Raw genomic sequence first — 144,179 nt, 5'->3', positions numbered from 1 at the left:
ACTAGATAAAGAGATGGAGATACAGAGTGCTTTGGAGCAGCATCTGAAGCAACAAACTGAGACAAAGTGTGTTAATAGAGCATATATGAATGCAGTGGTCCAGAAAAGTAGCCAGGTTAGTTATAACTCATTAATATTATTGTGTGTTAATAGAAACACAAGTGTGGATGAAATGAGACCCTGTAAAACACACAATCAACCCCAAATCTTTACGCTCTTAGTTTCAGGACCTTCCACAGTTTCAGGGCATTCATGATGTGTTGAAATTCATCAACACACATAAGCAGGTACAGGAGAATCTGAAGTTAATCATAAAGGAGATGACTGTGGAGATGGAGAAACAAAAAGAAGAGCAGAGAAAAATTTGGGAAGAGCTCCAGCACAGGAAAGTGACTCTGTATACCAAGATCCAAAAGCTGACTTGTAAACTGGATAAGGTAGAAGCGAAGATCCAGCAAATGGTGAGAGTTTAAAGTGGAACTTTAAATTATGTTTGAATACTGGTTTTAACACACACTTTTAACATCTGCTTTAGTGTGCAAGTCATGAGTAGCCATGTGTGACACACAGGCGATGAGGGGAATTTTTACTAGCTTGCATACAAACTAGCAGAATACATCAATTGTCTAATGAAACATATTAGTTCATTCATTTCTTTCAAATTTGCTCACCTCCCAATTCCCATTTAGAACTAGAGAACATCTTTATTTGGTCTCTGACATTTTCGGTCCTGACTTCAGTCTATTTCTTCAGTTGGACTGATGTAACTGTGCAACAATTCACTGACAATATATTACTCTGTACAATATGTCCCTCTGTAACCAGGAGAATGAATATGCAGAAATGTTCCAGTTGGAGAATAAGACAACCAGTGAGATGTCTAAACTCATTATGAGCATCTCTACCTTGTCCTCGTTGGTCTGGGATAGGGATGACAACATCCAGAATGTGGCAACCACAGAGAGGACACTAGAGTTGCTGGATGAGGTATTGTAGAGAGCTTTAATCACTTGATTAGTAAGAAATGTCTTTATGTATGTACGGTGAATATAAAAAAGTCTACACACCCCTGTTAAAATGGCAGGTAAATCATCATGAATCATGTTTTCCATCTTTATTGTAAACTTGCAACCAATATTAATGTGAAAAACAATAAAAAAAAAAATAAAAATGTGTGTGCACCCTTCTATAATGGGAACAATCACATCAAACTCATGGTTAATACTTTTTCTTGTGTAGACTTTTTATGTCCATCCTAAGTGTTTTTTCCCTCTGCATTATTTGCTTTAGAAATGAATGAGTTAAAATTCAGCATTATATGAAATTTTTCAGTGGAGTTTTAATTATTTAAAGTGCTAAATGCACCTAGAGAAATAAGTGTAATACTATTAAGGAAACAGAGAGAGGGAGCTTAATAAATCAGACTGTATCAGAAATACTGTTGATTTATTTGTAATTTATCCCTATTAAAGGACATCTCTTCCCAACATAGTGTTGAGAGATGGTGGGACCAGTCGAGCAGAATACATAAAAACTAACGTTTTACAATCTTTTCATTCACAGATTAAGGACTTTGTCTGTTATGTGACGTCGGTGCATCAACCCAAGACGAATCCCTCGACACTCACCAATGGAAAATTCACACAAAAACACAAGGAAAGGCCAGCCTAAAAAAGGAGATAAAAAAGAAAGAAAGAAAGAAAGAAAGAAGATATATAGATGTTTATAGTACATTTCAGTTTATGGAATTTACAGCCTGTATAACAGTTTAAATTTACTGTCTCCTCAAAATAACTCAACACACATCCATTAATGTCTAAACTGTTGGCAACAAAAGTGAGTACACCCCTAAAGCCTCGTTCACACTACAGGATTTTAAGCCCGATTTGCAAATTAACGAGCTCGCCGACAGATCGGTCTGTGATCGTGGGAAAATCAGCGGGTGATCAGCGCTCGGCAATCTTTGTGTGAACTACTCAACGACGCATCACAGAGGCTCGCTGACACCTCGCAGACAAAATCCAGATATCTGGCATGTTAAATATCTGGGACGGTCGGCCGACTCGACATCACGTGGTGTCAATTGTAGCTACGACCTCCAGCCAATGAGAGAGTCAACAGGTTGAGGTCACCAGAAGAAAAGCAGCAGCAGCAGCAACATGGTTTCAAAAATAGTGTGGACACAACATTTATTTTAATAAATTAACATTTATTTAGTACGAGACTCCTGCCGACGTCCATTTTCAAAACAAACCTCTACCGAAAGTCTCGCGTCATTTCTGGATCCACCTGTTGCGTGCGTTTTCGTGACAAAACGTGGTTTGGGGACGGCGTTGAGTGACAAGAGTTGTCAGATCGTGTGGTGTGCGACCCCCTCTTGTGGATCATTCGTCGCGTAGTGTGAACACCACAAGGACAAAAAGACATACAGTGAAGTCATGTAGTCTGAACAGCAAAGCGATTTGCCGACGGTTAAAGTCTTGTAGTGTGACCAGGCCTTAAAGGCAGTGCTGGAAAATAATGGTGGCCACACAAAATATTGACACTTTGGGCCCAATTTGGACATTTCCACTTAAGGCCTGGTGGACCAACATTGCTGGCTGCACTACCAAGTTGGTGGTAGAAAGTTTCTGAACTTCTGCTTCTGACTCGAAACCATAGAGAAGGTATTTTAAAGGAAAGTTGCAAAAGGGAAAGGAGGTTAGAAAATCTTAAACATTTGAAGAAATTTATGCAGTAATAAGGAAGATAGGAGCTAAATCCTTGGGGAAAAGATGGTGTTGTGGTTCGAAAGGATTTGGGAAAGGAAATGGGACAGAAATGAAGTGTACTCATAAAAACAACAACAACAACAAATCCTAGCCGAGAAACAACAAATGCTGCTTCATGATAAATTCTACATACACCAACCAGGCAGAATATTGTTTGCTTCCCCTTTTGCTGCCAAAACAACTCTGACCCGTGGAGGCATGGACTCCACTAGATCCCTGAAGGTGTGCTGTGGTATCTGGCACCAAGATGTTAGCAGCAGATCCTTTAAATCCTGTATGTTATGAGGTGGGGCCTCCATGGATCTGACTTATTTGTCCAGCACACCCCACAGCTGCTAGATTGGATGGAGATCTGGGAAATTTTGGAGGCCTAGTCGACACCTCAAACTCGTTGTTGTGCTCATCTAAACATTCCTGAACCATTTTTGCTTTGTGCCACGGCACATTGTCCTGCTGAAAGAGGACACAGCCATCAGGGAATACCGTTTCTATGAAAGGGTGTACATGGTCTGGAATGTGTCAAAGTAACATCCACATGGATGGCAGGACCCAAGGTGTCCCAGCAGAACATTGCCCAAAACATGATACTGCCTCTACCGGCGTGCCTTCTTCCCATAGTGCATACTGGTGCCATGTGTTCCCCAGGTAAGCAACGCACATGCACCCGGTGATGTAAAAGAAAATGTGATTCCTCAGACCACCTTCACCTTCTTCCATTGCTCTGTGGTCCAGTTCTGATGCTCACATACCCATTGTTGGCGCTTTCGGCAGTGCACAGGGATCAACATGGGCACACTGAGTGGTCTGCAACTATGAAGCCCCATATGCAACAAACTGTGATGCACTGTGTATTCTGACGCCTTTCTATCAGAACCAGCATTCAATTCAATTCAATTCAATTTATTTTGTATAGCGCCTTTTACAATGAACATTATCTTAAAGCAGCTTTACAAAAGAAGAAAAACAGAGAAAGGGGAGGGGAAAAATAAATAAAAATAAAATAAATAAATAAATAAAAATAACTAAATAACTAGAAATAAGAGTAAATCATTAAATTTAATAATTAAACCATTTTATCCCTAATGAGCAAGCCTGTGGCGACGGTGGCAAGGAAAAACTCCCTGGGATGGAATAAGGAAGAAACCTTGAGAGGAACCAGGCTCAGAAGGGAACCCATCCTCATTTGGGTGACACTGAACAGTAAATAATGTAACTGTAACTGATTAATGTCCTTTCTACAACAGAAATCAATGGCCCATGAGGAACTATTAGGTCAGTGTAGTTTCTAAGGTCATTATAGACACTAATTCTTTGCTGTCACAAGCTGACAGATGTAATGGCAGATTTCTGACTGTATGAAAGTCCCCAAGTGGCTCTGTCCATGGCTGTCTCCTGGTCCACACAGATCCATCCACAGCATCAGTGGGCACCAACATTAACTAGCATTAACTTCTTCAGCAATTTGAGCAACAGCTTGTCTGTTGGATCAGACCACACAGGCCAGCCTTCACTCCCCACATGCATCAATGAGCCTTGACAACCCATGACACTGTCACAGTTTCACCACTGTTCCTTCCTTGGACCACTTTTAATAGATACTGACCACTGTAGATCAGGAACACCCCACAAGAGCTGCAGTTTTGGAGATGCTCTGATCCAGTCATCTAGCCATCACAAATTGGCCCTTCGTCAAACTCGCTCAGATCCTTACACTTGTCCATTTTTCCTTTGAGGACAAAATGTTCACTTGCTGCCTAATATATCCCACCCACTAACAGGTGCCATGATGAGGAGATAATCAGTCTTATTCACTATAATTCATTTGAGGATAACTCTTGGTACCATTACCATAAAAGCCTGAATAGTAAAGATTGTAAAATGCAGTACAAAATATTAGAAAAGTGATATAGCTTAAAAAGATTTTTTTTAAAACAAAAACAGAATGGAGGCAAAGGTTTAACTCAGTTTACACAGCATTGTTTAATGCATAAAAGCCCCAAGACATTCAGCAGCTGAAATAAAATTTGAATCAAACATTTCCACAAGACAAGGGCATCATACTGTACACACATAGCTTCTTCAGCTCATATCAGGCATGAGACGACAATAAATTAGCCGAGAAAGCATACTTTATAATAATGGAATCAAATACAATGCAAAGAAGAATTAGAGAACCTATTAAATATTACTGAAACAAAACCTGACAAATTTAAGAAAATATTCTTTATAGATAATAATATATATTTGAAATAATACATCAATACACCCCCATTTACTTCACATCAAATGGACTCCATCAAATTAAAGGTTGATACTTCAGTCTTGGAAAAAAAAATGAATCAGAAAATAATTCTAAAATAAATCTGTTGTTCTGCAGGTGATTCAGGGATCCTAGGATGAAAACTAATGCACACAAGATCCATGGGAGGCGATACAGACACTCACAGTACTGGTGCTGTTTCCAGAGCTGTTGAGCTGCTAATTCTATTAAGACCAGCTTTTTTTTCCCCAGTCAATAGAAAAAAAATAAAATCACCTAGAAATAAAACAGAAATCCTCACAAAGAACTCTAGGGATATGAAAGCGGTGGATGGATAAGCTACATCATAATAATCTCATCAATAACTACTCGTTTTTACATTGTGCAAACGTACACTGGCTGTGCGAGGGGGAATAAAGTACTTTGTCAAGAAAATGCACATAATGTATAAAATAAAACTAAACGTCTTGAGTGCAACAGCATGTTTTTGTTTTACATATACATACATACACCAGTGTTTCAGTTTGACTTTTTTTGGCATTACTGATATTTTCGTGTTTAAGCTCTCCAACTCTGGAAACAGCAGGTGTCCATAGGTCAAAAGCATCTTCTTGAGAAAAATCAAATGACTTTAGTTCAAAGTATTTTTCAAGAATCTTATTTACATTTTCATCTATTTTAAAGTCTCTATACAAAGAGGGACCAAAAGACTTGTCTATAGCTCAAAGCAATGATTTTTTTTTTTTCTCAGATATTAAATATTAATCATTATCGCACTTCAGGAAAAGCAGCTCGGACAGAAGGAAGATTCTGATGGCGTGTGAAAAAATATTAGAGGAATTCTGAATGCCTTACAGAGACATTAACACTGCTTCAAGCATCCACACACTCTCCAATGAGCCAATCAGATCCCTAGGAGGCAAATCCATATGCAATCTTAAGGGAGGTGTGGACTGTTATATCTGCCAGTTCAGCTGTTAAGATTAAGTTTTTTTCCCCTCTTTACAGAATTGAGGAGTACGTCTTAGAACTCCTCGTGTACGTTGCGGGCGTAGTCCATGAACTTGCTTCCGGTAAAGTATTCGCTGTATTTGAGGATCTCCTCCAGTTCCAAGTTGTGGTTCTGGTTCTCGTCAGCAACAGCGATCATCTGTTTGGCTTCGTTTAGAGCGTTGTACTCATTCATGGGGTCCATATATTCCTGTGGAAGAGAAAATGTGTGTTAGGGAAGCTGGTTGGAACAAAAATCCCCAGGAAGCTTAGACTTTTGGTGTGTGTGTGGATTGTTGGCAGACCTCGAGCTCATCCATGGTGACGATGCCGTTGTGGTTGGCATCGATGACCTCCTCAAACTCTTTCTTCCTCTCACGAACCCAGTCATCATCAATATCCTGACCCTGCTGGTTCTCCACCGTGCCCATGGGCAGAGAGATGAATTCGGACAGTGTCAGTTCTTTATCTCCATCTTGATCTGATAGAAAACAGTAGGTGAACAGAAAGGGATTACTTGCATATAAAAAAAATTCCATACCAGGATTAAATATGCAAATGAGTGTATGTGTACTTAAACATGCACTCCGTTACTACTGTGTGTATGTGATTCACCTCCTGCTGCAAACTGGCAGCCAATTAACTACTAATAAACTAGCTCACATTTGTCCCCATGATTTATTTCACACTAGTCAATATACACCAATCAGGCATGACCACCTGCCTAATATTGTGTTGGTCCTGCCAAAACAGCCCTGACCCTTTGAGTTATGGACTCCACTAGATATCTGAAGGTGTGCTGTGGTATCTGGCACCAGTTAGCAGCAGATCCTTTAAGTCCTGCAAGTTGCGAGGTGGGGCTTCCATGGGCCACACCTCACAACTTACAGGCCTTAAAGGATACTTCTGATATATACTGACCCCTGCAGACCGGAAACACCCCACAAGAGCTGCAGTTTTGGAGATGCTCTGATCCAGTGGTCTAGCCATCACAATATGGCCCTTGTTAAACTCACTTCGCATCCTTCTGCTTCCTCATTTTTCCTGCTTCTAACGCATCAACTTTGAGGACAAAATGTTCACTTACTGTCTAATATTTCCCACCCACTAACAGGTGCCATGATGAGGAGATAATCAGTCTTATTCACTTCACCAGTCACTACTCAATGTTATGGCTGATCTACACTGACATTTTTGAACACGACAATTGAAATATGTGAACCTGTGGTAGTACATTTCACCCAGATACTAACCTATTTTATCAAAAAGTGTCTTGAAACTAAAGTAAAAACGAAACACATTGTACTGTTATGCCCACCCAGGTCTCTGATGATTTCCTTGACCATGTATTTGAGCATTCCTCTGCTGTGCTCTGGATGAAGGAAGGAGAGAAACTCCTCCTCGTTCAGCAGCTGGTCTGCTGGAGGGTTATCGGCCTGGAACCAGCGATCCTTCAGGCTTTCCAAAATCTCCTGGGCTGTAAAAATACAAATCAATCCACCTTGATCATGCTGAACTTGTTGTTGATTATTATTATAATAATTATTATCATTATTATGCTCTGGAAATGCAGTTTAACGAAAAGTGAAAACTACACTACATTGTGAATTTGCAAGTATAAGTGATCTTTTCACTTACTCTCCTCATCCAGTTTAAGCTCCCCATTATTTTTTATCTTCTCAGCCACCTCCTTCTCATTGAAGCCTTTGCTGGCCAAAAACTTCACCCGGTACTCATCCCACGTCACGTGTCCTGAGAAACGAACAGTTTGATTGAGTAGTTAAATATAATACAAAACAACTGGGAGTATGAATATCTTTCCAAACATAGGAGAATATTGTAACAAGTAATATATTCAACATATCTGTAATAAATAATACCACTGTTGCTGTGCTTCTAGAAGAATCTCGGTAAATAAATTTCTTCATCTCTTTGTTAAAAGCTCATTTTCAAATTAGCATGACCCTTTTCATTTGAATAGCTAAATAACATGCAAATGAACAAATGCTGATTACAAAGGACAAAATGGAGGAGGGAATGATATGGAGGGAAATGATAAAATAGTGCATGTTAAGCCTTAACAATAGGAAAATAAATTGCTCTGACTTGATTTAAAAACGATGCAAGCTCACCATTTCCATCTGGATCTACAGCATGGAAATTAAGTTTGTTCTCTTTCACCGCCTCTTGGAAGTGCTCTTCTGTTTTCTGCATGATCCAGCGTTGAAGCTCTTTAGCACTGACACTTCTGTCCTTATTGAAATCCACTCTACCAAAAAAAGAAAAGAAAAGAAAAAGTTGACAAACATTTGGCAGTATTATAACCCACACACTGCATTAAAACAAAACAAAAAACAAACAAACAAACACCCTATGATGCAGAAAGAACTTCCTTGTCTGAAAATTCATCAGGAGTAACATACTTGCTAAATATTTCAATTAATTTCTTGCGGTTTTTCCTGGGCTCTGAGTCTTCATCAAACTCCTCCATCTCCTTTCCCAGAAACACTTCTTGATGGAAGTCCTTGTTCAGATGACCATCCATTTCCATTTTGACACCGTTTAAGTGGTCAGGGGGAAGGATCTCGTTTTCCTCCTTACCGTTTACATGTTTGTTTCTGTGGACTGATATGTTTGCGGGCCGTGTTTGGACATCCACGATGAAAATCACAAACAGGGCAAAGAACACTGCTCCATTGTGCCCTGTCCAAACTCCTCTTATACTGGACATGACTGCCAGCTTACACCTCAAATGCTGGAGACACTACAGGCAAAAAAAAACAAAACAAACCAATGTTAGTCATGTCAAACGTTCAAACTTTGATAACATAATGGCACAGAATGTAAGATCATATCACAGAAACATCTTGAAAATCTAGTCCTTCTCAGAGAGCGGAGGTTATTATAGCAGTAAAAGAGAGGGACTACACCATACATGGTCAGGTGTCCATATACTTTCGGCTATGTGTCTTTATGATATAACATTAATTTCCTTTATAAACTACACTAACTAAAGAATACGACATGAAACCACATTTGCAGTTTTCTCCTACATTCAGATCCAAGCATCTCTGCTTCTACATTACCACACGACATTTTACACGTTTATACCTATTTTTACATTTAAAATGTCCAATTATTCCTCTGATATAGTCCACACACATTATATTAAATACCTTAAATATAAAGAGTTGGACTTAACTAGTGACTATAATATACACTTTTTCCATTTGACATAAACATCATTGTATCACGCTTTAAAAGCAGTGCACTTTTACACTAGTAATAATTCTAACTTCCCTGACTAGGCTAGCTAACTTAGCTAGATTTTGTTTTAGCCTGCTATCTTCAAACAGCGTAAACTTAGAAATTATAGCTCCCTTAATATTTGTCCGGAGTAACAAAGTTAAAGGTTAACATACACCTAGTTAGAAAAATCACCTCAGGTCAATAATACTAACCAGCTATCTTTCTACCTATCTGGTCAACGCTAGCTCCCGTGCTCATTAGCACTGACCGGGATAACTTAGCAACTAGCTTCCCTAAATGGAAGGAGTGTGCGCGTGATAGAAAACGAATCACATACCGGGTCAATGGTTTCTTTAACGACGGAGCAGTAATGCAACACTGATAACGAAACCTCGTTATGACAGTCGGTCTTCCACTAATGTCGTTAATCACATCGCCTTATGAAGTTTCCAGAGCAGCTAGTTCCGGTTGACGTGGCCAGAGGAGGATTGGTTTAGACCAATGAATAACGCACTTCCTCCTGATTGCTAGAACGAGAATGGACGACTCCCAAATGCATCACTACTTCCTACATAACAACCCTTCGTCGACTATAACATAAGGACTTATAACCCTGCTTAAGAGGACTATATGTATAGAAGGGAGGGATTTGGGATGATCTATCTATCTATCTATCCCAGTCATATATGTCATTCATTTACTCATTTTCAGTAACTGCTTTATCTTGGTTTATCAGGGTGGAGGTGGATCCAGAGCCTAACAATAGACACAAGGTGGGAACACACCCTGAACATGACTCCAGTCTATCACAAAGCACAATAAACTATGGGAAGCCGAACACATCAAAAGAGGGACGAAACCTCTTTTGATAAAGGAAAAATAAACAATAAATCTAAGAAGTTCTACTTATACTGTCTGGCAACGACAGTCTGCCAACCATACTGTCTGGCAACGTTGTAGCCTAAGCTTCCATGTGCACTTTACACTACAGCGGAGAATTGTGGATAAAATTGATGGTGGGCGGGGTCTATTTCCATCAGAGTCGCTCAAGTTGGTCCACGCCGCTCGACTGAAGCTGGTCCGCGGTACGCTATCCACTGGGCTGCGCAAGAAAACCAGCTCATCTCTGCGCTATCCACTGGGCTGCGCAAGAAAACCAGCTCATCTCTGCGCTATCCACTGGGCTGCGCAAGTAAACCAGCTCATCTCTGCGCTATCCACTGGGCTGCGCAAGTAAACCAGCTCATCTCTGCGCTATCCACTGGGCTGCGCAAGTAAACCAGCTCATCTCTGCGCTATCCACTGGGCTGCGCAAGAAAACCAGCTCATCCCTGCGCTATCCACTGGGCTGCGCAAGTAAACCAGCTCATCTCTGGGCTATCCACTGGGCTGCGCAAGTAAACCAGCTCATCTCTGCGCTATCCACTGGGCTGCGCAAGTAAACCAGCTCATCTCTGCGCTATCCACTGGGCTGCGCAAGTAAACCAGCTCATCTCTGCGCTATCCACTGGGCTGCGCAAGTAAACCAGCTCATCTCTGCGCTATCCACTGGGCTGCGCAAGTAAACCAGCTCATCTCTGCGCTATCCACTGGGCTGCGCAAGTAAACCAGCTCATCTCTGCGCTATCCACTGGGCTGCGCAAGTAAACCAGCTCATCCCTGCGCTATCCGGACTGTTCCGCTTTTCTGTCCATTGTGCCGCGCAGATATTTGGTCCGCCCAGGGCGGCTCAATCGGGTGGCGCGGTTTCGTCCCTCTTTTGATGTGTTCGGCTTCCCATAATAAACACCCACGCTTAAGATTGAACCTAGGACTCAGGACCCTGGAGCTGACAATGCTACATCATAGTTAAATACTCCCATAATGTTAACTCATTTGATTAGTTAATTCCATAGTTTGATGCATGTAACAAGCTGTAGCTGTGTTCTCCCATCTTCAAGACAACAGGTTCCCAAGCCTGGTCCTGGAAAACCATGCAATCCTCTACATTTTGTTTTCCTTGCTCCCAAAATACATGATTCAACTAATCATATAATTAACTATTCTTCCTGAGTTGTTGTGAGTGAGTTAGTGGGTGAAAACACTAACTAGGAGAACTCAAGGATTCTCACAGACCAGGGTTTGGAACCTATGCTATAAGATGTTTGTGGTACCGGCTGTTGACTCTAGATCATGACGTGATGATGATGGGGGTATTTAAGAGTAGAATTATTACCTGGACATTATTACCTCCACATCCATCACTTTAATGGATCAGTCTGTGTTCAAGCCAAGGGGCGAGCCAGGGGTGACCACTGAGGAATAATGTACATGTTTTGTAGAATACACCAAAAGTTATGATTCCAGAACAAATGAAAGTTTTTATAATGTCACAGTAAGCCATATATTCTCCAATATATATAACCTGACAAAAATCTGTATAGTGTAAAATATGAATATAAACTTGTCATAAATTCTGAGTATAAAATTCTGAGGATCTAAACGAAATAAGTATTATCCCATGTAACCTCAAAAGGATCTACTTACACATGTTGTTTAAGAATAATTTTAAGCTAATTTGTTTCTTTAAGTTATTTCTCTCTCTCTCTCTCTTTTATTAAACTTTCTTGTAATTCATGTAGACGTTTGACTTCATCATTGGGAAGAGGGGCAGATGAAAATGTGAGTGTTATTCCATTTTTGTCAGCAGAGGGAGGAAGAGTACTGACTTTCCACCAACCAGATAAACACTATTGATACACAGTTACTTATTTAATCCATTAAATATATATAACATAATGATATTATGAGTAGAATGATGAACCTAAATCTAAACCTTTATTTTCCAAATACAAGGAACTTATTATTAACTTTACCAAACAGCCAACAACATAATTTGAGAAGAGTAAACAGATTTAAAAATATTTCCTTAAGACTGGCATGTAGAGTTACATTAAATTTATTTAGATAAGTATTACATCATAGACTAACACCATTAATATGAGTTGTTAACCTCTATGTCTTTAAATATATATATTTTTTAAATTAAGCAGCTCAGAGATATCAGTATTGACATGTTTACTGTTTGACTGGATGAACACTAATTATTAATGAAATGGAGTTAATTGATGTACTATAAAAAAAATCAAATAGAAGCTAACAGAAAAATATAAAAGTGTGTGGTCTATTGTGTGTTAAATGAGATTTAATGATGAAAACTTAACATTTATGAAGTCTCCAGTTTCACTGCTTTGTAAGAGTCAATAAGATTTCCATCAGAATTCTGCTGGATTATTTAAAAACTTTTTTTTTTTTCATAAACTATTTTGTGTTGCAAATGTATCATAATATAAAACTTAAAACAGTTTAAAAAGTGCATGATTTATAAAAGCATTCATTAATAAATAGCAGTAAAACAGTAATCATTAGCAACTCATTATGGCATAAAAAGGAATAAAACATTTCCAGAGTGCTTTGAAAAGAAAAATAATCACCTTTGGGCTAGAAGCATCACATCACACCATCCCAAGTGTTTAGTTCCTTACTAATGACCCGGTTCAGGGAAGCAGTTCATCAGAGTCTCCTGCCATTAAGGTAATTTGTAGTTTGTGTAATATGCATACCCCAGAAACCTGAAGAAATGTAACTCAATTTAACTCAACTGAGACAGAATACAGTCCAAGCACATAGCGGAGCTGTTATAGATTTATAAGCATTTCTCTGACAGTCCTATCAGTATTTTATGTCTTTTGATCACTAGCTCAGAGCACTACTCTATAGTAAAGCAGCAGTCACTTACACATACACATCCCCTGAAGCTCTCCAAGTAGCTCTAAGAAGCTCACATGAACATTTCATTTGTGAGATAAAACAGGCCAGTGAAACAAGCAGGCCTGCCAATTTTACTGAAGAGGAGAAGAGAGGTAGGGGAATCAGAAAAGAGAGGGAGGAGAAAGTAAGAGAGAGAGAGAGAGAGAGAGGGAGAGGAGGGGAGTGAGAGAGAGTGCTGTGTGATAAACTCTGCTGTGAGCCTCCTGTATGCTTCAGTCAGGAAGTTTGGGGAGTGTAGGAGTGCATGAGATTGGAAAAAGCAAGTGTGTCGAAACAAGCAGGCACAGAGCAGGCAGGACCCACCACGCAGCCCAGACACGGAGGTGTGTGTGCTTGTGGTTTTGGACTTGGCTGTTGACTTAGGGGCTTCTGAGTTGAGTGTGCAAGTGGCTACATCGACAAGAAAACACAGCAATAGCTGTCTCCACCAAGTCCTTCTCGTTCTTTGTAGCTTGCTTGAAGGTGTCTGCAGGAAAACATTTTTTTCTCCCCTGAAAGAAAACAAAGCTGAAAGAAGGGCAAAGGTCAAGACAACTGGAGTGACTCTAACTTCTAACTCCCCAAGGACTTTTTTTCTTCCACCTACAGGAGCAGACGACTACACTCACTAGAGAAACTCCAGCTCATCACAACTGTCTCATCACAGCCTCTGAGCCAGAGAAAGAACAAGGGGATCTGGGGAACCCACCATTCCAGCCCCCTCCTTCCCCTGCCTTGGCTCCTGGCCCCTCCTCTACAGGCGCCCCATGGTACCCTCCACCCCCAGTGGGGCAGGAAGCGTGAAAAATCTCACTAATGGGTTTATTTGCTGTCAGACCAGCCGCGATCTGTCACTCCCTAGGACTGCTCTACTTGACACTCCTCATAGTCGAGTGAGCTGCTCAGCTTAGTGTGAACTTTACTTTGACTACCTACTGAGACCATCATCACCTCTAGCCTTCCTTCCTAAGAAGGGAGTCTCTTGAGTTGAAGTGCCTGTCCGTCAAACCATTTTGCTCCACTGAATCCAAGCATAGTTGGGGAAACTCCAGTTGTCCCCAACAGAGGGGTGTGTGCACTCCAAAGTGAGGCTGGTTTGAAGAAGGATCTGAAGACTGCTTTTGCGATATTGACTGGAGAACAAAAGATGCGCCTTTGGCTGCTAGCCGCCTTGGCAGCTCTGCTTTGGAGTCACTGCACACTCCTGGAAGGGGCTGAGGCCAAGAAAGCGCGCAAGAGGCCGAAGGAGATGACCCCACAGCATACCGAGGTGTTCAACACCACACTTTCCAACAGCGAGGAGGAGGATGAGAGCACGAAGGTAAATGACTCCTGTTTAATTTCTCTGCCTCTCACTAACCTGTTCTCTCACATCTTTCTGTGTGTATGGCTTTGCTGGGAGTGGATCTTCACCTAAAATGAGTTAGGACTATTTCTCACAGAGAATTATAACCAGAAAATTATTCATCAAAAACATGCAGATACAGAAACTCGTCTACTTCCTCTGGTTATGCTCAAGCAGTGTCTTTAACAATAGGTAGCCACATTAGTCTTGATATCATATTGGAAACATGTGGGAAACAGTACCCTAAAACATTTCTTTAAGCAGAGCAAATCTGGAGGACTCATCAGACAGCAGGGAACCCAACTGATTTATTCTGACCATCATAATCATGTCTGTGTGTAGAGTAAGTGTAGAAGTCTTTGGCTGTTTTGCCTCAGAGAAAAAGAGAGGCTAAAGTAGAATTCAGGGCTATTTGTGTTACTTTTCCTCCCATGCTGACAAGTCAGCCAAGAATATGCCCATGGAATTAGCCTATAAGTGACAGAGCATGGGCTTTAGCCTGTTTGGAGCAGGTGTGTACTGATTGGCTGATAGATATTGAAACAGAGAGAAAGTGCAATGCACTGTAAGATGTATAGGCCAGAATGGATGAATGGCTTAGGTATGTGAGGAATGTGCACTTGGGGAGCCTGATCAGTGCATCAATTAGTCCCCGTCCACCTCTAGATGCCTTACTGATTAAGCCTTCAGTGTGTTAATGAGCTGCGGCCAGTGGCAGTTATAGGTGCTCAGGAGCTCAGAGCGACACAAATGTATTTTGAAGTTTTTTTCCCTCCTAAAAATAACATTTTCCAAAGTGAACATGTACAATATTATGTCAGCATTAACTTTGGGCTGGTTCAGCATTAGTCAGGCGACACGAACGCCCACATGCGGTGACTGAGTTTGAATGCAAGTATGCATGCATATCCTCAGGCTTTACCATGACAAATGTTTTGCCAGTTCAACCCTGTTTATTTATTGCATAAGTATTGTTTAGATATAATGGTTTCCACTGGACCGTTTGCCTCTCTCGGCCCACCCATTGTGTTGGCATTCTCAAATGACTCCCTCTGGCTCGCCGCCTCCATACCAGTACGCTTCATGATTTGTATGCTTCACTTAGTTTGTTCACAACAAATGTATTTTTCCCTGAAACTAATAGTGAGATGTCTTGGACTTACTCAGATGAGCAAGGTCTAAGATTTCCAAGTCATTAGGGGGGTTAATGATTTAGTATATGTGCTACTAGGTTAGGCGGTACCTGATTAATGGCATCTAATTTCTTGGATAAAATAATAATAATAATAATAATAATAATAATAATAATAAACCCAGTGTAAAATTAAAGGACTCTGCTGAATTAGACGCTGTAATATATATATTTTTAATATTTAATTCAGAAGCCACTTGGGTCAGACACCATAAGCTCTGGAGGCTTCACCCAACAATATATTTTCTTCTGCTATTAACCTTCTTCTTCTTCTTCTTATTGCTGTGGTCCAGTGTAGGCAATCTGCCATGATGTAATTCCTGGGAAAGTTTAGGTGGGGAGATATTTAAAGACCCTTGGCAGAGCTCTTTCCCAGCCCATTGATTCTGTCATTCTCAGGCCAGCCTGACTCCACTGTGTCTGGGACATCCGATAGGGCGAGAAAAAAAAAAAAAAGAAAAACCAGGGCAGCAGGCCGTGTAAGCCCCTCACAAAGCCTCACAGAAAGGGTCCTGAAAGAGGACACCTAGAAGAGGATTAGCTGCTTTGCCCCTGTCTTGCTTACATTCTTTTCATCTAGTCCCATGCGATCAGGGAATAATGACATAATCACGTTAAGACCCTGTGTTATGCCAGATTGTGTCACTGCCAAACAACATCACCTGGGCTATGGACTTGGGGTTAAGTTGATCTCCCGGGGTTATGGGCCGAAGATCAATTTCAGAGTTTTAAAGCATGTTAGAAGGCATTAAAGGACAATATGTCAAATCCTTATACAACTTATAATCTCACAAGAAGTAAACGGGAGTAAGCTCTCTCGTTTTCCACCTCGCTTATTGTTCGGAATATTTGAACTTAACCCCTGTGTTCACACCAAAGGCATAATTAACATTTGCACATTCTGGAACTATGAATGTGAACTTACGTGTTATTTTTTTTCAGCTTTGATTAATAATTTCATGTTGCGATTGTTTGGACAATTAAATCAACATCAAGATGCCCGAGCAATCTTGTAAAATGAAGTTATTATTTTGATTTATTATCATGTTCTAGTGGATGCTGCTGCAGCAGCAGCAAAAAAACGATAAATAATAACAAAATATGACAAATGTGATGTTATAAAAATTGTTATTGGCATATTTTACATAATACCATACAAAGATTTTCATGCAGCCCTGAGATTTACACTGATCTGTTTATATTCTTCTTCCCAGGATTATTATGAATCTTTTTGCTCTATTAACTCAACAGAACTTAAATCAAAGAAACAAATACACATAAATGTAGGAATTATGTGCACAGAACAGTGCGATAACATCATAATTGAAGCTTCAAACAATGCCATTTTAATCCTGGAACATTTTACATTTGCATTTTTTTGCTCATTTGGCTGACATTTTTATCCAAAGATGTGATACAACTGAGCTCTTCCTCAAGCACCAACAGCGACAGCTCAGCCATGTCAGTATTTAAACTCATAACCATCTGATCAGTAGGCCAAAGCTTTAACCACTGAGTCACTGAATGAAGTTTTGCAGAGCTATCATTAAACAACTTTATGGGAAAGATTAATCGCTGTCATCAAAAGTGCTTCCCAAAATCACGGCAGCCATCAACAAACTAAGATCTCTGTGACATAAATGATCCATTTGACCTACCACAGATAAAAAAGGAGGAAAATGAGCAGCCACTTCAGCCTCCATCTCTGCACTGTAATCTCTGCACAAAAGCAGGTGTGATGCTCCAATCAGCCTCTTCTCAGTCTTGTGGAAGGAGGTGGGTCGAATAATTCTACATAGCTCATAATAGGTCTTGTGGTTTTTACTCTTCACATGTCTTCACTAGCAAAGGAATGCGCACTCGATATACGCTCGCTCACACACAAAAATATCTATACAATGTGTACACTGCCAAAAGATTAAAAACAACACAGGGCCCCAGCGAACCTCAGCTCAGATCTCCATCCATGGAAAGTTTCCCAGCCATTCTCGACACATACAGTACACGGCGGCGTGTTTTGTAAACGTGTGCTAGATGGCGGTGTAAATTAGATACAGCCGTCTTTGTTGTCACTGATTTAATGACCCATGGGCCTAATGGGCGCCTCTCCAACTTTCCTCTCGAGTAATAACACAGCAGTTAACTGTTTCACTGTGTACGTAAGGATGTGATGAAAGGAACTTTATGGCAACTGCCAAACAAATATTTCACCATACACAAAAGAGCCACGTCTATATTCGTCCGTTCGGAACATATTAGCTGTCAAACCTTTGGCAGGAAGGAGTGATGAATATGAAATAATGAAAACTACACTGTACCTGTTCAATGAAAGCCTTTGAAAATGTTGCTTGACACACAGTGAAATGATCATTTTTATTTGTATCTCCATGCTGGATCCCAAAGGGCATAATGACTTGGGATCAACCCAGGACTTAATTGTAGGTATGGCACAGAGGCGTGCCGCCAATGCGCTCATATTATCGAGATTGTAAATCTGTCCGCCGAACCGTCAAAAGCAACGCCGGGAACATGGCATCATTGCGCTTTGTTCATCCCCTCCCAGTGTGCCACTTTTATTCTTTCTTGGGGCCTCTAGTGGGATCCAATCCTGTGTCCAAGCTTACAGAAAAGTCACATGGACATTAACTATGACTAATAATCCCATGAGGAAGAAGAATTTTACACATGTAGCAATCAGACTCTTCACACATGCTGAGTTTTTCTTCACGTGATTTTCTCAAGATTTATATAAATTTGTCCCATGGTATTATCTATCATGTCACACAATCTCATGTGAAATCTAAGGGTATAACATAATGAAAGGTATAATTAGTAGGTTTTACTCTCAAGCGCACATGCGAAAACATGTATATGATCACGTGTAAAATGTAGGTGATTTTTTCCGCACCAGAGTGGAACGAGGCACTGGAGTGGAATGGAGGCTGAATGGCAAGAGGGAGATGAGCGTAACAGCGAGGACACACGCCAATGATGTCCAACTGCTGAAACAAAGAGAGGCTCCATTCATTCGATTCATTAGGGATGAAAAAAAAAAACAAAAGCTTACATTGTTGCAGTATAAGAAGAGGAAAAGACGTTCAGCAAAGGAAAGTTAGTTGAACAGAAAAGCGATCCGTGTCCTGACGGCAAACCTAAACAAATTCCATTTCAGTCAGCTCACCTTCACAGCTCTCCTCTACACGTGTTTTTATCTTCATCACAGACACTCAGGAGGGACTGGAAAAGGGACGGATATGAGACCCTTGTGAGATCAGTTACAAACAGATTTCCATACAAATCCTAATCTGCACTACATATCCAAAAAGGCTAGGTTACACATATTTTTAAAAATGCATTTTTTAATTTTCTAATATTCAGGTTCTGCGATTTCCTCCCACCTCCTGGAAATATACAAGTAGGTGAATTGGCTCTGTTAAATTACCCCTAGGTGTCAATGTGTGTGCGCATACCGCCCTGGATGCCCTGCCGTCTCATTCCGCAACCCATTGTAGGATAAAATGCTTACTGCAGATGATGACTGATGCAACTGTTAACAGTTATCATTCTGTGTTTTTGCCAAATCCTTAAGGAAGACAAATGTCCTAATCTTCATGTGTGCCGGTGACGTGAGAATGTTGTGAATATGAGCGGCAGGAAGAAATAAAACTACTTTTTCTTTTGCAGGCAAAATCATATTTCTTACAATAGAAGTTGTTGGAATATGGCTCATAGTCTTAAACTACATTTCTTTCATATGCAAATTTGCATCCTAATCTGATGGCAAAATGTGTTTTTACCATTTTTCATAAAGCAACACATCCAAAATGGAGGTTGAACACTAGCACTTGGTTTGGATATATAGCATAGTATAACCATATTATTATTATTATTATTATTATTATTATTATTATTATTATTATTATTATTATTATTATTATGTGGAAAATCATAGACAATAACAGTAGAACCTAATTAGCTCATTTTGAAAAAACTCACCTGCAGGGACAATCAAACAGTTTCAAGATTTTAAGGTGTCAAGGATTTATATGCGTGCTAATTGTCATACGTTTTATAATTATTTAAATTAAGAAAAAAAAACATGCAAAAGATCTACTTCTGTCTTGAGAACCTCACAAATGGCATCCATGTGTACTCTGAGGAAATTGAATGAAAAATGAAATTGTAGTTCTTCCAACCATATCATCATTGTTGGGTGATTTTTAGATGTGTTTTTAATGAGTTTAGTTTTTTTGTTTTTTTGGAAGAGGAGGGGATGGTCTGGATCCTAGCCAGGAATACTGGGGGTAAGTTGGGAATACACCATGAATGGTTCAAAAAGGTTTAAGACGCCAAAGAACTTATTGGCATGTTTTTAGGAGTTGGGAGGAAACCTTGGAAAGCTGGAGGAAACCCACATGGTGACAACATGTAAAAATCAGGACAGACAGTAACCTGAGCGCAGGATCCAACTGGGAATACTTAAGTACGGATACTTTTACATTATTACATAATTATTTTCCATGTTTGGTCTTGAATAGATGATTTTTGTCCACAAACATGATCAGTCCACAGATTATAATGAAAGGGGAAAATTTAAACATTTTAGGCAATCTTAATGCGAGTTTGTGGCTGTTGTTTTTTCTCTCTAAACACCCGTCAACCTTTTTTTTTATATGAAAGAAACTGTAATCTATAGATCTGGTGACTGTGTACAGTAACTGCAGCACATTGGAATTTACTGATGGCAATCAGCACAGTTTGTTCTGTGGGAGATCATGCAGAGCAAGAGCATTAGAAAGTACTCACTCTGAGCTTCACCTTTCTTTACATTTATAGTGCACAGTATAACACACACCCATATTCACTAAAGGTAAAACTTCAATTCTGTTTCAGTTCCATATTGCTTCTACAGTAGACAATAGACCTTGTCACAGAGTACAGATGTTGACAGGACAGTGGCAAGGAAAAAGTCCCTGAGACAACATGAGAAAGAAACCTTGAGAGGCACCAGACTCTTTTCTTGTCACTGTGGTGGTTTTCTCAAGGAAGACATATATGACTAGTCTACATATATGACTAAAAGTATGTGGGTACATGTCCTTCCCACCCATATGTCTTCTCCAAACACAATGTTGGAAGCATGGAATTGTTTAGTCTTTCTATGCTGTAGAATTACAATTTCCCTGGAACTAAGAGGCCCAAATCTATTCCAGCACAACAATGCTCCTGTGTGCAGACATGGTGTACCAATGTTGGAGTGGAAGAACTCGAGTGTCCTGCACAGAGCACTTCACTTCACAGATCCTTAACCAAACTGAACACCTTTGGGATGAACTGAAATGTCAATACTTCTCACCCAACATCAGTACCCAACTCCATGTTGAATCCCCAGAGCAACATTCCAAAATCTTGGAAATAATCTGGAAAAAAGGCTTCCCAGGAAACCAAAAGAGATCCATGTTAATTCATCTGGTTTTGGAACATCAAATGTGTGTATACAAGTATATTTATACATATATATGCTGGTGTCCAAACACCTTTGGCCATATTGTGTACTACTAAAAGAATAAAAAGTCTATTGTTGTTAGTTTCACCCCAACGACAAGAAAAGGTGCAGTTTAGTAGCATTTTTCTGAGAGAGTATTGTGAAAACGAGTGCTGGGATGAGGTCAGGGCAGTCTTTATGATTACCTCAGCGGTTCCCATGTACAAATGGTCAGTATCCAAGTGAAATTATCCGAGGGTGAGTTGCAGAAGTCAAGCATCAGAATGCTTCAGTGGCCTCATTATAAATGTAGACCAACCTCTTGCTTTCTCCAGAGCTGGGCAATGCTTTTTCTGGCTTGCTTCCATCTTCCCCACTGTACATAATAGCTTATGTTCTATATCTGATAGAAGTAAATAGAAAACATGACAGTATGTCTGGTGTAAGGGGCACCCGATTTGTAAAGATTCATTATTTATGCAATATTTAGTCTAGCTTTGCAGTCTGTGCGTGCGTGGGCTTAATTATAGGCTGCAGAAATACGGCCTACACGCCTGTCAGTAAATGCAATGGAAAAAAATTAAGGCCTAATGCATAGTCATGGCGCGAATATTTGGAATTATATTAATCATAACCAAGCTGATTGTAATGGCATGGAAATGAAGCCTAAACAATCATTAAGCCTCTCCACAAAGAGACAGTGCTGCATGGCTGTCGATGGCGGCCACAAAATAGTTTAATGGCTGTGTTTATGTTTGCCGTGGCAGGCAGCCTCTCGTTCCTCCCACTTTTGTTGCTCAAAATAAGCTCATTTTCAAATTTCCTTTAAATGTTAAACAAATACTATGTGGCAGAACTTTGGAGAGGTTTTTTTTTTGCCTGATGTGAAGCTATTCTGTTTTAAAGTCATGTGGAGCCTCGAATGTGCCTAAAGTATTCAGTGAATGCAGCAAACACCATACTGAGAAAAAACGTGACAATTATAGCATGTCACAACTTACAGGTACAGTGTTGCTCTTGTAAAAATCCAAAACCAAAAGCAGCAAAAGCAACAATTTGCAGTTTCTTCATGCCCAGGTACATTTTGTGGTCAAATTATTTCGTAATTGCGTATTTGCAGGCATACACATGTCACTAACTTTCACTACTTAGGCACTGCATAACTTAAAAAAAAGAAAAGAAAACAGACCTGATTATATTGAACTGTGCATCGTGTGCTAGTGTTTCTGTGGTTAAAGCAAAACTATTAGGTATCCAACATCCACATACTATTTGACACCCCTACTACATCAGTGTTTTATTCATAGACTAATAAATTATGGAGCTTTGTGTTTTCCTTTCATCTTCTCTAGATTACTTCAGTGGGAGGCTTATATTATTGGGTAAAATTCTTTCTTTCCACCAGCTCACCCATAATGGAGTATTTGGCAGCCCTGCCCCAAACTGCACTGCTATTTTAACAACCACAAACCCAAATCATCAGAGGAAAAACTAGGTCCATAAAAGTGCGTAGGTGGAGGTATGCTGAGCTACGAGCTCCTTGACATGATCCATGACAGGCATTTCTCAAAATGTTCACATAATTCAGCGTAGCAGCTTTTTCCACGCTAGTCATGTTGCCGCTTCTGTTTACAAAGAACATTGCATGAGTGCTGTTTCACAAACAAGACAATAAAGATTGCTTCTTGAATTATTTGGAATAAAGACGGTGGTTTGGCACCGTCGTCGTCATCATCATCATCCTGGTTTTTGAAACCGATCTGTGCTACATTAGGGGCATGGTATCGTTCTTCTTATTATTATGTGCTCACAATCCTTAGCTTGTTTCTTGACACAGCAGTGATGAGCCTTATGTATTCCCCTCAGGCTCTGCAGTGGCACATTTGCACCACATTTACGCTGGTCTGTTAAGATGGGAGTGCTGTGCCTGTGCGAAATTCTACAAAGCTCATATGCATTGTCTTGTTGCTCACTACTCCCCTTCTTTCTGAGAACGATGGTGTCTCCACATGCATGATTTGAGTCTGTTCATCCACAGTGTTCGCAGAGGGTTGTCATATATTTTGAGTGGTTTCAAAAAGGTGTTGACGAACATCGTCTGCCTCCAGACTTCCGTAGAAAACATGGATGTAAATGACCTTGTGCTTGAACAATCTTTTGCTAAATTCTCACTGTGGATCCTGGGCAAACTGGTCGTAAGACAGTGATACGCCCTGGATGGGAGACCTGGCTATCATACACACCATTTTCTAGCCTGCCTTTTGTGGGAGGAAACCTGAGAACCCAGAACAAATCCACATGGATGAGCCCTAACACTGTTTCTCACAAATGTTATATAATGAGAAATCTTACAGATTTGCAAAAGATATTTTACAATTTGTGAGGAACAACGTGCTGCAATTTATTTCAATCTTCATTCAATGGACATTTGATCATAATGTGAATCTTTGACCTTCACTGTTCATCTTTTGCAAGGTTGGTTACCTGCCATCTACCAGCTAAATTCTATATACACTAAATATATGGCTAGCTTGAGCTACTTTCCTTAGCAATCTTAGCCAATCCTACTCCTATTAGCATTCAGGCAACGTTCCAGGAAATGGAACAATGAGGAACCAATTACCTTTGTGGGAAGGATCTGAAGAATTACTCTTGGCCTTAACAATATATTTACAATTGACTGAGCCTGTCTGTCTTTTACATGTCTCAGGGCTCCTGAGGCACAACACAAACACAAAGACGTCCAACACGCAAGAAGCTCATGTGCTAGTTAAGTTGTTTATTTTGTCTGCTGTCACAAGAAAAACGAGAGAGAGAGAACAAAAACCTTGCCCAACCAAAACCAAAATACAAACCCCTTTCATTCCTGAATATTTGAGATTAAAAACAAAACAAAACAAAACAAGGGTTTACTTTGTCACTGCATAAGAAAAAGCAGAAGTCTTTCTTCAATGAAAAATGACATGTTAGTTTAACAGATAAGTGATCCATGCCAGGCTGCCAAACCCAAACAAATTCCATTTTAGACACCTCGTCTCTAAGACTCTGCTCTGTCTTCACTTTTATCTCCATGACAGTCACTTGACTTTTAAGAAAGAGTGTAAAGCCATTGTTGTAGGTATTGGGGTTTACTTTTTTTAGATAGATTGTTGTTGTTTGGGTTGTTGTTCGGATTTAGTTGAGGCATCATCGGTTATTTGCTTCTACAACCATCACCATATCACTCTGAAGAAAGTCTACTTAAGGCATCTGCACTGTGGTTCCTTATTGTTCTTATTTTTTGACTTGTGTCTCCAGTCAGTAAATAATAATAATAATAATAATAATAGTAATAATAATAATAATACTGCTACTAAATGAATAACTCACTTGAGTAAATGTAAGAATAGTAATAATATGTAAGGCTTCTCTGGTGAAAAATCACTTAAAAAAACTAATAAAACTATTCAAAAAAATAAAATAAACGAATGCAATTTGGAACAGTTATGTTAATTAAGGAAGTGAGCTATGCTGATGTGAACACCATCGCTGTTATCAACAGTATGCTAATAAAGGTCATTTTAGCTGAATATCCTACTTAGCCAAATGCATAGGGTTTTAGTAGCTTGCTAGGTTCAGTGACTTTCCAGCTAGCTCATGTTAATTTACACATGTTTCTAGCTACATAATTAGCTATCTATCTTAACCAGCAAGTGTTACCTGCTCAACAGGCAATAACTTGTAAGTGATATTTAAGTTTATTACCAAACGTACAGTAAAACAGCAAAGAAAATACCTGGCTAGTTAGTCTAGGACACTCAGCTTGCTTAACCTTTACCTGCATATATTTCCGCAGGTTGGATGCTGTGAAATGTCCATATCTCTAACGGATTTTGGCATAATTTGTAGGAATAAAATGGAAAACAAAATAAAAGAACACATTCGCTGATTCATGAATATTGGTCCAGGTTAAGATTAAGGTTGCTCAAGTTATAGGCAAAATGTGTGCATTATATTAGATTTATCAAGATGGTCAAGATTAGATAACCACAATGTGACAAACCCTAGATCCTAATCCTAACCCTAGACTCTAAACCTAACCCCAGACCCTAATGCCACCCTAACCCTAGACCCAACCCCTAACATTAGTTCCAACCCTAGACCCTAAACCCTAGTTCCCAAACCTAGACCCTAATCCTAACCCCAAAACTAGACCCTTACCCTAGATCCTAACCCTAAACCTGACCACTGACTTTAACAGCAGTATTCATAAACTTGACTAAACTTGGTATGTGGTAGCATAACATGCCACAAAACTAATTGAAAAAAGAAAGAACAATATAAAGAAAGAGAGAGAGAGAGAGAGAGAGAGAGAGACAGAGAGAGAGAGAGAGAGAGCAACCTGCCTTGATGTCTGGCACCATTTAATAGTATCTTTAGGCAAGATTTTCCAGTGATGGTTTGTAAGCAGAAATTATGACTCATTGGATTTAGTGACAATACTCTACACCGAATGCCAAGTGGAGAACGATTCCGGTTTAACATGTCTGATAAATCACATAATTAGTGCAGTCCTCCAAGGCTCATTGAAGAGGAAAATAAGAATAAAATGTGTGAACACGGGGAGAGTGATCAATGATATGTGTATCCAAAGCCAAGTCTACAATCAAGAACAAAGTCTTGCATGCTTATACGCTTACAAAAGAAACAGCATACATAAATATAAATTTTTAAAAATCTATTTATTCAGGTCACAGAGAGCCAAAGAGTAGACCCACATGGATCATGGATGGATTTTGTGAAGAGGCCAGTTGGCAATTTCCCAGCAAAGTGCAGGAAAAGGAAGCGACCTCTGGTATTGAATCTCAAATCATACTGCGTCATACATCAACGATTTGCTTTCTAATCTGATTTGATTTGCTTTCTTGATCTGATCTATTATGTCATGTTGTGACATGTCTTATCACTTTCGAGCCAGAGATTAAGAGTATGTTATGTTTCAGCCAGGACCTCAAGGACCTCCTGGCCCTCCAGGACCCCAGGGTCCACCAGGGGCCCCTGGTGCAGAGGTCACTCAAGAGGTTTTGCTAAAGGAATTTAAAGAAATGATCAAAGGTGTGTTCTGATATACACACACACACACACACACACAGACACCTTAAAACCAATCCGTCTGCATATGTTAGAAATCTCAGCACCTGTGACTGGACAAGATGCTTCTCATGAGCTTAAGACATAGAGCTGTTAAAAATCTGCACATGCTACCCATATGCGTAAAAAAAAAGAAAGTCTGATCTGCTGAACAACGCAGTCGACGCGGCTGTGGTTTTCCAGTGCCTTCACTTTCACACATTCTCAAACATGCTCTACAAAAGCCACTGTAGGAGATCTTAGCCTCTGCAACACCACTTAGAGAACCTGTGATTACACACAAGGAGCTTTCATGGTCTAATAATTAGCCTGTTAAATGTGTGTATGCTAACCATATGCTTTTTTTTAAACCACTGATCTGTTGAGTGTTGACAATTCGACACACACAGAGCCTGGGGGTTTTCAAGGTTTTCACACATTAATAAGCAAATATACACTAGGCCAAGTTTCAAACGGGTGTCCATAAGCACATGTGGAAGATCTTAGCTCTATTGATCTAGCTAGGGCCTTTTTTAATTTGAGGGAAAGCATTAGGTAACATTTTCATTTATGCAGGTAATTTATTGCATAAAATAAAAATCTACATGCTTTGTACAGAGTATACCATCATAGAGACAATATCTCTATTTCTACATAACTCTTAATGAGAACTAAAAAAAAATATGAAAAAATTAAAAAGAGAGAGAGAGCTTACTACAATTCGTTTTGTTTATTTTATATCTGCAAATCTATCTATCTAGCTAATTTTTTCAAGCTACTTGGTAAAAAGTAGCTAGCTCACAGAACAGCTACATTATTTTGAAATTAGCCTAGCTAAAACAACAACAACAACAAAATTGCTCAGCTACTAAAACATAGCTAAGCTCTCAGCATTGCTTAATGTCGCTAGCTCATAGTGCTACACCACTACTTGCTGAAAAAAGTAGCTACTTACTGGATATTATTTTGATTATTTTACTAAAATGTAGCTAAGCTAGCAGCATTGTGTCATGTAGCTAGCTCATAGTGCTACAACACAACTTGTTGAAAAAAGTAGATAATTACTGGAAATTAAAATAGCTAAGCTACTACAATGTAGCTAAGTTAGCAGCATTGCTTCTTGTAGCTAGCTACTCCTCAACACTGGATAGTTGAAAGAGGATGATTAAAAGGATCACTTTGGGATTAATAATATTTAATTCAGTCACATTAATTCCAATCCATTAAATTAACAACTAATAGAAATGATTTGAAAGGTGGAAAGAGATGTTTTAATTTAGCTTTCTGTGGCGGTTATTTTGGCATGTCTGAAAAGGTTTTGTTCTGTTGTGTTCATTCAGAAGCCACAGAGAGGAGAGCGATGGTGGATAAGGCAAGCGGGCAGAGCCAGCTGCCCACAACTCTGCTGGCACTGGAGGGTATGGCATCGTACCGGAGGATTGAAGAAGCCTTCCACTGTAAGCTCAGAGGTCCGGTCGTAGTAGACAAGAAGACTCTGACTGAGCTGCAGAACTTCCAGACAGTAAGTGTTATAAAAATCTCCTCACTGGGGAATGTATTAGCGAGAATTGATGCAAAGCTTTTAAAAAGATGAATACTGTTTGGAGGTGACACACAGTCTGGGTAAATAATGAGTACAGCCATTTTTTTCCGCAATAGTTCAGCGTTGCCTTAATATAATATAATATAAAGGTGAGGCTGCTAATGATATCATGATGTGACTCTTACTGATAGGCAGTAGATTTTTTTTTTCTTCCAACATCTATCCTTACCCTGTCTGTTTTTCTTTCTGCGCCCACTGTTTTATGTCTTATCTTCCCTCATTGTGCATTACCTCATCAAAAGAGCTTTAATCGCTTGCAATCATATCTCCATTTCACTTTATTCTTTAATGCCATGAAAGGCACATATGCATAAAAACAAAAACAGGTGGGCTGAAGTGAAATCACAGGCCGCCTTTGGTTTATGAGCCTGTGTGGAGAACATAATGAGTGAATCAATAAGAGAGAGAAAGAAAGAGATAGACAGGAGCAGAGAAGATCTAATGATAATGTAATAATAAAGGACGCAAGGTAACATCATTTAAAAGCATACAGTGGTCCTAAATAATACCTCTTTTAAGTGCTAATGTTGGTGGTGGCGACTTGTTTTTGCACGAATTCCAGGCTTTTGTGAACCACTTTGATTTTGATCCAAGTTCCACTTAAAGTGCAGTGCATAAGTGTTCACCCACTCTTGAACTTTTCCACATTTTGTAGTGTTACAAGCCGAAACTAGAATGGCTAAAATGGGCTTAATTGGGGCATCATGTGTCATGAATCAACACAAAAGAGCCCAATAGTTGGCGAAATTCTTTGAATTGAAACATAAAAGTTGTAATTGGATCAAGTGCCATTCATCCAATTGGGGTGAAACCTCTTAATTAACACTGGTGCAATAAAAAATCAGTGAATTAGTTAAATGGGGTTTTTTATTTGTGAGCAATTAAAGTGCCATGTGATAGCAGTATAAATACAGCTGTTCCTAAAGGTTGTTAGAAGAAAAGTGAAACATCTTTTAGCTGTAAAAAAAGAAACAAATTATTAATTTATTTTATTAAATAGAAAAGTTTATTTTATTAAATAAAAAAGAATATCCTGCTGATAAATTAGTCAGAGAAGCAATCAGTCACCATGCTTCACTGAAAAGTAATAATAAAATCTTGAGTTTATCTCATCAAACCAAACAGGATATCTTCCCTCAGCACCATCCATTCCAGTACCCTTCACCACTACACCCAGTTATAGCTTTGTTCTTAACACTTATCCATTACCAATCTTTAATCTGTGACCAGCTTCTGATTTGAGATTTCTGATGGCCACTGGTTGCACCAGATCTAGGGATTTTACAGCAATGCAGGTGCATACTCTTGCAATCACAACAACTTTCATTAATAATTTTGCAATCTATATTAATTTTTTTCTTTGAAGTTTAATATTATAGGCTATTTTATGTAGATTCCTGAGTCTTTTTTCATTGCCAGGCTGTTACACTACAAAATATGGGAACAGGGTGAATATTTATGCATGTAATATTCATGCAAGCTCTGCAGTGGTGTCCTCATCGCTACATTTTTGTAAACTATGTGCCACATTTTGGAGCAATGTGTCTCAGTGTGAGTAGCTCTTGTCGTCTGGATTAGCCAATCATCCAGGCAGGAGCAAACCTGAGCCTCTCACAGTCCTCCTACTGAAAAATATCTCCTTTTTCAAATGTGCCACATTGCCTTCTTGGCACTGAACAAAAAGGTACACTGTTTGGGACTTGGACCAGAGAGCGGTAGGGATAAAAAAAAATAGATGCTGTTTGAAATGGCACACTGCTTCAGGGAAGAGCTATGTCTTGTGACATTCTGACACGGCCGGTGCTGGGAAGTGAGACGCTGGCATATAAGGGAGCGTCAGGGAGAAAGAAAAAAAACCCTTGTGATTTGTGAAGTGGCCTTTGCACCAGGAATGGAAAAAAATAGGGCTTTGATGAATGTAGACAAGATTCCCCAATAAAAGGCTGCGGTGCCAAGCATCCCACTGCTAAAACAGCATCAAAGTTTAAAGGTGCATGATTTCTTACCAGTAATAGAATGTGCACTCAGCTGGAACGTTGTTATAAATTGTGTAGAAGAATGGGCGATTTGAAACCTTTCTCAGAGTGATCAATCACAACCGTATTTTATTTAAAGAATGCATTGTAAATGCTGATTTCAAGTCTTTCATGTCACAAAAGAATGACATGATAAAAGTCCAGTTAAATGCTATTATATGAGTTTATTTTCTGTCAGGAAAAAAATAGCTTTCACCAAAGTACAAAATCATTCTGATAGATTCGGAAGGCGTAATACAGAATAATGCGGCCTGGCATGACCGCCCCATACAGCGATGATCAAAAACAGGAATGGAAGCGTCTTGGCAGAATGTGAAATATTTCTGAACCCTTAACTTCTCCCTGCTCCCAAACCGAACCCGATTTATTTCGTAACAGTATGTGGGCTTATTATATTGCAGCATATTAAACTGCTTTAAAAAAAAGAAGACATTTTTAAAACATTTCATAGTTTGGAATGCTGCTCAAAAGACACAACATTTTCTATGCAGGGGTCTTTTTCGCAAGTGTAATGATTAATAGATTATATTTCATAAATGCAACATAGAAGTTGGTATTTTGGTGTCTGGGGTTGCTTGTCATGCTCAGTAATTCTCACTTGCCTCTTACATCCAGCCTCCTGCCAAAGGTGCCTTTCTCAGAGGAACGGGGATGGATCAGTCCACTGGCCGATTTACAGCACCCATCACCGGAATTTATCAGTTCTCTGCCAACGTCCATATTGGTAAGACGATCACATAAATCTTAGCTTTTTAATGCTTGGAAATAGTTTTGTGTATCCATTAGATACAATACTGCTGCAAGCAAACAAACGATACTGCAATCAAGCTGTCAAGCTGTTTTGAAATGACTGGTATTTTTTTTAGCTGTAATAGGGAGCTAATAGTATAAAGAAGACTTATATAGAAGTGGGCAGTCTTTAGTAATCTAGCCTTTGAAGGGCTTGGTAATCTTCTTACAGAAAAGTCATTGCTTACAGAAAATTTCAGTATAACATACCCAGGTATATTTGGATATTTTGAGAGAATACATCAAATATGTAGTTTTGTTTTTTATAAAGAAGATAAAGAAGTGATAGTAAAAGAAGTGACAAGATGATACTGATAGTGATAGCCATGGTTGCTTATTACTAACCTAAATGGAACTACGCTAGACTTATGTAAATTTAAAGTTGAAAATTCTTTTTTTTGTAAATTTCCTATTTTATTTTATTGGCCATAATCTCATTTGTGACCTGACAAGACTCATGAAACAAACAAAAAAGTGTCAAAATGTGGCACACTGTTGAAATCCTGGCGATTTCACGTGTACGTTCTTTCATATATATATATGTATGTGAATAATGCACATACATAGTCATCTAAGTATGTATATCTACATGTAAACTTTAAATAGTGTAAGATAATCAGTTTTGTTCATGCTGAGTATAGAAAGTGTAAATAAACAGTAATTAAAGAAGAATTACTGAATAACAAAGGAGTAACTAAAGAGTGAGTAAGGAATACCTAAGAAGTTACTAAGAAGCCACTGAAAAGTAACTAAGAAGTATGTAAGCAGTAACTGAGGAACAGCAGTAACAATGTAGTAACTATGGAATAGTTAAAGAGTATTTAAGGATGAACTAAGTAGTAACTTAGCAGTAACTAAAGACTAAAGCAGTACAGGACATGCTCTTATAGGAAATGATGGGATGGTGTAAAGTGGGACGCAAATTATTTTCTCATAACAACATCTACTCAAAGAGTTTTATTTCTCTTATGCTGCAGGAGATTATTGCAATTTTACATGAAAATGTCGTGACTTACATTATAACATTTATAAACCAATGTTCTCTCACCAGCCTTTGTTTTCTTGAAGTTAATATGACAAAAAAAAAAAAAAAGATGTCTGCCACTCAGTGGAAAACTTACTGACTGTCATGAAGCTCTGACACTGGAGACTCATTCCGAATGATATAAATATATGATAGATATTAATTAATGATATTTAATTCCTAGTATTTTGTGGTCGTCCGTATTATACAAAACACTGTGAAGTACCTGTTACTATAGAAACGTTAACCTACAGGAAAGAGTGCATTAGTATAAACTCACTGCCATCACTGCTTTGTCATAGAAAATGAATGAATAACTTCTGACCAATCAGAATCGAGAATTCAAATGCCGGTGTGTTCAAATATTTCATTTTAGGTCATTTTTAATTTTATGCTTTGTCATTTTTCTGTGCCCTAGAATCCTCTCCTGGGGCAAATTCTTCTAAGTTCTGCTTCAGCCATTATCTCTCAGTACACAGCTATGATAGAATCCCCATCATCCCGTGGCAAATTTGTAAATATCGCCTCAATCCACGCTCAGGCCATTCTGGACTATTGCGATTCGACTCTGTCTCTGTGTGGTATACAACATTCCCTCAGTTCCCTGGCACTTACCATCAGTAACACGCCAGTACCTTACTGTTTATACTGCTGATGACATTGCAGGCTTTATGCCATGTTTACTTCAGTAAAGGAAAATCAGATTACTTCTTTTTTTTCGTCTTCTCTTTCAGTTTGCCTCACAATGTTTGAATACACTCGCAGGAGTGTTCCAGTTGTTTAGCTCCAGGCGTGAAGCTGATTGTGTTTTCTTGTTGCAGACCACAGTGAGGTGAAAAGGAGTAAAAATCAACTCAGGGCCAGAGACAACGTGAGAGTCCTGATCTGCATCGAGTCTCTCTGCCATCGATACACGTGAGTGTTCAGGATTCCCTGGTTCTCCAAACGGGGTCTATAAAATTTTTAAAACTTGTACAGTAGTAAAACTGTTGCATTAATCGTGAGTTCTGAGTTATTAGTCATCTGATCACTTGAATGGGTTCGGGAATGACAACTTTGAAATGAAAGGTTCTGTGATTCATGTTTGTGCAAATCTTCACAATCGTCCATTTAGAACCAATTACTGTATGTATCACCCCCTAAACCCTTCCCCAACAATGAGGTGGGTCTTGCTCTACAGGAGCAGCAGTAGCAGATTATTAGCTGCAAACGTTTACAATTTTATCCATTTTCAACATGGTGGAATTTGTAGCTTTTGTGGTTTTGTGGCAGTATTGTCTTTATTGTCTTTCTGCACACATTATACACTTCTCCATTTCGAGCCAGCTTATGTAGCCACACTCAAGTGTGTTTAGATTCGGCAAGGGGTTTGAGGTTTCTCCAACATTACTGTATAAAATAATTCAAGCTGGTCAACATGTTGTGAGTATACAATCAAACCACAGATGAAAAGCTATTTTATGAATACTTTAAAGCAGCACCTGACTAATAAAAGTGAGAACCCGAGCTCTGAACGAATGCATTCAGACAGCTGTATGGACATGCTGTTCATCTGAAAGAAGTAATGCATTTCTCTGTTTTATTTCACCCGATGCGAAACGAAAACATGTTGTGTGACTCTGCTACTTTGTGCTAGTACTTTGTACTTTCTTAGCGCTGTGTATGATTCCATTATTCCAGCGTTTCTAAGTAGCGGCATGTCGCTGCTCTTTGTGGACCGATTTACGATGCTGAAACTCTAAAAATCTGATATGTATAATTGTATATCACATTCTGTGTGATTCTCTTTGGCCCCTATGTTAGTTTCGGTGGTTTGAGCTCCGTCTGTTGTCAGACAATGTCAACTCTGTTAACAAGCCCATGTGGGAGACATCTTTGCTTATAACAGCAATTTTGGTAAGAAAGTCAGTCGCCTGTATAATTTCCCCTCATGTATTTATTACAGCCAAATGCTCGATTTTGACTCTGTTTCCACAGACCGTATCCACATCTTCATAAATTCATGCATGACCCCGGCTCGGAGAATACATCATTGGTGATGAAAATTAGTATTTTTCTTTGGGCTCCTCTTGGAATTAAGACCATGTGGTTCTTGTTTAAGTGGTTTGGGCAAGCGAATGCATGTCGTAAAAGTCCTCTTCGAGAAATCAAACGAGAAAATGATTTTAGCTTAAGAAAAAAAGACACTAAGGGGAAGAGAAACGAGGGCAGATCCAGGCAAATCCCTTAAGGCAGCAGTAATTAGTTGTTGTTTTTTTTTTTTTTTTGCTGTTGCTCTAGTTACGCCCTGCACAAACGCGAAAGGGATGGTTCATAAACCTGATTAGTCTTAGGACGCCAGTTTATCTTGAGCCAAAATTTACGGGCTGTAAATTATGTCGTCTGTTCCGGCCTGTGTGGAAGCAGCAAGGCATTTCCTGTGTTAAAATGGAGCAGGCCTTTAAAAAATGTCCTCAAACTTTCAGCCTGGTCCAGTATCCTTGGTAACCTGTGACCTCTAGGGTAGCACCTTTGACTTTAACAGGGTCCTTGGAACAACAGGCGTGGAAATGTGTTTGCAAAAACATCTGACCTGGGTGCTAAAAGATTATTTACTTAAAGGTTTTCTGTCCTTCTCATATTACAGGATGCAAAACACGCCAGTAACACCAGTGCAGAAAGATTATGGTAAAAGAAAATGTCACTACTCTATTAAGAGTGATGATAGACTGCAACATAAAAAACAAAAATTCTGGACATTTTTTTTAAAAACAGAGGCTAAGAATGTGAGGTAGTAAGGCAGTTCAGAGAGACCATCAGCAAGATTCATTCATCGTGACAAATTCTTCATTTTCCGTCTGAGAGCTGTGTCAGAGATGTACCAGTGCGCCTCCGCGAATCTTCAGAAGTCAGAACGTCACTTCTGATTTTCTGTTCGACTGCCATGAGCATGAGCCCTCAGTTAGAGCTTCAGCCTTGAGCGATCCTTCATAAAAAGATTTCACACATTTCTAAACCCCATAACAGCTTCAAACAGATTTGAGAATTCACATCCTGTTCTGTGTTATTGCTTCTATATGTATTTTTTGAATATTTGTTCCATCTTTCTGTATATCCTCCAACCTCTTGGAAACAAATTTCTGAAAATCACTTTTATCTATTGCTTTCTATCATTAATTCTCTGTGTAGTTCTTTGGAGATGATCGTTGGCTTGGAGAGTAACAGCAAGATATTCACAGTGTACGTTCACGGATTGCTGGAGCTGCAGGTCAGAGTCTAAAACCGACACATACAGTACAGAAGGACAGTACAGCTTAATGCTTAATGCTTATGACCGGTGTTATTGTGCTTTCTCATCAGGCTGGTCAGTACACTTCCATATTCGTGGACAACGCAGCAGGAGCTTCGATCACGATACAGAATGGCTCGGATTTCATGGGCATGCTGTTGGGGGTATAGCCTCCCTTCCTTTTTCCTCCCATCTAAGACTGCTTCCTTTTGGACTGCCATCCAACACTGAATCATGTAGTGGACAGCCAGAGGCAGCTAACTGCTCTGCAAATGCTTCAGTATGAGACAACTGAACCACTGCGTTGACTGTGGCACATCTGTTTTTACGCCGCCGGTAAAAGACAGTCGGATGCAATTCATATCACAGCTTGGAACGAAAAGACAATGTGGATCTTTAATTCAGCTGTAGGCATGCAAAAAAAAAAATCATATGCGACAAAATATCTTTTTTGTTTTTATCGGGGTATATGATATTGAACAGAATTTATTTTGTGATACATATATAATCTACAGTAGAAGTATACAAAGATATATTATAAGATAAACTGAATAAAAAATGACTATGATACGGATTAATTATTTGAGAAAATCGACGGCTCTGACGTAGAAGATGAGGTATATTTCTTGAAATGATGCTGGCTATGGACTCGCTGAACCTGACAGAACCTCCTGATGCCATTCCCGTTTCTAATGTACACACCTCCTGCTTTGTTGACTTCTAATGATCACACAATAGATAACACACCATAACAACCTGCACTCGGAAAATGAATTGTGATTGCTTCGTAATGAACACCTTCGCCAGCTTGCGAAAGGGCAGAACCTGGAGGCGATCAAGCTCACCATAAAAAGCAATGATTCTGACTGTGTTTATTCTTTATGCCCCGCTTGAGAAGACTTCCAGATTTGAGCTAGGATCCTTGGAATGTATGCGGCCACATGGCAAGCGGCGTCTCCGTGACAAATTAGACATGTTAGAGTGATTCCTGTTGCACTCTTTTCCTGTTTTCCGGATGTGAAAACCACGTCAACAACAAGCCCTCTTCATTGTTTTTTTTTTTCTTTGTGCTTGCTGTGGACAAGCCAAATTCATTTATTTCATAGCAGACAAATATATGAGTACAAATACAATTGTTTAAAGTATTTATGTGAGTATTAGGATATCAATATGAGAGCGATAATAAATAATGTGAATAAAACACCGTTTGTAAGCAAATTTACTCTACAGGAGTTTGTACTGTAGCATGAAGCTGGAACCTTTTTACATTCAATAAATGTAAGTGATATTTGTAGAAAGTTGATGCCAAACTTTGACTTTTATCACGGTCAAACTCCCTGGCCTGGCTTTACGAATCTTTAAGCAAAACTCCACCCTGAAACCTTAACATATTTGTATTGTGTTAATTAATTGATGCTGTATTTTTGTTATACCCTCTAAAAGGAATGGTTTTGTGTGATAGAAAGACACGTTGCTAGAGACAGCTGTTTTCTAGAAAAATTAAACCATCTTTGTTGATTAGCTCCAAAAAACAAAAGTGCAAAAGCTTCTTTTCTTGATCACTACCATTAAACATCATATTAGTGAGAAATCTGAAATGAAAAAACAGTAAATATGGAATATGTTGGACTCACAGTTCCAAAACATGTTGCAGGTACACAAGACAGGGCACTGCATCATGACAGAGACCTGGCTAGGTTAGTAAGCGATCTATGAAAAGACTAGCATGATGGTATTGATGGTGTGATTAGCATGAAAGTTGAAGTTGATGTGTTTGACCATTTTTACTATGAAAACGTAGCTGTAAAATTTAGGAAAAGTTTTCTGTTAAATCATCTTCCCCTGAGGTAGATATCAGTAGATTTGTCTGAAAGTCTTTATTATTCATTGACTGTTATCATTTACATCATTTGAATCCAGCCGATCGTAATGTAAGCCCCACCCCCTCACTGTGCTCCTCCTTCCTTTACATTTCACCATGGAAACCTAAACTTTAATCATATAAAATAAACTATAACATGACATTGTATCTGATGGCCGAGGGGATGTAACTACCAGGCTGACGATTATCACCATTAATGAGTAGAATGTGGACTTGTATTTAGCTAAATGAGGACTTCCTGTTTTCCAGATGCCCCCCTAGAAATGTTGAAGCACCTTTGTAAAACTCTTCAGAAGCCTGTGGTCAAGTACTGATCAAACTCTAGAAATGTACCTGCTAGAGTATATAAATGAAGTGGCTAGAGAGCTGGGCAGACTGAACGACTAAAGCACTGCTGCATCACTCTCTTTAGGGTTGCGATGAAGAATACATCCACTGTCAGCACTGACACCACTGTCAGAAGCATGAACCAAACAACAAATGTCAAATTTTATACTTAAAAAAAGTACACTCAAGAATGTCCAATGTCCACTCAAGAATGTCCACTCAAATATACCTTACATTTTACTTATTAAACGCTTGTTAAGTTGTTGACGGTGGAGTTTTCCTTTAACTTCTAGAATCCTCCAGTGGTGTAATGCACTACACTGCTAAATGGTTAAACCTGGTGCAGTGGAGTAGAAAATACAGCTTTGAGTCATTTGCTTTACCTCAAATACCTAGGTGTGAAGGAGCAGCGGTGCCAAGCTGACTGTGGCCAGCCACCGGGATGCACCACAGCATGATGTCCGAAATCCAGCCTTTGACTAACTTTTGGGAACTGACGTGAAAAACAAGACACCTATAAATATGTCTGTTTATTTATTTATTTATTTCACAAGGTGTTTTTTTCTCTCACAGTTTTGCCAGTCACACATATGGTTTTCAGTAACCGGGGTTCTACGCAACTGTCTCATTGCACTGGCACAAGTCAGTGGGTCTTCTTCATACTTTTCATACTTTCTGATACTACCTTGCTGCTTCAGGGAACTCCCTTAAAGAATATACCACTAAAGGAGATGCTGTTATAGGAAAATAATCAAGAACTGGCGGTGTGAAAGAATTATTTTTGTTGTTCTGTTCTGTTATTGTAACAACTTGTCATGATTAGGTTTCATTCACAGTTAAGACTAGTACAGGTTCATCTACCTTAATCTTGAAAACAAATAAAAACACTTAAAATTGCTAAAAAAATGTATAAATTGAATAGACCTGGAAAAAAATGATCAAGCTGCATTGTTTCAGGACCAGACTCTGAGACATTCTTACTGAAAATAGAGCTCCAAAGTCGGCTAAAATGCCTGATTTCTGCAGCCTCTGTCTTAGGCACTGTAGATTGCAGAGGCTTGGAGATCATTTAAAAGCTACCAAAGGGATCTTTTTAACTGTTAGACTGTGGTTGTGTATCTACATAACCCATAATGTGTGTTGGTCATTATGATCCAGTTCTATCGGATCAGAGCCAGCATGCTTACCCTCTGGGTCTTGCAGATTGGGACATCTGGTGTTCAACCAGTGCAATTACATTAGATGCATAATTAATACAATGAGACTAGCACGTTCCCATGATGCAAATCATCACGTGAATCATGTCACAATCTATATTCTACACCCCTAGTTGATTATATTATACTTATAATCATATTCCTATAATGCATACCACAGACATTTGGCAAAAAAATAAATAAAATGGAATGTATGCTTGTTTTGTTGTGTCCATGTTAAGCATTGAATGCCTTTGTCATGTCACACTCAACAGTGGTGGTTAATATGAAGCTTATATGAAAGTAGACACACAGGGCTTTAAAAAGTTACAACTTTAAGTTTTTCATAAGGAGCAATATATTCATAGAAAAGACAAGACAGTTAGTTGTTTTTCACACACGTTTTTGTATCTTCAAAGTAAATCTTGATATCACACCCATTTTTGCTCCCTGAGATGATCTCACACTAAAAGCCAACAGAGTCCAGACTCATTTTATATCAGAATGTCGGCCATAAAATCATTCATTTGTTGATTGAAACTGTCTGATTTTCATTCCACCAGTGTACTGGAATTAGTTACAGTTAGAAACAGTTAGTTCCTGTTATCACTTACATTATAGCAGCTATAAAAACCTGTTCCCTCCCCAGCCTCTGTTTTTCTCCCTCTCTTGTGAGAAGTTAATAAGTCAAATGCAGCTTATTATATCTAGTGAGCTAAGAGTTACAGCTTTACCCCTGACTGTTACAAAGTTCTGACACTGGAGAGTGCTACCAAACGTGCCTAATAAACATCTCTTTAAAGAAAGCTTTGCCATATTAACCACCACACAAGTTAAAAATATATGTACATCACCCACCATCCACCAAAGTCCCTGTGTTATTTTTATTACTATACAGAAAGTGCATTAATGCTTTGCCTTGCAGTCAGAACTATTATCAGTAATGCTGCTCAATTCAATTCATTTCCCGTAACACGAGAAACACAGCCGGTAGTGTTCGGCAAAGCGAAGCATTAAACTAAATGCCTTACATTAAATTAGGATGTTGGTATGCAAATATTTGCATACCAAGAGCGACAGCTATGACAATTTTGTCAATATTTGACCTCAGGAATTTTTCTTCCCAATTAAAGCCAGACTAATAAATAATAAAGGAAACCTGTGCTCGACATTACCCAGTGCCTGATTGCAAATAATCTCTTTCAGGTGGCATGTTTTCTCGCTTTAACACCAGGGTAAATCAACGTCAGATGTGATTTCTCTAGACAACATCTATTTAGCAGTAAGGGAAATGCATTGGGTGTCACTGTGGCTTAAACATGACAATAATATACTGTGAGAAAAACAAATATACAAAAACAAATTTCATATTTATTTATTTATTTTTTATCTTACCTATGCTATTTTCCTGCAAAAATCAAGTTAAGCTGAGCAATTTTTGTCTAATGACATCAAAAACTTTGCTAGCTAAGTATGATTTCCTGAAACAGGGTGAATGTCACGCTTTAATCATGTTGTTGGATAGCTATCTGCCAACATTTTTTATGTACCAAAGATCACTATCAACTTCTAGGAAAGGACACAATAAAACGTCAGTTGATATCTATCATACACAAATGATGACAGGTACCCTGACACACTTATTCCTGCAGAAAAGAAAAGAATAATGGGATGTTTGAATTGTATTTAGACGCATTTTCAGTCTCCGAATTTTTAACATAAACAAAAGCAAAATTGCTGTGGTTATTCTTTTAACCTCTCATGTCAACTGCAACTTCACAAGGCTTTCTATTTTTTTTGGAGATGATTGGGATTGGTTTTTATGTTATACACAGAAATTAGCAGGCTTTTCTGCTGATTTAATGTCTATACTGTATTTGGGAGCTGTGCAATAATAAATATAATATTTTGCCAGACCATACAGCCCCAGGCACTAATGTATGACTAAGCACAAGGATGAAATTTCTGTCCAAACACAACACGGTTGGCTCCAGTTATTTTCTCTTACTAAAGTATGAACATTGTGAAATAATTGATAATATTCACTTCATTTTGTGGATGTGGTTTGAGGCAGCCTTGATTTCCTGTCTTGGGCAGTGAGACATATTTTGGGAAAGTAAAACATATTTTAAATACCATTTATTAAGTGGGGAATGGAATGAAAAAATTCTTAGTATGATAGCCATACAAACCCAATACCCTAGTTTCACTGTATTATTATTATTATTTTTATTATTATTATTATTATTATTATTATTATTATTACTTGCTATATAACTCTGCAGCCACAACACATATATAAGGAAAAAAGGTAATTTAAAATGTATGTCATTATTAAGTAAACCCTACTTGTTAAGGGCAGGTTTTAGTCCTTTATCAAAAAAAAAAAAAAAAAATGCTGACCTTTTAAATGTTATCTATATATTTTTTTGTATTTTACTCAGCAAATTCTACAGTCTGTCTGGTTCCACTGGGAGATAATAGAAAGCACTGACTGTTGGAATGCCTCCATATTCAATCCCCAAAATACAAAACGAAAAACTAGATGTCTAAAATAAGGAATAACAGATAACTGCTGCAAAAGTCATCATTTAACAAAGCAGCTTTTACCATTTTTCACATTTTTTTTTAAAACCATTTCTCTGTTCATCCCTTCTCATCCCCTCCATTGTCACTGAACATCTTCTCCCAGCTTCACCTCCTCCACTAGTCATTCCATACACCAAAGTATCTAGAATGATCTCCTCCTTCATCTTTCACATATATCTTAAACGGGTCCTTAACACCTGTTCATATACCTACTGCTTCAAGCATCACCAAAACATCGCCTAACACCAAAGTTTCACCAAATCAACCATCACTTCTGAACCTACTTGACCTTAAAAGCTTCCTCTGCATCTTCACTGATCTTGAAATCACTAACTCAGAATGGTAATTTTTTACTTCTTACCTGGAACAGTGTTCATTTCCATTAAAATGGAGAGGAACAACATCTGCTCCATGATAACCATGGGTGTCACTAGGCCATTTAAAGCCCCCCTAACATTTCTACTCAGCCTTTCATTCTCCATAAACTGTAAAGGTGTACCTCAAGGCTCAGTTCTGGTGCCTTTTCTCTTTATACCCATTCTTCACATGCCTCTATTATTAGCTACTGTTGTGAATTCACCGAAGCAGACCAGGGGATTCAGAAGTAGTGTTCAGCAAAATGTTTTATTGGAGATCAAGGAACATACGTTGCAGTTTTAAAGGCCTTGAGTGGTCAGGCCTTGAAGGTGTGACAGTACAAAAGCCTAGAGGTGATACTCTTAAACAAAAGCCCCCAAGGGGAGGGCTCCCTGGTATGACAGTGCAAACGCCTAGAGGTGATACTCTTAAACAAAGCACTGACTGGGAGAAAGATCCCCAGAGTTGGCCCCTCAACTGTCAGCTAGTTCACAGTTCCTGATCACTGCCTGATTTGATCACCACTTGTGGTGAGAGCTGGGATACATAAATGATTATTCCAAGAGAAATGTATGTTACAGTAGATTCACTACCCAGAGATTTCGTTGTGTGTCACATTATCATCTAAACTGAATTTGAACAAGACCAAGCTGCTGTGTTCCAAGAAATGCATGCACATGCCTTGATGTTACCATCTCCATCAAGAACTCCTTCATAATCTCATCTCAAAAAGAGCAAGTGTATACCCATCACTGGCTTCATGCAGCTACCTAGATTAGTTTTAAACACTAATGCTTGACTGGGGGTGGGACGACGACAATCTTTTCTGTTCACCCATGAAGTGGAGTAATCTTCCCCCCACCCAGCTCTTGTACTGTGTAAATATTCTTATGTATCAGTACTTTAGTTTGTTGGTACCTTTAGACCAACTTAACCCTAGAATAAAAATATCATTTCTAGCCAGACAACCAAACACTTCAGTACAATCCTAGGAAGAAAATTCTAAGTGCCTTTGCCAAATGCCATATATATGTAAATGTAAAGACTGAGGCACAATCAATTGATAAATAAATATCGATGATATTCCCATTTCCCAATAGGTTAAACATGCCTTTGAATTCTTTTCCTAATGTTGTTATTGTCCAAACTGAACTGTTTACCCCAGCACACTGGCCAATAATATGACATAAAATAAAGGCCAACACTATTATTTTGTCATTTCACTTTTATTGTCTGAAAGAGAAGGCACTAAAATATCTTGTTTCTTTTGGCACGCATGCTGAACCCTGATTTATTATGAGTATTAAACTTACTCTATAATTTGAGGGGGAATAATTATTCTCAGAGGACAGAGGGAAAATATCTGATGCTTAATAAATACTGACTTTTAACTAAAGCTAAATGAGGCACTAGGTTTACCAAACTGAAATAAAAACATTTCAAGCAATATGAATTCGACCTTGTTCAATAGGTCAGATGACAGGTAAGATGATTCATGTAGAATCCATGCAGACCAAATATTTCCATCTAACATTCATCCCAAACACAAATCCTCAAATCATATCCCAACAGGGGCCCAAGTGGATGAGTCAAAGTCTCAGATGGCATTCACCTTCAATACCGGAGAAACTAGTCTAGGGTACATAGCTTTTACATTTAATCGTCTTAAAAAAACACACACATACCCACTCAATGACAGCTATGTGAGCATGCTACGACTCATTCGCGTTTCCCTCGTGTGGAGTGTACGGAGGCTGCCAAGGTGCTTGCGAAACCCACGACAGAGCTCACTGACAGGAATTTCCCATCACTCTACTATCAGCATCAAATGAGCTGAGTGATCCCAATTACCTCTTGCCCAAATGCTCTCCTCCAGCTGCCACCATTTCGATGAAGCTTCTCAAAGATCCCTTTGTGAATGCTTGAAGTTCCTTGTTCTTTAACAGAGAAGCCTTAACAGAGTCTAAATAGATGTTTAATGATCCTACACCTACATCCTACGACTGTATGTCTTTGATGCAGGGATGTAATGAACACATTATTCGAATTGGACTGAATGTAAACAAACAAATAACTTTACAACTAAAATACAACCAGCTAAATTTATTAGATAAAATTATGGCCAAGGTTATGCCAATAATAATAGCTGTATGAACAAGTTATAGAGTGATTAAGACCAATTATGAACTAGAATGATGTAGTCTTTGGAGACCATGCTGACAGTGCTGCTACCTCGGAGTGTGTTTTTGTGTTATCCACTTTGGGCCATGTCCAGATTGGGTTTAAATGAGAAAACAGATACAGGTATGAATAGTTGGAGCACTAAATAAATATGGATCCAGATAGTGTTACATACTTAGTGTAATGGATTCAGTCATCCAGGTCTAATAGTCAAAGCAATTAGACTTTACTTTGGAGATGTTTCACTACTTCATCACAGCCCACGCTTTAAGATACATGCTAACTATTCTCCTGGAGTATGAGACTCTCTGTCTGACCAAATGTATAATCTTAACCTGTGAAGTCCAGATTTCTTCCACTGATGTTCAGGCAAGTAAAAGGTGGTTTATTTCCATATGCTGTGGCTTTGATGGCCTTTTGATCACAGACCGAATCTAAACATTGCTCGTGTCGGCCCAAAGACCAGACCAAATATGCGGCAGATTCGATTTTCTGCTTTTGCAAACCAAACAACTATTCTCATCACAGGGGGGCTGGGTATTTTGGAATGAGCTACTAGTCCCCAACTCTTGCTCCAGATTTCCTATTTGTCAGCACTTCCAAACATGGCCACCTGGAGGGATGGGAGCAGACAGAGAGGCTCTTTTGCTGGGCGACGCCGACTTTCTGTATATTATGTTTTGCGCATGCTTTGGATTTTTTCACGCCGACCCACGTTACTCTAAACAGCTCCACGCTGCCCGAGCCGTGCTGATACCAGCCGCCTACAAACAAAACGGTTGCCATAGCTGTCACTCTGTAACCTTGGACCAGACAAAAGCTCAAGATGAGTAAAATTCTGATGGATTTATGTATTTCTTGCAGGATTAAAACAATTTGATTATTCAGCTTTAAGTCAGTGTCTCTCCTGGTTTAGTTTTATTACTAGACTGTCCTAAAGTGCTACTTTACACTTTCTTTAACTCCTAGTATCTCTGTCTGTCTCACCCGCACCCTCCAAACTCTCTCTCTCTCTCTCTCTCTCTCTCTCTCTCAGTTTTATCCACTTCACCATTAATCCCTCTGCTGGTAGCAGAGGCCCAGTTAATAAACGTCTTTGACAGAACTCTCTCCAAGCTTACTTTACACTGAGCAGTGCTGTAAAGCTCTGGAATGAACAAAGTACACAGACAATGAGCAGCGACTGATTTTCCTATAAATTGTGAGCAGGAGCTCTTGCTCAGACCAGAAGGCTCCTGCGAGGCACACAGAGCTTGCCAGGAATGAAAACTACGCTCCCTCTCTTTCTCATTCTGTCTGTCTTATGCATTAAAAACATTTGAGGACACAGCTAATAGCAAGGAGACATCATTAAGAATCTTTATACGGCAGATAATGATTATAAGACAGAAGTCTTGAGGAACAAATGTTTCTATAAAAATGAGACTGAATCTTTAACAATAGAAGTAATAACTGTGTATTTTACAGCATGGAGAGTTTTACAGATCTTCTATACAGAAGATGTGTCATGTGTTATTGTTTACCAGCTTATCATTGAGAGTGGGGTTAGACAGGGGCCTCTGATTGCAGTTTTGTGTATTTCAGCCTAAGAGATCTAACTCTCATCTTATCAAAACTCCTGCCGTCTAGCTCTGGGGAATTTTAGGCTATTTGTTTATTTGTAAAAGACAAAACTATGTTTCTTCTTTGTACATAATTATATGGAGAAACCGAGATTTAACCCATAGATTTGACCATACTGTAATTGGACTTAGATTGTGGTAAAAAATCAAATATTATTTACAATTGGCATGTGATAATATCAATGTCTGTATCTGTATCTGAAGTGGGCATGACCTAAATGCTAATTTTCTTTCTGTCTCTAATAAATGTAGTATTCTACTTATCAAAACATTAACATGTTATTAAGCCATTATTAAATTAAACCACTTCATCCCAGACCAGTCATAACTAAGGATAATGAAGAATGCTCCACCCCATGTAGCCCTTTTTATAGTCCCATTCTGCCAGAAAATTACAGTTTGACTTATGGGACATTTTCAATCAGTATAAACAAATGAATTAATTTATTGCCACAAGTCTGATATAAAATAAGTCAGGACTTTGGCTTTCAGTGTTAGATGTGTGTTTTTTCCTCTGTTGGATAACCTTACACAGAATTTTAATGGTTGAGGATAACGCCTTCAAATTTTAGATGCCTATGAACAAGCACTTGGGGCATCTCAGAGAGCAGAAATGGGTTTGATATCAACATTGACTTTGAAGATAGAAACATGTGAATGGAAAAATAATATTTCTTGCTTTTGGAACTTTTCTGTGAACATATTGCCCCTAGTAAGCTGGATAATGCAGAATTACTTATGAAAATCTACAAATTCTTAAAGCCCCGAGTGTCTACTTTCATATGAGCTTCATATTAACCATCACAGCGTCATTCAATGCTCAACACTGACACAACCAAAATCCCATTTTTTTGGCATCTGGTAAAAAGAGTTATGTATATGTATACAGACAAAAATATTTACTTACACAGTTTGTAGAGAAATAAAAATGTAACAATTAGCATATTTTTCTCTACCCATTTATCCTCTATTATCCATCATTGACTGTGAGTCAGACACTGAACAAGGACAAAAGTATTATGATAAAGCATCATGAAATGCACAGCCACATTGTTAGACTAACTACCTTAAAGACGTCCGCCGGCCAGACACGTTGCATTTAGCATGGATACTGTGGCATGTGATGACACACAGTGCTTGTTTGAGTGTCCCCATAATTACCCGAGCTCTGACACACATCTGTCAGTGCCTGGCTGCTCGCGCTCATGACTGGCTCTCCACAGGGCACATGCTGTGGTGTTCAGGTTGGCCAGGTTGTGTGGGACTGTGGGAGGCCTGAGTCGGAGCCACTGGTTTAGATTGGTATCGTCTTAATAGTTCCCAAGGCTCCTGCGAAACCATAAGAGTGCAGAGTATGCTGATCTCTCCGAATCTGTCTGACAATTAGAGGCACTTGCATGTTTGAATCGGAGACAGACATCCACACACAATGCACCCTTTTTGAAGCTAAGAGCAGTTTGTCATAACAGTGTACAAAGGCAGTTTTATGATCTTCACCTGGTATGTTTGTTCTTTAAAGAAGCAGGTTGTAATTTGAAAGCCTTTTCTTTCAAGCCTCCAAGGCACATATGAACTGCAGTGGCAACACTGATAAGCCTTTACCTTTACCTAAACCTCATCTATTGAAACAATGAAAGTTGATTTATAGGCAAAGGCAACAGAACATACTTCTTCTGCGCTGGATAATATAAATACTGTAAAGAAACTAGACAGGTACCTTGTAGAGCCATAGTGTAAGTCACAATTGTTTATACAAGTACAACACTGGCCACTTTGATACACCCGTAAACCTGCTCATACATGTAATTACCCAATCAGCCGATCATGTGGAAGCAATACAATGCATAGAATTATGCAGATACATGTCTCAGAGCTTCAGAGTATGGTGAAAAATGTGAGCTCTGTGACACTCATTATGGCATGGTTATTAATGCCAGATGGGCTGGTTTGAGTATTTCAGAAACAATTTCTAGACTTTACCCAGAGTGGCATGAAAAACAAAAACCACCAAATGAAGGACAGTTATGTAGGTGGAAACGCCTTGCTGATAAATATGCTCAGAGGATATTGGCCAGACTGGATTGACTCAAATAACCACTCTTTACAACCGTGGTGAACCACATACCATCATACCATGAGGGAGGTGTACGGGCTACAACATCGAGTTCCATTGCTGTTAGTCAAGAACAGGAATCTGACCAGTTCATTGATACTGGACAGTTGATGATTGGATGGAGTAAAAACCAGGTGATATGCAGTTTTGGTAAAACCCTTACTCATGGTAAACTCAGGTTCATTTTCTTGTCTGGCATGACAGGAACTGGATGTGGTCCTCTGCTTTTGTAGCCCATCTGCTTTAGTGGTATGATGTGTGTTTTCTGAGATGAGTGGCTACTGGTGTCTTGTGCATCCACATTTTTTAACTGTAACAACCTTCGAATGTAAAAAATCTTGTAGAACACATCTGCTAAGCTACCAGCTCTTACTGACATCAACCCACAAAACGCAGCAGCACTAAAGTTTATTTAGTGCCATTAAACCTACTATTGGAATCATGCATTGTGGTCAAATAAGACCAAATCAACATTTCTGTCTGTACACACTATCAACATGCTTGGCACAGGAAGTGTTCTGTACTGTGGTAGATCTATTTCCTGTGTGGTCCAGGAAGATTGATCGCATTATGAATTCCAGTGAATACCACGAAGCCTGCATCTCAAGTTTATGACCAAAGGTTTGAGGATTCTATTAGAGAAAAGATATTTGCATTATTGTTTTATTCTGTTGCCTTAAAAAATTATATTATTAGCAACAACTTGAATGAAAAGTAGAATTCTGAAATTATTTACATGTATTTCAGAATTTGTTAGTATTTGTATGTCCTCCTTGGGAATCCTGGGAAGACTGGACTTGCGCACACACACACCCACACACACACACACACACACACACTCATTCACAACTATAGTAATTTTTGCTAAATTACTGACCTGAATATTTTACAGAAGAGCCTGGATGAAACATTATAGAAAGCTACACTGGGAGAACATGCAAATTTACACATGTATAGACAATAACTCCACTGATCCATGAACAAATAAATTGCCATTGCTATCTGCTACACCACCATATTTATCATACAGACAGCATTTATTTTTTATTTTCATTTTCAAGAGTGGCAAAAAATCTGGAACGTATTAAAAGTACCAGAATATGTCAGTTTTTTCAGTTCTAAAATCTGATTGGCTGATTAAAGTGTGCATTTACATTTCTGACATGTGGCAGATGCCCTTATCCAAAGTGAATTACAATACAATTGGGGGTTAAGGGCCTTGCTCAGGGGCCCAGCAGGGGTAGCTTGGTGGACCTGGGATTTGAACTCACAACTTTCCAATAAACTACCACATCCCTATATGGGCAAATTGTTTATTGTGAATATGTGAATATAAATATATAAATAATAAATAATGATCAGTTGTGTCTTGCATTGTTCTGTCCAGTGTGCCCTGAGTCTCCTGGGATAGTCACTAGGTTCCCTGTGTAGGATAAGTGCTGCAGAAGATGGAAGGATGGCTGGATTACTGATAATTTGGACTATTTACTGAACATTGGATTTCCTAATATTGATCTTGTCACTGTTTATGAAAATGATTACGAAACCTCCTTAATCATGATAAAATCTCTGCCCTCCGATGACTTATCTCTTATTCCCGGTGTAGCCGCGTCACATTCCTGATCGAAATGCTCAGTCGAGTGAGTGACATCTTTTAAACAAATTCCAGTCCTCATGGAGCTACGCAGCCATTTCCCACAGAGCTCAGTCCAATCAGGACAGACAGTCTCCGCACTGCACAACGCCACTATGAGAACCATGTCAGGCATCCGGCACCAGCATGTGCCTCCTACTCACTCGGATGACTAGACAGGGATAACACTAATGATGTTAATAAGGCTAAATCTGCCCTCCATTATCTGCTCTCTGAGTGATAAGGAGAAGGACTAGGGCAGGGCTGGATGGAGAGATGGAACAGACTGGAATATGAAATACATACATGGCCTTATAGCTGCTTTTGTGTTGCAGCTCAAATATGTGTGTGTGTGTGTGTGTATTTTTTGTTTTTATTCACTTATGAAATCATACATCCATGTGTTATCCCAGTGACAAACACCACGTTGTTGTGTACACAACTCCTAAATGTGGCTCATTTTGCACACATTAAATGCTTCTATTATAAGCGCTTGTGGCGAGACGTGTGTAATCATAAATTGCGCCACCTGCTAAATATGTCTGGATTACCACATGAGTGTGAGCTGGGACTCTGAGTGATGAATATACATGCATTAGCTTGAGCAGAGATCTGTCTGACATGAGTTTAAGCCTGACAAGCACACGCATGTCTCATACAGACTTTTTTCTCCTACATGGACAGGAAAATGCAACGTGTTGTGCCTCATTTGCCAAAAATGCAGTCTGTTATCAGCATAAATACCTGTCAGCATGTCGGATTAGACTTGTACACAATCACCCAGTGGCAAGCCTCCTGCTTCTTCTTCTTCTTCTTCATCTTCTTCTTCCTCTTCCTCTTCTTCTCCTCCTCCTCCTCCTTCTTCTTCTTCTTCTTCATCTTCTTCTTCTCCTCATCCTTTTTCTTCTACTTCTTCTTCTCCTCCTCCTTCTCCTTTTTCTTCTTTGACTTCTCCTACTCCTCATCCTTTTTCTTCTTCTTCTTCTTCTTCTTCTTCTTCTTCTTCTTCTTCTTCTTCTCCTCCTCCTCCTTCTCCTCCTTTGTGTTCTCCTTCTTCTCCTCCTCCTTCTTCTTCTTCTGTAATCATTAAGTCTTTTAATCAGGCTTTAAACAAGCACTATGGTCAAGTCAGGGAGAACGTTTGTGGCTGTGTAGCAAATGCTACTGTTGTAGCTTTATTTTTGGGTCCAACGAGAAACAGTGAAGCCAAAATGTGTAGCGTACAGCCTACGAGTTATAATCCAAAATATTGTTTACAATGTATTTTAGTTTGATTTAGGCTTTGCAGATTAGCAAACAATTTTACTGTATATAAGCTCGTCTGAGGCACCGACGTGAAAGTAGCATCTCTGCTACTTCCTTTCAAGCTTTGCAAGGTTTCCGTACACATTTAATGTGAACTGTGATAGACAGGATACAATGAACCAAAGCTGTCATTTATTTAACAGTACATGGAAATAAATTGCGGGTGAGGAACTGAAGAAACCGCCATCCAATGAAACGGCCATCTTTGCTGTTTGCTAGCATAAGAAAATGAAGGTTTTAGCGCTTTAAAAAGCAGTGATGGGAATTTCAGCAATTATAGGCGGAATTATCATGCTGTTATCACGTTGTTGTTTTTTTCCAATTCAAGTCCTCTTTCTGAAAACTGTCAGCATTAAGAAACTAAGCGAAAAACTCGACGTCGTTCTTTTAAGGCAGAAGGCCAGAGAGGAGTAACGCAGGAGTGAGAGCGAGACAGCAGCCGCACAGGGAAAAACGCTGAAATGTGGCCTCGTCTGGTTCATAAAGTTCAGTGTCAACAATCCAAATGGATTCTTCTTCTCCCGTCTGTGGCGGTATGCGGTGCGGTTTGACACGGCTTTGTGCAGCTCTCATACACAAACACATGCCTGGCCACCCGGCCATCAGTCACTCCGCTCCTTGTTAGCGTGTTAATAAATGGCTGAACTGGCAACACCTCGCTTCATTACAGGCTGACTATAGCACCATGGCACGCGGTTTTCAGGGCAAGCGAAAGCATGATGACGGGGCTGCCACGAACTCTCTTTCCATCTGTCAGCTCTTCACAGGCCCTGTCATGGAGGACAGAGTTACATTATTATATCAAAGCAAAGGAGAGCAAGTGCGAGGCCCACGTGCTGCTTCTAGCTCCGGGCCTTTTTCTGAAAGATAAAAAACGCTGCATGATTACGAGAGACAGAAAAGCTACGAAACCTACTCTGACTAGGTGAAAGAAATATGCTCAGCCATGCAGCTGTAACTCCTGCACTTTTTAACTTGCACTGTTTGCACACAGCATAGCATCATGATACAAACTCCACATTTAGAGGCATATTAAATAAGTTTCGTATGTGTTAAACCATAGATTGAAATGTTTATGCCTTTAGAAGGAGTCTCTAGTTTCGGTTATTTTTAACAGCCAGGAGGATTTGTACCAATTCAAATCATATGTGAGGTACGGGGGATTAGTGGTCCCAAGGTTTGGACAGCGTGACAGCGTGAGTTTTTTTCTATAATTGTATATATTTTAGGCTGCTCTCAATGGGATTTCAGTACTTAGTTTCATTCCCTTTCATGTACCATATGTTCTGGAATGACAGCAAACCTTCCTTGATCCTTGACACTCTATAGTCTAAACATAAGCTGAAAACAGTCGACTTTTATACTTTATACCAGAGCTGTACATACAACAGACCTTATAGAGGAGTAAGTCGTAGATTTTCTCTCGGCTAATCTTCCAAAGGTTTCCCACAAAAATGCTCAAAGTGAAGTGTCTCTGCGGTAGACTCGTAATAATGGTGTTTACGGGTTTAGTGAGTGAGTGTTGTCGGGAATGAAAGACAAATATCTAAGCACTCAGAGTTGTTGTTTTTTTTTGGTCTATATGAGTCACATGTGAATCCTCTTTGCATCATACATTTCTCAATTTTCCAAAATTGTGACATCACTTAGTTCCTGCTTTCTCCACATTCCAAAAGGGAAACATAAAAAATAAACATAAACATCGCAGATTGGAAACACATTACCGATAAACATTTATCAAACATTTCATATTGTATTTTATAAACATTACATATTCATGTATGTCTTTATATGTAATGTTAGATATTTATATTTAACTATTATTTTAATATTTTGTTCTTTTTTTTTCAACTGTAAATTTATTTATTATTTATAGTTAATGTTATTTTAATTGCTTACATTTATTCTACATTTTAGGCGTTTTTGTTTACATCAGGTACTTGGCAGACAGATAATACCATTTTGTAGACAATCCAGTATTTGTAGCTGTAAGTCTCAGGGAACGAGACAGGTTTACAGTCCCGTACTGGCAGAACAAATTCCACAAATAAACTTTCCAGACTGGAGGAGTGAAAGCGACTCCCCGTCTTTAGTGAGTGTGAGCGGCCTTGTCGCGATATTCATCAGCTCGGATAACCTCTGACCCCAGGAATCATATGACACTGTGTGCTGCAGATCAAGTTGTAGCCAGCCAGTCTGACTGGGGACAGCATCCCTCACTCAATATCTCTCTCTCTCTCTCTCTCTCTCTCTCTCTCTCTCTCTCCCCCATCTTTATCTCTCACTACTTACATCTCTAACTTGTTCCTTTCTTTGCCTCTATTACCAAAATACTTGCTAGTTTTCTTTTCTTCTTCTTCTTCTTCTTCTTCTTCTTCTCTCTCTCTCTCTCTCTCTCTCTCTCTCGCTCTCCCATCTTTGTCTCTCACTATCTCACTACTTACATCTCTAACTTGTTCCTTTCTTTGCCTCTATTACCAAAATACTTGCTAGTTTTCTTTTCTTCTTCTTCTTCTTCTTCTTCTTCTCTCTCTCTCTCTCTCTCTCTTGCTCTCCCATCTTTGTCTCTCACTATCTCACTACTTACATCTCTAACTTGTTCCTTTCTTTGCCTCTATTACCAAAATACTTGCTAGTTTTCTTCTTCTTCTTCTTCTTCTTCTTCTTCTTCTCTCTCTCTCTCTCTCTCTCTCTCTCTATTTATCTATATATCTGCTCTCTCTCTCTTTCTCTCTTGTTTACTATTTTCTCACTCTGACTCTTTCCCCTTAGTTGCTCGCTAATTATCTTTCTGTTGTTTTTCTCTCTTCTCTCTATCTTATTCTTCCTCTCTTGCATATTTTCTGCTCTCTCCCTGCTCTCTCCCTGCTTTCTGTCTCTCTCTCTCTCTCTCTCTCTCTCTCTCTCTCTCTCTCTCTCCAATTCTCTGGATTATCCACATATTATGCATATTATGCCACTGAAGCAAAACCCCTTTTAATGGCTGAAATGTGCTCCATTAACACCAGTGATGGTGCTTGGAAAAAAAAGTTAGTGAGATTTTGAAACAGCAAATTTCTTACTAGGTTGAACATACGTGTTAATGGATGTCAGAATTCCGTTTAGATCCAAGACTCATGAAATAACCGGGTGTAAATCTAAATAAAGGCTTTTCTCATCTTATCCTAGTCTCCATCCAGCACCAGATCCTTAATTTCCTCTTTCCTCTAACTTGTACCTATTGCTACTTCAGAAGGTGAGTCTAGACTCTGCTTTTCCACACAGTGTCACGCACAGAACTGGCTGAAGAAAGCTCTATCTCTTCGTCTTTCGTCTCTGTGGCTGGTCCGCACAGGTGCCCCTGATAGGACCCTCACCCTAACAGACGTGATAAGCAGAGAGGCACCGAGGCTCTGAGCTACGTGTTTCTGAGATATTTGCCATGTGAAAGCCACGAGGCAATTATGCTAATAGCCTTTAAGGCATGTCTGTGCCACACACAGGCATAAATGCTGGTTTGCATGTGATCTCTGTGTGTGTGTGTGTGTGTGTGTATTGTTCATTTTAAGGAATGATCCATGCCCTAAAGTGTGCATAATTATAACCAGTAATTATCTCTGTAAGGGGATTTGGAAACGCACTTCCCAAAATCTTACTGTTTTTACCATCAGGTTTTTTTTCATTAGTGAATCTGATCTTCAGAAAAAAACCCATAAATTATTTTGGACAGCATAAGCAGTATAAGCAGACATCACATTCAAAGCCGCAAAATGACACCAGGTCTGTGGCTAATAGAAAGTGAAGTGAAAGAGCTCTCTCTCTCTCTCTCTCTCTCTCTCTCCTTTAAGGCTTGTAAAAACAGATTCATATGGCCCTGCTTGGATTGTAATGTTTGGATAGAGATACTTGATTTCTGGGCAGATTCAAATACATTTTTTTAAAAAAAGGAAAACAGTGTCCAACAGTAAGCAGCAAATAACATGTGAACAAGTAATCATGATAAACAAACATCTTAAAAATCAAATAAACAAATCAACAAATCAAATAAACAAATCATCACATTCAAACATTTGAAATGACAAATAAACAAATAATCATGACATACCAACATCTGAAATGACAAATAAACAAATAATCATCACATACAAACATCTGAAATGACAAACAATCATGATATACAAACCTCATAAACATCAAACAAACAAATAATCATCACAAACAAATGTCTTACAAACTAAATAAACAACTAATCATGACATACAAACCTCATAAACATCAAACAAACAAATAATCATCACAAACAAATGTCTTACAAACTAAATAAACAACTAATCATGGCATACAAACATCGTAAACATCAAATAAACAAATAATTGTCACATACAAACATCTTAAAAGACAAATAAACAAACAACGTAAATGACAAACAAATAAGCATCACAAATATAGAAAAATATAACAAAAACATTATACACAACACAATAATAACATATTAAGCTTCTTACACATCCAATAAGAAAAACTGTTTATACAATTAAAACAAATAATAAACAACTAACTATCTAAATTTGAGGCTTTTTTCAAACCTCAAACTTGTCATTTTGGAGACAATATTTTACGTGTTTTCACATCTTCTTGGCAGATAGATAGACAGATAGATAGATAGATAGATAGATAGATAGATAGATAGATAGATAGATAGATAGATAGATAGATAGATAGATAGATAGATAGATAGATAGATAGATAGTACACACACAGGGTTTCTGGTCTTTGATCTTTGATCTTTTATCTTATAAACATGATCTTTAAAGAAGACGGTCTTGCCATAGTTACAGTCCAATAACAAGTTGTTGCGCAACTATAATCACCAAATCTGTGCGTATAACTCAACTGATGAATGATGCTCATTTTTCTCGTCAGCCATCCAAAACCTGCAACTATTAACAGCCAAGTGGCCAAGCCTCCTGCCACTCTTCCATTTCCCATCATATTCAACCCACTGACAGATCAGGGGTTATGAAGCATTCTTTATAAATTAGTCATATTGGAAGCGGAGAGGAGAGAGTGTGTGCGTGAGAGCAGCCAGTGCTAATAAGAGTGAGGCAAGAGCGTGAGGGGACATGTCGGGCTGCCGTGCCCTGCTGCGGATGGGAGGCGCTGCTCTAATTAACGCCTGCTGGGGTAACGCTATGCTCGGCTCAATCCCCCACCTCACAACACAACCCCCCTTTCCTGCATCCCCCACCACTCAACACCAACAAAATATGCTTTCCCACCATGGAGTGTAAGGTAGCTCAATCTGGGCATCATCACTCCTGGGTCTGGGTACTTGGCACTCTGTTCTTCCACGGCTCAGCCATAACGGCAAAGTTTCTTCGAAAGCCTTTTGGGATTTTTTTCTTCTTTTCTGAGTCAAGTAAACATTTCCAGTGCTCTATTTTTAAACATGGAACAGTAAAAAAAAAAGAAGAAAAAAAAAGTTGCCTCCAATTAATTCAAGCCAGGTACCAATCCCCCAAGACACATCTTTTCAGGTTATATATATATCTCAATATATAAATATCCTTGGCTCCTGTTCCAAGGAGATTGAGATCATTAAAATTATTGGGTTATATGACTACTGTTGCTGCTTCACAGTGGTTTCTGTGTCGATCCTGAGCTTGGGTTACGGCTTGGGTTGGGTTTCTTTTGTTCTCCGTATATTTGTAAGCATTCTCCATGTTTTCTGGTTTTATCTCACCCATTGAAAAACCCTTAGGTGTGAATTTTAGTTGTGCCCAGTCCTCTGCAAAGTACTGGCATCCCATTCAGGGTGTATCTCCCCACCTGAGATCCAGCAGGATCCTGACTAGAATGAAGAATCTATGGAACATGAAAGAATTTTTGTAGATGTATTGCTGTAAAAAAAAAAAAAAAAAGGCTGAACTTGGAATGACATCTTTTGCTGAACAAAACATAACACGAAAGCTAACGCTCTCCTTGACTCACAGATGCTAGCGAGTGAAAGGACAGCACAGGGTTTGGTGAAACAGTTTGTTTTTGCGAGTTGTACAGTTTGTTTTTAAGTGATGACATAGAGCTGGAGTTGCGTCTGTATTTCCAGTGGCCTAGCTGGTAGGGCACTTATAGCCTGCTAGCATGAATGCTGCTTTGTCAGGATTTTTCCAAGGACTGAAGCTCTTGGCCCATTCTGTGAGGTCTCTAATGCTGAGCTAATGCACACAGTCTAGCATACAAATTAAGTAGAGCAATGACATTTAAAAAAAATGGATGCATTCAACACTATGAGGCAACATTTTTACTGAGTGCATAATAGCAGGTTTAGTTATGACTGGTCTGAAACTGCATAGGTTGACGTATAAATAGCCGCCTTGCAGCTAATTAACACACGGTGGTTTGTGAAAACAGCTAAATATCAGGGGTGCTGTTAGCAGCTGTAACTTTTATTCCTCTCATTAGTAGGAATTCCAAGTCATTTCTCTTGCTTGATAGAATTCCTGCTGTGAGAGCAGATTGAGGGCTACCACTGTTTAAAGGGATGTGTCTATCTTCTTTTTTACAAGTACAAGTATGTTTTTGATATTTATCAATACAGATTTCAATACTGATACTGAAATCCTTGTTATTGTTAAGCTATCATGTGTGTTTATGGTTTTCACCGCTGTATGAAATCCTCATCTTGAGTATAAATTTGAAGATGTTTCGGAGTTTAAATCTTTAATTGAGTGCAGGAATGTGGACGACCTGAGCCCAAGAATTGCCATGAATTGCACTTTGACTTGCAAGCAGTAGAACCTAAAGTGTCAGAGGAAGTTCTCGGCGCTCGCACAGTTGAACTGCTCTCATAGGCCACAATACTCCTTTCTTGAAGTAACTTCGAATAACACCTTCATGATCTCTATTCCAACATACTGTTTAAATATTATTAGATGTTTGATCAGGTTTCTTGTGTTGTACGAAGATGCTGTAGTAGCTCTTTAACTACCTGGGAAACATACACATTTGTTCATTACATTTGTTCATATTGGATGTTGGTCATGGAGGTTCTTTACTCGTACACCGATACCGATTACCTCTACTGGTACCAATGAATCCTTAACATGAATATCAAGTCTGATCAAGTTAAAGAAGCCTCTGGCTCTAGTTCTGGCCAGCTTCCCGATTGAGATTTTATTTATTTTCTTCTACAGGATTACAATATTGTTCCCTATCTACACCCTAATGCTTCAAGTGCAGGACAGATTGCGTGTCCTTCAGAAGCCATGTAGAAGGATAGAGAAGAAGTGGAGGTCATAGAGGCAGCTGATTAGCTTCCCAGCCACAAATGAAGCATTCAAGTACCCTAAGGGGTTGGAGCCAGGGAAAAAGGCTGGGGAAAAAAAGGAAAAATGGTAAAGGCAACGCCTCGCTAATAAGCTCTCCACCATTAATGTGGCCTGACAGCGAGGGAATCTGACGAGGGAGGCTGGCTCCAGTATGCTCAGTCAAGCGGAAAGCTCCCAAACTGCAAGGCTAAGGCAGGTCAAGTGATTTGGCGCCTCGTGTGTATTAAAGCTATTTACAAGGGGCCGAAGGATTTACGGTGCTTTGACTCTGGCCTGCTCATTTATACGACCTGGCGCTAGGTGGTCATGTTGTCTGACCCTCTCAATCATTATTTCAGGCCAATAAAAAATGTTTCCTTTCATATATGTTTGGGTTGTGGGTGATGGGGGTGACAAAGTGAGAAAGATTTCAAGATTTAGTGCAGCTTTAGGGGCTCCTTATGGACACAGTGTTACATACTTTTAATAATTGTGCAGATAGATAGATAGATAGATAGATAGATAGATAGATAGATAGATAGATAGATAGATAGATAGATAGATAGATAGATAGATAGATAGATAGATAGATAGATAGATAGATAGATATTGGTTCATAGATAATATATGTAACATACATAACATAAATATTGATTTATATTATCCCCTGTTAGTAAAACACCAAAATGATTGTATTTTTTTTAAGTAATCTTTTACCCAAATCCTTGTTGGTGCTGCCCCCTCATGGATGTAGTGGGCAGACAATGATCCAACAGACAGACAGACAGACAGACAGACATAGAAAGAAAGAAAGAAAGAAAGAAAGAAAGAAAACATGGACTACAGTACAAGAAAAATGAAATAACAGAAAGAAAGAAAGAAAGAAAGAAAGAAAGAAAGAAAGAAAGAAAGAAAGAAAGAAAGAAAGAAAGAAAGAAAGAAAGGAATTCAAATATAAATTCTACTGGTCACACACACACACACACGAGCTTACAGTACAACATGTAGTGAAATTTTTGCAAGAATGTAAGTGACAACAAGAACTAACTAATTCCACAGATATTCCACAACACGAATAGTAACTATAAACAGATAAAAAGTATGATGTGTGATTGTAATTGTCAACAAATTCCAGTCAGGTCAGATTATTATATCTGAACTATTTCAACAAGCTCTTTCACAGGAAAATAATCAATATATAATCAAAAGTAAATTCGGGTTGATTATTGTCTTATTGCATCATAGCTTGTCATGTTTTATTCCTTACTTGCTTCAAGGTGTTCACTATAATACTGAATCCTAGTCACTGTCCTAAGCATCACATATAATCATCTCTCTTTTAAGAAGGGGAAGAGGATATTTCAGTGCAGCTTAATGATGAATTAAACAAACAAACAAAAAAACATTTAAACTGTAAGAAAAAATATATATAATCCTTTAATCTCAATTTGATAGTTTTTACTTGTCTTTTTATAACCCACATTGGGTTACAAAGGGATTATTATTATTATTATTATTATTATTATTATTATTATTATTATTAGTTTCCTGTAAGAATGATGCTTCAGCTTCCTTGCCAGCAGATGGTGCAATCTCCCAACAGGAAACCGTGTTTTATGTTACCCTGCAACCTGTGACATAATAATCTTTAATACATAGTAAAATGAATCTTTATAAATCATATGACCTTCATTTATACTCTATAAATAATAAATTACTATTTGGCCAGCATGATGGTGGAGTATTTTGTATTTCTGCCTGACAGCTCCAGGACCCTCAGTTTGATGTCAAGCTCAGGTTACAGGTTTCACTGGTTTCCTCCCACCTCCTAAAAACCTCCAGTATGTATTCCTTCAGTATTGTATTCCTGCCTCATGCTAAGTTTTCCCAACACAGACCCGCAAATCCTGATCCTGACCAGAATAACGAACAGAAGAATGAACTTTAGGCACAAAATCACAAAGCCTAATGTGGTAGCTTAGTGATTAAGGCGTTGGATCAGTTATTAGAAGGTTGTGTGTTTGAATCCCTGAGCCACCAAGCTGGACAAGGCCTTTAAGGCTCAGTTGTACAAGATGCGGGGGAAAAAAAGGAAAGTTGCTCTGGATAAGGGTGTCTGCCAAATGCCAGAAATGTAAATGTGTTCGTGTTCATTGAAAGTAAAATGACTAACATTTTTTGGACAGGATAATGAACACTAAAAAAAGACACATTGTGTTTATGATGCGGCATCATCATGTTGTGTCACTTCAGATCAAACAACAACAGCTGTTTCCTTCACAATATGACAGTACCACTCGAGAACACGACACAGTACCACTTCCACATGTCATTGCCTAAAAAATGTCTAAAAAAAGTCTTCAGATTTATTTTTGTCTTCAGTGAATTGTGTTCTGCTTGTAAAAACTGGTAAAAAATGCTTTGCTTCAAGCCTGTGTATTCTAGTTAAAGGATTTGATTATTTTCCAAGACCATCATGTCCCCAAAGTATTTTGTCCCTCTTATACCACAGCAGTGTGCCAAATGCTCACAATATATGTTTCTGATTTACTTTTAATCAATTAGTAGTTACATTTAATGTTGTGGAAAGTCATTCAGCATTGTAAATGAGGATCATCATTTCTGTTATAAGCAGTTATTCTGATATGAGTTTCCTTTTTCTCTTCAAGTTAACAAACACAGTTTAACATCACAGTAATACATCCTTCCTGAAGACTTTCCGTCATCTGTACAGACCTACACTCACTTTAATAGGAACACTTTAACAGGCTTAAAAATGAAAACAAAGACTAGCCAACATGGTTCCATTCTTCATTTGTCCAGTCTTGTTGAATCTGTTCCCAGTGTAGCCTCAGCTTCCTCAAATGTTCTGAAGATACTTTGTAGTCCATCCACCTCAAGTTTCAACGTCTTATGCCTTCGGACATTCTTATGCCTTTTCTGCTCATCACGGCTTTAAAGTGTGCTTATATGAGATACTTCATATGTTATTGACCACATTTCTTTTTTGCTGTGAATATGAACTGCTCATTATTAACGGCTTTTATGCATTTCGCTGCTGCTACATGATTGGCTGAAAGGACAAGCGCATGATTGAGCAGACACATGGGTTAATATAAGCCTTCCAGCCTGAATTACTGTCTGAGCCATGCTGTTACAGCAAATAATCAATATCTTCTGTAACATAATCTAATCGATCATAGTGACCCTTTGTATATTGTATAATGACTTTTATTTACTCATTCGTTTGAAATGATCAGCATTGTTCTGCTCTGTGGGATCAATTCAAACCTGTAGCAAATTCTGGAACAAACCGGGTTTGCGTGCTGTTTTTATTTCTTATATCAGTCATCTGCTCTTCCATTTGTGGAGGTGTTGGCTAATTCTGTTACCTTCAGAACATGCAAACAGCCAATATGCTCTTAAATAAAGCAGATTTAGTGTAGGTGGTACATGTCTGCTGTACTGCTGTCTGAGTTGGCTAATTGAAAATTTTGAGTAGTATGTGCTTTAGGATAGATTTAATATGACTTTACCCTGATAATGTTGTTTACTTCGAATCACAGCGAAGAAGACACATTGGAAAGATGATGAAAGATTTCTGTATGAGAAAACGAGCTATTTACACATTTCTATTAAAGTCTATGTTCCAAAATAAATAAATAAAAATAAATAAATAAGGTGATGACTTTTAGCTCTCTATATGAAAGCAATTTATTTTCACGCAATTACTGACCTCTTTTGCATGAATGTTGCATGTTTTTAAAATGACAAAACCCCATACAGGGTTAATATTTATAACAGAGCTTTGGTACAGCGGATAGTTCGAGGCCAAAGACTCATGGCTCCTCCTTCAGCATTTAGGAAAACATTCCAGCCAGAGGAGAGAGCTAGAGAATTTGAAACCCCAGCAGTAGTTCGTGTTCATGGTCACTTCTTTGATCAACTTCTGCAAAGACACATCTCCGGGTTTGTGCCCAAGGCAGACTGCAAATCTTTTTCAGAGTCCTGGGGCTACTAGAAGAGTTCAAAGTGTCCTACATCTGAACTCACCATGAAAGCAGGCTTCTTCTTTTCTATCATCCTCAGCATGCTTGCTCAGCTCTCTCGGGCCCAGAACCAGTACCATTACCAGACCCTCATGAACTACCTGGAGAGCCGAATGGCTTCTGTGGAGGTAAGAATAAATTTATCTTGATCCCACCACACTTAACAAAATCAAAAACAAAAAAACAAAAGTAAGCTTTCGTAAACGCCTTCTGCCATGATGCTTTTTCTTTCTTACCAAGTTCACTTTTCTAAAAATCCATTTGTACTGAAGGATTTGAATTTATTTTCCATTCTTTCATAATTTATCAGTGAGGCAGTGAGCAAAAATCACTACAGAGAGTCATTCAAAAAAGGAATAACCAAGAATAATCAGAATGAATTGGCCATGCTGAAATGTTGCAATGCATATCAATAGAATGGAAATTTCCAACCTTGAGCATTTCTTTAATATATGATCACACCAGCTTTACATGTTCAGACCGAGGGAATAAAATGAATGCAAACTTTCAGGCTTCAAGGATGATATTCAAAAGACTTATTTAGATACTATAACCGTTTGGAAAACTAATCAGAGACTGTATATGTATATGATACGGACTAACAGTGTGTTGTAATGTGCTGCATCCACACACAAAAATCCCATTGCACACCAGACATACAGTATGTGCTAACGTCAGCATGATTGTTATCAGTAAAATGGAGCGCCTTCCTTATGCATTATTTATATCCCAGCTTTGCAATTTATAGCATGCACATCACAACTATACATACTATAAATGGTCCTGACTCTTGGGTATAAGGATCTGTTTATATGTGCCATAAGAAATCTAAAAGTTATTTGCTGTACCGTCATATCATCTACATCTGTGGCTTTATCTTCGAATATATTACAGACTTCCATATTATAGACTATAATCACCGGTCTGAATAGATTAAGCTTTGTTTCTGTGGTGTTTGCTCAATCGATATATTTTTCCTCTCTCTCTCTGCCTCGAAGGATGATATTACCTCATAATCATCCATTTATTTATTTATTTATTTATTTATTTATTAATTATTCATTTATTTATTTTTATATTTTTTCAGTCCAACGATAAGTTCAGTGATGAGCTATGGATATGGAAGTTTTGGTAAAGATAATGTGATTCAAATAAAACATTCACAAATTCTCTGAATCATTGCATTAAAATAGACATGGAATTATAGGGAATATGGAATAATGGCATTCAGTTATGGCTGGTTGTGTTATTAGATGGTGGAGAGGGTAAAAATGTATTTTAATCTTGATATGCATTATATATCAAGGTCTTTTCATGACACACACACACACAGGTTCTTATGGATGAATGTCTTGTGTCTTGCAGCAAAATCAGTTGCAGGTAGAAATACTTTATTTTTAAAATTGGAAACAAATGGAAAAGAACGCAAGATGTAAGTTTTGGAAACAAATAGAAATGAATGTAAGACATAAGTTGGTATAACAGGCAAGGGTGAGGTGATCAAAAAAGCAGACTATAGAACTATAATCAGGAACCAGGTTCAGGAGAACAAGCTACACTGAGCATTATTTTGCAGAGAGTTAGTGTTGAAGATATATCTTAAATGTGTGTGTGTGTGTGTGTGATTGAGTCAACGTGTGTGTAGTGATTAGGAAGCTTGAGCATGACGATAAGCATGTGAGTTGGGAATTTTGGTCTTTGCCAACATTTTCTGTAGACCGCGAATCAGTGTGGAAACTGTGGTTCTTGGCGGCCATGTTGTAGTTTGTGATGGCTCTAGGGAGTTGTAGACACCAATTCCAGTGATTTGACCTTTTGTTATAAAAGAAGATGAAGATGAAATGATGTACTACACAAACCTTTTTGTTTGTTTATGTTCAGGAACGTATTGCCTCATGGAATGAGCAGAACAGCCGTTACAACAGCGACTTGAAGAAGTTCAGACATCAGACGGTAGATCTGCTGGAGAAACTGAGCAAGGACTATGAGAAGTTCCGGGAGGATCTGGAGGGAGCAGGGGTGCGGGTTGACCGGGTGGAGAAAGAGATTGACTTCATCGAAACCAAAAACCCACCCAAACCTTGTGTCAAAGCAGCGGACAAAATGGTGGAACAAGAGCCTGTGCTGACGGAGAGGAAGAAGAAGGATGAGTTTTATGAGGTTTCAGGTGAGCCACTGGACATGTGGAGGAGTTGAGGAGTTCTTTTGATCATGTACCTTTGCTTTCAGTTGGTTTCAGATGGTGTCTTGGCATGTGGATGTTAACTATATTTAGCTACTCATTAAATGTTGCACTGCTGTTAGCTGAATTTTCTGCACAAGATCTCTATATTGTGAAAGTGGCCTAAAAAATCCTGGCTACATTAGAAGACAGGAAATTCTTTTGCTGAATTAGGGTTTTTTATTAGAATTTGACAAGTTTTTATTTGCTTGTTTGTGCTTCTGTACATACTCTTAAAACCAGGTTCAGACGGTTACATAATTAGTCCCCAGAAATATTTGTACCTGAAGGAATATTTAACTAAAAATTGTGAGGATCAAACAACATAAGAGATCTAATAAACAACATGACTGAATAGTGACAACAACCTTTTAATCCTACATTTACATTTTCATTTACATTTTAAGGCATTTGGCAGATGCTCTCATCTAGAGCAACTTACATTTATCTAATTTTCTTATACAACTGAGCAATTGAGGGTTAAGGGGCTTGCTCAGAGGCCCAGCAGTGGCAGCTTGGTGGTTTATCCTCATCAATTAGTGATTAGTTCATGGAATTTAATAAGACGCCTCAACTTGTAGTGGTTCATATCATGGCCTTTGGACATGCTCAGACTATGGAGCCTGATCAGATGAGATATCTTCAAGTTTCTCTGTCCAACTGGCATTTTTTCACTGCCCTGATCGTACCAGAGTAAATGGGTAAAAATGGCTAGCTGCATAAAGTGAATAATTCAGGCAAATGGCTGCAACAACCCACAACAGAGAAACTATGGACACTATGGTTCATCTTTAGAAGCAGTATGACGAGCTGTTTGTTCTGCTACAGCTACAATATGTTCAAGTTCTTGTTTTTTTCTACAGAAATACTTTGGGTCTGCATTTAGTCCAGAATCCACCATCTGATGACTCTTGATTTAAGAGGGAACATTATTTAAGCGACAAATGTTTCTTGCAACATGGTTTCCTCATTTTGCCATAAATCATGTGTACAAAGCTGATCCCATTTGGATCCCCGAAGCAAACCTATATTTTATGTCAAGAGATAAATCCCAATTGCAGTATTGTTCTCATAGCTATAACAAATCCAGACTTACTAAGGCAAGGCTGATGGTTTGGTACATAAGGGAATATTGTTTGGTTTCCACATTTTTGTTGTGTTATTGTGTTTGACTGCAAACACAATAGCTTTCTCATTCAACATTCTGAAATACAGAATATAAACATCAAGGCTCAGTCTCGTATTCCCTGCGCAAATCATTATTCATTTCACAATTTCGTAAAAAAAGACTGGAGAGTGTCCATTAGTGTCTGTGTGTTAGTTTGTACTGGCATGTTGGTTATTTTGAGGAACAGGATCATGGCTTGGAGCACCCGCTGGCTGGTGCACAGGTCAGATGAGGTTCCGTTCAAACTCAGCTCATATTGAAGAAGTCCTTTATCATGTTCTGAGAGCTGGATCATTCCAGCTGGTGATGGATGTTATGTTCCTCTAGGCTGCAATATCTTATTGATTTAAGGACAAAACAAAGAGAACAGCTGCGGTTAAGTCAGACTATTTCCTCAAGATGTAGACTCACTTTTCTCCACTAACTGTCACAAATCACCTTAAATATGACACCTTTGTAACAGCTAAAGCCTTGTACAGTCCTGTACACTTTTTAGGACATTGATAAGTGCTCAAAAATGACTTGAAGTCTTTTTTATAAATTGCAGGCAACCCCTTGCTTTTAGGCCCTTTTTAAAGTAGAGAAGTAGAAAAGTCTTGCTACAGAGCGACAGATAATGCCCTCTTACAATAATTTCAGGGCTTCATCTATGCTACTTTCATCTTGACCTCATTTCCATTAGGTTAACATCTTTTTTTTTTCTGTAGTTCTGAGGGAAATAGATTCAGAAAGTGAAGGGGTTTCTTTCTTGTTTTATTGATTCTGCCTGCAAAATTCACTCCCCCAGGGTAGATGTGTGCCATCGGTAGTTAAAACGGAAATCTATTAAAATATGAAATGAAAAGGTAGACTCTGGCCTGGAATGTTCTGAATAACTTCTTTAGGTAAATTATTATTTCTTTACTTTTTCCCCTCTTACTGTGAAACAGTTTTGGAAACTTTTCGAACCTGGAGACTCCTTCCATAAATATTAGATAAACATCTCCTGAAAGAAAACTTCACTATGTCAATTATTATTAATTTTTTCTTTATTTTTAATGTATGTTTTAGAGCAATATGAACCTGGCATTTTTGTTACATTTTTGTTATGAATTTTAGAAGTCACCAGCACTTAAAGCATTCAGTTTAATGCAGAACTATAAGTTTGACATTAAACACTGATGCTCATCAATTTATTTCCTCACAGTTTGCGTCGACCTTGTGTCAAATATCCAAGCCATGAAAATCCTGAAAAGGCTGGGCAGCACCAAAGGTGTGTGGACTAAGGATTCCAGGACAGCGAAGGTCTACATCTTTAATGGAACTTCTGAAGACACGGTGTACGAGTTCAACTCAGTTAAAGAGTTCTCTGCATCTTCTGGCATCTCCAAAGGCAAGCAGATAACCCTCCCCTCTGCATGGAATGGTACTGGCCATGCTGTCTATGATGGTTTTCTTTATTACCTGACGGAGAGATCAGAGTTGCAGGTGAACAAGTTTCATCTGGAGAACGGCTCATTGGTGGACAGTGCTGTTCTTCCTGTACAGGAGCAGGTTTCAGTGTACAGCTTAAATCCTGATACCATGGTGGACCTGATTGCTGATGAGGAAGGACTTTGGGCGTTGTATGCCATAGAAGACACCATTAACCTGGCCAAGATGGACTCTGACACACTAGACATCGAAAACATGTGGGAAACATCATGCTCCAGAATCAACGCTGAAGCCGCATTTTTTGTTTGCGGAACCCTCTACGTGGTCTACAACACTAGACCCCCAAGTCGCTCTAGAGTCCAGTGTGTATTTGATGTTAATGACATGGTAATTCCCGGAGAAGCCCCACTTCTTTACTTCCCTAGGCGCTTCGGAGCTCACTCTAGCCTGAAGTACAATCCTGTAGAGAAGATTATGTATGCCTGGGATGATGGTTACCAGATTCTCTACAGGATGGCCCTCACGAAGAAGCTGTTTACCATAGTGCCACCTCCGGAGGAATAACTGCTAATGCAAAGAGACTACAAGTAAAAACCTGACCAAGAAGATTGTATACTTACTGTATTAACACACCTTCTTTGACATTTAGAACTTTTGAATAACTCACATACAGTGGAACCTCAGCATACGAATGCCCTCCCTTACGAATTTTCGCCTTAAGAATTTAAGCATTTTCAGCATAAAAATGCTGATGGCACAGCTTCCTTGAGGTGAGGACCCTTGACATGGAATGCTTGGGTCAGTTCTTTGTAAGCAGCCATACAGCTTACATACGCTTTGTATTTGTAATATTGCTAATATTTTTAGGTGGCTAGAAGGGATTATCTGCATTTACATTATTTCTTATGGGAAAAAATTGTTTCACAATACAAATTTTCGCCTTAAGAACTCACTTCCAGATTGAATTAAATTCATCTGCCGAGGTTCCACTGTATTTTATGAAGTTAAATATAAAAATATGACATTATTCCGAGGAAAAACGCCGCTGATCTGTGGTCAATATAGTGTTAGAGTTATTTGTACTTTAAATCATATGAAATCAACCAAAATCATTATTTCTTAATAGCAACTTCTGGACATTATTCATGAGATCAGATAACTGTAAAACAGTATGATAAATAAATAAAATGAACATCCTTGGAATCCTTGGTGTAAATTCATTTTTCAAAGAAGCTATTTAAATAAATGGACACATGATTTAAATGTGTACAATCGTATTTACTGGCACCACAGAAGTTTCTGAACTTTCCAACTATAAATCCCATTTTTATTAAAATTTTCATTGGACAATTGGCCAGTTGAAATTATTTATCAGCGGAATAGCTTGAACAAGAAGAAGCCGTTATTATTGCAACACCTACATTATAGCATAGTGGAATTTCTTTCTTTACATATCCCAGCTTTGGAGCTTGAGGTCAGGGTGCAGGGGCAGATACAGTATGGTGCAGTGCCCCTGGTGCAGGGAAGGTTGAGGGCCTTGTTCAGGGTTCTGGTGCTGGCAACTTGGTGGTACTTGGGCTGGAATTCTGACCTTCCACTAATAAGCCCATAGTCCTAACCACTTGAGCCATCGTTGATAATGGTGGGTTGTGGTCTTGAAAAAAATGCTAAATGCTTGTCAGACCCCATATTGAGAACAATGGTTCTAGGTTAACATAAGGTTACTGACTTTGCTTATTGAATAACATGCAGTCAATGTCTTTAACATCAGTTGTTTTACTCATGTCAGTTGGGAAGAATGAAAATGTTTCTAATTGGTTTTTAAGTCTTGGTCCTTCTTTATCGCAGAGTCACTTAAGATTTGTGATCATCTTTAAGCAAGCTCATTACTCATCAGTAATCAGTCTGTGATGAAGTACAACGAAGCAGAAGAAATGAAACGACTCAGCCGACAACTTTATTTCTGCTTGTTTGAAATAGACAGTTTTCTTACAAGTACAAATTAGCAATATAAAATTGGAAAGTTGTTAAATTCACAAAGGAGAGAAAAAGAGGTTCATAAACTGCACACACCGTAAAGTAATTTGTACCCATTTCACAGATTCCACCTACAACAGGAACAGATTGTGTCTATAGTGCCGGGGCCTGAGGACATCATAAACATGGTTGGTACAGGTAGGAATCAAAACAGTACAACAAGTTGTCAAGTCATCAAACAGTTACCTGCAGTTATTCACCAAAATATTAGATTCATTTGTTTACATAGAAACATAGATGAAAACCTCAGCAGCTGTAATGTATAATGGCTGATGGAGGAGTTTTATTCATCTCCTTCTTCTATTTAGCTTCTACTTTCAAACAATGACATCTAATTTTGCAATGAAAAGTCTGAGTACTAAAGTAATGTTCGTTAATTTAAGGGAGTTGAGTCCATGTGGATTTATAACTTGTAGCTCCTTCGCAGATGTTAATTCCACTGTAATCCTCACTGAGACGTGATTTAAAACACACCACAGCACTGGGATGCCTGCAGGATGACATCCAAAAGGAAGTGTCTAATCTAAGTTAATGCTGTTCCCAAGTGTTCTGAGCTCTAATGTCAAAGTTGCTTTAGCTTTTAAAGAAGTAATAATGTCTAGAATGAGTTGTGTACAACAGAGAGAACTGAACTAAAGCTCAACTCAATGTGACCCTAAATAATGAATATAAACATGTGGTGGTCTGGGAAAACTCATGGCGAAAGTTTGACATTTTAGAATATATACGCCTTTCAAAATTTTGCACTGACCCAGAAAAAATTTTTCATTTTTCAGGCAGACCAGAGTTTGCTGAACAGCACAGGGATAAGAGGGAAAAATAAATGCATGACATCTTCAAAATAGAATTGAATTATGAATAATAATAATAATAATAATAATAATAATAATAATAATAATAATAATATAATAATAATAATAATAATGAATTATTTAAGGTGTAATGAAAGTATAGAGCACATATATTCAGGGTTTTACGGTAACCACCAGGCTAATGGGTTTGCCTGCTGTTGCTAAATCATCTTTTAATTATCATTACATTTTTTTTTTAAACATTTAAAGTACTAGACTCGGCATTTCATTGCATATTTCTGTAGTCTTTTCTTTTTGAAAAATCTGAACGAAATTTTTTATTGTATTTTGGACAGAAATATTTTCTGTGGCATTGATAATATATATGCTTCTCTAATGTTAAGTCAAACATACAGTTGATAGATTTTATATCGCATTAATGAACTCATAAGTCTTTTAATTTGTCAGAAAGTGACGGCACATGTTTAAAGCAAGAAAAATAACAGGACAGAAACATTTTTCTTTATTGTCAGAAAAAATGCCCCTTTTGGTGTCCTTTTGAGAAATAACTTGTAGCAGTGTACTCTGACATTAAAATTCGAAGGTCCTAGAACAAAATATGTGCGTATCAGCAGGTCTGATTTCATCTATTTGCCAGAATTCAGCTGCAAATTCTGATGGCTTTTCCCAGACGGCCACACAAACAGCATCATAACATATTACATTACAGTCAAAACAAGAACATCAGTTAATGGCATTAAAACGTGAAAAACATCAATTCACAAGGACAAATATAAGTTTCTTTAGGTTTTTAGGTAGAACAATTTTTGAAAAATTACTTAATGGGAACAATGATGCTACAAAATTGTAAGAAATGTGACAATTTTTTTTGCCACCCCTTTAGATGGTTTTGTATTGCATCTTTTAAAGTCTCTACTTTTATTTTTTATCGCTCTGTGCTTTTATCAGGTATGACGTTTGTTACGATTTAACACGAAATACCGTCGGACATCTATTCCATGGTTTTCATCACACTGGGCGCACGATGATGAATTCAAGGCTTTATAATGAATTCTAAGTGTAGTGTACTGGGTTGAGTATGTGATGGAGAAGAACCGCAGCTCACCTTCATAGCAAAAAGGTAAAAGTGTTTCAGTTTGCTTTTGCCTGCATGCATCTTTTTCCCCGTGAGCTCCTTTTTCTCCTACGATGGCCGAGCGCTTATAGAAACTGCTGCGTTCTGCTTTTTTTTTTTTTGTGAGGAAGGAATCATAAAAGAGACCCAGCAGTATAAAAAATGTGTTTGTTAAGCGTGACAAATACAGTCAACAGCCAAGTTATTACAGCAATAATGAATAAATCCTTCATATGTAGAGCACTTGTTGGTAAATTGCTGGAGTGCAACCGTGCTTTCTGAAGAGTCAGAAAATGGCATTTAAACTTTTATCCTAAGTGTAATGTGTGTAATTCATAACACTCAGGCTTCAAATATCCTAATTTACACCTGAAGTGCCACATTGATTTAAAGAGTTTTTGTCATCTAGAGATTTGTATCATGACTCCACATGTCTTATTCCTGTAGAGGAATTGTTGGTGCTTCGTTTTGTGCGAATAATATGTCAAGTTTAAGAAAAGGTTGACTTTGTTAACCGTCATCTGCCCTTAATTTTTAGTTGTATAAAATCTGTTTCCGGTACTGCGTATCAAACAACCCGATGACGGAGTCGTTGAACACAAGTGATGATTAACTGACAGCAAAAACAGATTAACATGAGCTTCAACTATAAAACTACTTTAAATCTTTAGCAGAAAGTTCAAATGGAGATCAAAAAACTACAGAGAGACTACTGAGAACATGAGTACTAATGTACTGACTAACATTGTTTTGTCTAAATGTGTTAATTTAACATAGATAAATGTTACTATTCTATCATCCACCAATAACACCATCGCAAAATATCTCTATTTGGAGGACAGTAAGGAAAGCACTTGAGATCTTTGTGCTCTGCTTGAATTGGCGAACGCATCTTTTTTTAAATGGCATAACTAACACAATTCTTTTTTCTTTTTTTGTACGACATCAATAAAGCTCAAGACGGCTATTGTAAAAGTTTCGACAACATCTGTGTTAAGTCCCAGAAGAATCTGGAGAGGTTTATTCACGTCTAAACGCTGACAATTAATTTTTCTCTTCTATTCTTATCACTTCTCACTGCCTTAAATTGAGTCTTTTTTCCGTTTTCTGGCTTGAATTGTCCTTCCTTTAACTTCCAGACGCTCGGCTCTCGGAGATAAGCTGTTTTTTTTCCAAGCAGCGAGCGCTGAGTAATGTGATCATCCTACAAGGAAAACTTCATCCTGTTGAAGTGATTCTTCTGATAATGCCATAGTCAGATTTCATCCACCTTTTGAAAGGTAGGGAAAAAAAATTCTTCTGCTGTACGAAAAAAGGTGTCGCGTTCCGTGAATTATTTGTGCACAAGGCCTCCAAGAACTGACTGCAAAACAAGGTTCGGACTCCAGAGGTTTTAGAGAAATACTGCATGGAACTGGTGCTTAGAAGCCCTGGAGAAACCGAGTAGACCTGGCGATGGCAGGGATTTTGATGTTCTGGTTTACTTTTTGTTGCTTTTTATTTTTTTCCTCGGGCACACAGACAGACAGCAGGAAAGGGAGCCAGGCCTTCTGGGGCACATGTGGTTCCATTCAAGGGCTGGCGGGGGCTTTGGGGGAAGGGCAGGAACCCTGACTGTCAAAACTAGCAGTCCTGGTTTTCCACTGAAAAGAAAAGAGAAGACAGGAAAAGCTGTTGAAAATAACATTGGCAACAGAAGGAAGCAGCCACGCCATTCTCACTCAAGAGTGATTCATTAAACATTAAAACTGTTATTGTTTTACAGCCTTTTTTTTACATGAGAGATTGTGTTTATATATATAAATGTATAATACATCATTTGACACATTCACTGAATTATTAATATTAGGTCTTGAAGAGGATCTTCAGAGAGTTCAGGCATGGACTGAATCATAATTATTTGTTGTTGTTTTTTTTTGGGATACATAATTCCCACTTATTGAAAATTGAACTTCCACCCTTCCAAGTTTAAATAAACATATAAAATTTTCCACAAAGGAAATGAAAAAGGACCCAAACCTCTTTTTCTGATTTCTTGGGCTCCAGTAAGGGGTGCCAGTGTGCAATGGGTTTGCGCGGGTACGCCAGCATCTCATTCCAATGGTCTCTGCCGAGGCCCTCAGCTCCGCATCCTACACGGTTCACGCCAATGATCTCGTTATGACCCACCCTGGAAAAGGAAGAAAAGAATAAACATGTACACATCACATGTCATTTGTGTACCAGCTATTTATTTTTTTTAATTCACATAACATCAAACATGTGTATTATAAATTAGTTAGCAAATATTATTTCAGGAAATAATAGTGACTCAGCATTTCTACCATAACCCTGTCGATTTCTCCGATTGGTCGAAAGATTCTGACTCGTTTTCTGGAACAGCAGCTTGGGCTAAAGTACCGGCTGCAAGATTTACGTTAATGTGCTCGTTCTAATACATATCGATTCTATAGTAACAGGGACTCTTCGACTTACTGCTATTACTTTTTCTAGAGTCAGTGCTGTTTAACACTCAGCTAGAAATTTATGTTTTCCAACATGAGAAAATCTTCAGGACAGAGGGCTGCAGGAGATTGCGGGAAGAACAATAAAAACGAATGAATGAATGAATGAATGAATGAATGAATGAATGAATGAATGAATGAATGAATAAATAAATAAATAAGAAGAGAGGCTAGTAAGGAAATGACTGTTTACAGCTACTATAATGCAAGTGATAACTTGCTTCACCAGTGTTCAGCAACTTTAAATGAAATTATTATTAACAAATATCACATTTTTACAAATAAATAAACTGGTAAATTATTATGGAATGTATTAAATGTAAATGTATTACAGGAATGACACACTTCAGGACATGTTATAAGAAATTCATCAGTGTTAAGGTAGTAATAGTAACTTTGATTCATGTCAGGTCAATTCACACCACTTCCTTGTTGATGATTGTAGCAAAATATTTTATTCCTCACTCAAATACTCACTCAATAATAATAATAATAATAATAATAATAATAATAATAATAATAATAATAATAATAATAGGAAGAAGAATAAGATATTGTATTATTATTATTATTATTATTATTATTATTATTATTATTATATGAACATACATGTGGCACAAAGATATGAATCTGTTTTGGTATATTTCATGAACAGGCATATAAATATGAACATGATCTCATTAAAAGTCATGAATACAACACATAACTGTGGACACTGTAATCCCATCGTATGCATATGAAATATTTTATAACTGAACTTAGCAATATTGTTGCTTTATGATATCCTTCCTTGAGTCCAAACATGACGCAAACCGCAGCGTCTCTATAAACAGGAGCTTCCTGTGATTACCACTACCTTCTCCTGACCTTTTCCTCAGAGCTTCAATGTGAGTAAATGTGTCACCCTCTATATTTCTCTCTGATACACCATCACCTTCTTTCTGAGAATCTGGGACTAGAAACCAAAGCTTTTCTGAGTGAAACAGAATAAAAGGTCATGTTAGAGGCTATGGTTGTGTGCTTGAAACTAAGAAACAGTACAATTTATACACCATGATGTCGTAATAATCTCTGTTTAAAAATAAATAAAGGAGGTTAATGTATGTTAAGGGAGACAATAATCTGGACCAAGGACCATGAATTCATGAAACCATGAGTCTGTGGTGAAGATTTCACAATTTTTCCCAGTGTGATTTATCATCTATTTGCACACACACACACACACACACACACACAGACACACACACACACACATGCAACATCCAGATGCAGCAAGTCTCAGGAACCATAGACTGTAAAACAGGGCAATCAATTTTAGCAGATTTATGCATACTGTTTTTCTCATTCTTTGAGTAACCCCGTTATTTTTGGATTGGCTCACTTCCTGTAGAACACTGGTTTTGGGAAAACTGGGATTTGGGGGTCCAGGGAGACCAGGGAGTCTTTAAAAATATATTTACAGACCAACATTTCATAGTCAAAGTTATAACATTTATAACTGATTGTTTATAACTATTAGACTGTTTGGGTCATTGAAATTGAATTGGGTTTAATCCAAACCTCAGTGTTTCGTAAATTTGTAGCTTCTAATTTAAGTCAATTTGGATTTAATTTCTTCTGTCAGTGGAATATTCACAAATACACCACAATATCTCTCTCTCCCTCTCTCTCTCTCTCTCTCTCTCTCTCTTACATTTCCTTTAAAGTAAACATTTAATGTTGTGGATCATCACAATCAAGTTATCATATTCTCATCTAGAGTTATAGCAGCTGTAAACAATCTTTTCCTCACCAGCTTATTTCTCCACCAAAAAAAAAGACAAAACAAAAAGTGCAAACCCATCTGTCATGAAGACTCATAGACGGCAGAAAACCTATCGCATTGACACTGGAGACTCCTTCCCTAAATGTTAAATAAATATCTACTTATTAAAAACATATTAAAAACATATTTTCTTTATTATTAGCCATTGATTATGTTGATCATCTGATCTACCGTTCCTGTGAAGGATCTGTTAATATAGAACTTTTTTATATGAAGACCATTAATATAAACCAAACTAAAATTAATATTGTAATGTCATATGCAGAGCCAGAACACCAGAGGGCACCATCACCCGAATACTGACTTTCTGGCTATGGCTTTGTTCTTGCTCGGCTATATAAGCAGCATGCTGTCTGTTGTTAGCTGCGAAGTATTGTTCTCTCTAGTAGTTTACGTACCAAGCCTTGCTATTTGCCTCTGATTGCTATTTTCGTGTATGATCCTTGCCTGTCCCTGTTTTCTACGTCTCTCGTTTCTCGGCTTTGTTTCGGTTTACTCTAGTGTTTTATTTCCCGGTTTTGACCCTTTTGCACTGCCACATCGATACTGATTCTAGCCTGCCGTCTTGTTTAATAAAGATCTGCATTATGGATTCTGCTAAACCTGCCTCCGGTGCATCCTTACAGAATACTTCGCCTGCGGAGAATCCAGCGGATCTTAGTGCGACCATCGTTCGCCAAGGGCATATGATCCGGTGCTACCAGGACCAGGTTGCAGAGTTAGAAGCCACCAACGTGCGGCTGCTACAACAACAAGCGCCGGCCACGGCCTCAGCTCCTGTGCCACCTCCGCACTGAGAATTACCACGCTTTGCGCTGCCGGAGAAGTTTGATGGTGCCGCCGATCGATGCCGGGGCTTCCTGCATCAAGTGGACAACTTTTTTGCTGTACAACCGGAAGCCTACGGCAGCGAAACCATAAGATGCGCATTCATGCTGTCTCTTCTAACGGGTAAAGCACTGGATTGGGCGTCAGCAGTGTGGGATTCGGATCCCCAAGTCAAAATCTCGGCGGATTACTTTGCAAACCTAATCAAGGAAGTGTTTGAATATCCGGCAGGAGGTAAAGACATTTCCGTACAGTTATTGGAATTACGCCAGGGAACTGCTACTGCTGCTAATTACGCTATTGAGTTTCGCACGCTTGCTGCTCAGTCAGGCTGGAATGAGGCGGCATTAATAGCGGTGTTTCGGGAAGGACTTTCCAGAGAATTGAAAGCTGAAATGGCGTGCAGGGACATTACTACAACACTCTCCCAGTATATATCCACTGCTATTCGCCTGGACAACCTACGCCGCCAGCATTGTACACAGACCCCCACTACTCGCTCCACACCGCGCCGCTCTATGGAATACCACTGCCAGAGAGAGGAAGCTGCTGAGCCGATGCAACTGGGGAGGTCTCACGTCTCAGAGGAGGAGCGCGAACGCTGTTTCCAGCAGCAGCTGTGTTTCTACTGCGGACAACCAGGTCAACGGATCTTCCAGTGCCCCGTAAAGCCTACCACCTCCCAGGTAGAGGTCGTGAGACTGGTTTCTAAAGTTTCTCTGCCAGTTAGCTTCTTGCATAAGGATTCTCGCTTTCTCGTCACAGCGCTGATCGATTCCGGGGCTGCACTAAATCTGATTGACCACGATCTAGTAAAAGAACTCGGACTCATTATCATCCCATGTATCCCACCGCTAGGAGTCACCACCATTGACGATCAACCTATTGGGAAGGGCCTACTAACTCATCACACATCTGTCATAGAAGTTCAGATTGGATTATTTCATCGAGAAAAACTAAGCTTCTTCGTCATTACCTCCCCATCTAACCCCGTCGTCCTAGGCCTTCCCTGGCTCCAACTTCATAACCCAGATATCTCATGGAAGGATGGAGAACTAAGAAAGTGGTCTTCCTTTTGCATCAAGAACTGTTTTTCCGATAAGATGATCCGTCCATGCCTCTCCACCTCCATCGAAAGCCCAATGGCATCTCTCCAAATCACCCTCCCAAAAGAATACCAGGATTTCCAAGAGGTCTTTAGTAAAGAGAAGGCCGCCGAGTTACCATGCATCAACCCTGGGATTGTGCTATTGACCTCCTTCCTAACACCACACCTCCTAAAAATCGCATTTATCCTTTATCTCTCCCTGAAAAACAAGCTATGGAGGAATATATCGAAGAAGCCTTAGCGGCTGGATACATCCGCCCCTCTACGTCACCAGCTGCTGCAGGATTCTTCTTTGTGGAAAAAAAGGACGGAGGTCTTCGACCCTGCATTGATTACAGAGGCCTGAATGCTATCACAGTTCCATATCCCTATACACTTCCTCTTGTGCCCGCCGCACTCGAACAGTTACGAGGAGCCAAGATCTTCACTAAGCTTGACCTGCGCAGCGCATATAATCTTATCCGGATCAGAGAGGGCGATGAATGGAAGACAGCGTTTCACACAACACATGGACACTATGAGTACTTGGTCATGCCTTATGGACTTACGAACGCCCCAGCCGTCTTCCAATCACTCATTAATGAAGTATTCCGAGATATGTTAAATAAATTCGTCATTGCATATATTGACGACATTCTTATTTACTCCACCAACTATGAACAACACATCTCTCATGTTTGTGCTGTCCTTCAACGCCTCATGGACCATAGCCTATATGTCAAACTAGAAAAGTGTGAGTTTCACTGTTTTTCTGTTGCTTTCCTAGGGTACTTAATCTCGCCCAAGGGAGTAGAAATGGATCAGAAGAAAGTATCCGCCATAACATCTTGGCCAGAACCCACGTCTATCAAAGGTTTACAACACTTTCTCGGATTCGCAAACTTCTACAGGAGGTTCATCCAAAATTATAGTACTATTGCAAGCCCGTTAACTTCTCTGTTGAAAGGCAAACCCAAGAAATTGACATGGACGGATCAAGCCCGGACTGCATTTCGGAGACTAAAAGTGAACTTCTCTTCCGCTCCGATAGTCTGCCACCCTAACCCTGAGCTACCGTTTGTAGTGGAGGTGGACGCATCAAGTAGTGGAATAGGTGCCGTGCTCTCCCAACGCCAGCCAGAGTCCAAGAAACTTCATCCCTGCTCCTTTTTCTCCCGTAAGCTCATGCCGGCAGAAAGAAACTATGACGTTGGGAACAGGGAACTGCTATCCATCAAAGCTGCCCTTGAAGAATGGAGACACTGGCTTGAGGGAGCCCGCCATCCGTTCCTGGTGCTGACAGATCATAGAAACCTGGCTTATCTCCGAAATGCTTTTGCAGAAATGCAGTTTTCAGTTTCATATCGCCCAGGCTCTAAGAACGGGAAAGCCGATGCTCTGTCCAGAATCCACAAGACCCTAGAACCACCTGCCAGTCCTGACACTATCCTCCCACCATCCGTCCGAATAGCCCCCGTACAATGGGACCTAATGAGAGACATCGAACAAGCGCAGTCTACCGAAACTCCTCCCCCTACTGTTCCTCCTACCAAAGTATATGTGCCCTCGAGTCTCCGCCAGCGAGTTTTACAGTGGATCCATGAGAGCCCGAGTTCTGGACATCCAGGCATCCACAGAACCACTCAGCTGGTGCGACAACGATTCTGGTGGCCATCCCTCAACCATGATGCAGAGGAATTTGTCCGTTCATGCTCGACTTGCGCTCAGTCCCGAACCAGTCGTCAGCTGCCCGAAGGACTCCTAGAGCCACTGCCCATTCCTCATCGACCATGGTCTCACTTAGCAGTGAACTTCCTCACCAACCTCCCTGTCTTGCAAGGCTTCACTACAGTCATGGTAGTAATTGACAGGTTTTCCAAGTCATGTAAGCTAATCCCCATGAAGGGTTTACCTACCGCCATGGAAACTGCTACCGCAATCTTCCAGGAAGTTTTTCGTCACTATGGCCTACCTGAGGACATTGTTTCTGATTGCTGCCCACAGTTCACCTCCCGTGTGTGGTCGGAGTTTTGTAAACGTCTAGGAATCGGCATCAGCCTCAGCTCTGGGTATCATCCTCAGTCTAATGGACAAGCAGAGAGGCTTAATCAAGAGATTGTAAGATTTCTAAGAACTTACTGTAGCCGCGAACAGCACTGATGGAGTGAGTTTCTCCCTTGGGCTGAGTATGCCCAAAACTCATTGCGTCACACCTCCACCGGCTTAACTCCTTTCCAGTGTGTGCTGGGCTACCAACCTCCCCTCTTCCCTTGGTCCAGGGAACCCTCAGATGTGCCCACGGTTGAGGACTGGTCCAGACGTAGCCAAGAGGTATGGGAGAGAGCTCATGTGCGCCTCCAAAGGGCGATCCGACAACAGGAAATTCACTCTAACTGTCATCGGTGCCCTCATCCTACTTACCAAGTGGGGCAGAAAGTATGGCTCTTTACAAAAAATCTAAGACTGAAACTCCCGTGTCATAAGCTGAGCCCCAAGTTTGTTGCCCGATCCAAATCCTACGCCAAGTGAACCCTGTTTCTTTCCGCCTCGAGCTTCCCACCACATACCGCATTTCTCCCACCTTTCTTTACTCTTTACTCTCTTTACTGAAGCCCTTTCATGAACCTCAGACCTTCAGCCCCACTATCACCGAACCACCCCCTCCGTTGGAAATTGATGGTTCTCTAGCATATCAGGTACGCACGATTTTTGACTCTCGTCGTCGAGGTGGACACCTTCAACATCTGGTGGATTGGGAGGGGTACGGCCCGGAAGAACGCTGCTGGGTCAATGCTCAGGACATTCTCGACCCCTCTCTCACGGAAGAATTCCACCTGAACTTCCCGAACCGACCTGCCCCGTGCCCGCGGGGGTGCCCGCGTCGGCGCCCGCGTCGCCGAACACCTGGAGGTGTTCCTAGAGGAGGGGGTTCTGTAACGTCATACGTAGAGCCAGAACACCAGAGGGCACCATCACCCGAATACTTTCTGGCTATGGCTTTGTTCTTGCTCGGCTATATAAGCAGCATGCTGTCTGTTGTTAGCTGCGAAGTATTGTTCTCTCTAGTAGTTTACGTACCAAGCCTTGCTATTTGCCTCTGATTGCTATTTTCGTGTATGATCCTTGCCTGTCCCTGTTTTCTACGTCTCTCGTTTCTCGGCTTTGTTTCAGTTTACTCTAGTGTTTTATTTCCCGGTTTTGACCCTTTTGCACTGCCACATCGATACTGATTCTGGCCTGCCGTCTTGTTTAATAAAGATCTGCATTATGGATTCTGCTAAACCTGCCTCTGGTGCATCCTTACAAATATAAAGTACAAAATTCAACATTTATACTGTGTGCCAAATCTTTTTGCCAAAGATTAGATAACAATCCTACAGATGTTTATTTCTTTATCTGTCTCTGTTAAATATTGTGATATTTTCATGTAAATTAATGGGTGATTCCTAAATAATCTTCACTAATAACTAATCATGTGTTATATGGTGATTTGGCTCATATCATTACAACCCAAGACAGAGCGAATAAATTCACAAAACCCTGAACACTGAGTTTGCATGAGTTTTACATACAGGTCGTAGTCCATGACAGAGATGTGCAGGCTGACTTGATCCATGTTCTCTGGAGGGATGTCAAAAATGATGGCTTCGTTGTAGGTGGGGTTGAGTGTATTCTTTTTGATGGTGGTCTTCTTCTTTTTCAAACGTCTCCCGTCACAAATGAGAGACACTTTGACGTAGGGATCTGTGCAAACACAGGAATAAGTTACTCAGATTTTAACAATAATAACAATTGCAAAGCATTTGTGTTGTTCTCTTTGCACAATCCCTGATATCAATATAAGAACCTACAGCTGAACAATTCATGATATTGAATCAACCCAAAATATAATATTAATCCTTTTTACCTGTACACTGCCGTTCTGTTGAATGGAAATCATTGCCATGTGTTGCCAATTTCTAATGTCTTTTTTTAAACTTTTTTCCACCAAATGCTTCAGGATCCTGAATAGAAACACTTCTACGCATCTGGAAAGCAAACCTGAGCACGGTTCAACTCCACTCAAGAGTTTAATGACCAGCTGAGCAGACAGATCAGTCATGTCAGCATTAAGAGAAAGCTTGAGCTGGATGGAAGCAGGAGGTCCCATAGACTGGCTTGCTCTTTAAGTATGACTTGTTTCATCAGACTACTGATGATCAACTTAGTATTCAGAGCGAGTCTTGGAGATCCAGCGCTTTATTGCAACGAACCCTACAATACAGTCCACTATCATTACTGCATACTGATTTCCAGCTTTACCATGTATCAGTGGGTGGGTGATATGTATGATTTATTATTTTTGTACATTACTCAGGCACCAAACTACTCCCAGTTCAAGCGGAACAAATTGGATAGGGATGTTTGACTCAGACACCAAATGTGCTTTGGGCACATTTTAATAGCCTGGGTTTACTGCATGTGAATTAAATTTGTGACATGAAACATTTTTTTAGTGGAGTCACGATCAAATATTGCTGCCATTTAAAACCATTATATAACAAGACACTTAGTTTTTATATCCATTGCTTTGAGCTCACATCGAAGCTATATTTGCTGGCAGTTTTAATGATATGGCCCTATTTCAATCAAGTTAATGGTGCACAGCTAGGAAATATTAAAAAATTGATTTTGAAAAGTATATCATGGGGCATTTACATTCCCAAGTGCTACGAGAAGATAATTCTAGTCAAATTCATTGTTTAACAGATATGAAACAATATATTTAATAAAATGAAACTATATTATTCTTTAAAAAGTAAAAAGAAGCTACCTGAATATCCTGTGATGTCCATGGCCTTGAGGTTCCTGCACTTGATTACAGTGAGTGTAAGTCTTCCAGCTGTAGGCAGGTAGCATAGTGAGAACATGATCTCCCCAAGGTCCACGCTCTCCTGTCTCACACACAAACACAATGTCAGTGGAGTGAAAATCAACAGCGATCGAGCAGAAAAAGTGAGAGCAAGCTACTGTAAGTTGACTCAGTGAACTCATGGCATGACCAATAGAATTTCAGTAAAATAATTTCCTTTGATGACCTGAAATATCATGTGCTTATAAGCAAAAATATGCTATCGAGGAAATGTTTAAGGAGTATTATTAGAAATCTAAGACTCCATTTACTAACATTATTTATTGCATTTATTAATATTAAGGATGTGCTGTATGTCTGGAAAACCTGCGTTCCGGTCCTCATATAAAAAAAGGAATTATTTTATCATGGTAAGTCTGATAGAACATGAGTCCTGACACGTGTGTTTTTCCCTCTGTTGGATAATCTTACAGAGAATGTTTGTGGCTCAAGATTAAGCACTTGGGGTATCTCAGAGAGCAGAAATGGGTTTGATATCACCATTTACTTTGAAGATAGAAACACCTCTGTGGTTTAAATCTAAATTCATATGTTGCTTATGTGGTTTTTGTGGGGCTTTTTTTCTTGGATCCTTTAATTAAAGATAAAACAGTTTCATATTATCCCCCGCTGTTGTGAGTGACATGAGCAAGACAATCAATACTGAACTTGGAAACAACCAAACAGGTGGAATTTCAATCTTTTTGTCCTCTGGAAAAAATGTTTGGTTACCACTAAAGGTAAAAAAAAAAGAGAAAAATTGCACTGGCTCAGAATCACAGATTTTATCAGCCGGTATCTGATTCCAAACTGAGGGTTATTAAGTGTCCAGTTCACTACAGCACATACATAGCAAAGGTGTAAACATATGAATCATTTAGCAGTGATTTGATATTTGACAATGCGATCAGATCTGTTGCAATACGATAACATTTAGATTCTTATGTCAACAATATAATATTTGATGAAACCAGAAAATCTGAATACGCTTCTTTTTAGTATCCGATGATGTCACAGATACCTAAATCATTACTAATGCATTTTTTTTTCATGACTCACACTTGCTATTGGGCAAAACCTCTGTCTGGTTTTGCACCATTAAAGCAGCAGTGGCTCTACTTTGGTGCTACATACTGTGTTTGTTTTTCCCCCCCGAGTCACTTTCAACCTGGGAATAATTTGGCAGTCAGACATAAGTATAACAATTCGGTGCCTCATACGTATGTCATTAGGCTCTAGGAAACATTTTAAGTGGGTATCTGCTGCTGTAGCTTGGCACTTCTGACTGTGACTGCTGGGGTGACTTTAATAGGCCTGTGACTCACTGCTGAGGTCTGAGTGGTGGGCTGTTTGGACAGATACCACCACCCTGCCCAATTAGCTCTTATATCTCACTAAGAAAAGACGCCACCCCAACTGGGCGCTAATTATCCGTCAATACCACTGAAAGTCTCTGACTTTTTGTCACTACACAGCCTTGGTAGGTTAGCCATCGCTTCCTCAAAGTTCAAGCCAGGTCAAAAATGGAGACCAAAAAAAAAAAAAACAAGAGTCAGTGGCAGCTTCAGGCGCTGAGCCCACCCAAGCCTGTTCGGATGCTAAGCATGTAAGATGAAGTGGAAGGGCTGTTATTTATCCAATGTGCCTGAGTCAGTCTCACCCTGTCCACAGCATTAAGACTGGTGGAAACTCTAATCACTTTAAATGAGCCGGCTAAGCCGCTCAGGGATGGACAGGGGCCCTGACTCTTCTCCCGCTGTGGCTTAACGTCTTTCTGTGCACGAAGTTGATTTGCGGAGCACTAATGTGAGTGCAATGATGCTATTAAAAGCTGCTTGAAGGAAGCACCAATAGTCACACTCCAGGGTGAATCACTGACAAAGAAAAAAGGATCTAGAAAGTAACATTAAAGTGCACTTTGCTTTGATAGAAAAGGAGTCAGTGGATATTGGAGCTGACTAACGCTGATTGATCACAAGATACTCTGGTAATAGACATGGACTCAAGTGTGCTGTAACATTCAAGAACTTCCTTTCCTTTCTTTCTTTACTTTCTTAAAGCTACTGGTATTTTACATGGAGCTAATTTCATACTTTGCTAATTAATGAGATATAATAAAAACTGTAAACAACAAAATCCTTTCTATCCATGTCCAGGGTTAAACTCCAATAATTCTTTTCAGAATGTCTTTACATACTTTAACTACACTGATCAAGAGAAACTTGATTGTTATTTATTGTTTTTTTTGCTTCGAAATGCTGACCTATTAGAAATAAATCAATTCAGTTCAATTCAATTTGATTTGTGTAGCGATTTTAACAATAGACATCGTCACAAAGCAGCTTTCGGGTATAAATTATAAAGTAAAAAATCATTCTAATGAGTAAGCCACAGGCGACGGTTGCTTGAGAAGGAAAAACTCCCTAAGATGATATTAGGAAAAAAAAATCTTTGAGACTGAAAAGCATCCAAATTCTTATCTTTATATATATTTATACTAGAGTGCTATTGAATTATAAAATTGCCGATTAATTTTCCACAACAGCAGCTCTGACTGTAGTTCTGGCTGCAGTTCAAATCACAGGTTTCTATTAATGTGTCTAGAAAAACCGACACCTGGACTAGAATATTTATTTTTCTATACATTATTAATTTTTTAGGCGGTCTACTCTAGGCCACTGTTGATCCTAGGGACAAAGTTTTGGAAAAATGGGCAGGGACAGATTTCATGGGGTTAAAAAACATCCCAGTGTCAAACTCACTTACATTAGAAAGCTAAAAAATCTTTAAGAAAACAGGACTAATGGTTAGATAGAAACCAAATGTGGATTGAAAGGAATTTGGGGAACATCCTGCAACTCTTATCGCTATACAAAATTTAAATCTAAATTCATATGTCGCTTGTCAAGTTGGCATCATGTTATTTTTCCACCCACAATAAAACTGTCTCCATGTTGTACACTGACATAGAAACCATATTGTCATCTGTCACTTTACTGATCACATACAAACACAGTATTTGTTCTGTGCAACAGATTTTACTCTTGCAGACGACCCCAAAGTGGAACAGTGCAGACAGATTTGTAAGGACTTCAGTTGCTGCTGCTTACATACATAATAGAAAGTGACAACTGTTTTTTTTGTCCCTATTGTTTTGTTTGTGAGTGCTGACAGAAAATGCCCTGAATGCAGTACCATGAGAAAAGTGTCCTTTGAGCTTTAGCAAGGGTCTAAAATGCCAAACACATTATGCTTTCCAGCTTGTCAATGAGTTAATTCGTGATGAAACAGTCACTGTAATGAACATGAAGCCATATCAAAACTGTCTAATCCCAGCCTTCTGCTGGACTGTGTGTCTCGTTAAATCTCTTGCATCACCGCTTCCTCTATAATTGAGTGCAGAGTATTTTTTTTTTTCCACTTCTCTGCTAGCATCAATTACTAAGCATGGAAAAACACCAGAACAATTAGTGCCACCACAAACGGAAACACGTTCATTTCACATGTCTTTAAGAAACAGAGATATTTTATTGCAGGAAATCAGACTAAAAGGCTTTTTTTTTCGTTCACTGGGTAACTCATGATGGCTGTAGCTTTCCTTCATTTGTCCTTGAGTTCTTACCATTAAGCAACTAATTGAGTGTAAAACAGCAAGTTGTCTTATCTTACAACCTTCAAGATCAATCTCACCATTTATCGTTTGCTTGTGAATCACTAGCAAGGAAACTTTCTGTCATTGACGGGTTTTTAAAATGTAAATATTATGCCATAGCAGGGATTATTTATGACTCTTCTCAAGGATTTTTTTTCACACACTCTCACTCTCGCTTTCCTGTCCTGTTGAATGGTAACATCAATAATATTTCTTTTTTTTTTTTACTTTCAGTGTAAAAATGACAAGAAATGACACTGGTATTCATGCGGTAAAGCTAACAACAGGACTTCAGAAGTGTCTCAGGCTGTGTTTACACTTAGTATTAAAATGCGACCTGAATTTGGATGTTGTCCACATATGCATTGAAAAGATAAGTGTAAACGCATTTGTGATCGGAATGTTATTCAACATATCCTGGTTCGAAGGTAGTCGAGGACACATTGTGATGGGATCCTACTATACCATAAACGCAATCTAGCCATCGTGTCTGCATTCACAGATCAACATCACACAAAACACATCCGAAAATTACAGAACAATTCATTCTCTGTAAAGTATGCACATTTTTCCCACCACAGCTGGCAACTATCTTGGACCCATAGGTTTCTTTTTACTGTTTTCATTAGGCCAGCCTTAGTAACATTTGAAACCTCCTCATCCTTCTCATTTTACGAGATTGGTAAAACTTCCCGTAACTTCTGGTTGCGGGGCCATTTTTCCTCTGCAGACTTTTTTAAATATTGAGATCTGATCAGATATACAGATATAGAAGCCACGTGATGTTGACAAGCATGACGAGCTAATGATCCGATCTGCTTGATCAGATTACAGTGACTGAATTTTAAACGCAGCCTCAATTGCATACGATTTTGAGCCTGAACTTAAGAATGATAACAGCTCAAGCAAGAGGCAGTTTAGTAAGACAAGTGCCTCTGTCTGACAGTTGGAATATAACCATAATAGGTAATTTAGAGAAAATTTAAATTACACTCAGACTGTGTAGACACTGAAAAAATATGGCATGACATTTCAGGCCAATATTAAATACTACATTGCTTGTTTATGAATGAATATTTCATGATTAAATAATTACTTAATTAAAATCGTGTCTCTTGAAAGTTCGAGGAGGCAGAGGCAAGAGGAGGCAGATTTTTAATCTAAGACAGGACTTATCTCACTGATGTTTAATCAAGAGTTTACTGATACTCAACACTTGCTTAAAGTGAGCTGTAAGTGTGTGTAGGTGTGTAAGCTTATCCTCCAACTTCCTTTACAGGAGATCACATTGATTTAACAAAAACAACAGCGCTATTTATTCATCTGACAACTCAATATAGCCAATTAAACATGTGATAATAGAGGCACTATTTTTCATCATATTACAATTTAATGACATTAATTAAGTATTTTGTGGCTTCATTAATTTATGAACATGATTAAAATCTAAAAACTGGAATGTGCTGGATATTGTGGAAGCTGACAAATGAATTAACCACTTTGTTCAACAATAAACCATATTGTTCAATTAAACCAAATTTGCAGTCAGTAATTTGATGGTTATATATGGGACTATATCTGAAGTAATACAGTATACAGGCAAATTATTAGAATCCTATACAGCATATTATTTAATGGTGTATTCGATAGCAAAGGAAGAAAATGCTATTGCATTCTTTTTTCTTTTATGGCATTTGGCAGTCACCCTTATCCAGAGCAACCTTCGTTTTAACTCCCTTTTTATTCAGATGAATAACTGAGGCTTGGACTTACTCAGGGGCCCAGCAGCGGCAGCTTTGTGGACCTGGGACTCTTACAACTTTTCAATCAGTAGTCCAACACCTTAACCACTAAGCTACCACATGTTTGCATTGCGTAGGTTTTTTCCACAGAAAATGCTTGTGTTTAAAAGTCTAGATGATATTGGGAAGCCTAGCCTCTGATGCAAGAAAAATCGGTTAAGAATAATGCAGCTTTGAACTTAAGTCACCATCTAAATAGTGTCTATGTTTCACCTGTAGAGGTACTATATAGTATATGTCAAAAGATAAAAGCTAACTAAGATCCAATTATCATTCTTACAGGTGTACTATAGTCAAGATACTTCCAATATTATCCAGAAAGGGCTGGTGTAGGTGCAGGTCTTCATTCCAATCAAGCAGAAGCCCTGGCATCATTTGTAAGAAAGAATAATCAACTGATGAAACAGGTGGAATCAGATCAGGTGTGGCTTCTGCTTGATTGGAATGAAATCTTCCACCCACATGTGGATAGGATTGGACAGCCCTGCCTTAAGGTGACAAGGACATGTTCATGTGTTTTTCCAGAGAGTGGCACAAGTCTAAACTTACTTGACTAGATCACACACTGGGTGATTCCTGCATCCTTCTTATGGCAGATTTATCACAGAAATGCCCGATCTACCGACCGTCTACCCTAATGAAGCCAGATGATGCTGAAATGTCTGACTTGACATTAATTAAGATTGTAATTCAGGTTGAGGTCTCAGAAAAAAAACCCTGAGAAAGTGCTGAATGCTGGAGAAGAGATGGTAAGGTTGTCTCAATAGCGCTGCATGATAAATACAAGCAATTGATTTTCTTATCTTAACAAAACAGAGAATCTGCACTGTTGAGTCAGATAAATAGGCAGTATTTTTGTTTTCGATTAAGGGATACTGGTTCTCCTGAAAACTGAGCGGTTTTCTAAACAACGGCAGTAAAAAGCTGTCAAAGTGTAACAAATACTGCATATTGCTGCACATACTGTATGCCCAAAGCCTTTCCTTATCTTTATTTACATTAACTGGATCATAATTCCTAAGCGTATTTGTCCAATGGGAATTAATTTCACTGATGACCATCATTAAAAGCATTTAACTGCATGTGCTGCAGTTTAGACTATACGTGCATTTAAGATCTTTTTTGATTAAAATGTTACTGTAACATGGCTAACCCTAATAAAATAATTTTAAAAGTGATTATTGACATGTTATGAAGTTGCACTGGAACTGAATGGAAAAAAAAATCTCTTACAGTGGTGGAGTACTGGATGTCCTTCCAGATGGAAGTCTCCCGGGAGAGATCGGACACCTCAAACAGGTTGTCCATTTCGACTTCGCCAATCATGTCATGCCTTGAGAAGCGGTCGAAGTCAAACACGCTGAGGTGGAGCTTCCTGTTCTGCAGCTCATCGTAGGGCACTGGGAACTGAAAGATTTCATCAAATGTAGGATTGAGCGTCTTGCGGTGGACTCGCGTCTGGAACTTCTTACGGTCTGGGAGCAGGTAGATCTTGACGTAGGGGTCTGAGCTGCCACAGAGGTCTTTAGCTGGCAAGTCGAAAGCTTTGAGGACGTGGACCAGCAGTGTCTCGTTTTCGTAGTCGTAGCGCAGTGAGAAGTTGATCTTACCACAGGTCTTGCCGCTACCTTTCTTGGCTGACTCTTCGCTCTCAAGCATGCTCTGCTTGTAGAGCTCAGGATTGATGCGCCCGATGCTTGTGGGCTGCGCATCAACGTCCACATAGTCATCACCCAGATCCAGACTTCCTACTTGCATCTGGCGTGGCAGGTGACGTTTGAAGGAGCTGTGCCTGAGAATGAGATTCAGACAGAAAGCATATCAGATTAGATCAAGGATTTCATCCAAGGGTTTTAGATGTGAGGCTGAAATTGTGTTGATGAGGAAACTGTTGTTGTTCTGAATCCTAGAGTTTTATTTAATATGTACACACGATATGCAATCCTTTATTGATTTATATGCAACAGTTGTCATTACATGACAGTGAAATTGCTTTAATTTAGCTTCAACAGCTTTCACAGCAAAACACATTCATATCCAACATACTGTAATGTGCTGGTCTTTGAGAACAGCTTTACCTGTCAAAATGCTAATTAACCACTGTAAATACTTTTGGTGCTGAACAAAGATTAATGATCTCCCAGGTAAGGGAATATGGATTAACCATCATCCAGTTAACTGAATAAGTATAAAGAGGGAATATGTCCCAAATAAATACCAAACAGTTTATTAATTACTTCCAGATTAAAAATGGACAGTGTTTAAGGATTTCTTGTTGAATTGTTGAAGTCAAACTGATTATTGATATCTTACATAATTACATATATGTATGTATTTTTTTTTTTTTTAACAGCTAGTCATTTATGTCCTAGTGCTGCTGAATTCTCAAATCTGATTAGTCAGAAGCGGTCACTTCACTGTCTATAACATTAAGGTTTATTCTAAAATGTTATCGTTTGTGATGTAACAGCAACTAGTAGACAGGGACTTGTAATTGCTGATATGGTGAAGTTTCAGTAAGGAAAAACCATTTAATTAACATTTATGAAAGGAGTCTCCAATGTCAGTACACTGTGAAAGTCAGTAAATCTTCAGGACTTTGCATTTTCTGCTTCCTTGTATTATAAACGTAAAGAACAATATAATATAATTATATTATATATAATATATAACATAATTATATTTGTTTTTTTGTGATACTTTGATTTATAATCATTGGCAAATAGCTGTGGAACAGTGTTAGAGTAATAAAACATTTTGGACACTTCAGGATGGTCACAGTATTCACAATGTCATTGATTACTTTCCTATTTCATGTCTGCCACTGATTTTGAAATGATTATTATATCCAACTTAAAGGTGTAGTAAGCAACTTTGCTAAGTGTTAGCTCAAGGTAGCTGTTTTACAGCTCAGAATCCAAACAAATACAGTCTTTTCCTTGATTCTTCCCTAGAATCCAAGTCTTTTCCTATAAATCCCAACTGGAGTGTTCCCAATAAATCCATACACTCTAGTCTAGCATTGCTGAATGCTAGTGATATAAACAGCATGAACACCAGGCAGCGATGATTTTGTCCTGATTGGTTAGTTGTTAAAACATCATGGTGTTTTCTCCTGTTTTGAGACCTGCAGCATGACACAGACTACTTTTTATTCCAGATATTTTATTAGCAGTTAAGAAATGTGTGGAAAAAGCACAAACCTTTAGCTTCCATATATAAATTGTTTAATCAAGACTTGAAGTAATGTGTAGGGTCAGACTAGGTTTGAATGCAAGTGCAGGGTTTAATTCAAGGGTAGAAGATAAATCCAGATGAAAGAAAAACCAAAATGAAAGCCTATACTGTAGTCTAAGTAAATTACTGGACTGACTGAACTAGGCTAGGGGGAATTTTAGGAACAAAAATTGTGTTGATTCTCAGTAAAGCTTACTCAATAACCTCACTACCAGAATGCTAGGCATACGATTCAAGCAAGGTCTGGGTTATTTATGGAGAGTGTGCTAATTGCTAACAGGTGGCTGGGCTTAGAAGCCTGTTGGACGAGACTGAAGTAGTGGTTTGTGTGACTGTTCTCATTGTTTGGCTAAAGAGTTTGGGAAATGGAGAATTGGAGCTGGGGAAGATTTTAGGTTTGAACACTTTGAAATATATTCTGACTGATCCAAATGTCTGTATGTAATGAGCTGTGACATGTTTGATGTGTTAACCACCCAACTGAACATATGGAAAAGTCAGAATATATTGGCAAATATCACATCCCGTCATCTCTTTTTACTGGCTACCTTACAGATACATTTTTGATTCTTTACCCCAGGGACCAAAAAATGGAATTTGTGCTTGTTTGGTTGTTTCTATGTTCAGCATTGAATGTCTTTGTCATGTCTCGCTTCACAGAAGTTCACAGCTAATATGAAGCCCATATGAAAGTAGACACTCAGGGCTTTGAGAATTTATAATTTTCCATAAATATTTCTGTTTTTATCCAGCTTACTAGGGGTAATAATTTCATATTGTCCATTTTATAGATTACACCTAGTTTTTTTATCTATCTGTCTATCTATTTATATACATTTATATATACTATACTTATACCTACTATATACTATCTGTATATACACTGTATATTATCTATTACTGTTGTACTGTACATTCATTGTACATAATGCACACATTTGTAGCACAATTATAATTACATCTGACACTTTATCTGCTGTAAATACTACTTGCACATACCTCTCTATGCACACTCTGACATAGTCTTATTTATCGATGTACATATTTACATATTTATCTGCACTTGTTCATTTGCACAATTTCTACTGTTTGCACTTCTGGTACATGCTAAACAGCATTTTGTTGCTATCTACCTGTACTTTGAAATGACAAAGTTGTACAGTATCTATCTATCTATCTATCTATCTATCTATCTATCTATCTATCTATCTATAAAAAAGTTTCTATCTTTAAAGTAAATGGTCATATCAATTCTCTCATTGCTCCAAGTGCTTGTCCATAAGCAACTAAAATGTTATCTTCAACAACTAAAATTCTGTGTAAGGGAGAAGCACACATCTCACACTGAAAGCTAACAGAGTCCTGACTCATTTTATATAAGACACACAGCTGGAAAATTATTCATTTTATGTCCTATACGGAGATGTGCTGGGTAGAAAGAGTTAACCAGTCAATTTTTCCTGTTTGTCTCTGAGATACACTCTGGGATGTCAATGTGACAGCTGATGACATGGAAGAGAAGAGAAAGGGGTAGATCTGGATTTATAAGGTGTTATTGTCACCCTGTTGGTGGCATAGTGCTTTGGTGAATGGAAATGTCACGAGTATTTTATCTCTTGTGCCTAATAACGTTATTAATATGTTTGACGGTAGACAAATATTAAAATGGCACGTTTTGAATACCATCACTTCTACATCGCTTCGACTGAACAGGTTGCACTGCCGTGTTTACTTAGCATATTTTCCTCAAATTAATTTGTGGCTACGACACTACAATTCATACACAGATCAGTGACATAAAGACTCCAAAACTTAGATGCCTTTCTCCTCCTGATTCCGTCTCACGGCTAAGTCACCGTTTAACTTTTAAGCAGCACACAAATTGAAGTCTTCAACAAGCGGATTATTAATTCCCCTCGATGTGCGTGTGCATGGGAAAGGCTGCTCTCGGAAGCATGTAGAACTAATCAGATTTCAGATGCCTGATTGCTTTGGCAACGTTGCTACTCGTAACTTGATGTGAAAATGCTGATTGTTTCATTCAATCTCTGCATGCACTTAAACAGAATGTTTGAACAATTTTCTTAATCGTTTTGCATATAGAGAAAATAAACAATGTTTGAAAAATCTGCAGAATTTCAAGAAAAACCTGGTTTCATGAACAACAGTGAAGCTGTATATCACTTCAGAGGTTTCATATATACTTCTGTTTTATAGATATACAACTAGTGTGGATGCTGTTACATAATATTTGCACCCCTCAAAAAAAAAAATAGTCCAACATGTGCTTAACTACTTAATCTCAGTGGGTTGTTGTAGGATATGAGCTGCTGCTGTAATCATAAAGACTGTTCTGTTCTCTTTCTCACACTCTGCTCATACTAAAAGCCCTTTCAGCACTCTTAGTACTATCTATCTTTACTTATATACATCTGTATGCTGTCATTTTTTAATTGTTTCTCTGAAGGATTGCTCCTCATGACTTCTCAGGAGGTTTTCCCTTACCACAGCTGCCTCTGGCTTGCACATTAGGGATCTAAAGCTCCATCTTGAGTTCTGTAAAGCTGCTCTGTCACAATGTTTATGCAAAAATTTATAGGGTTGTCTTGTTTCATGTTCGTCCGCTTATCCTACATAGGGTCAGGAATCTGGAGTCTATCTCTAAGGGAAACCCTGGACATGATGCCAATCCATCACAAGGCACAATCACACACATCCATTCACACACTACAATTTAGAGATGTCAATCAACCTGCAATACATGTCTTTGGACTGTGCGATCAAACACCTGAATCACAGGGAACTCCAACCCCTAACCCTGGAGGTGTGAGGCACTAGGAGGTAGTGCTAACCACTAATCTCCCTTTCCCTCCTTCATGTTTCATATGTTGTTGTTCTTTCAGCTGCTTCCTGTTCGGGGTCACCACAGCGGATCATTTAGTCCGTATATTTTAATTTGGCACAGGTTTTACGCCGGATGCCCTTCCTGATGCAACCATCCTATTTTATCCAGGCTTGGGACCAGCACTGAGAGTTAACTCTTTAGTGGCTAGGTTAGCTCCCTGCCCAGGAATTAAACCCAGGCCGCAGCACAGAGTGCACGGGATCCCACCAGGAGGCCCCTTCATGTTACATATGATACCCTGATCTATTTCCTCTAGCGAAGACAGGCAGGTTACACCTCATGTTAACAAATTAGCATGAGAAAGAACTGGTCTTTATCAGAGGACATGCAGAAAATCAATGATGGCACGGCAGACAGATTTGTTGGCATGGGACGACATTCGCTACATGACACCACTGATTTCCATCTGCCCTAAGTTGCTCTCTCTCTCTCTCTCTCTTCACCAATCTGCTGTGTCTGTTTATTGTGCTTGATGCCTACGACAATTTGTAAGTGATTGACCTCCCTGACATCTCTGCACTCTCCTAGTAAGAAAGCTAAATAAATGGAAACATCAAATCTACTGCTTATGTTGACTCTTTTTGACTGGCTCTAGGATCCGGCATTTACGTCTGTGGCGTTCAGAATCATTAGCATGACGTGGACTTTCCTTGTTAACAGGAGAGTTGTAACCATGGTTACCTGGGTGTTATTGTCATCTGTCTGTAATTTGCCCTTATTACCACTAGGCATGTTGACCCTGTTATTGGCTCAGTCTGCTATTGTTACCGTCTCTGGGTGTTATTATGATATTCGCTGGTTTCTTTTATGTACCTTACCTTTATAATTCTGTTCTTAAATCTGTCTGTTTTGCAGTTCCAGTGAACTCACAGTGCACATGAACCCATCAAAAAAAAAGAGTTTGTATGAATAAATATACCGTATGCAACGGTGTCTATCATACAGTGATGTAAACAAATATGAATACATTATGTGGAACGAACAGATACAAATACAGGTTTTTTAGAAAGCTTACATCTGGTTGAGAGTTGTGAGCTGAGAGAGCTGTGCATTGGGAATTGTATTGTGCAGGAAAAAAATTGCAAAACGGAATATTGAGTGAGCAAGCAGTCAGATATGAAGCTTGGTGGACATTCACTCCTTAGTATTTGCCTGGTCAGGGTCACAGTGGGTTGAAACAGGCTACCAGTTTGACTTTACTGTATAATAAGAAATAAACCTGATTGAATTTATTTAACAAATCTTTGTAGATAGGAACGAACAAATAATAAAGAGGCGAATGTGTACTAGAGGGAAGTAGCTTGAGGTTGAGGATCTGTCACACACCATGCATACAGACTTCTTTCTGGTGTCTCTGCAGGAATGATTGGATTACATCACTCCTACCTTTACTTATACAGATATGAATATTTTGAGCATTAAACAGATACAGATACAGAGAATGGCATTGTGTTACACTGTGTCTCAAAGGAACTAATCCATAACTGCTTTATATACTTTATATACTAACTTACTGGGTCACTTCTGGAGACTTTAATCATGTTGGAAGAAGAATCACCTGATGCTTGTGTGAAATATTCGAATTTGTGTGTTTTTCTAGCATGTTGTGTGTTTTTTAGCAATGCTAATTATGAAAATTCCTGTCTTTTACACACTAAGCTTAGTGGTCTGGACATACCTAATGACCTAATGTGTGTGTGTATAAGCATATAATGAAGTGATATTATTACATGTCCTACCTGGTGGATGAGGCTGGTTCTGTGGTCTGTCTCTGCATGCGCTGTGTACGCCGCAGGAAGTGCTCCTTCATGGAGAGCTGCACTTCTGCTGGAATGTCAGGTGATGTGTGGCTGATCTTCACGGCTGCCTCCAGGAAGCCCATGGGTGTTAGCGACTCCTTCACTTTCTCCATAGCCATGCCAACCAGGGGCTGCTGGGGACTGGGGACACGCGACAGCGGCTGAAGGGACGGGTAGCTGTCCGCGGTTAGGGCCACAGAACTGGAGGACGTCACAGCCTTCTTGCGCCAAGGTATCCAGCACAGTTTCCAGGAAGCTAACCCCACCAGTAGCAGCAATGCCAAACTGCACGCCACTAGAACGCCAACAGGGATGCCAACAGTGACGTCTGTAGCCAGGAAGACGAAAGCCAAGAAAAAGTAGTGCCACAATATGGGGAAACAGATGGCAGAGAGAGACAGAAACATACATGTTAATATATTTAGGATTATATTTTCGCCTGCTAGAGACATGTTTTACATGCATATATAATCACTGACGTCGAGTTCACTCACAGTAGCTTTACAAGCAGCAAAGGAAATCTGTAATCCTCAGTTGGCAAAACAAAGGCTATTGAAAAGTGATGATCATAACACTCCCATACGAATACACCGCAATGTAATTAATCACTCATACAGCATATAGGCCTGTAATCTACTTTCAAAGAAACAAAGCCAGTGGAAGATGCTGCAATGCTGCCATCTGTGAAATGCTTATGAGTGGGTGTGGGAGGAAACAAATGCACATTTTCTCTTATATAGACTATGCTTGGAAATGAGCTAGTACACCATAAAGCTGGAGAGACTCCGAGAATGCTGACAAGCAGTATGCAAACATTGATTTAAAATGAAAAGGCGGAAGAGAAGTAGCGACAGGACTGTCGTTCAGCATGCCGCTGGGCGATCTAGCTTGGTTTTTTTCTCAGAAATAATCTCAAGACAGGATGATTATTCTTTTCTCTCGTAGACGTACAGGCTGAGCAAGAATGACTGACTTTTTTTTTTTTTTTCCCGAGGTCATCTATTGCCCGGTGCCTTTGATTAGTTCGATTTATCAGCTTTAATGCAGACAGAGATATCCCTGAACTTGTTGAGTAGGCAAATGAAACACAAATCTCCAGACACGCTTGAATGTCTGCATCCAAGCCTAATTTGAGGTTTTTCAAACTTTCCTCATTTTTGTGTTGTTTTTTTTTCCCACAAAGCCTTTTTTGTTGAGTGATAACATAGGTTAGATTTTAATGAGTAAAACAACTCAGACAATGAAGACAATAAGCTTTGTTAGGGCTAATTCTCATGGGAACTGCAAAATGAATCAAACTTCATCTAGTGGGCATCTGAAATGTAATTAACCTAGACTGATATTTTTTTATTATATCTAAATATATAAATGAGAACATACTAGAAGTCTGTTACACAAATCGCAGAGGAAAATATTGGATGATGTTATATGATTTTTCAAGCTATCCATAATTTTATGTTGTTTTATTCTTGTATGTTCATGAACCTTCCTGTTAGAGATTTTTTTTTTTTAAACTCGTTGTCCACTCTCTTGGATGGAGAAGGGATTTCTAGACCCAGTCATTTATTCTTCCAGTAGACTCACACCATCAACCGGTCTGTACCTTCCTCTTGTAATCTGAAATTGCAATACAAAATCTGTCTGTCTGCCTGTCAACTTTCCATTCCTCCTCACTGACAGCACAGCTGGGGTCTTTTGACCAGCTTAACAGTCACTTGAGTGATTATTTACCTCTGTGCTTTATAGAGTGAAACGATCATTCCTTCCAATAGCAAAAAAAAAAAAATCAATTTCAGGATATTTTTAGATTCAAAAGCTCCTCTTTGCTAACACCACAGGTGCAGTCAATCTGTCTTTTTGTCTAATACTAAAATAGCTTCAAATTGTTTTGAATTTTATATTAAGACAAGCAATGACCTGACAAGTGGCTTGTATCACTTTTGCGACTTTACTGGTCATAAATACAGCAAAAAACTCTCCGTTCTGTTTGGCAAATAGTCATAAACTCTGACTTCATTTCTGGATGAAATTCAAATCACTGGATATAGATGACACAGATTCATCTGCTTGTTCTAATATGTTATTGTTTCAGTCGTAACTACTTACCCTAGTACTTGTAGATTTAGGAATAGGGTTTGCACATAAAAGTATTTTAAAGATGTTCGTGAGTATTATTACTAAGGAGTCTCCAGTGTCAGCACTTTTTAGTTTAGTTCTAACACAGTAAGGAATCACTATGAGGGGTTTTGGGTTTCTTGGAATATGACAATATTGGGGGAAAAAAACAACCTTGTTGACTTTACTTAATTCAAAAGCGTACACCGTTTCCATGTGACCAAATTTAGGATCATTAACACAATTAGCTTTCATACATCTGCCATGATTTGAGTGTGTATTTTCAAAAAAAATCAAACACCCAGGGGCGAACTTAACCAATAAGTGAGGTAAGCAGCCGCTTGGGGCCCTGAACAATACCAAGAAGCCTATATAAACCATAGAGTACTTATTACTTTTCTATCATATATTGTATGGTCTGTCTATAACCATTAAGATTTTAACATTATTATTTCATCTTTTCAAATGCGGGCCCCCCCCATGATTCATGAATAGTGGAACACTCCTATCGTACTGCACATGTGCGAGGTTCCCATACCTGGAATCGCTTAGGGGCCCCAAATCAGTAAGTCCGCCCCTGCTCACATCTGAGCTGAGAATTGATCTCATGATACTGGTGTTTGGCAACAGAAACATTTCCACTGCACTGTTACACCATGCGTGTTAATCACCTACATTTAATACTATAGTTAGAATTCCCATCAGGGCCAACATCCTCACGAGATTTCCTAATGTAATTAGTTTATGTTAATATTCCGTGAGTGGATCATGCTCACTCTCCATCATTCAATCTAATCATTAAGAGACTTCTCTTATTTTTGTGTAGTATCATTTTTTGTTGAGATTTAATGTAAGCTATACACAGTGTTTTTTCTTCAGTTGGACTGAACACATATTCCTTTTTTTTTCTTGTAAGGTAAAGCTGAGATTGAAAAAAAGGTTAGTGATAGAAAGACTATTTATAGACTGTTATAGCATAAGTAATAACAAGGACTAACTAATTTCTAGGATGTTCAACAAATGTTCAACAACAAGTATGGTGTCATTCTGTAAAAAACATTAATGTCACTAGCTGATGATTGACATAAAACACTAAAATGATGATCCTCACTGTGAAAGAACAGGTTTCGCGAAGCATTAATCACGATGCAGATTAATGCTTACTTACATATAAACAACAACAAAAAGTTCAACGGGAAGTGTAAATAAAATACACATAGTGTGCCAGCTTTTCGATATCTAATTCAGACTCAGCACCAACATTTAGCTGAAACGTAGAGTAGTGTAGAGATTCACACTGGCAGACCACAGGGGGTTATATAGAAGAGTGGAGCTTGACGTTGCATGTCGTTGTCTTAATAGTCAACCTGTCATTATTAAACTAATCACTTTTCACGCTTCATTATTACCACAAAGAGTGTTAGTATCCTGGAAAAACAATAACGGCTGCATTAATTATGCTTCATAACATTCGTATTAGAGCAGCAGGGAGTTTAGCTGCTCCAGGGTCTCTTGTTTGATTGTTTAATTTCTCCTCATGTCCACTAGTGGTGGTAAAAACCATTCTTTTTAAAGGCTCGGGTTTCGTTCATTCACTGAAATGAATCGAGTCAGTGATTCCTTTTGAGTCAGTGAGTCAGTGATTCTTTAATAGCCCTCGGTTCCAGTACAAACTCTAATCATGGTGGGAAATAGTGAAATTTTTTTCACCCTATAGTAATTGAATGGTGGGATTAATGCAGGTGATTATACGCTATAATAATTGAATGAGTATAGTTATGTACTGTTATGTTATGGCATGTATGTAATAGTAACTGCAAGTTTTTAGAAAATCTTTGACTATTGCATGATGGGTAACCAACCGAACGTACAAAAAGTACAAATGATTTCATTTGATTCCTTATAAGACAACAAATCATTGATGAAAATGGACAATAAAGAAAGTATATAAATGTTTAAGCATCAAAAAAGGACAGCACTTAGGATCTCAAGGATGAAGTGGCGTGATTGTTTTCTAATAACATGTTTAATTCCTTGAATACCACAGCGATTGTTTTAATCGTCTATTAAGGAATAACTACTTTCATACAAAACTAGAAAAGTGTCAGGAACTCCTGGGACAATTCTCTGACAGACCACCAAAAGGGAGTGCTGACAGGTGCATTGCTACAGCTTGTTTAATGCCATGTGGGTTAGGGTTAGTGTTTTCTTGTGTTTCCAATTACTCCTAATGTGTTGCCCTATTTATACCTGCTCTTTCGTATCTGTCTTTGTCAAATCATTGTTCGTTGTTGCGTTCGGTTTTTAGGATCACGTTTATTCATGCTGTGTCTTTTGTTTCAGTGACGCCTTTGTGTCTTTAGGTATTCGTGTTTTGTTTATTTCATTTCATGTCCAGTTACGTTGTGTTAAGTGTCATTTTAAGATAATGAAAACAAGAACCATCTTAACTTGCACTTGGGTCTGATTGGCGGTGTCTTTCTTAAATCGTGCCAAAAAGAGCTTGTTGGAGATAAGTGTTTTTGAATTGAGGAACGTTAACACAATTTCATACAAGTTTTCATACATCCAAGATGATTTGAGTTGAATGAGTAAAATAAGAGCGGAGCTGAGACCCGAACCCACAACACTGGATACGTTACCTGTACACTAATTGACTATACAGGTTTAACTTGCCTAAATTTATTTTTTTATTTATTATTATTATACCTTGCCTAAATTTGGGCATTGGTGGCTCAGTGGTAGGTTTCTCGCCTACCATGTGGAAGGGCCGCGTTCGATTCTCAGCCAATGCCCAATCCCCAGCCACTGGATGCAGTGCCGGTCCCAAGCCCGGATAAAAATGGGAGGGTTGTGTCAGGAAGGGCATAAAAGTTGTTGTGCAGACCAGTTGGTCCGCTGTGGTGACCCCTAACACACAGGGAGCAGCCGAAAGATCAGCAACAACATACCTTGCCTAACTGTATTTTTTATTTATTACTATTGCTATAGGTTTCAATTGATGTGCATCTATTCCACATTTAATAATAAAGAAACTAAGTTCAGTTTAAACTATAAACTCATTTTTTTTGCCAAATGTATTATTTTTATGTAAACTATAGGCTAGTTTTAGTATACATTCTTATAACAATACATTCTTAAATCTGACTGAACACATATTTCATTTTTTCCCAGTAAAAAAGGTTGCTATAATTTGAGAATTTGATAAATTTCAGAATTATAACAGCACTATGGAATAAATGAATGCCATCAAAACCCGATCGCCATGGAATAAACAGAAAAATGTGCTGTTTCTGTATCTGATAGACCTCCAAAACAACATATCAGGCTGACTGTTCACATGTCTCAACAGATGACACATGATGTGCATAACGGCATCATGGAAAGACTGCGTTTCTGCGATGAAAAATTGCGTATATGCTTTATAGTAGTCGCTGGCAATCTTGCATGCTTATGCTCGCTTTACTCTGGTCATAAAAATAAATCCTTACAAAACAACTGAAGCAACAGGCTAACAGCTAGTTAGCCCGGTAGAGATCTGTGTATAAATGCCACAAGCTCTGTTTGGTGTAAAAATAATTTTTTTAAAAAATAAATAAATAAAATAAAAAACAGAAAATGAAGCAAGTTAAAATCTAGCATTTAGGAAACTATCACTTTGATCCAACACATCAAAAGTGATAGTTTGTGCAATTAATGCAGTAATTGCAGCCCAGTTCAGGCCCAGGAGCTTATACAAGTTAATTTCACAAGCTAGCAAAATAAAGAAACATCTCGCTTTTTCTCAAGGCTATTTCATTTCTAATAACCTAATTCTAGCGATTATATTAGGTGGGTGGAATCATTTTATCATGTTAGAAAAGCTTTTCTCTACAACCTGCACTTTATCTGACTCTAAATATAAAAGAGCATTATAACAGAGTGGATAATGAGATGCTTAGTATTTGAAGCGGTAACACAATTTAATACAGACACACTATATTCTCTGGTGGACTGTATTTTTCATACCCTCCATTGTTACGTTATTTATTCGTATGTAAAATGTAAATTATGAAAGGAATTAAACACAGTTGGATATGCTATTAGAGGAAAAATAATCAGCAATTAAGAGGGCAGCGTGATGAACGTGGGCATGAAGCAGAGCTACTGCTACCACCGTGAAGCTGATTATTTTCGTATAAAAGCAAATGTTTTATTGCTTTTATGCCACAGCAAATTAGTGAATGATATTTTTTTATTAAATAAAAAAAACATATAGAACACAGTATTTTTTCCATTTATTCTACTCTGTTGTATAATATCCACGAAACAAGTTCAAGTCCTCTTACAACTCACTATTAAATCAGCAATAAATGACTCATAGACAAAAATAAACCCCGTCTTATTATTTTAGGTGAGAAACCAGAATGTGAAAAAGTCCTCAACAGCTTTTCTCACTGAAAAATCAAGAATCACACATGCTACACAAGTCTCTGTGTAAGAGGTTACTGGAAATTAGAATAGATCGAGCGCATTAATATTAACCTTGACACTGGAACTACGGTCTGTGCTGCTGATATAAAAAAAATGATTAACACCCTGACTGAGAATTTAGCACACAGCACTGCCAGATAAAAAGTCCTAGCACTTGGTATTAGCAATACCCTGACACAGAATACGAGTCTTTGTGAAGTAAAAAGAAAACATTCAAAAGTAAATTATTGTTTTGATTATTTTTCACATATATACAGCTCTGGGGGGGGGGACCACTCCAAAATAATGAGTTTCTTATGTTTTTTTTCTTACAGGCTCATATTTTGGTGAGATGAACAGTTTTGTTTCATTTTTTGTGAACTGCTGACAATATTTCTCCTAAATTCATAATATAACTATTGTTATTTAGAGTGTATATTTAAGGGAAATGACAACACATCAAAATAACCCAAGATCATGCAGTATTTGCAGAGCTTTAATAACTCAAATAAAGCAAAATACAAATAATTTGTAAACAAATTGTGTTAATGCTTTGGCTAAATAACATTAAGAAACCAGTATTTGGTGGAATAACCCTGATCTGCATGCGTTTTGGCTCCATGCTCTTCACCAGTTTTTCACATTGCTGTTGGGGAACTTTATACCACTCTTTTTGCAAAAAAGCAAACAGCTCAGCTTTGCTTGATGGTTTGTGATCATCCATCTTCCTCCTGATGACATTCCAGAGGTTTTCATTAGGGTTCAAATCTGGAGATTATTTGGAGGTCTCTTATTTTTTTCCAGAGCTATATATATAATACATATATATATTTCAGCACAGTGAAATTCTTTCTTCAGATATCCCAACTTTGGAATTTGTGGTCAGAGAGCGGCCCCACACTGCAGCTTGGCTGTGATGGGGCTTAAACCCCAAGCCTCTTATCAACAAACCAGGGCCTTAACCACTTGAACCACTACTGCCTGGGGTTTTCACATATTCTATCTTACTAGGAAGCTGGGGTCAGACCTAGGGTCAGGTCAGGCATCATGCAGTGCCTCTGGAGCAAGTAGGATTAAGGGCTTTGCTCAGGGGCCCAGCAATGGTAGCTTTGCAAGTCAGAGGCTAGAACCCTGACCTTCTGATCAGTGACCCAGCACCCAGAATTACACACACTACAAGTCTCTGTGTAAGAGTTTACTGCAAATTAGTATAGATCGAGTGCAGATTAGATCGAGATCTAGATTAGATCTGAGCCACCACTTCCCCACACATGCATGGGCAAAGGCAAATCTCATCATCATGACCATGGATGTGTATGAAACAGATAGATTTCTGTCTTGTATGAATTGCTTTTCTTGTCATTTACTGCTGAAGTGTAAGATCCATCACAAGGCACAGAGTAGTGGATGAAAGTGTTGCTCTGTTCTGGTTTAATCTTTCACCTCAGGAGGCATGGTTAATGAAGCACAAAGGTGTGGGAGTGTGGGCCCAGCGGGCCTGATCATCCTATCCCAACGATTAGCACTCCGTTAATGAGCCACTTGTCTGTAGATCGCAGGTTTGCAATCAACCACTTGTCCGGAGTACAAAGATCAGTGCATAACCAAATACGAATATGTTATTCGACAGATAACAAATACGAAGAGCACTATTTTTTCCCCCATCTGGTTGACTCAAGCTGAGCTTTGTTACTGGGATCTGATTTAACACAAAAAACCATCAGTGCTCAGTGAAAGATATGCATTTCTAACAATTATTCATCCATCCTTAATAACTTAAATTAAATCGCTTGTTTGATCACATTTTGGAAAATAGAACCAGATTAATTTATAAAAAATAAAATATTGCGAGATGGTAGAAAAATACTAACAGAAGAACTAACAGTAATCTGTTCTCAGAGTTTTCCAAGTTCTCAGTGGTTTCATAATTAATTTTAAAAAAGAAATAAGAGCTTTTCTGTTTTTTGTTTTTAAATTATTTGGCTAATTTAAAAATGAAAAATGAATTCTTGCATGGTCTGGTCATACTGAACCGAATGCTAGTGAAAAACAGGGATCTTCAGGGATGTTCAAAATTTTAGTGCATGTCTGTTATTTCAGGACACTTGTGCTTGTTAAATCTCATCTTAAATCATACGCTGCTGTACCAAGCCCTGATCTTGCATCATAAGCTCACTGAAGCACCCAGTATAGTGAAGCCACTGCTCTATATAAATAATTAAATAAACTGAGACCTCATTAAGTCACTCTAAGATAATAATATGTATTAATCACATCACTCTTAGTCTTGTGGCAGACTGCAGTAGGAATTCAAAAACATTACAAGGCTTGACTCAACCTGCTGCTTTGTTGAATTCATACAAGAATCAAAACGCATAGATGACAGAGAGTTTGACAGAAATGATAACGACCATGTGTCTTAATCCCAAACCTCAAATTAGCCACAAAAATATCTACTTGAAAAAAAAAATCATAATAATTCTCCATGTATAGTGTGCAACCTTTGAGACGAAATATTCTAAATTATTTCAGAAAAAAACCCAGAAATGGGCAGTTCTGTTATATTTAAAGGAGCAAGAAGGGTCCCCAAAATGGCAAAACCACACAAGGTATTTTATCACTGCTAGTGGTGTTTTAAGCCCCACACTCTTAAAGTGTGTCCTGAAGGGCTCTTGATTTGAGGTGTTCTTCACTTCTAAACGGGGTTTAAACCACCTCTGCTGTAGGTATCTCTGTTCAGACACACAAAAAGAAAAACCTTTAAGGCTGCTGGATAAAACACATGTGCTTAGAGAAAACAAAAAAACACAATCAGAAAGTCAGAGCATTGTGTACCTGCTTTTGGATGTAAAATAATGATGAAAACCTTTAGCAGACTCTGTTATCCAGATGCAACTTACATTTTATCTAACTTTTTTTTATATACAACTGAGCAATTGAGGGTTAAGAGCATTGCTCAGGGGTCCAGCGGTGGGAGCTCGGTTTGACCTGGGTTTCAAATTCACAATCAGTAGTATAACACCATAACCACTAAGCCACCACATCCCCATCACCTTTAGCTTGATACATTCATTTTGCAGATGAAATTGGTAGCCAAAACAGCCTGAGAAATCAGAAAGCAAATCAAGGCTTAAGGATTTTGATCAAGTGGCAAAGTTTACACTTTGGCAGAGCTCAGATTTGCTTTTCCAATCACAAGCGTAGAGGCTTAACCATAAACCATAAGCCCATAAATGTATGTTCTTGATTTGCAGAGTGAACTCAACATTCAGACTGTCCTGACGCAACATGGTTAATCCCATACCCAGCTTCATTCCGTTTATAATAATGAAAAAAAAAAAACTTTTAGTAATTACATTACTTAGACATTAGTTCATATAGGTGATAGCAATATTTATTAGTGTTTTACTAATTATTTTCAGGTTTTGTGTCAATTAATTATTATTTTTTCTTTTAAAAACAGCATGGTTTTTGTTCAATGGTAAATGATCAATTATCTGACTGCACTGGGTACATACAGTACTGATTTCAGCCATGTTTATTATTTCTGAATAAATTTGGAGCAGTGAGCGTGTGTTGGTAGGCTCATGTGATGCAAATGGATTTTCTCAGCCATATAACAAACTTGTGAGTCTGGCTTATGGCTTTTTTTAATCAAGATCTATATATTTTCCTGGTTATTTGTGAGAGGGAATTAGAAAATAAGAAAAATCTTTACGTTAACAAAATTACAGTAATAATGCACAAATGGTGATTGACAGCCAGCCTAATAAATGGACCAAATAAATGTTTTTATTGGGGTTGTATTCGAACAAATCTCGAACTCTGGTTAATATATGTGCGCGATATCTTGCACGAAATGCAAGAGCAGTTCATTTCCTCACTTTTTCTCTAGAGGCACAGAGTTCATGCAGGGTGTGCATGAACATGGAGCGTAGGAACCATTTTTGAAGGCCCACCGATTCAATTAAGCTTTGTTTGAAAGACAAGTCAGAGAGCAAACCATGGCCTGGGGGGCATTTGGTTTCAAGTGTCTTAGAATGTAACCTGGTTTCCATGGAAACAGGGCCATTAGACGCCAAGCGCACCCTGGTCACCTGCTTGCCTGTAAATTGGCTTATCTCTGGTAAGCAAAGAAAGACTCACAAGGGGAGCACATAGTGGGGAAAGAAGATAACACGTGTGACTAGCTTCAACAAAAGTGGCTCACTATGAGGTGTAATTACAGAACTGTGCATAACTGTGGGATTTAAAGCAAAAGTAATGAGATAAAATCATCTTAAAAATTATTATAAATAATACAAAAACGTAAATTAAAATTTCTAATGATTAAATCATCATTAGCTTTATCCTGTACACTATTGTGCAATTTAAAAGAAAAAAATATTTTCCCTCAAGTATCTCTGTGTGTTTTGCCACTGGCCACATTATGTGTTTATTTGAAAAGTTGTCATTTTATTTTATTTTATTTTATTTTATTTTATTTTATTTTATTTTATTTATTTATTTATTTATTTATTTATTTATTTATTTATTTATTTATTTATTTAATTAATTAATTTTTAACATGAATATTAACCCTAAATTTGCTCTTTTTTAAGATAGATAGATAGATAGATAGATAGATAGATAGATAGATAGATAGATAGATAGATAGATAGATAGATACTTTATTCATCCCAATGGGAAATTTTAACTGATGTTTAAACCTTTTTCGGAGGTTTAAACTCGTGCTTCTGACTAGGATCCTGCAGTATATACTACATATGCTGATATATGCACTAGTAATAGTCACTACTTTTTTGTTTCTCTTCTGTCATGCTGTGTGTCATGACAGCTGAAATGTACAGAACAAGATCTACAGTGATGGATTATGGCGCTACAGACGGTGACTAGTGTTACAGAAAAAAAGTGCATTGTTTTTGCAGGTCCTGCAAGTCTTTCATTCAATATTAATGGATTTTCTGCAAAAAATAAATAAAAATATGGTATCCAGCATGAAATAGGAAAGTAATGTGTTAGTCAGTCAACTGCCAGGTGTGAATACAAGCTGCACAAAGTTGGCATGCTGCTTATTTGTGACAAAAGCATAAAGCTTGGGGATATATTTTTAGCCTCTTTACCCTCTGTTTGGACTTTTTATGCATAAACAGTTTTCTGAAGTTGTACAAAAGACGCTTCGAGCAACTTCATTTCGCTATTATTGAGCATTACTTTCTAGATTCCTTCAAATCGCCAAAGCAGTCTGAAATAAGTATAACTTAGATGCTTACAGCCAAAAAAAAGGAGAGAGAACAATTCGGACTGGATTTAAGAGCGGAGAGCTGAGGGAAGTAGACAAGTGAAGGATTTGAGATGGAGCTTTAGTGTTATCCTCGCTTTGATTGGTGGTGAGGCAGCACATTTCGCTGCAAAGAAAACCCCAGGCAACACAGAAGGAGTATTTACTACAGCTCTCCACAGAGGCAAATACTGTATCAGCGGTGCCAGGAAATCTCCGTGCCACACCTGGACCATTTATAGATTGCGGTATTTCATGGCTGTGTTTTCACTGCGGTCTCAAATCCCTTAATCCCCCAGATCCACAGAATGCTGGAAGCCCACAGTATGCTCACCCTGAGTGATTGAAGAAGAACAGCGTATCTAACTGTCGCTGTTATCGAAACAAATTACATAGCACTTTATTCCTTAAATAAATACAGCATTAATTTTAAATTGGATATTGTTATATTTTTGTTGTAAGCGAGACTTTTAAAAATTGCCGCCATAAGAAATTACAGACTGCCTCGATTCCACTTCAAGTTACACATCAGATAGAAATCATTCCCAAATAAATATCATAGAGGAATATGTTATCATGCTATCATGATATCATATAGGCACACTAAATGAATAACCTTAATCAATTCTTAGAATGGAATCGGCAGCAGGAAATCAAGGACCATCACTGAATAAATGGTATATGTGCCCGTGATTACCATTTAAACAATAGTACCACTGACCATTTGGGTAATCACACCTGTAACAATAGCCAAGCCTAGGTGTACGAGACCATGATTACCATTTAAAGACATCCGGCTAGACGATATTATCACCTGGCCATTTGGGTGATACTCAGTTTCTTTTACTCAATTTACATTAAAGGGAAGCCCTATTTAAATTACAAACAGGAAAATCAGTATAAAATGTTTGAGCAGCACTGTGCAGCAATGTATATGTGACAAATAAAAGCTACTTACTTACAATAAATTTCTTCATTAAGATTTTCTTACAGTTCCTACTTCCACATCAAATATTAACCATAAAAGCATATAGCAACCTGTGGTGAGGTAAAACCATTATAGTATATATATATAGTATAATTATATATATATATATATATAGGATACAATCACAGTAAGCTGTAGAAGCTATAAATGACATCTTTCTTGATTCTGATTGGTCAAAAGCTCCAAGATTAACCATAGGTTTATATTTATGTGCTTGTTGCTATGCATTGTTGTTTCTAGAGTTACAGGGACTTGGGTGGTGGACAATTTGAATAATAAATGGATAAAAAATAAATCTTTGCTGAAACACGGTTTCCAGTAAGAATACGTCATTATCGTTTTTTGCTCAATACATCAAGTATAAGAGGCACTCTGCTAAAGTCTGCCTAAAGAACAATCAATATATGGACGATGGAGTAAGATGAACCATTTTTCACTTTTTCATTCCCTTGTCAAGTCAAATAGATATTTCCATTGATACTAATCAATACTTTAAGGCTAATCCTCTTTAACAACTTGCAATCAGCAACTTACAATATATATATGAGGGATTAGATGCTGATGATCCGGTCTGGAATAAAACTAAAGACAGCTATTGATTTTCTTTTAAACATCCATTTATTCTTTTATTTCACATTTTCTCAAAGATGTCCATGAGGTTTTTTTTTTTTCTTTTCGAATACACTACTGCATTTGAATATATAAAAACATTATTTAAAGTATTTAAAGTTCCAGCAGATTTATACAGATAATTCTGAATATACAGTGCATTTCATTTACAGTGACTACACATGTCATGAATAAGTGTGGCCCAATTAACTCGTCTCATCTTAAAACCCACCACATCATTTCATTAAAATTTATTCTCTATACATTGCTTGGCTTGAGGAAATTAGGACTATTTATTCCCCATTTACTGCCCTGTATAACAACTCCTACATTTTAAATTGTGTGTTTGGACATAAATACCTTTAAATATTCTTCATCTGCATTCGTGCTTGATTGCATAAAATGGTTGTTTCTTCTTTACTGGATTTGTTTTTCCTGATCACTTCCTCTATAATAATGCTAATTTCTGCTAATCCGGATAAAGCATTTAAATATTATGCCAGTTTCAATCTAACAGTAATCGTGTCGCCGTTAACCATCCAGGAACTGCTGGATTAGTACAGTTCCTGTAAACACGCTCAAATATGACTTGCACATATAACATTACATCTTACTTTTCATATACATGTCTGTTTCTTTATGTCTCTTTTGAAGTTAATAAGACAAAAACCTGCAACATAATGTGATGCTGAGAAACTGCAAAGCCTTCAGTCCTGAAGACTTCCCTGTGTCTGAAAACTTAAAAGTACAGATTTACACCTGGCTGTTACAAAGCACTGAAACTGGAGACTCATTCTAAAAAACAGTCAACAATACCACAGCAACAACTGCACACATTTTTAAAAAAATATTTATGAAAATATCTATGAAGACCCTCTGAAATTAATCAAGACACTATTTATATATGTATTTGTTTATATGCAGTTCATGCACTTATACTATATGCCTAGTGCTAGTATTATACAGTATGACTAATAATAGCACTACATGTGTTGAGGCTGTTTTAGAAGAAGAAAAAAAAGATGGTTTCTATTATGTTTAGCTTGACACTGTTTTCAGCTTGTTGAATGAAATGATCTGTAATCTTCAGTTTCTTTATCGAAAGCCGAAAGCAAGGCTCCGCTGATTCTACTGGAGCTTTATTTTTGGTTGAGTAGGTGCTTCATGGTAAAGGTTCTGCTCCACTGTTCAGAAGTTGAGACATCAGAGTGGGCAGAGAGCACTGAGAGAATGAGGCTTTTAACCTTCAGTGTTCCGCTTGGATTGTACATTGTTTCACTTGTAAGATGGATTTAAAGTGCCTGACTTTGAATAAATAAAACTACACTTGAAAACACAAAATATTCTAGTAAGACGCAGAGACTCAAAGTCATTCAAAGGTTCTTACTATATGATATTAATAATGCATTTAAATTTTTTCACATCATGACCTATATATCTTTAACCAAAAAAAAAGTGGCACTGGAATGCCCTCCCTTATGAATTTTCACCTAAAGAATTGAAATTTTGCAAGAAATTTGCATCAGCATACAAAACATTTCCGGGTATACAAACACTGTGCGTACGTCCAGGGGGTGCGTTCAAAACTTGTTTGCGTCAGTGGAAAGCCAAGTGAAGCCAACTGAATTGAGTTTTTTCGATTGGTGGCATGGGTGGCCTGTTCTATTTTTAGTCCAAGCTTGGTGGCACAACTTCCTGTGAGGACCCTTGACATGGAATGCTTGGCTTGGGTCAGTTCTTTGTAAGCAGCCATACAGTAAACATACGCTTCATATTTGTAATATTGGTAATATTTTTGGATATTATCTGCATTTACATTATTTCTTATGGGAAAATTAGTTTCGCAATAAAATTCATATGCCGAGGATCCACTGTAACAAAAAAAAAACTATGCATACAATGCAATATACTGAGTCCTGAACTGCTAGAAGTTTCAAATTCTATAACTATTTTTAAAAAATGTCATTTAAAAACCAACCCAGAGTCACATTATGTTCAAAAGTAGCTAGAAGACTGGGAGATGGCTAAGTGTTAATGAGCCATCTGACACCCAAATATCCCCTTTGGGGTCAGTAACAGCAGCTAATTAGAGCTACAGTGTTATACACACTGGGAGATATTGATGTTTTTTTTCTCAGGACATGGAGAGGAAAACATTTACTCTGAGACCTTAGCGATAATGGCGAAAATGCATGGATAACATGTAATCAAGCTTTTCCAAATACTGAGATAAAAGATTTTATCTCATACATGGAAAATGACAACGCAGTGATCATATTATAATTTTCAGTTTGATTGTCAGGTTACATGCGGCATGTCCAAGTTAATGCAAATTATCATTATTACTTTGCTCAGGTTTCCCTGATCGGCGAAGTCAATATTCACGTCATGTGGAAATACCATGGTGCTCCGTCTTAACAGGTCATTAAATCTAGAGAGATGAGTCGACCTCATTTTCCCTGTCACTTCTCCTTGTCTTGCCGAATTATTGATCTCCGCAATCCAGCACATGAACAAAAAAAAGAGAGAGATATATCACAGGTAAGATTCCAGATGGGCTTGTAGTCCATCGATTGCAAATAGGAGCACCACATGTCCCCCATTTTTCATGGAGGCAGCAACTATTAGCATGTCTGTATAGAATCCAAGATCTGTTGCAGAATGTGTAGTCTTGTTGAAATGCATGTTCACCATGAAAGAAGCAGTGTGTAGCGAAGTAAATGACTGTGGGCAAAAAAAAGCTAGAACAAATCTGTGCTTTGCTATAAATGAGAAAAGAACAGTGTATTTTTTGGCTACGAAATACTCTTTCTCCATTTTTGGTAACAGAATCATGGAATGTTGCATAATGACTGAAGTCACTGGTTTTTGTGATGTAGATACACCACTAGTCCTGATATTCAAAGCTAATACACTTTTCAAATAACTACCTGTATGGCGTTTGACAACATAATAAGTCCTCAGGTGTGGTTACACAATTTATGGCCTCAAAATATTACACCCTGGCCTCTTTATTAATTCGTAGTGACACGTTATTAGCTCAGTGGTGTCTTTGAATTATAACCTGAACTACATTGTAAAAACCAATCACACCCTGCATTTCAGTACTGTTTCATCAACTGCCCCTCAGGGCTCTGAATTATACATCACATGAGTGCCCCTTTACAGCACATGTGGATTAGTGGGACAGAATGGCTTGCCTTGGCACGGAGAACAATGTAGATGAAGAGATTTCTTAGAGACACTTAGCATGGTCGTTTTGTATAGAAACACATTAGAGTGTCAGTTACCTAGCAGAATAAATAATATTAAGAAGTTATGTTATTTGCGATGAGTAGGGTGAGTAGATCAACAGATTTTTAATTTACAAAAACACAGTAAAGGGTGGAGAGTATTTACAGACTGGGCTAGATAGAAATAAGCCTCAGACTCGCGTCCTCATACCGTTATTCAAAATGTAGCTGTCTCTCTGGGAATTTGACGATTTTGCAATCACAGAAATCGAAACACAGAATTAAAACTTGCAATTTTTCAACACATTTTCACAGATTTTCCAGCAGATTTGGGCCAAGACATCATTACAACACACATTCAGCCAGAGCCTTCTTCAACTGACGTGCTTCAAACATGAGTACATCTATAGTATCATAGAAAGTCTTTACATATGTATTGTCACTGGGAGTGTTAAAGAAGAATCCTGTGCTTTCAATTTCACAAATTCATTCAAAAACAAACACAAAAAACTCAAACAAGAGTTTTGTAGCTCAAATTTTCGAAAACATTGAAAAAAACAATCACAACAGACTGATTAAACTTGATTTGTTTTTGACAGCAGTTTAAAACACTTGAGCCAAAATGATTAAGTCAGTTAAAGTTGTTTCCTTCCCTAAATTGCATCTGCCATTTATATTGTTTTGAAAAGAAAACTTAATTCCTCCTGGACAAAATATTCAGCTCTGGATGTCTATATTCTCTCTGTATGTCTAAATATTTAAATCCTTAATATGGAATTCCTTCCATAGTGAGGAAAATCTCGTGCAATATACACACACTTCAAGGTAGATGTGGAATAAGCAATGCAGGTTTTGATTAAGTAATAAAACCCCATAGCAACTCATTAGCACGTTTAGTAAATCTACTGTATTTGCTGTAAGAAATGCACTACAGGGATGTGACTTGCTTTTTGGTTTTATTGTGGCTTGTTGCACATTCACATTCGTAATGTAGAAGGTCATGCTTATTACACTGTAGATAAGCCATCAGAAACACAACCACCCCTTACTTATTGCCCTCTGCTTTAAAAACAAGCCTACTTAAGCAACTGTAGGTAATTGAGCAGGGTGAGAAAGTATTATTAAGATTTTAAAAATTAGGCTACCAATTATTTTATTAATCAAGTGACATCCTGAAAGGTCCCAACTGCAACTAAATGAATAATTAATAGTTAATTGCTTGAAATGGTTTCCTTTTTGACAACTTGCTAAATGTGCTGAAAATAAATCTGAATTTTGCAGACCTGAGATGAACCTTTTAGAAACCAACATATTAATACTGTCTAGTTTCAGCTATGCAATTAGGATATTACAAATCAACACTTTTCTCTTATGATTAGTGTTAAGAATAGGGTTAAAAAAGCTTCATTCTTCTTCAGCTTGATCTTTGCTGAATTAGTCTCGGCTGTCATCATGTCCTAATTGGAGACAGATACAAGAGCATCTAGACAATTTCATTTCCTGCTGCACATTTGATTTTGTGCCAATTCTGTGGTTTTGATAGAAGCCTGCGTTGTTTATTGATCTGTGTCCATCACCGTGTGTAAACTCCATCACCAGGCATCTTGCTACACAAGGTGTTACAAATTATGGACAACACAAGTGCGATTTCTCACATCCGCTTCTCCTGTGTCCGAATTTGAGGCGTGAGGCACTAAAGACAACAGACATGGTGTTGCAAGGATCCTTCTGTGATCAGATCACTCGTGCAATGAAAGAATTAGAGAATTCTTCCCTCAAATGATTAATGAGTCATGTTGACTAGATAGTTAGTAAATGTGTCGATGTTAGACAGTAGATTAGTCTTAGTTTGTTTGCTAGGGGACTTCACAGAGTCCATTCCTTGACTGAAGCCAATATACAGAATAAACAATATGTTTCATGGCTGCCCAGCCCTGTTCCTGCGGAGTTTTTGGCTCCTGTTTTATCAAGGTCTCTACTTGCATGTAGAGATTAGAAATGGAGTGGAATATGGCTCATTGTCAGTTCAGAAGGTACCAGGCTCACATTTAATCTCTTAAACCTCCCATACCTGTCAGCAGCAGCTCAACACTCATTTCAGCTTATTGGTTATTATTTTGTTACCTTTTTGGTTATTATTGCAACGATCCCATTTATTGTATTACAGTAAGTGCTCTGAGTAATATCATTTAATGTTGATAACAGAATAATAGGCTGAATAATATAATCATTTCAATTAATATGGGGATTAATGGATCCTCTGACGAAGTAATATTGTCATGAAAAATGCCTAAATATGATTGCGTTCTTGCACTTGTATATGTGCATGTATATTTTTACCCTTTCTGTAGGGAAGCGTCTTCTCCCCCACCACAAATCCTACATAGAACAAATACGTTGTTATATGTGTCTATATATAACTTGCTTTAAAGCTCTAAGGAAGAATTCTGAGGAATGACTCAGAGTATATTGAGTGGTATTCGCTGGGTTTATCGATCGCATGTAGCTGTTTACTGTGTCAATGTAACTTTAGGAATGTATTATGGTGTTTTCAGAATGAACAGATTTTTGTCCTTTGCACTCATGATACCTAATTCAAAGATATGGTGTAATACAAAGGTAGTTGAAAGAAGGAGAATACTTTTGGGATTACGTGATCAAGGGGAATATGAAGATATTACGCAATAGTTTCATTTGCTTCGGTTGAATCACAAAACAGAGGACTATTGCTTTTGAATATGAATATTTAGAGCTGTGCAACTGAGATTGTTTACTGTAGCTGCGGAAAATCCTGAAAGGTATCTCAGACTAATATAGCAACACAAAATACAGCAATACAGGACCTCTATCTCGTCCAGCTTGTGGCCCTACTATTGCCCCAGTACAGCCAGCATACATTGCTTGAATAATCCGGTGGATTCCACCCTGAGTAGATCTGCTGTCCCAAAATGGACAGGTCTATAGTGGCACCACACCAAATCGCCATGCACAACACCACTCTATGGTTCCATATGTGTCTTTCTAAAGGGGATGAGATGCCTATACCCTCTTAGGAGTCTGGATTGGGACCCCTGTATTTGAAGAGATCTTGAAAAGTTCTTTAAAGAGCTTTCTTTTTAGTGTTGTATCTGGCTACTGCTTTTCAGTTTTCTTCTCCACTCTATTGACCTACCAGCTGTCAGTGAGTACCACCATTACATTTCTTAAAGGCAAGTGGTAGCTCAGTGGTTAAGATGTTGGATTACTGCTCCAAAACATGTGATTACAAATCGCAGGACCGACAAGCAGCCACTGGTGTGCCCTTAAACACGGCCCATAACCCTTTAAATGAAAAAAATTGATAAAGTTGCTCTGGATAAAGGAATTTGCCAATTGCCATAAACGTAAATGCACAATATGTGGCAGATATCCCCAGACCAGCTGTTTATTTGCTATGGAGGCTGGCAAATGATGTGATGGATATCAAATTGAACTATAGTCAGGCTGGACTTCCACTCAAGGAAGACTGTCCCATCATCCCTCAGTCTTACAGGGTTAACATCACTAATCCAAGTGGTGTTAGTTGCAGTCATCTCAGAGCACCATTTAAGTGAGTCCTGTTTTTCATGACTTGATTGTTATAGTTAGGAAGTTAGAAGGGATGTGGAATGCTAGTTACAGAAATTGTGGTATAATAAATGCCACCAGGATTCTTTGTCATTCAGAACGTGATGAGAGGCTTTGTAGGAATGATTGCTGTATTATAGCAGTATTCTTTAGATGTACTGTCTCACTTTTTGACCTTGTTGTTAGAAGATCTTGACACATACGCACACACGCACACACACACACACATGGCTTTTATCCTGGTTTCAGAGAATTACTTGAAGGAAGTGTTACTACATTTACTACTGTTATGGCATCATACCACCATTTCTTATTAATTCTATTCATTCTTATTTTTAATTTCGTTTTTTTCCAGTTTAGTTTATTTATTTACACAGACTAAGGAGGAGTAGCCAAGTTTTGATTGCACTACAAGTTGTGTACTGTATATAACTGACTATGGGAAAACCCATAACCCTAATGTGTAGCGTATACTAATTTGTTTTGGTATTATTTCCTAAGAAAAAAACTATTTCCATGTGCTCGATTTGCAGCCTCTTCAATAAGATTTTGTTTATTTCTCTCACCAGTTCAAGCAACTCCTGAAAGCTGTCAGTCAGTCAGTTTTCATGTTTCCATATCAGTCTGATAGCTTGTTAAACACCTCGGAGATTGTCTAAATAGGCCCTGATACGGCATTTCAGCCAGAGAAAGCAGAGTAACAGCTTTACCACCTTCCATCTTTCCACAACAACATTGTGAGCTGCTGCATAGAGAAACTAAGATAACTGAAACTCCCACCAAAAGCCACCCGGTAGTCTCGGCAATAATGCCAAGGCTATTTATACACATCTCATTAACCGAAGAAGCAGGTGACTTGCAGAGCGCTGGGGAAGGCTGAACCCCAGATCTTATTAGCTGGACTTCAGAAAAAAACAGGGAGTGTGTGGAAGAGTGTATCTATGAGGTGGACATTAATAGTTTTCCTGCTCACGCACCCTTTATCAGTTTATGGAAGTCTTCATTTTGAAAGGTACCGCAATAAATTTCTACATGGAAGCACATAAATCCGATTTAACGTTTCACTCGCATTTATTGCCAGATTAAATGCCTGTGGTCTGATCATCTGTGCAAATATGGGCTGACTTAAGGTGCCTTCTGTGGGTGATCATATATCCAGCATGGCATAAATACTTTATTCAATCATTTATTTTGCAATAACATGCAAATATGTTTATTCCCACACTAAATCATATGTTAGGATTTATTTCTTTATTTTACTTATATGGAGAAAAGTGTAGAAGCTTTTCTGATCTGGGAGAGAATCTAAACCCAATTGGAAATAATGGTAATTATTAGTGTTTTAATAACATGTCCTGCTTAATAGATACCTCACAGCAATCATTAAGCCCTCCAGTGTACTTTTTAAGAAAGAAACTGTAGTTGTTGCAGGATTTGGATCAATAGAACTAAATTGTGCTTGCCGGGTCTGGATCAATAGATATTTAATGAAGCATAATTAGAAATATGAGCGAGCATAAAAAGAAGATTGTATTTAGCTGTGAGTTTTTTTTATTTTTATTTTCCCAGTAGACTGTGGACAGATTTAACATTAAGGTCAATTATTTATATTAATTTATTAATATTAATGTATGCATACCTGCAGTTTTCATTAACAACACAGCAAGCATCTTTGCATCTTCGTTTATTAAATTATTCCTGGTGAAGCTTATGGGACATATACGTATATATATATACAGCCCTTAAGATATCCAGAACAGATTAATTGCTCTGCTGACTAATTTTAATTTTATTAAAGTAATTAAGGGTCATAATTTAACTAGTAGCTGAGTAAATAGTTACAGAATAAATAGCTTAAAGTATTGCATGATTTGCCGTCATCTTCAATGTCTTTCTTATCTTCTTCTTGGCACTTTGGTCAATAAAGGCTCTGAGGAGTTTTCAGAGGAATATCAGTAATGCATTTTTTATTACTGCGTTTCTGTGAGTTCACTCAGCAAAGTCTGGTCTGGTCCTCGAACCCTTTAAAAAACTTTAAATCACAACTTTAAATATAGGTTGATGACTGAAAGATCTGAAAAGACACTCAGAAATAAGTTGACATGCTCATGAAGGCACTATCATTAGTGACGTTCTCAGAAACCCCTGACTAACTGTAAATTGCAAATCCTGCTGCTTTTGAGGTCTTCATCATGCTGGCCTTTCTTATGCAACAGTTACAGATGGCCATGCAAATAGTTCGAACTCTGCAGCGGTAATGAAACTGTAGGTCAGAGTGGAGAGAAGTGCAAAAATATCAGATATTCTTATTATGGTCTGTAGATCAATATGCAATTCCCTGACTGGAAAGATATGCAATGCAGGCTGCAGTTAAAAAGAGAAGCGTGAGATGTTCTAGCTGAATTATTAAGACACAGCTACATCTGTCAGTACGGTGCAACAGCAAAACTAACAAGAAATCAACATTAAGTCAAAGCAGAAAGGCTTGCTACTTACTGAATATCAAATTCTGTTTACTGAAGCTAAAACGCAGAATTTGGATGTTTCTTTGGGGGGGGGGTTCCCTTTCTTTTTCTGTAGAACTCTTCTTCTGTTATACATGCTTTCACTCATATTAATGCAATGCAAAAGTTAACAGCATATTGAAAATTGTTGAAAAAATATGCAGAAATGAAAGCATCAGTAGATACATTTAGACTCGTATTTTCTTTGTCTTTCTTCCCCAGACCTACCTTCTTTTGTTGAGTTCATACTGTTTCTGTTCATGTTTGTTACCTGTTTTCCGTTCAGTAATTGTGCTCTTCTGATACTGGTGTTGCATTTTCTTGTTTCTTTCCTCTTTTTGGTTCAGTGGTTTTGGGTTTTCTGATTTGCTATTGCGTTTTTGGTTGCTTTTTCTTTTTCTTTTTCTTTTCAAGCTTACTTTTATGGGATTCTTTTAAAAGTTTTTTTTTTTTAAAAGCACATTGTATTAACCTAAGGAGAAAAATGGACAACTAAATGTCACCACCATTAAGACTCCATACAGAAGAGTTAGTCAGGATGGAAATGAAGCCAGCTTTTCAGGTCACAACTTCATCAAGAAAAGTTATTACAAAACGTATTACAAAGACGGCTTTCAGATTCTGGCATATCAATTTAAACCTATAGTTAGTTTTCGCTCCTTAAATCCATTTCTGTCCGGTTCCTGCTCGGCGAAACAGCTTCGCAAATTTTGTGTGACTTAAATGTCGTTTTGTACTTTGTCACATTTAGTCATTTAGCCATTAGGTGGTATTTCTTCTTGTCATCGCTCCTGTTGTCAGTTCTGCCAATTCCTGTGTGCCATGCTGCCACAGATAGCTAGAAATTTTATCGAGCCCATAAGGAAATTTGCATAATTGCATTGTCCTTCAGAAGCAACTGAAATATTGGCTTCAGGAGTTGAACGTACATCTAAACATGCAAATGTGGAATATGAAAATCCCTTTAATCTCATTAAGTGGTCATTTAATCAATTTCTTTGTGCTGAATTAACATTTTGTCTTTTCTCCTTCTTCTGATCTCTGACCTGCTGCTCTGTGGCATGTCTGCCCCAAGCTTTCCGTGTATAATCCAATTATTATTGCTTACTTTCACACTTTCTGCATTGAGGAACACAGGTGGAGATCACGAGGTATTGACTAGGGATCACACATGTATCTTGTTCCTGAGCCAAACCAAGTATGACTTTACAAAATTCACAGTAATACACGTTACCGGGAGCAAAATAACCATGGAGGTGTCTCATTTTGCAGCTGGTGTTAGTTATGCTAATTTGTGTGCTGACAGACATAAAGAAAAGAACAAATGACGTGAAGTTGTGAGTAGGTAGAGTAGCTGTGTGCACATTCTGCAGCCAAATATCTAGATTCTGATTGGCCCAAAAGTGTTTTATTTTCTCAGCTGCTCAGACAATAGTACCTGCAGCATGGCAGACATTTATATTTTAACATCCTGGTTCTAATAAAGTATGTTTTTGTTTCTCTAGAGCATCTACACAGGCACTTGTATGGCAGACGTTCCATGTAAACAGATTTTAAAAAACCTGTGTAATTGATATCAAAAAACTTTCTGTGAGATGGTTGTTTTTGGAAGGAGTCTCTAGTGTCAGAGCTGCTTGGTTAAGTTTACCAGCACAGCACTTTCTCTGTCTTGTTAACTTTAAAAGAAAGAAAAAGGAAAGGTTGGTGAACAGCAGGTATGACTGATATATAACTTAACAGATAACATCAAATGTAACTGTAAAAAATCTCAAAAGTATGATGCATTATTCTTTATTTAAGGGTATTTTTAATTTGGCAATCCAGTCTTGTTATTGAAAAGTTTGATGTTTAAACTCTGCACGTCTTTTCGTATCACACCACCCCATCGTTGATTATAACAGCGCTCCCTGAAGAGTTTCATTTCTTGCTGTTTGCTTTACATCTATGCACTCCAGTACCGGGTTCTGTATAAACAAAATTCCCCTCTGATGCAAGCTTGAAGCTAAACTGGATTCTGTAAGCAGCTGGATTCAGCTCGCTTTGCCACAGCCCATTAAAGATTGATCAATCAGCATCGATCAGGCACACAGGAGAATTTGGAGATGCCCTTTGGTACACTGTACATGTTATTTGTCCTGTTGTGTGTTCAGTTCAGCTCAGGGCTACATGCTGCATTAATGTAAACTGTTAACTCTGCATGAATAAGTTATTGACTGCCACTTTAAAATACTGATTTATTTAGTACTTGCTTATATGAATTCTGACAACACCCGCAGTATGTAAAAATCATCCAGTCCAGGATAACCCTGTGTCCGCATGCCTACAACTTTCGTAGTATTGTTTGCAATTCTGCATGAGTTAAGACTAATTCCCTACTATGTACTGATTGGTTTTGCTAGAGATCAAATAGCATCGAAATGGACTATGCTTTAAGCAGCACACAAGGGAGCATGCAGACGCCTTTTACATCTCTCTCTAACCGTGTATGTGCTGCCAGCTGAGGCTTTACAATAGCTGCACAAGTCTACTGTGTGTGTCTTCCCTGTGTTTGCGCATCGCGCTGGCTGCCGCATGGGATCCCTGCGTAGCTCGATCTGCTCAGATGGCATTTTAACGAGAGAACAGAAAACTCACTGCAGGGCTGGAGCTACCTGTGAGAACCGCTCCCATCCTAATGCCTGATCAGTCTCCAAATAATGACAGATGGAATAAGAGAAAGCATAAACGACAAGGAGTAAAGAGGAGATCGGGGAGCAACAAACGAAAGACGTGTGGAGTGAAGTAGAGCGAAATTAAATTGGAGAGAAAAATAAAAAAGAAAGTTCAAGAAGAGCAAGAACCTAAGCAGCAAAATATAGGATGTGGTACAGAGAAAAATCTATGAAAGATAAGAAAGGATGCAAGAAGATGAAAGGGAGCAAGAAACCGAGATACAGATATACTATATGTTTATTGTGTAATAAAAGGTAGGAGATATGTAACTAAATATCAGAGAAAATAAATACATTGCTGCAGAGAGAGAGAGAGAGAGAGAGAGAGAGAGAGAGAGATGGTGACCTCGTGGTCAGTCTGCCCAACCTCATCATGTCAGCCATGATGACATTCTGCCCGTTTGTGCCCAGTAGACCATAAGCATGGCACTGTGCCACATGTGGCCCAGCTGATGGAAGCTGATTACATTTAGGACGTGTTTTCATGCAGCAGGTGAAAATCACTTACACACTCGCGCTCGATCTCACTCAGTGCTTTATAGACCTGCAAGACACAGAGCTGCAGTGTATCATCCAGCATGGAGCAGCGGGTACCATACATTATTCAACACAATCAATTTTCCTGGTTGTACTGGGATACAGTGAAATAAGTGATGGGAAAATGTGCTATTTGCAGCCTTCTGAGGGGTTTCAGGAGTGCAAATGTGTGCAAATCAGTCACTTATCAAGGCTAGGGTTAGGTCACAGCTTTACAGGCTATGGGACTATGGGGCAAGAAATTCAACAATGTTCAGTTTTGCACTTGAAAAGTGTCCCCATGTAACGAGAATGACTTAACAGGCAGCAAAATTGAACTCTCGAGAAGGATAAAAAGTAGAGAGCTTTATGTGGAAATAAGTGGTGTGTGTGTGTGTGTGTATTTCTGTGTGTAGACACTCTATGAGGCACAAGAGCTGTAAAGTAACTCTCACTATACAGCAGGTAAAAGCGAATGCCAAAGAGGTAGAGCACACACACCCTGAGGACATGACTGCTCCCTTAAGGCACACACACACACACACACACACAAGTCTATTGTATGTCTAGTGGCACATGAAGGTCCATGATCAATCAGTGTGTATGTGCAGGGGCTAAGTGCGATCAATGAGCATAAGGTAAGATAAAACACAAAAGTGTGTGTGTGTGTGTACACAAAGCCAAAAGCAAAGAGCAAATGACACAAACCCTGAAGTATCATTTCCTTTTGATTAAATATTGACAAAGCCACTTTACAGGGCAGATAAAGAAAACATTATGGCTGTAAATGAGTCACAATAATCCTCATCGGTCAGTTGTAAAGTGTCTGTGATGGAGCCGTTGATAAAACACAAGCAGAAAGAGACACAAAACAGATGAGCACTGGCACTGATCACACTCTCTGATGTTCTGCACACACACACTTATACACACACCAGCGCATATAAAAGTAATTCAGCACAGAAACAAAAGTACTTCAGTTAGTTCAAAAATGTAAGCATCAAGTGCAAATCAAGTGCATGTTTGTCTCACAGGACACCAGCAAAAGCTCCAGGTCTTACTTTGTTTCTTTGCTATTGATCTAAGCAGACAAAATATTGAGAAACACACACACACACACACACACACACACTGCAACAAATTCCATCCAAACACCTGGCCATCGCTTCTGTTTGAATAAGATGTGACAGATGATCTGTACTCACCGGCGCTTGCCTTTCCTCTGTTCACACTTTTCACACTTCCTCTGTTTCTCTTTCTCTTTTTTTGACTCTTTCCCTCAGCCTGTCTCTTTCTGTCCCGCGTTCCTTACGATGCTCACCCTCGCCAGTGCCTAGACTGAATGAGCCTGCGCTCCTGAATGCCGTTTCTATGGCAGTGTGAGGCAGCCAGTCAGCATGATCCTGGGGGGCAGATTGTACACACACACACATACACACACACACACACCGCACACGCACACACACGGCACCAATAACTGCTTCATAATCCCCAGGGTTCTAGTGCACACACACATATACACACACACACAAACCCCAACATGGACCTGTTACACATGAGACCGACAATAAAGCAACAGCTCCAAAGCAAGACTGTTGTTACAAGAAAAGATAAAAAAAAAACACAACACATGCATATTCAAGAGAAGCCTCCTCATGAATAACAAGCACGCGTATGAATAAGCACAGACACCAAAGGGACCGATTACTGTTGTGTTTATTTAAAAAAAGAGAATGAGATTAAGCAAGTGTGTAAGCACATGAAAGGACAGAAAAAAGCGAGCCACGTGCACTCCCCAGGCTTTGTGCTCTTGCTGACTGTTTAAGGATGTGGCGCTGCATGCGACAGAGAGGGACCGGACGAGCATGTGAGAGGAGGTTTACAGGGACTGCATGGATTCAATATTCCAGCCTGAGCGTTCTGGCTCGGTCTACAGCCTCAGAGTGAGTCAGAACATACTGCAGTGCCTTCCTTCCGCTTCCCTTCTACGCTACAGCCTCCTTCCTGCTTGATTGCCATCACTCCATCTACTGCATTCATTCGAGCATACGACAAGAGACGCCTAAAGATCATTCTCCTCCCCCCTTTTCTCTCTCTCTCTCTCTATCTCTCTCTCTCTCTCTGTTATCAGCTGCACCAGCATTATACTGTATCTCCTGCACTCTGCTCTGGAGTTACACTGCGGAACGCAAGCTGTAATGATGTAAATGAAACGCACAATGATGCACATGAGCGGCAAATGATTTCTACAGCGTGGAAGAGCAAATTGCTTTTCCTTTAATACCACGGTTAAAGCAATCCTCAAATTGTTATCGGAAATCCACTGGTTTATTTATTTATTTTTTAAAATGTAAATTCTATAGATATTCTCGGATCTCAAACCACTTCCTTAACAGACAGGCAATACACTTTCTCTTTTGCACTGTATATCTTTCCTCTCTGCACAGGCTGCACATTGCACCACTTTTCAATCACGTATTCCCGTTTATCAAACTGAAATACAACGAGAGCTGTCAGAGAGACAATTTCTTTCAAATGAACACTTCGCGGTAAACAATATCAGTAGTACTGGGATGTTTGCCCATATAAACCAGGTACCAGTCGTCCAAAAGGTACACAAGGAAACAAGGTGATCCAGACGTTTATTTTTTTCTTCACTGATTCAATTTATTCACCCTCATTAACCAGTTTGTTGTAGCGATGAAAGTTAAGACAAGGATTTTATTCATTCGAATGAAATATCCGTCATGAACTAAATCAAACTATACCACATCGCTGCTGAAATGTGACTGGTTAGAAGGTTTCATTTTCTATTACAGCAACTTATATTAGTTCCAGCTGCAAGACAAATATTAGGTTTGTATTAAGCAGTCCTTTTAATGCAATACAGTTTTCATCATATTAACTTCCACAGGGATCAATAGACACACCACATTTTTGGGAAATTCTTGATGGGGTGATGCTTTCTGTGTGGTGTTTATTTCAGTTTATTTATTTATTTATTTTTTTAGAAAGAAGCCTCCAACGTCATCGTTCAGAAACATTCAGGGGTAAAGCTGAAACTCCCTTCTCAGTAACATGATCTGCTATGTTTTGGTTTTTTTGTGTTATTAAATCCAAGAGAAAGCAAAAAAAATTAAACATTTATATCTGTTATAACATAAGTGATAACAGGATCTCACTTTCTTCTGTAGACATTAGACTGTGAACAGGATAAAACACTTTGGGAGGTGATATTAGGACTAAATAGAAACCAATAGGAAAATATTCATCTTTAGGGAATTAAAAGCTTCACATCAGGCCACATCACTCCAGCCTGCCATTGATTATTTTCCTAGAGCCACATACCCTGTCATGTTTTATTCATTACTTATACAGGCACTTCAAATGTCTCACAATTGAATATGAGTCTCTGTTTTATATAGTCTCTGTTTTTTTTTTTTGTTTGTTTTTTTTAAAATATGTATAGATATAAATTCTTTTATTTAGTCTAGAACATTATCATCATTCAAATACAATAAATTATTCATCATCATAGTCAAAATATAAAGGAGAGAATAATGCTTCTAGTTTAGACCAGAACATATAACAAAGAATACAAACAGCTAACTGATCAGTAAGATCAGCGCAGTCACGATACAATATAGTATAGTATAGTATTTACTGTACTGTATGGCAATAAAGATAGAGACATAGTCCAGCATAAAAATGTGTAGGAAATATGTACTGTACTGTAAGCGTAGGCGAGACAATCATTAGTCAGTTTCTACGGCCTGTGGGTACAAGCTATTTTTGAGATGGGTGGTGTGGGACACGATGGTGTAAAAACGTTTGCCAAAGGGGAAAAGGGAAAACGGAGTGTGTGTTGGAAGAAGGGCATGAAGGATGATGGACTGACTGGGCTTCTAGACTTTTAGAAGAGATTTATTGGGGTATCGACTGGGTAAAAGTATGTATTTGTGTTTAATGACCCTGCTGTTTACTACTACAGCATACAAAGTCAGTTCATGGTTTATGTATGAAAAAAAATAGTATATGTTGTGAGAGGTTACTCTACAAAGCTGGGGACTTTTACATTTGTCATTCTTAATATTTCCTTGAATAATTTAGATACAGATTTTCAGACTTCTCCTGAGACCAGAACTTATGCCAAAGAAGAGCTATGATATGCCCAGAAATTACATACGATGACGCACGAGTCACCTCGTAATTAAGTGAAGCCTTCCTGAGCACTGCAACAAGATTTATTCGATACACTGAGAAAAAAAAGTAAAGCCAAGAGTTGTGTGAAAAATGCATAAAGGTTATGTACTTTGCCACCCACAAAGGAAAAACTTAGTCAACTAAGTCAATGAGAAAGCATCAATTTTCAACATATCATGCCGAATGTGATTTCTCTTAAAGTCCTCCTATAGAAAATCCAATATGTTGACAACATGTGTATCAAGAGGAAGTGGTGATCTGAATAAGCATGAGGCGAACCAGCACATTTCATTGTAAAGCATCATGTCATCATGCCTGAGCATCTTCTGTTCCTCTTCTTAATGAATCATGTATCAACACCCCTGTCACCTTGGGCTCTCTAAGCACTGAAGCAGCTCTTTCTACAGCTGAAGAATCTTAAAGAGGTTCAAAGAAAAAGAGAGTCAAGGTTTTTGTTCTACTGGGATTGGTCTGGAGAGAATCTCAATCGAATTCAACACAGTTATTCAAATGGGCCTTTGTGGAGGATAAGGACCTGCAGAAATCCATGATAACCCAGGTTGAGAAGTAAGGAACCACATGCACTCTTATTAGAGTACAGTACTCGAGTATGTGTCTCACTGTAACAGTGGATTTTTAAAAATATAATTAAATCAAAGTGCTTTACCTTTTACTTTTTCTACACTTAAAATTTTATTTATTCTGATCACCATTACATAAGAAATATAATGCCAGTAATACTGGAAGAAAAAAAAATTGAAAGCCATGATCCAATCAAAATGAAGCAATTACCTTGCCAAAAGTCATTTCAGGCTCAAATGCTTAATCAACAGCACCAATTTCTGAGACAATAAAGAGAGATAAGCATCCCCGACTCAGTTTATCTGATTTGTTTTAATTATTTTTGAAATGCGTCAAAGGAAAAAGCATGCTAATGATAACTGCAAATGATGTGAGACAAAACCTGTGGAGATATCAGTATTTCACAGATCAACATTCAACCTGGGGAAACATGTACCAATAAACAATTAGCTAGGCAAATATGACATAAAGAATGAAATGAAAATGAAAAGCTCTGTATTAAACTTAAACTAGATATTCAGGAGCAATTGACTGATGTGTTAAATCTATCTAATGCTGCTGTAGAGTAGAGGTAACACTCAGGGTAATGTGTAAGATAGCTAACTTTAGCAGGTAGGTAGAAAAGGCTAGCTGTCTATAGGATGTGGACTGTCTGGAGATATATGGGACTGATATGGATGGAACCACTTGCAGACCATTGCGGTGGTCGGATTTGTGCTCGGATCTCCATCATTTTAAAGCTTCAGCAGGACAGAATTAGTCATAAATCTTTTATGAACTCAGAAATTATGCTGATTTATAAGTTGCTCAAAAGTCCCAAGTTATACAACTCCACTCGACTATATTCAGTCGTAGAAAGGAAATGATTTATAATTAAATTATGATTAAATAATTGTTCGAGTTCACTAGATGCTTGTTTTACTTGTTTTCTTAAGTGAAGTATTACTCTAGTTGCCATACTTTTATTTAAGTCAGTGTGATTTTTACTCTCTCCACCACTGGGGACCAAATACAGTTAATCCAGACCTGGACTCAGACCTTGACTCAGACCCGGACTTAGACCTTGACTCAGACACGGACTTAGACCTTGACTCAGACTAGGACTCAGACCTGAACTGTCTCTCAGAGAAGACTGAAGAGCATTAGTGTGAAGATTGGAGAAAACAGGTTCATATTAGTATATAGCACCCCTGAAGTGGACTATTCCAAGATCTTCATCCTTCACAGCATCCTGAAGTGTTTAGCTCCTTTCAGACAAATAATAACCCCTCCACCATGTCCTCCACCATTAACACACACCATACCACTAATAGTCATTTCTGTTCTCCTTCTGCCCTTTTCCCCTGCTATGAGTAGTCATTTGCACTGCTTGTTCCTTTTGATCAAATAAAGCAAAGGTTTTTTTTCTGTAAAAGATTACACCGTGGACGACACAGCAGACGCTGGAAGAAAATTCTGCTAATCTGCCGTGGCACAAAAACTGTGATGCTGTAATTCTCCACAGAGTATCTTTTTTTATGTCATCTTAAATTACCGTGGCTGTTATACAGGCCTCTGTACTTTAACAAGCATAAAGTAAGTCACAAACAAGCAGTGAAATAAAATAATGATGAAATAAAATAATGATGCTTTGTCCCAGCTGGCACAGATGAATTATTAATGATCGCACACTGATCTAATGTTTATCTAAGCCCTTTGGCAATAGTAGAATTTCCAATGACGCCTCCCTCACACTCTACACAAGTTTTCATGCGTTTCAGCTACTAATAAAAGATCCAAAGAATATTATTTTGATTTCTATTACATTTTCGGTGTAGTTTTGCCTACCACAGCTGTGAACCTTAATATTTCTTTTTTTCTTTTTCTTTTCTTTTTTTTTGCCAACGCAGCTACCTCACACAATTTACAGTGATTATTTTTTGTTGTTCAGTAAAGAGAGAGTGACAGTCAGCAGAGAGCCACTATTCCTAACCAAATTTACTAAAAATAGCTCTAGCACACCAGTATTTGGATATTTATTCTGCTTTATACTACATGGGGGGAAAAACCAAACCATCATATTTAATAAAAGCAACATATTGCTCTTGTGAATTAATGGAGTAATGAATTAATTGTATTTTAATAAAATAAATAAATAAATGACAATTCTAAAAAAATAAATAAAATTTTATTCATTTATTTTTTAATTAATGTGTTTGTATTAATTCATTGCTTTGTGTGAAGCATTTCAATGTTTACTATGTCTACTAAAGCAAGAAATTAAAATATAGTATTATTATAATTATTATTATTATTAGTAGTAGTAGTAGTAGTAGTAGTCGTAGTAGTCGTAGGAGTAGTAGTGTAGTAAACTTTATTACAAAATTATGTTTTATATGTTTGGCCACTAAACACAAAATGTCAGCACAGGAAACCAGTCTATTTGTCTGCAAAATTGAGCTATCATGTTACACGAAATCAAACAGAATACTTTTAGGGAGGCAATTACAGCACAGGATTTTCTGTTTGTTTTGCCCTGGAAAACATTCATACCAGGCAGACAACAGGAGCAAATTATTCCCTTTTCTCCCCCGCTTTTCAAACCTGCTTAATATTCAACACATGACCCATGCTCACTTGCTTCAGCACAGAGGTTTTTAATGGACTGAGCATTTACTCTGTAATTTCCTCGATGAACATTAAACATTTTCTAATTACGTGTTTTTGCATGTTGAACTTAGATGGGCAGACGCCAAGAGGTGAACTACGCTTTTTATCTGGAGTCATCTCAGTTCTATATGCAAGTAAGTGCACAGAGAACATTTTGTTCTAATGTTGCTCCTCTGCCTTTCAATAAAAAAAAAAAAATTAAATTCAGGCATTCAGGCATGTACACAAATGTGAAAGAAGCTCTCGTCTCGCCTTGTTTCAATTAACGCGTCAGGCTTCTGCTCACAATTTTAGCCTTTGCTCAGGCCATGATAAGATGCAGTAATGAAAACACTTATTATCTTGTATTTAATTGCAAGTTATTTTGTGCAGAAAGGCAATCATCAATCTCAGAATTAGAGTCTCTGAATCTCTGAATCCTGCATTTATTATATCAGTGACACCAACACATAGTCTGTCACAGACTAAAGCCTGAGTTTGAACAACTTTTTTTTTTCAACTTCACTTTCAAAACGTTTGCTTGCTTGCTGAACCAAATTTTAAATCATCTAATAAAAGCATTTTTTATCCAAACATCACAGTGTATAGATACTTGAGTATAGAGTCTAGCTAATCTACCAACTAGCATCATTTTTTGTAGGAAATCCTATGATGAACATGGAAAAAACATGTGAAACTCCCACACCTACGCAGTAACCCCAGCTCAGGATTGATGTAGCAATAGTACCCATGATGATACTATAGATCTTCTATTTATTTTCAGAGACTCAAGTCCACTGACAGATAAAAACAGATCCTCACCAGTACTAGCATTAGCACCTCAAACATCTCCTGGCACTTCACCTTTTTTTTTTTTTACTACAGAATCAAATATTCAACCAGCTAGCTGTTTATTTGGCAACAAACCGAAACTATTGGATGTGATAGTTCACAACATATGAAAAAAATCAATACATTTATACCCAAGCCACAAGTGTAAAGTATTAAATATTTTAATATTTGGTCACAAATCTGAAGGAATCAAGCTTTTTCCTCTCAATCAGTCAATCATACAGATCAATGAAGGGTTAAAAAGAAATAAAATGAATAAACAGTATATTTATATATATTATATATATTATATTTAGCTGGACTTCTTTCTAGTTAGATCGACTGTCCAGGCAGAGGCCACTTATATCCAGGTGGAAAATCCTTCTCTCAACAGAGGTATAGGTCTTAGGCACAACCTGTCTCCTACTTTTCATGGTGCTCCCTCAACAAGGCTATCCAGGGAGGGGAGGATCCTTGACCCTGGAGGATACAAATTCGTGGAATCCTGCAAACTTCCCTCAGACTGAAGAAGCTGCTTGGATGAGTAGTAAAACATTTCGATCTAACTAGAAGGAAGTCCAAATGAAATGACTCCTGGATTCCACCTGGATGATTGAGAATGTTCAAATTATTCTATACAGATTAATATTTGGGTAAAACCAGTAAATCACACACACAAACATGAGCCTGCGAGAAGAACAAGAGCACAAAACCTGCACTTTTTTTTCACTTCAAGCAGCCAAAAAGTAATTTTAGTTCCTGTCAGCTTAAAAAGGTTAGAGACTGGAAACACTAGCTCTCAGAGCTGAATTGAGGGTCAACCCTCTCAAAATGATTACATACAGCTTACCAATACATTTAGCACTATGAGTTGGCATTGTGAATTTTGCATGATGAGTGCCTGGTCTGTCTGATTAGGAGAACAAATGCAGACCTTATCATCTCTCATATAATTTGAAGTGCTTCCTGTAAAGTGTACAGTGTACAGAGAAATGATGTGAGTTCATGGGTTCAGCTGCTGCCACACAATAATAGTAATAACTGCACTAAAGTGTTTTCAGGACTCTCATCCCCGAAAAACGCAAAACTAAATAAAAACAGCTCATATTACCCAGTGAAATATTTAAAACATGTTCAATTTGATATTTTCCTCAAAATATTATAGAAGCCCTATGCTGCAAGTTGCAAAAGTAATTTGATTTGATAGCTCATTATTTCAAGTAATTATCTCAGTATTCATATTTAATAACTCATTACTTCCTACGCTGTTTTCCAGATGTTGCTTTGGAGGAATTCAGTTTGCTCGCATTTATGTCTAGTGATTAGCAAAGCGCTTAAATGCATTCTGGTCAAGGTTTTGACTCCTGACACTTAAATTGATGAAATTCCAGAAAAGTCATTACTGTATTTATATAGTAACCCAATATTGTTCACTGTCCAATACTGTTCAATACTGTTCATTTAGTGTCCCTAACAGCACCCTCAGATCATTCATTGATCCTAAAGAGTATGATCAATCATATAAACATGTATATATGTTAAAATAATGACTTATTATGTTGTTGTTGTTTTCCAGATAAATCTACATGCAATTATTTTCTAAATATTCATCATTTGCTTATATGGATGCTCCAGAAAGGTTACACAGATAAACTGCAGTTTAATTACCTAGAATAAATGAACATGTTATAAATCATTATATTTTCTGCTGATTAAGCAGTGCATTCATTTCACATTAACTAACTGCTGACCTATACTGAATTACAAATTACACATAAACTATGAAGTTTTTTTACTTAATATTTCCATCCAGAAGAAGGTACAGGTTCAGGGGAATAATTTCTACCATAAAGCGATAAAGGGTTCTGATATATCTACTGTTACTGTTACTATTTATTTTAACATTGCATATGCCAGCTGTTTATATATTACAACAAGTGAAGCGTAAAACACCTGATGTCATGTTGTTGCAGGAAAATAACAGCTAGCTTGTTCCACGAAACTAGCTAGTTCCTGTTACAGCAGTTGTACACAGTTGTTCCTGAGTTCCTGTTACAGCCTGAGGATTTTTTGATGGTTACAAAGATCTAAGACCATGTCAGTAATTACATTGGGTTCTATCCCTTTTTATCTCTTTATATGAATACATTCAACATATACATACATATGAATTAGATAGTACAACAGAAATGATGTATTAGAATTAGCACATTAATATAAGCCTGTTATCTGAGCTGCTCCAAATAGTTACAAAAAACAATCCACAAATTCTGTCCAATCAGAAGTGACTCTTCAGTAACAGTGTTGCTTAAATACCCAACTTAGTGGTATGAATGAATGCTGTCACCTTTGAAGTTTGTATGAAATTTTGTATAATCATATTTTAGGCAATTACATGCAAGTAGGAATGATGTTGATGCTGAGAATGATTGGTTATTCATGCTTCTGAATTTAGAATAAACTAGTTTTAGTCTCAAAAGAGCTACAGAAATTAGTGAGTCTAATATTCCCTGTAATAATTAATGGAAAAAAAAATCATGCATATGTATTTACACTGGTGGTAATCTGCAGTGTGTAATTTCAAGCTCATTTGAAAGGGCCTAACATTAGTCTACCTCTTATGTGAAGTATTTATTAGTCATAGAGTCATACTAGCCAATCAAAAATAAATTAAGTCTTACGTTTGTGTATATATAGTTCAAGTGGATGTGAGAACTGGAGCAGCTGTGAGGGGTCCAATGGTGAACTAGCAGTCAGTTATCTATAAGCACTCAGACTTGATGAAGAGGCTCATCTTCTGACTTTATAGATCGAGAACAAGTAATTGAATTTAACTGAACCTGCTCAATTCTACATAAAAAGCCTAATCTTTTAACCACTAGTGTTAAAATGAGAACATTGCATAGCAACTAACAGAAGTAACTTAAATGTAACAGAAAAACCATAAATGTACAGTTGCATTATTCTTGAATGGTAATTATGTGGAAAATTCTAAGAGGATGTTTATTTGGTGGAGTATCACTTTAACTGAACTAGAAATTTGATTGCTTTGCATGTAATTAAACGAAACAGGCTTTTTTCAAGTCTGGGTAATTTCCGTTGTTTAATTTCCTTTTATGGTCAGGTACCCTCAGACCCTTTACAGAAATTTACTACAATTTTTTTTGGTCAATTTCCCCAACCAAACCCCTTTTCCTTACTGCAATGATCCTAGAGAATTATTCTAAAGCCACTCCTATCTGTTGAAGCTCTGATACATCCTGACGTAGCTTCCATTTGTTCTCATCTCATGTGCGCTGCCATCTCGGCTGTGCTCGTTTGAAAGACATATCCCCTAAGGGGACTCCAAATGGCACTTTCATAGAAAACACAGCTTCCTGAACACAACAGATTCCAGGAAATTGGAGTGATAACGTTGCTAACAATGTTAAATTGCCACTGGGGCATATGCATTCTCAGTGGTGTAAAACACTACATTTTAACCTCACGTAAGCTGGGAGGGAGCAGAAGGAATTTATTGCACAACATTGGATGTCATCTGTATAACAGTGATGTTGTATTAATCATACTAAATCTCTAAGCATTACGGAAAGTATGCTTACTTGATAGTGAGTCTGTGATTTATAGTGACAGCTTGCCTGTACATACAGTAAATGTATTGGGTGATACTGAGTATTGATTAATTCAGGATTTTAAAGCTCTGAGAGGCATATTGATTGACAGTTTCAAGATTTTTTTTTACATATAACTGACCTAATTGAGCTAAGTATTATGCTGTTAATGAAATAGGAACAGTTGTATTGGGAGCAGAACAAGCCTGAGGGTCAATGGGTCTTCTTGACTGGAGATGAACCTCGGTATAATGCATATAGGTTTCTTTTGGCAAACAGAGAGCCATCTGGTGAATTTTACTGAGGAGATAGTTGTCCTTTTTGCTAGTTCTACCTTAGGGTTCTTGGTCACCTCCCTGAATAAAGCCCTTATACCTTGTTTGCTCATTTTGGATGGATGGCCTGCTAAAGGAAGAGTCTCTGTGGTTCTAAACTTCTTCAATTTAAAAATGATTGAAGCCACTGCCTGGACCTTCTTACCTGCAGAAATGTTCCAGTTCTTTTCCTCGGATTTGTGTCTTGACACAATCCCACCTTGCAGGTTTCAGGATAATCTCTTTGCCCTTGTTTTTTTGCTCAGTCAGTGTCTTGATCAAATTTCAACAATCAGTGCAATGCAGAAAAAAAACCTTATCAAACACCTAAAGAATTGTAATTGTAATAACATTAAAATTGTTGTTTTGTCTAAAAAACAAAGACAACACCTTACAAAGAACATGTTAAAGTGACCTGCTTAAATCCCATGGGATAATGACAAGAAACAGGAAACAGGTGTAATAGGTTAGGTTTGCTTAGGTGAATAAGATAAATGGGATGTTTGTGCTGGATCCAGAGCATATTGCAGAGAGCTGGCACGGAGCTGGTTGCGACAGTGAGTGGGGAGGTTTATGTGTAGACGGAAAGTATTTCTTTCCAAATCATCATGTCCAATTAACCGAATGTACCACAGACGAATTTTAATTAAGCTGGAGAAACATCTGAAGGACATTCTAGAAATGGGATACAGTTAAGATCTATTGCAAGTGTCATAGCAGGCACTCGGTGTACTTATGTAAATGTGACATGAAGTAGTTTTAATACATTCGCAAAACTTTGTGAAACCCTTTTTTTGCTTGTCCTCAATAATATGGAAATGGATTGAAGGAGTTTGAATATTTTCTAAATGGAATGTAATTACATTAACGTAATAACTATTATAGCTCCATGTAAGAGTTCAGATCTTAAAAGGTTTTTGTATAAGCCTTTCCAAGGAGCTTAACTGCTGGTTGTTGTATAAATGTCGGCCACATGCATGGCCTTAGGTAACAGCCACATTTGCTGCTAATTTGATTGCAATGCTCTTAGCCAATCAGTACAGAAGGTGTTCCTAATGCCACAGACTCCTTCATTGCCCCTGTCAAGCAATTACCCTCAAGCTTTTGTAAATCTCTGGGCTGTGCACTAGGGAGCACTGAATCGACACAGACAGCATAATGTGTTTTTCTATTGTATTGTACAGCCCTTTCCTAGAACTCATGGTGTGTTTGGGTGTTGAACTCTTAATGGCATTTTGGGGAAATAATAAGCCATTTCGAATGTCTGACATCAGAATGATTTTGTTGTTCATGCAACCTCTTTCCATCTTGGCTCCAAGATGCATACTCAATACGGGTTTAATTCTCTAAAGGCATATACAATTGTGTTAAAACCAACAAGCTGGACCTCAGGGACTTGAGAATTGTCTTTAAAAAGAAAGCGATGTTATTCCCTTGGTGCAGCATAGCCTAGGGAAAATGACTAAGGTGTTATGGACTAGCAAGCCAAGGGACAATTTAGGCAGTAAACAGCCTGGTTCTGCTGACAAAGCTGACAAGATTATCACAGGCAAGCAAGTCAAGCCTGAACAAGTGATTGTGTAACGTCTAATTCTTCCCAAGCTCATGCAAAGCCGATTAAATGAAGCTTTTGTCCTTTGATAGATCCTCTTCTGGCTGGCCACCAACTCTGCTTTCATTCAGTCTAATCCATGACTCAATAGAAGAATGTATCAATCCACAGCTTACCTAACATGATGATCTGCATGTGGCATAGCACCACAGCTAAATTATTAATACTGCCTAAATGTTATTTCCTGGGCTTGCTGGTATAATTGCACTAGCTGGGCTAAGCTCTTCCTGTCATTCCAAATTAAAAAGGCATCATTATAAAGTCTTATTGTTGGCATCCACATCAGATTATTTGGCTTAACAGAATATTACTGAGAATGTTCTGGAACCACCAATGGCGTTCAAAAGCAAAGCTGGGGATGATTTCTTTCTAGAACAGACTGTTGACTTATGCAGCCTATCAGTGACAGTTCAAGAGATAATGCAGAGTGAAGCAGCTGCTCAAAGGGAATTGATTTCTATTTGAGCTGATATTTTTCTATGGAGCAGCCTTTAAGTGTGTTTGCAAGAATTTGATGATTCTTTTTCTGCCATCGAAGAGACTTCATGATATTATTCATTGCTCATCATTGCTTAATAGTTTCATTGTCAAGCTATTCTTAGATTTTAGTCCTCTTATTCAATATAACAACAAGCCATTGCCGGTTATTACCTCCTTAGTATAAAGGAAACAGATGGATGTGCACCTGCAAAAGAAAACGGGATCTTTTTTTTTTTTACCAGACTGGATTAAATATCTACACTGAGATCTGCATTCAGTTTCATAGTCAAGATCATGTTAGGAAATCAAACTACATCAAACTATATTCTCTAAGTCTGCGATCTCATATGAGTTGTGTGAATGAACACGTCTGTAGATAGAAGCTTTCGTAATCACAAAATGAAACAGTACATTGGTTATGTGAGCTTTTGGTTACCTAAAAATTTAAGGCAAGCAGAGAGATAAGACGTATAGTAAGATACTTTATTTTCTTTGTATAAAATACAACAAAAATGTCTCCTGCAGGGTACAAGTGGATTGCAAGTGCCTTGATTATTGAAATGTATATATTGCACATTATATAAAGTGACCAAGTGAACTGTTGTGTAAGCAGGATATCGTGATTCAACTTGTATGAAACACAAATGATTACAGTTAGTCTCAGGATAGTGTTTGCAGCTTTTTAACAATTTGATGTATTTCCATTCCACCTTCTGTAGAGCTTAGTATACATGGGGAGCATGGGGTCATGGGGAACCTCAAGTCTATGCCAGGAGACTCAGGGCACAAGGCAGGGGACACCCTGGAATGGGGGCCAACCCATTACAGAGCACAATCATGCACACTCACACACCTTTACACAGACATTTTAGAGCTGAAAATAAGCCTACAACACATGTCTTTGGACTGGGGAGGGGACAGAATACCCAGAGGAGACCCCTGAAGCACTAGGAACGAACCCTCAACCCTAGAGGTGTGAGGCAAAACTTATCGGTTATCAAAATTCCCATGATCAGGTTTAGAAATACACTATAAAAAATGTTTTATCTAGTACACTAAAGGTTTTTTTGGTTTGGTGCTAGATGCTAGTGCTAACAGTAGGTTCACATTTTATCTATTCATAGAACGGTATTCTCATTCATTACAGCACCAATCGAGCAAGAAATGACCTTGTAATATTTAACAGAAGAGTGGGAGGTACTGATAAAATAGTGAGAACTAGATAAAATAGTCAGAGCTCAAGATGACCTCGAGATCAAAACACTCTGATCATCCAAATTAGACTGTGGAAAAGTGAAAGGATGCGTCAGGACATATTACATGCTTCAACCTGTGATGGTGTACAATCATACACAACAAGGCTTTGTGTGCATGTGCCACCAAGTTCACTCTACTTGTTACTGTGTACTTAATAATTACTGTCTAATAAGCACCCATACTGCTGATGTTTATTTCATTGTATTGCACATTGTCATTCTGCTGTAGTTTTTTGTAAATTCATCTACTCTTACACGTCATACTTCACTTCCCAGCCACTTTAGTTTGAACTCAGCTTCAGAAAGGACAGCCTGAATTCTTCATCGGCACAAGATGTTGTAAATATTCCTTTGAGATTCTGGTCTATGTTGACATAATTTCATGAGAAAATTGAGGCAGATTTCTCAGCTGCGCATTCATGCTGTGAATCTCTTGTTCCAGCACATCCCAAAGGTGTTCTGTTAGATTCCTAACCATTTTGGGAGGATTTGTGGTTTGTAGTTTGGTGCTTTATCATGCTGGAGGTAGCTGTTAGGAAATATAATCAAGTTAAGAGGCTTTTATTGTCATTTTGACTATATTCAGTTCATCTAAGAGTTAAGAAGCCTTTATTTGTCACATATGTATTTCAGCACAGTGAAATGATTTCTTCACAAAAACCCCTCCTTGGAGGTCAGAGTACAGGGTCAGCCATGATGCAGAGAGGGTTAAAGGGCCTTGCTCAAGCGCCCAAATGGGGCAGCTTGGCAGTGCTGGGGGATGAACCCCAACCTTCTGGTCAACAACCCAGAGCTGTAACCACTTGAGATACCAACATCACCTGGTGTTCTCAGGTGATCTCCCATCCCAGTACTAACCAGGTCTGACTCTGCTTAGCTTTCAAGATCAGACGAGATTGGGTGCTCTCAGAGTGGTATCACTGCAAGTGCAGACCCTAATGCTACATGAAGACACAGAGCTATGCACGATAACACAGAACTAAGGGCTAAAAGGTAAATATTACCCTATTAACATAAAGTGCATGTGTGCAAACAGTGCAAGATGAGATGCAAATAGACAATACAATACACTACAAGACAGATACATAAAACAAAATACAGGAATGCATTTAGTTAAATATTGTGCCTGGGGCAATCAAGCGATGCAAATGTTCCAAGAAAACATTCCTCAACCTGAGTTTTGTAAAAAGGCAGGTTGGGTCAATGTATTCATGTTGTTGACAACAAATTGTGGTCGTACTATCTGCAAAAAGTAGAATCTGATGTAGTCTGCTGCTGTTGTAGGTTTGATGAGTTGTGATTTTTGAAAAGCTTTTCTGTTCACCATGGCTGAAAAGATTGGTTATTGAGAAATTCTCAGCCCCAGTCTGGCACCAACAATCAAGTCATGCTCACTGAAATCACATTTTTTTACATTCTAATGTTTGATGTGAACATTCAGTGCAGCTCTTGCCTGGTATCGGTGTAATTATCTGCATTGTTCTACTGTAGATAGTTAGACAGTTGCATGAAATGGTAGGTGTATGAGTGTTCCTAATAAAGTGGCTGGCGAGGTGCAGCCTCTGTAGTCCTATTTTCAGAGCCTTTGTGATAATGTGGTCTGATATTTTTCCCAACTGCTAGGTCAAAAAAAAATTATTATTCCATTTTTGGCTTTTGCCCATTTCCATGAAAGATGTGTTCCATTTTGAAGCCTATTATTTGCACCCTTTTTTCCACAGGGCAGAATGACCCATTTGTCCACCTCTGCTTTTTATCTGCCACTTCATACTAGGCTGCTGTTTGATGCAGACCTCTCGTCAAGGATCCAGGCTTGTGGAGGTAGGCCAGTTTAGCCGTTCGTTCGCACACACCGTACCGTACGCTCCAATATCAGTGAGTCAGCGAACGTGTTCTTGATCAAGCGTAGCATGTACTTAAATCGTTCAAATTGGTTCTCAGCCATCTCTCTCCTGACAGAGCTCTGTTTCGTCCCGCCTTGTTCTCCCAGGCACACCACAGTAACAATTACACCAGAGTCACTGAGACACGTAATAATCATGCAAATTAGCCTTTTCTGCTTCTGCATTTGGTTTGCCGTCACCGGTGCCAGAACCACAACTGGGTGTTAGAGTGCAGATTGGCTACCTGCCAGTTCTTCCACTTATTGTTAAAGAAGAAAGCACTGAGCATGCATGCATTATAGAAAGCTGTTTATTCTGTTTTTGATGTTTACCAACATCTGCTGGCTGTCCAGTTGTTATGGGAAGCAGCAGACGCCAAGAATCGAGTGAATGATCTTGCCCTGCTAATGTCCTCCAGCAGCAAAAATTTGGTCGTAATAAAATCTAACGCAAGCCAGAGATAGCATGAGATATGGACTAATAAAAGCCAGTGTTGTAAGCATGAGCTTCACCTGCAATTAGCCATCAATCATTTATGGCTTAGAGTTTATTTCTAAAAGATTATGTCTGTCTGATATCGATCAAACAGTTTAATAGAGCAAAAGAGATTTTATTTTAATATCTCCATTGCAAGTGCATTGTTTATAGATACTTACGGACTAATGGGAGTGTTTGTTACGCCCTATAAACCGTTCCCAGCAGTGTTACAAGGAATGCTCTGCCACAAAATGTCATAAATTTACACAGTTTATCCTTTCTACCTGACCAATCGGACGTTTTTCATGTCCTGACCCGGGCCTGAGATGATGGACAGCTTGAGTTTTCGAACACTCAGATGCTTTGTTTAATACTGAATTCATCTTTTAAAGTCGGTCTTGCTTTTAAAAGCCAGGCTGTGACTACTGACAACTGTCATGAGGGGAAAAACACAGCAAAATATGCTTTACGGTAAAAGAAATGTCACTCTGATAGCTAAAAACACTGCATACGAGTTTTTTATGGTGTGGGGAATAACCTCACAAAGCATTTGTAACATCTTTCTAACAAACCAGTGAATAATACAATGCAAAGAAATCCTCTGTAAACGGACCAGAAACATATGTTTTTTGTTATCACCTTGTCTAGCTTTTTTTGAGTATTGAATTCATCTGCGTCCCAACAAAGCACACAGTGACTGCTGTGACAGTTCTTTCAGGTTCTGACAGCTAGTGATCTGCTTATATGCAGTAAATCTCTGCTACAAAGCATGGAGCCTCGGTTCATGGTGTGCGCCAGTTCCTTTGATAATCCTCATTCTGTTTTGGTATGACACCCGGTTTTTGTCCAAGTCCGCATGTCAAATGGATGTAAAACCATAATCCACTGACACACTGCCTAGAAGGTTTACACTTCCAGTGGGGTATTGTTTTTATTATCAAAAAAATGTTGATACAAGACATCACCTGTGTTCACAAATTCCTCTGACTGACATACTGTATTGTCTATAGATGGATGTATAACCAAATACATACACGTTGTTTCATTCAAAATGCAGACAAAAATAAAGATAGATTGAAAACCATTCTTTTTTTGTTTGCTTTTTGGCAGGTTGGATTACAGTTCATCTGGCTGATACTAGACATCAGACCTAGCAGGATGCAGTGAAAATATGCTCAAGTAAGCGATCAGATACGAAGCTTAATAATACTGTATTTTAGGTAGAAACAGAAATACTTACTGGGTCTAAAGACAGACCCATGCATATATCTGGGTGAGAGTAAATATGAATGAATTGGAATGATGTAGCTGAGGTTGAGAAACTGTCAGAGCCATAATTTCACATGCTGTGACATTCACCATGCTGACAGTGCTGGGATTTTGACCTCTGTGGGGGTTTTTTCCCAGTGTTTTCCATTGTTCCTGAGGGCATCGTGAAAAAAATCTTACAATGTAGGCCATGCTCTGAATACAGATACATGAATTTAGATAATTAAAGAGACACAAATTCAGACAGAGGCATTATGTTGGACCTCTAGCAGATTCAACACTCCAGTACTTCTGGGATATTACCTTGAATCAGAATTCCTTAAATTTATTCCCATGAGTAATGGTACCATTTTGTTACTGTGGCAAATCTCTAGAGAAAGGTTTTAGGATTAGCCACAAAAAAACCTCACTCAAAATAATTTTGGAGTCCTAGTATGCTACAATTACTTTGAACTTACTGTGTGTGTGATCCGTACCATACATGATACACAAAGCAAAGTCAGTTTATTTCATACTGCTCTACCCTTGGGATACTAAAACTTAAAGTTCCACACATGTGGAAACTAATGTCTGATCACGACTTAGCCAAGACAGTCATAACAAAAAATGGCTTCATGGAAACTCCAACTCTCCCAGCTGTTAACAACTTAATACCCTTTAACTAAACAAGATTTCTAATGAAGAAGTAAGTTTACTACATGTATATCCATTTCCCTTCGCTCACAGTAATACAGCTGCTATTGTCATGTGTGACAGGGAGGCCAGAGAAGCTCACAGCTGTCAGATGTGTGTTTAGCCTCTGCCTCACAAAGCATTTTCGTCAAATATGAGCACAGCTGACACAGGCAGTTAGTCACGCAGTACCACTGCCCTAAGCAGTGGAAAAAGTTCAGGACTGCAGGATAAAATGTGCTACACCACTGCGCTCCAGCGTGAGCTCATTGAATAACACGGTTTTCTTCCTGAGTCATAAAAATAGGCTGTTATAATGAGCTATTGGTTCACTCAAGATCCAATTTGTATGAAAGACTTCCACTGTTTAACGTTATAAGTAGTGTTTTTCTTTTAATCAAACTTTCTAGCCCAACTACATCTCAAAAAGATGGAAAACTTGCCCAAACATATTGGGTAATGTAAACGAGGGATCTCTTTTTCCTCAGGCTTTCCATGGAGAATAATGTCACACAATTCTGATTTGCAGTACTTGCAGTATCTACCATATGTCTCTTTATCATCACCCTGTAAAGCGATTATCTACTCCATAATCCCCCTTTCCCACTCGCAATCTTGCAAAATGTTTTACAACAGAAAAATTTCTGTATGTTGTAGCTATAATCTCTGCACTTACACTTTCCCTTTATTTGCCTTCATCTATTTTTGCAGAAATTGATTCGGTTCATTAGAGCTAAATCATTAAATACCACCCACTGACTTTCTTTCTCTGCCTGTGACCTTGTTCCCGTACAAAGAATTGGATATGTTCCAGACCAATTCTAACCTTCTGTTAATTCTGTTTAAAAAACACAACCCTGGCAACCCTGCTTAATCTTTATGCTTCCTAAACAAACCTTAAACAAAAACTTTATGGTTCATTCCAACATCCAAAAGGGTTCTTTGGTTTATCACTCTGGGGAACCATTAGATATTGACTAATTGAACTAATTTTGTGAAGTTCGACTGAGATAAAAAACTTTCAATGCTTAGCCATTACTGAGACGTTCATATCTATAAATACGATCCGTTTCAAATCTTATATTATAAACAAGGTTTTTATTCATGGGAGACTTCAAAAGATGACATACATCAGTTTTGAACTTAAATAAGAAAATTAATTTTCTCATAATCCTCTTTCTAATCGTCTATAAACATTATGTTTTTATCAGCTTTCTTTTTTTCTCATGGCTGTACTCACCATTAAGGTCACCAAGGTCTGGGCTTTGATCATTTTTTTTCTGATGTGCATATAATGAAAGTTATGAAGTAATTACCTAATAACTCTACTTTGGTGCTCCAAAGATATCGTACAATGCCAAGAAAACTGAATCTCATCTGCTCTGCCTCAAAGGTCTAACACTGCTTGTCAATGTCAAAATGTCTGAGATCATTCAAATCAAAGAAGGCGGGCTTTACCGTTCACAGAGGCCGAGCATCAACACAACACAATGCTTTGGTAAGATGTTAATAGCTAAACATTTCATATTTGACAAGGGTTTATGATAGAAACGTTAAATGTCAAACAACCTTTGGACCTTATTCGGCCATGATACTTCTTATTTGTACGCTGTTTTGATTCAACAAATCAGACCAGAGAGGGTAAAGGAAATTTAAAAAATGTACAAAAAGCTAAAACTTTCCCCTTCCTAATAAGCTGTCTTCAGTCTTAATATAATATTAATGTACTATATTAATATAACAATGGAATAAGCCTCTACTAAAGATCTGCTACAGAAGCTTTGCTGCTTCATGGATTTTTTTCCACCCATTAAGCTCAGTCAGAGTATAGTAGATGGTTCCCCTCTTCAAAAGGTTCCACTCTAGGAGGTTATTAGGCAATCCCAAGATTTAATAGATGGTAATAAATGGGGAAGTGGAAGCTCATTAGTTAAGGTGTTAGACTACTGATTGGATGGTTTTGAGTTCAAATCCCAGGACTACCAAACTGCCACTGCTGGGCCCTTAAGCAAGGGCCTTTAAACCTCAATTGCTCAGTTGTATAAGTGAGATAAATGTGCATGCCAAATGCTGTAAATATAAATGTAAAAATTCCCTGGTTCCCTGGCTCTATGAGTGGTATCACTGGTTCACTTTGTGGTAGTTTTCTCAGGTTTCCTCACACCTCCCTGAAAACATGCATAGTGACATGCAATAAATTGGTGTCCCATCCAGGGTGTATTCGCACCATGAGCCCAGTGTTCCCAGGATAGGCTTCGGATCCACTATGACTCTTACTAGAATGAAGCTGTTACTGAAAGTGGATAAGTGACTAAGATTCTAACTGCAACTTGCTCAGGTTCAATGATGCAAAGAACAGCCAGATTTTTAAATTCACAGCACTGGGCTCATGTAAGTACCCTTTATTACCTGGAGGTTACAGCATATTATGTTAATAAATGTCAAAAATTGCACCAGCATGCTCTGATTGTAATGTAAAGGGTAGAGATAAACAATGATGTATTTGCGGAATATCAGAAAGTTGGCAGACTCACAACGCACAGTTTTTAGGGACCACAATTGCAGCCATGACAGAATTACTTGTCCTGAAACATTTTACAGTGACGTGTCTACAGAACAGCATGCTCAATAATATTCTACAGCCAAAGCTTTAAACCTTGTGAGCACTTAAACACAGTTGTAATTAACAAAACAAAAATATAATGCCAATTAATTCTATGGTATCTCTAGATTATACATCAGTGTGAAATAAAATAGTTCTTCTCAGTGAATATGTGCTGAATTAGTAGATTAAAACGGTAGTCTACCGGTTTGGTTGAAGCTGTAGTCCTGGTTGGTGATGAGGAAGAGAAACTCCTCGCAGGTCTTGTGCTCTAACAGGGGGCTCTCTTGCGTGCAGAGGTCAGTTATGAGGGCCACCGCCTTCTCACACACCATGTCATGCTCCTTCCCGACGGCGCTCATGCTCCTAGACGCATCTTCAGTGTTACGGCGTGACGGGCTCCTCCGGAGGGATCGGCACACACGCGCTTGCAGAGCCGTACCCTTGTGTCCACATGAATGCTGTGCTGTCTCTCAAGTGTATGTCTCTGAGTGTGTGTGCCAGAACATCTTCAGCGCAGAGATGTGTGTGTGTCAGTGCTTGTGTGTGTGTGTGTGTGTGTGAATGAGTGAATACAATAAGTGTATGTGCGCAAATGCGTGGGCTTAATGATTCATTTGTGCCCTCGGGTGTCCCAGAAGCAAGGATTGTTGCATCACATTAAAATCTGGAGCTCTGCAACGGGGGACGCAACAGATGATCCCAGCAGTGCGGCGAAGTCGTGCGGAGTGCTGTGAGTGCCCCCGTCATTCTGCCCTCCCTTTGGTCTGTAATAAAAAAACTCGTCTCTCAGCTCTCCCTCTCACCAGTGGCTTTGTTTTTCTCAGGTCGACCTGTCCCTCTGGTGCACGCATCTCTCTTGGGACTCGTTCCCCAGGTCTTTGCAACCTGTAACCTTATAACTGCCTGCTTTATGAGCGAATATATACATACACGTGTGCGGCATATAACATAATTGCTTTTATCTAAAGATTAATTGTCACTAAGCAGCTGTGACTT

The 144,179-nt window shown here is 38.4% G+C and overlaps 5 protein-coding genes and 1 pseudogene across 5 annotated transcripts in view; 3 read left to right on the top strand and 3 right to left on the bottom strand.

The window, feature by feature from the left end:
• LOC131366169 (golgin subfamily A member 6-like protein 24) overlaps nucleotides 1-3,856 on the top strand; it is a 5,337-nt gene extending 1,481 nt beyond the window's left edge. Inside the window, exons 3-6 of the mRNA XM_058410402.1 lie at nucleotides 1-115; nucleotides 222-461; nucleotides 826-987; nucleotides 1,564-3,856. The exon at nucleotides 1-115 is cut by the window's left edge and continues 86 nt beyond it. Coding sequence (XP_058266385.1) covers nucleotides 1-115; nucleotides 222-461; nucleotides 826-987; nucleotides 1,564-1,671 — 625 coding nt within the window. The 3' untranslated portion in view covers nucleotides 1,672-3,856. The remainder of the gene's footprint in view (nucleotides 116-221; nucleotides 462-825; nucleotides 988-1,563) is intronic.
• Nucleotides 3,857-4,732: 876 nt separating this feature from the next.
• Nucleotides 4,733-9,766, bottom strand: sdf4 (stromal cell derived factor 4). The gene is made up of 7 exons (XM_058410401.1): nucleotides 9,608-9,766; nucleotides 8,445-8,785; nucleotides 8,154-8,290; nucleotides 7,660-7,773; nucleotides 7,340-7,498; nucleotides 6,327-6,502; nucleotides 4,733-6,232 (listed from the first exon to the last, which is right to left on the bottom strand). The coding sequence occupies exons 2-7, from the start codon at nucleotides 8,750-8,752 to the stop codon at nucleotides 6,056-6,058; spliced, it is 1,071 nt and encodes a 356-aa protein (XP_058266384.1). The 5' UTR covers nucleotides 8,753-8,785; nucleotides 9,608-9,766; the 3' UTR covers nucleotides 4,733-6,055.
• A 3,502-nt stretch (nucleotides 9,767-13,268) lies between these two features.
• c1qtnf12 (C1q and TNF related 12) lies at nucleotides 13,269-36,434 on the top strand. Its single transcript, XM_058410901.1, has 8 exons — nucleotides 13,269-14,380; nucleotides 25,811-25,915; nucleotides 26,064-26,175; nucleotides 27,531-27,712; nucleotides 30,445-30,553; nucleotides 32,464-32,557; nucleotides 34,811-34,889; nucleotides 34,982-36,434. Exons 1-8 carry the CDS (start codon nucleotides 14,207-14,209, stop codon nucleotides 35,078-35,080), a joined length of 954 nt encoding a protein of 317 aa, XP_058266884.1. The 5' UTR covers nucleotides 13,269-14,206; the 3' UTR covers nucleotides 35,081-36,434.
• A 24,834-nt stretch (nucleotides 36,435-61,268) lies between these two features.
• Nucleotides 61,269-67,448, top strand: olfml3a (olfactomedin-like 3a). Its single transcript, XM_058410869.1, has 3 exons — nucleotides 61,269-61,578; nucleotides 63,332-63,617; nucleotides 66,026-67,448. The coding sequence occupies exons 1-3, from the start codon at nucleotides 61,456-61,458 to the stop codon at nucleotides 66,814-66,816; spliced, it is 1,200 nt and encodes a 399-aa protein (XP_058266852.1). The 5' UTR covers nucleotides 61,269-61,455; the 3' UTR covers nucleotides 66,817-67,448.
• Nucleotides 67,449-68,203: 755 nt separating this feature from the next.
• syt6a (synaptotagmin VIa) lies at nucleotides 68,204-143,858 on the bottom strand. The gene is made up of 7 exons (XM_058409065.1): nucleotides 143,386-143,858; nucleotides 94,686-95,073; nucleotides 88,038-88,596; nucleotides 81,273-81,393; nucleotides 80,032-80,203; nucleotides 72,235-72,385; nucleotides 68,204-71,858 (listed from the first exon to the last, which is right to left on the bottom strand). Exons 1-7 carry the CDS (start codon nucleotides 143,540-143,542, stop codon nucleotides 71,787-71,789), a joined length of 1,620 nt encoding a protein of 539 aa, XP_058265048.1. The 5' UTR covers nucleotides 143,543-143,858; the 3' UTR covers nucleotides 68,204-71,786.
• Nucleotides 137,087-137,205, bottom strand: LOC131366454 (5S ribosomal RNA; annotated as a pseudogene).
• Nucleotides 143,859-144,179: the final 321 nt, after the last annotated feature.

Source organism: Hemibagrus wyckioides, linkage group LG15 (assembly GCF_019097595.1).
Source record: "Hemibagrus wyckioides isolate EC202008001 linkage group LG15, SWU_Hwy_1.0, whole genome shotgun sequence".
Taxonomy (NCBI): domain Eukaryota; kingdom Metazoa; phylum Chordata; class Actinopteri; order Siluriformes; family Bagridae; genus Hemibagrus; species Hemibagrus wyckioides.
This window is presented reverse-complemented; position numbering and strand designations above follow the sequence as displayed.

What these genes read in the sequence shown, in the direction of transcription:
- syt6a (XM_058409065.1), bottom strand. Translation starts at nt 143,542, where the DNA reads ATGAGCGCCGTCGGGAAGGAGCATGACATGGTGTGTGAGAAGGCGGTG. An exon ending in GGACATCACAGGATATTCAG is followed by an intron (nt 80,204 to 81,272) that starts GTAGCTTCTTTT and finishes GTGTTTGCACAG; the next exon opens with ATCCCTACGTCAAAGTGTCT. An exon ending in CCAAGAAATCAGAAAAAGAG is followed by an intron (nt 71,859 to 72,234) that starts GTTTGGGTCCTT and finishes TTTTCTTTTCAG; the next exon opens with TGGAAAACCAGGACTGCTAG.
- olfml3a (XM_058410869.1), top strand. Translation starts at nt 61,456, where the DNA reads ATGAAAGCAGGCTTCTTCTTTTCTATCATCCTCAGCATGCTTGCTCAG. An exon ending in GCCGAATGGCTTCTGTGGAG is followed by an intron (nt 61,579 to 63,331) that starts GTAAGAATAAAT and finishes GTTTATGTTCAG; the next exon opens with GAACGTATTGCCTCATGGAA. An exon ending in TGAGTTTTATGAGGTTTCAG is followed by an intron (nt 63,618 to 66,025) that starts GTGAGCCACTGG and finishes ATTTCCTCACAG; the next exon opens with TTTGCGTCGACCTTGTGTCA.
- sdf4 (XM_058410401.1), bottom strand. Translation starts at nt 8,752, where the DNA reads ATGTCCAGTATAAGAGGAGTTTGGACAGGGCACAATGGAGCAGTGTTC. An exon ending in TGTAGATCCAGATGGAAATG is followed by an intron (nt 7,774 to 8,153) that starts GTGAGCTTGCAT and finishes TTCGTTTCTCAG; the next exon opens with GACACGTGACGTGGGATGAG. An exon ending in TCACCATGGATGAGCTCGAG is followed by an intron (nt 6,233 to 6,326) that starts GTCTGCCAACAA and finishes TCTCTTCCACAG; the next exon opens with GAATATATGGACCCCATGAA.
- c1qtnf12 (XM_058410901.1), top strand. Translation starts at nt 14,207, where the DNA reads ATGCGCCTTTGGCTGCTAGCCGCCTTGGCAGCTCTGCTTTGGAGTCAC. An exon ending in ATTTAAAGAAATGATCAAAG is followed by an intron (nt 26,176 to 27,530) that starts GTGTGTTCTGAT and finishes GTGTTCATTCAG; the next exon opens with AAGCCACAGAGAGGAGAGCG. An exon ending in ACGGATTGCTGGAGCTGCAG is followed by an intron (nt 34,890 to 34,981) that starts GTCAGAGTCTAA and finishes CTTTCTCATCAG; the next exon opens with GCTGGTCAGTACACTTCCAT.